Consider the following 144,179-nt stretch of genomic DNA (forward strand, 5'->3'; position numbering starts at 1 on the left):
GGATGGAGTGATATTGTCTGCCGTTTCTCCAGACCTGCGGCGGGCCTTGCAGGAGTTTCAGGCGGATAGACCTGATCGTTGCCCACCTGGTAGACTGTTTGTTCCTGATGATTGGACCAGTAAAGTCATTTCTGAGGTTCATTCTTCTGCGTTGACAGGTCATCCTGGAATCTTTGGTACCAGGGATTTGGTGGCAAGGTCCTTCTGGTGGCCTTCCCTGTCTCGAGATGTGCGAGGCTTTGTGCAGTCTTGTGACGTTTGTGCTCGGGCCAAGCCTTGTTGTTCTCGGGCTAGTGGATTGTTGTTGCCCTTGCCTATCCCGAAGAGGCCCTGGACGCACATCTCGATGGATTTTATTTCGGATCTTCCTGTTTCTCAGAAGATGTCTGTCATCTGGGTGGTGTGTGACCGTTTCTCTAAGATGGTCCATTTGGTTCCCCTGCCTAAGTTGCCTTCTTCTTCCGAGTTGGTTCCTCTGTTTTTTCAAAATGTGGTCCGTTTGCATGGTATTCCGGAGAATATCGTTTCTGACAGAGGAACCCAGTTCGTGTCTAGATTTTGGCGAGCATTCTGTGCTAGGATGGGCATAGATTTGTCTTTCTCGTCTGCTTTCCATCCTCAGACTAATGGCCAGACCGAGCGGACGAATCAGACCTTGGAGACATATTTGAGGTGTTTTGTGTCTGCAGATCAGGATGATTGGGTTGCTTTTTTGCCTTTAGCGGAGTTTGCCCTCAATAATCGGGCCAGCTCTGCCACCTTGGTGTCTCCTTTTTTCTGTAATTCGGGGTTTCATCCTCGATTTTCTTCTGGTCAGGTGGAATCTTCGGATTGTCCTGGAGTGGATGCTGTGGTGGAGAGGTTGCATCAGATTTGGGGGCAGGTAGTGGACAATTTGAAGTTGTCCCAGGAGAAGACTCAGCTTTTTGCCAACCGCCGGCGTCGGGTTGGTCCTCGGCTTTGTGTTGGGGACTTGGTGTGGTTGTCTTCTCGTTTTGTCCCTATGAGGGTTTCTTCTCCTAAGTTTAAGCCTCGGTTCATCGGCCCGTACAAGATATTGGAGATTCTTAACCCTGTGTCCTTCCGTTTGGACCTCCCTGCATCTTTTTCTATTCATAATGTTTTTCATCGGTCATTGTTGCGCAGGTATGAGGTACCGGTTGTGCCTTCCGTTGAGCCTCCTGCTCCGGTGTTGGTTGAGGGCGAGTTGGAGTACGTTGTGGAAAAAATCTTGGACTCCCGTGTTTCCAGACGGAAACTCCAGTATCTGGTCAAATGGAAGGGATACGGTCAGGAGGATAATTCTTGGGTGACTGCCTCTGATGTTCATGCCTCCGATCTGGTCCGTGCCTTTCATAGGGCTCATCCTGATCGCCCTGGTGGTTCTGTTGAGGGTTCGGTGCCCCCTCCTTGAGGGGGGGTACTGTTGTGAAATTGGATTTTGGGCTCCCCCGGTGGCCACTGGTGGAATTGAACTGGTGTGCATCATCCCCTCTGTTCACCTGTTTCCATCAGGATGTGGGAGTCGCTATTTAACCTTGCTCCTCTGTCACTTCCATGCCGGTCAACATTGTAATCAGAAGCCTTTCTGTGCATGTTCCTGCTTCTAGACAACTCCCAGCTAAGTTGGACTTTAGTCCTCGTTTGTTTTTGCATTTTGTTCCAGTTCACAGCTGTAGTTTCGTTTCTGTGTCTGGAAAGCTCTTGTGATCTGAAATTGCCACTCTGATGTTATGAGTTAATACTAGAGTCTTAAAGTAATTTCAGGATGGTATTTTGATAGGGTTTTCAGCTGACCATGAAAGTGCCCTTTCTGTCTTCCTGCTATCTAGTAAGCGTACCTCAATTTTGCTAAACCTATTTTCATACTACGTTTGTCATTTCATCTAAAATCACCGCCAATATATGTGGGGGCCTCTGTCTGCCTATCGGGGAAATTTCTCTAGAGGTGAGCCAGGACTATATTTTCCTCTGCCAGGATTAGTTAGTCCTCCGGCCGGCGCTGGGCGTCTAGGGATAAAAAACGTAGGCAACGCTACCCGGCTACTGTTAGTTGTGCGGCAGGTTTAGTTCATGGTCAGTTTAGTTTCCATCCTTCCAAGAGCTAGGACTTATGTTTGCTGGGCTATGTTCTCTTGCCATTGAGAACCATAACAGCCTCCCTGCTAACAATCTCACATCTCTCCAGTCCATCCTTAACTCTGCTGCCCGACTAATTTATCTTTCTCCTCGCTACTCCACCGCTTCCCCCCTTTGCAAATCTCTTCACTGGCTCCCATTCCCTCAGCGTATCCAGTTCAAATTACTAATATTGACCCACAATGCCATCCATAACCTGTTTCCTCCATATATCTCTGACCTAATCTCCCGATATCTTCCCTCACGTAATCTCCGGTCCTCCCAAGACCTCCTTCTCTCCTCCACACTTCGCTCCTCACCTAATCGCCTCCAAGACTTTTCCCGAATATCTCCCATCCTCTGGAACTCTGTGCCCCAACACGTCCGAATATCAACCACATTCGGATCCTTCAGACAGAACCTGAAAACCCAGCTCTTCAAGAGAGCCTACAGCCTGCAATGACCCCACTGCCTCCTCACCACCACCGGAGCTACCCCCTCCCCAACACCGGAGCTACCACAACCCCCAACCTATTGTCTCCTTCCCCACCATTCTGTAGAATGTAAGCCCGCAAGGACAGGGTCCTCGCCCCTCTGTATCAGTCTGTCATTGTTAGTTTGCTTCCTGTAAGTGATGTCTGTAATTTGTATGTAACCCCTCCTCATGTACAGCACCATGAAATAAATGGTGCTATATAAATAAATAATAATAATAATAACTGTATATATATATCCATTTTTCATATATGCATTTATACTGATGAAGGTCAAAGCAACAAATATTTATTTCTATGGACTTCATGCACTAAACAAAACTTTTTTTTCGCATACCATTTTGGAGTGCCACATTATCTAAATTCTATCTGGAAGATGATATGTGGATGGTAACCCTTGATGTAGAGGTGCCGTACACATCAATCATCAAACACAGTGATGGATTACAAACATCAAGGTATTTTCTGTCCATGAGCATGTTAGACTCCAACCTCATTATTTTCCTTATGAACGCCCTTGAGTTTGTCCTGACCCACATTTTTTTCTGTTAAAGAAGACGCTCTACCTGTAGCTCCAGGAAACCGCTATGGATGCAGCCTTTGTGCCCTCATATGCGACCCTTATCCTGAGGCTATGGAAGATGGAATTCTTCCTCACCAATCTCATAGGACAGATTGAAAAGGTTCTTATGTGGTTGAGTTTTATTGATGACATCTTCTTGATTTGGCAGGGTACCCAGGACAATCTCAAGGAACTCGCTCTGGAACTTAATAGAAATTTGATTAACTAACCAACATTTATAGCCAGGCAAATATGGACTTTTTGGACATCTCAATTTCTAAAGATAAGAAAAACCTTCTACAGAAAAGATCCTTTAGAAAGGAAACAGCGGTCAATTCCCTTCTGTTATGAACCGGGGGTGTTTGGTTGCCCCAGTTCCTTTAATTAGGGGATTTATTTATATCCCACTTCCCAGTTCCTGTTTGAAAATTGCAGCTTTCTGGCACCCCCCTTACCCTCAGGTCAGACAGGAAACTGCACCTAGGATAATTAGTCACCAGAAAGGCTGCCTTGCTATATACTGGCTATTGGGCACACTGCAGCGACGGCGATATGACTACGCCCACTCAGGCGGGAACAATAATTATCAATGCCGTCCGTCGTTGCCAGTTTTCTCAAAGGCTCAGGACACTTCCACTGCCACCAGCTCCTATTTCTTAATTAATAACGAGTGAGGAGCCAACCCAATTAGTAGCGTTATTTTACTTTAGAAGACGTGAAAGTACGTTATAGAGCAAGGAGAAACGAAGCTAGTAATTTTATATATTTTACTCCAAAAGTAGGTAGTGTTTACAAATGTATAAAAAAGATATTATAAAAGGAGTCAAGTATCGTATCTACAGACAACTAAAAAATAAAAGGGCTTAAAAGAAGAAAAACTTACAGTTCTCTCACATCATGGCTTGCCATGTGGTTGGGGGAGGGGTGACATCACAATGCATCACAGAGTGTCTCTCAGCTAGCTTCCTGGAAAAAGACTAGTGCACAATGAGGCCTCCCTGTCTTATACCTGTGCCCAAAACCAAGGAACTCCCCCTGTGGTGACCTCACAGGGTGTCTGAATACTCCCTTTTCTGGAAGATATGAAAAACCATTTCTAAACATTTCTCGGCATATGAACCTCGTAGAAGGATGACACAATTACCGTTTTTCTCAGCACAACATAGACGTTCATTTAAATCCAAACACGGCATGGCTATGAGCCTCGGTTAAGCAGTAATGCGTTTCTCAATTTCTGCTAAGCTCTGAGCTCACAAAACCCACCAGTTGGGAGCCCTGTCCCTGCGGTTTTCAGAAATATGAACTGCCTATTTCTGTGAATATCCTATGTTGATATATTTGGTCTTAAAGGACCACTGTAGCTAAACAAAGGGATTGCCATGTGTTGCTACTCTTACTTTCGGTTTCACAGCTGCAGGCAGGAGGGAGGGGGAATGGTTTAGAATTACACAGAGCTGGCAGGCAGAGGAGAAGTGTATTCACCCACAGGCAGCTGGGGGAAGAGAGGGGGGTCTTAAAGCCCACAGCGTGTGTGTGTAAAGCCATGGAACCTTCTAGAACAGTGTTTCCCAAACTCCAGTCCTGACGGACCCCCACAGGTCATGTTTTCAGGATTTCCTTAGTATTGCTCAAGTAGTGGAAGTATCATCAAGGCATCAGGAATTGTCTCACCTGTGCAACACTATGGAAATCCTGAAAACATGACCCGTGAGGTCCGTGAGGACTGGAGTTTGGGAAACACTGTTCTAGAAGAACATGGCATATTTAAATTATCGTGACACCTTCTCTTTGCGATATCATCACATCTTCGGCCTCTCATTGATAATATTCCCACTGACCAGTTCCTCAGGCTCTCAAGATCCAGTTTTCTATGATCAAGTGTGGAATTTTGTTGGGTTCTGGAGAGGTGGTATAGCAGAAGGGTTATTAGAAAGGTTTTCAGAACGGCATGTGAAACTCTCAGGAAGGATCTTTTCCAAGCTCGTCCAAAAATGTCCTCTGATCAAAAAGTAAGGTTTATATCCCAATACAAAGGTAATTGGGTCCCAATGAGGGAAATAGAGAAATATTGGCCGATTTTGATTATAGATCCGGCCCTGAAGGAATATGTACCCAATAGACCTACTGTCATGTATACGAAGAATATGAAGAACAACGTAGTGGGAAGCTACCATTGTAGTAAAACGATTCTGAATGCTTTTGGCACAAGGAGACAAAAATGGGACTTTATTTCCATGCAGGAATTGTTTAGCCTGCCCCAATATGCTAAGGACTTTGGCTTCTGATTCCAGTGAAGGGAAACACTGAAACTAAAGGGGTAATTTACTACACCACATGCCCATGCAAGTTTATTTATGTATGACTGACTACAAGGAAAATTAGTATCCGCAGACATGTCTTGGATATTACCAACGCATCCCAAAATGAGGACATTACACAATTGAAACCTATACCGCAACATTTTAAGATCACCCACAACTAAGAAGCTACACTTCTGAAGGTATCTGGATTTGATAAGATTCTAATAATTCAAAGAGGTTGAGACTTGCAGAAGAGTTCAGAATCATCTCAACTTGAAACTCAATAATTTTGACGATTGAATACAGTGCGTCCAAAGGGTCTAAATTAAGTTCTAAGTTTTGCCCCGTTCACCTGAGTAAGTTAAAGGTGGTTCCCTTATTGTCTTGACTTATTCTATTTTATCTTTGTTTTTAGTTTTTTAATTGCATTGAGACGGCATGGGAGTGACATGCAACATTTGCTCTCTAAGGCTACTTTCACACGTTTTTTTTAATTCGTCACAATCTGTCGTTTTTTGTGAATGCAGGATCCAACAAAAAATTAGCAGGATCCTGCATTTTCCCATAGACTTGTATTAGCGACGAATTGTGACAGATGGCCATCCGTTTAATCCGTCGTGCACTGGATCCGTCATAAAATAGCGGTCAGTTGTGCAGAGAAAACGTTCATAGGAACGTTTTTTGTGCATGTCGGAAAATCGGTCAGCGACGCATCCTGCGCTGTCCGTCGTCGGCTACAATGGAAGCCTATGGACGCAGGATCCGTCGCTGACCGTGACACACAGGAATCCAGTATATAGAGAATATAGTACACCGCACACTCTGTATGTATGTTTGCAAAATTAGTGAAAAGTTTATTTAACATGAAAAGCGACCAGAGGTAATTATTATGACGTTTCGGCCCTACCAGGGCCTTAATCATACAATCGCTATGGAAAAAATAAAGACAGAATATGTAAACATATAATATATACAATAACTCATATTCCAAAAACAAAAATAAATAAAGTTCCCAACCTGGATAAAAAAACAAAGGATAGGAAAAACAAAAGGGGTTAAAATATGACATCAGTGACATGGCATGATACGTATATCTGAAGCAACACTACGTAGATCTCCAAATGGAGATGTAATCAGAAGTAAGGTCACAGGGCCAGACTAAAGGCCCCGTCTCACTAAGCGATTTACCAACGATCACGACCAGCGATACGACCTGGCCGTGATCGTTGGTAAGTCGCTGTGTGGTCGCTGGGGAGCTGTCACACAGACCGCTCTCCCCAGCGACCAACGATCAGGGGAACGACTTCGGCATCGTTGAAACTGTCATCAACGATGACGAAGTCCCCCTGCAGCACCCGGTAACCAGGGTAAACATCGGGTTACTAAGCGCAGGGCCGCGCTTAGTAACCCGATGTTTACCCTGGTTACCAAAAAAAACAAACAGTACATACTCGCCTTTCGGTGTCCCTTGCCGTCTGCTTCCTGCTCTGACTGAGCCGCCGTACACTGAGAGCGCAGCGGTGACGTCACTGCTGTGCTCTCACTTCTCACTGTACGGCCGGCAGTCAGTGAGAGCAGGAAGCAGACGGCAAGGGACCTGACGGACATCAGAAGGCGAGTATGTAGTGTTTGTTTTTTTTTACATTTACGCTGGTAACCAGGGTAAACATCGGGTTACTAAGCGCGGCCCTGCGCTTAGTAACCCGATGTTTACCCTGGTTACCAGTGAAGACATCGCTGGATCGGTGTCACACACACCGATTCAGCAATGTCAGCGGGGCCTCAACGACCAAAAAAAGGTCCAGGCCATTCCGACACGACCAGCGATCTCGCAGCAGGGGCCTGATCGCTGGTACGTGTCACACATAGCGAGATCGCTATGGAGGTCGCTGTTGCGTCACAAAACTTGTGACTCAGCAGCGATCTCGCTAGCGATCTCGCTATGTGAGACGGGGCCTTAAGGCTCCTGAGGCCAGTCTATATGAAAATCAACATAAAAGATTCAGGAAGGAAAAGTATTACCTTTAATGTGCACATAGAAGAGGGAAGAGTCCTTGTAGTTAGAGGCATACACTGCAGAAAAGATGACATAGGTACGTGAGATAAAGGAGGTACATAGAGTATAAGAAGTGGTAAAGGTATAAGATGTACCTTATATGCCGAGTAGTGATGCGTGTATTTACGCAATAGTAGCCCTGAAGTGGGTTTTGTAAACCTGTGGGAGATGAGCATGACAGGGGCATATCATAACTAGAGTTGTCCGGATGTTGCGGTACAGGTGGCAAGGTAAGGGCCCAATAAGGGGGAGTAAGTTACCTGGTGCTTGTAGTTACTATGCGGCGCTCCCGCGCCCTGCTGCCGGTGTGTAGCGTGGCCGGCGCCGCAATGCTTTAAGAGCGCTAACCGGAAGTGGTGCCTCTGTCACAGGAAGTTGGGCCGGCGGTCAGGGACCGCTACTGCGCATGCGCGGCCGGCGATTCAGTGTGTGCCTGGTTGCTAGGTAACCCAGGCGCTGTGCATGTCAGCGGCTGATGTTGGACCATTCTGTATGTATGTGCAGTACAATTAGAAGCTAAGAATGCTCCGGTAACATTGGAGATGCTGTAAATAACCAGAGGGGGCCCATACCTGATGTGAAATGTATTTAATACATATATCTACTAAGGGGAGACCATGGGGCATGTAGAAAAATGGACAGGGCAATATAATTTAAAGGAATGTAGCGCTTGTGGCACATAATAGGATGGATTGTAATGGGCAGCTAGAAAAGGAGTACCACTACAGGTGATACATATGGTGTAGATGGCAGATATATGGATGGGTAATGTAATGTTTTTAAAGGGACTCACCGGGAGGCTCAACGGATCTGTAAGGGAAGAGGAAAACATTAGTGAGCTACAACAATTAGATCAGCCAATCTATTTCCCTATTTAAGCCCCTAGGTGCAAGGGTGTCTAGTGTGTATATCCAAAAAGTTTCCCTGGATCTCAGCCGTTTGATGTGATTACCACCCCGTCTAGGACGGGGTACATGTTCCAGGACCTGAAATTTAAGCTGAGCCACTGTGTGTCTTGCCTTCACAAAATGGTCAGGTAAAGGAAGCCAGATTTTGTTACACCTGATGGTAGACTTGTGGCTTGCGATTCTATCCCGTATGTGCTGCGTGGTTTCGCCCACGTAAAGTAGGCCGCAAGGGCACTTAATAACGTAAATTACGAAATTTGAGTTGCACGTAAAGAATCCGCGAATAGGATAAGACTTCCCAGTCCTCGGGTGTGTCACGTTGTCAGATTTTATCACATTGGAACAGGCAGCGCAGTTCAAGCACGGGAAGGTCCCATTGCGGCGTGAGCTTAAGAATTGCTGTCTTGGTATTCGGTGTGTGCTGCCCATGTCCGCCTTGACTATTTGGTCACGGATATTGGGAGGTCTCCTCGTGCTCATAAGTGCGGGAACTTTGAAGGACGGGATTTCGGGATGGGCTCTGGCCAGGAGGGGCCAGTGCTTTTTTATGACCGAGTACACCTTAGTCATAAAAGGATGGTGGGTGTGCACAAACGGTATCCTTTCCTGGGTTTGGCGTGGTTCGGGACTCATCGGTGGATTGGAGGACCTGTTGAGTTCTTGTGTCAGGAGGCTGGAAGGGTAGCTCCTGTCGCTAAACTTCTGTGCCATGGTTGTGAGTCTAACCTGTCGCATCTCAGGGTCCGTGACAATGCGGGAAACTCTTTTGAATTGAGACCTAGGCAAACTGTTTTTGGTGGTGGCTGGATGGCAACTAGAGTAAAGTAGCAAACTGTTGCAGTCTGTGGGTTTTGTGTAAAGATCTGTTTTTAGGTGTCCGTTAGCATCTTTCAATACTAGGGTATCTAGGAAGGCTATTTCTGCTTCGTGGGTATGAATGGTAAATTTCAGCTCTTGGAAGGTAGAGTTAAGGGTAGAGTAGAATGTATCAAGGGTATTGGATGACCCTGTCCAAATCAGGAAGATATCATCTATGTACCTACAGTAGTCAAGGACATATTGAGAGAAAAGCTCATTGGTGTAGACGTGGTGTGATTCAAAGTAGTCCATGTACGCATTGGCGTAGGCCGGGGCCACATTCGAGCCCATCGCAGTCCCGCATATTTGGGCATAATAGGTGTCCTCATATAGGAAATAATTTTCAAAAAGGACCATATGTAGAAGTTCAAGACAGAAAGATATAGCATTCGTGGACATATCTGTGTGTTCTAGAAGTTCTCTGGTGGCACGTATGCCCTTCTCGTGGGTTATGGAGGTGTAGACGGGGTGGTAATCACATCAAACGGCTGAGATCCAGGGAAACTTTTTGGATATACACACTAGACACCCTTGCACCTAGGGGCTTAAATAGGGAAATAGATTGGCTGATCTAATTGTTGTAGCTCACTAATGTTTTCCTCTTCCCTTACAGATCCGTTGAGCCTCCCGGTGAGTCCCTTTAAAAACATTACATTACCCATCCATATATCTGCCATCTACACCATATGTATCACCTGTAGTGGTACTCCTTTTCTAGCTGCCCATTACAATCCATCCTATTATGTGCCACAAGCGCTACATTCCTTTAAATTATATTGCCCTGTCCATTTTTCTACATGCCCCATGGTCTCCCCTTAGTAGATATATGTATTAAATACATTTCACATCAGGTATGGGCCCCCTCTGGTTATTTACAGCATCTCCAATGTTACCGGAGCATTCTTAGCTTCTAATTGTACTGCACATACATACAGAATGGTCCAACATCAGCCGCTGACATGCACAGCGCCTGGGTTACCTAGCAACCAGGCACACACTGAATCGCCGGCCGCGCATGCGCAGTAGCGGTCCCTGACCGCCGGCCCAACTTCCTGTGACAGAGGCACCACTTCCGGTTAGCGCTCTTAAAGCATTGCGGCGCCGGCCACGCTACACACCGGCAGCAGGGCGCGGGAGCGCCGCATAGTAACTACAAGCACCAGGTAACTTACTCCCCCTTATTGGGCCCTTACCTTGCCACCTGTACCGCAACATCCGGACAACTCTAGTTATGATATGCCCCTGTCATGCTCATCTCCCACAGGTTTACAAAACCCACTTCAGGGCTACTATTGCGTAAATACACGCATCACTACTCGGCATATAAGGTACATCTTATACCTTTACCACTTCTTATACTCTATGTACCTCCTTTATCTCACGTACCTATGTCATCTTTTCTGCAGTGTATGCCTCTAACTACAAGGACTCTTCCCTCTTCTATGTGCACATTAAAGGTAATACTTTTTCTTCCTGAATCTTTTATGTTGATTGTCATATAGACTGGCCTCAGGAGCCTTAGTCTGGCCCTGTGACCTTACTTCTGATTACATCTCCATTTGGAGATCTACGTAGTGTTGCTTCAGATATACGTATCATGCCATGTCACTGATGTCATATTTTAACCCCTTTTGTTTTTCCTATCCTTTGTTTTTTTATCCAGGTTGGGAACTTTATTTATTTTTGTTTTTGGAATATGAGTTATTGTATATATTATATGTTTACATATTCTGTCTTTATTTTTTCCATAGCGATTGTATGATTAAGGCCCTGGTAGGGCCGAAACGTCATAATAATTACCTCTGGTCGCTTTTCATGTTAAATAAACTTTTCACTAATTTTGCAAACATACATACAGAGTGTGCGGTGTACTATATTCTCTATGTACGTGGGGCTCATACAGCTCACTACACCTGCACCTCGCTCCCATATTACTCTGAGTGCGCGCCAATTTTCTTCACACAGGAATTCAGTGACAGATCACGTTTTTCCCCTCTGAGCATGCCCGGAAGGATTTTCAAGTCTGGTAAAAAGTCTCCCTCTCCCTCTCTCTCTCTTCCTCCACCCGGACATTTAATTCCCAGAAATTTGTACTGGATGCATCGCACACGTTTTCCACGATTTTTATGACGTCCGTCCATATGTCATTTTGCTGGACAACGACGGACAGCACAAAACGCAAGTGTGAAAGTAGCCTAAGCGGGAGAAAACGAACAATGAAAAATCCATTCCAGACAAAATCTTTCTTAATGGGATTAACTGTCTGGGGTCAAGGGACAAGGAAGGAATCAAAATTTATTTGAAATAAATCTACTCACTTATTGGTATATTACCAGTGTACAACATTGGATATACAAAAATCTTTCCTTCCCCTCCAGTATGGCATACATTATAATACTAGCTTGCATGAAAAAATATTATGCGACCTCCTGTTCAAATTTTTCTTCGTGCCTGTTGTTGTGTGTGTCTTATCTTTTATCCTCTCCTCATTGGCAGGTGACTCCACAATTCTGTTAACAAGGGTGTGATGAACCCGCACCTCGCCACACTACCTGACATCACTATTACGTTAGAGGGATCATGTGGCATGGTCTCCTCACTTGCACCAATGTGACGTTCAGCACCCCCTGGGTACACATAAGGTCAGCTTGGCACAGTTTTACACAGACAACCTCCTGTCCACACGGGCCCAGGGAGTAACGGGGAGTGAGAGGATGTGGCCCACACAGTTGCTGATGTGGCACCACACTCGTTCACAACCCTGACAGGCTGAGAGGCCCCCTTTACTAGCACCAGTGAAAGAGCACCTGGTCGCATGGAAAGTTAAAACCGAGAACATGGATGTGTGGATTCGTGGATCGAGATAAAAGGGCAACTCAAGGTTAAATTACTGTATATATTTATTTGCCTTAAGGGCACACCAGACAATACAGTATATATACAATGGTTATAACTATACAATGGTCAGATATGCAAACACGGGTGAAGTACCAAAGATATAAGCAGGAGAGTCATGTCAATTACAGGATTGATGTTCGACCATGCGTGCTAGGCCTCATGGAGGAATGGGCTGTCAGCCGACTACCCTTCCTCCCAGCACGTTACTCGATGTGGCCACCCACACCTTTTAGAAGCGAAGAGCAAACATGACAGAGAGAGATCACATGGCCTTACATAAGCTTTTATCCCCTTGGTCAGTCACTCCTTTCCGCCCCCGGGAGGGGCCTTATCCCCACCCCCTGGGTGTTTGAAGCTAAAACTCCCAAAACCCATGAAGGATCATAATTTCCCAATGGAAGATCATAGGGCTGCGGTTCTGGCACAATGGGATCCGGATGGGCCCTTATTATGCTTGGAGACCAAACACGCCTTCGCTACCTGGCTTCTACTAGCCATTCTGCATAACTCCCCACCCTGGGGTATTAGAATGGATCAAGACTGTGGAAGGCATTCGGTCCATTCCAGAGATCTGGAAAATGTAACCGATGTGTGGCTAGGAGGTATGATAACTCCATATTCATCTTAAATCTCCTTATGAATCCTACCTGACTGGAGGAAGTTTGAATGAAGCAGTCACACAGCGTGGGCTCCACAGGTGGTCTTCCTGTAAGAGCCCGGATACTAGCTGGTGGGGCTGCACCACCTGCTGAGCCAGGTGTCCTGCTACAGATACACATGCTGAAGGAGGGTTGTAAGATGCCATTAAATCCCTCCCATATTCTTCACAAAGGGTTAATGATCAGCAAAGGAAATTTATTATAGTAGATGGTTCAATCAAGTGGGCTAATGGAAAAAAATGTCTTTGAACTTTAAAGCGTTCTCTTTTTTTTTACACTCACTGCAGTGCTGAATTTGGGCACTGTTCATACCTACAGTGGGCTCCTAATCTTCTGGTCTCTTGTGTAATCACAAAAAAAATCTATTCATCTATTAATCTATTCAGCCTAGCAGCGCTGGAGTCCTGGGTTCAAACCCCACCAAGGACAACATCTGCAAAGAGTTTGTATGTTCTCTCCGTGTTTGCGTGGGTTTCCTCCCACATTCCAAAAGACATACTGATAGGGAATTTAGATTGTGAGCCCCATTGGGGACAGCGATGATAATGTGTGAAAACTGTAAAGCGCTGCGGAATATGTTAGCGCTATATAAAAATAAAGATTATTATTATTATTATTATTCATACTTTCTTTATTACTTTTTTTTTAACTTTTGTCTTCGAAACAGTGAGTGTTCACAGTCACAATAATTCCTTTTATATGTTTTTTTCCCTAAGGTTCAATACCTATTTCTCACACATTTTAAATGACATTTTGCTAACCGGATATCACAAAAGGGAGTCACATGTTTTACTATAACGTATTTAGTTTAAAATGTATGTGTGTATATGTATATATATATTTTTTTGAACAACTGGGGATTTTTTTTACTGCACCACCAGAGTGGTGATTCAAATGTAAGTCTCCTGTCCCTGCATCATACTCGCCTTCCGGTGTTTTAATCCATTTTCGCCGCCGCTCGCTTCTGTCTCTGGCAAAAAGTGACCTGCCCCACAGCTACAATGTTTCATGGAGCTCAGCTTATGACATGCCCCTTCGGAGGAAGCCACTGAGCAAAGCGCGCTTCAGGGGTTTTTCCAGTACTGATTAGTTTGCGATAATAACTTATTCTGTGATTTCTAGCAGTCTCCATTTGAAGTGATATCTTGGATCATAACATTTGCAACTTCTAACTCTAATATTGAATAACTTCATTTCTGTTCATTATCTCCTGGATCTATTGAGCAACTTACTTTCTTTGGAAATGGTTATACATGAATCTTTAACCATGATCAATGGGTAAATATGTAGTTACGGTAATTATCGGAAATTTGCACTATGTACTGAACCCCACTAGGGGGAGACACAGCCATATATTTCTGCTATTTATTCTCTAAACCATTAATTGACCCTATGTGTATATACAGTATTTTTTTATGCAAGCTAAAATACCAACTTACCTGTTTATTCAAATGTTCATTCAGGTTCTTACAAAAAAACTTTGGAGACTTCCTGTCCAAGTATGGATTCCCGAACTACCTCCGGGGAGTGCAATAATAATTTTCTATAATCTATGTCAATTATATATACACCAATTTGTTTTCTGTAGTACCTCTCTTTTTTAATTGTTTTTATTTTGGGCTTATATTTAATAAAGTTGATTTTCTTGATACTTATATATTTTGAGGAGTACGGTAATTTCCCTTTCTCATCTTTTTCTGTTTCTGGGGTCTTATACGAGTATGCTCAGGTGCTAACAGATCGACGGAGAAGGGAAGACAAAATCCTGCTCTACGTACTCCAGCCTGAAACGGACTAATTATGTCAAAATTTAATTCTTTAAAACTAATTTATTTTTTGAAATAAATGCCCTGCTTTTAGTGACTGAGGAGCTAAAGTTACTGAATAGTAGAACCCATGTTTCCTTATCACATGACTATGGCCGTTAAGACCTTTGGAAGATGGTCCAATGCCCAAAAAACATGTAATCTCAGTGTAACCTTCAGCGATAACCAGTAGATTTGTAATCTAGGATCTCAAACAAAAAGCCAGAAAATCAAACACAACGAGATATATAAATACAGACATAAAGACAATCAAACACAATGCTTGTTAAGCTGCGGGAATACAGCGTTCACTAAGCCACCAAAGAAAGAGACTTGGGTGCCAAACGAAAGCAACATACATTGACAGGAAAGATATAATGGAAGTAATAATCCAAACTCAACCCTGATGAAGGCCAGGAAAGATTAGATGAATTCAACTCTGTCTAAATGTCTAAATACATGATTGGGACAAGCTTCCCTTCTGACTGAGCACTCCGCCTTTTAGCCACAGGTGTTTTTAATCACAGCAGGACCACTACCCCTCCACAGAGATATAGATTTTAGTCTAACCGAGGATTCATGTTCCCATACAGATGAAGACTTTATTCTATGAGAGGAAAAGGCATTGTTAGGTCCTGGTAAACGAGAAATGCCTTATCGTGGCTACCAGGAACACATGAATTGGCCAATTTATGCACTAAACGTTCTACATTTTTCATATTTCTAGTGCAGTAAAGCAAATCAATTTTCATATTTCATGTTTGCAAGTTTTGGCGCTACAGAGTGCTGCCTTTTTTGTTTGACTGTATATGAGTTGGTGACTCTAGGTTCAGCACCTGTTCACACTTAGTCTATGTTTGGATGTGACGGTCAGTTTTTTTCATTTTTAATGCACCCACATAGTCATCCATAAAGTATAATGCACCCCCATAGTCAGCCATATAGTATAATGCACCCCCATAGTCATCCATAAAATATAATGCAGCCCATATGAGTCATCCATAAAGTATAATGCACCCCATGGTAATCCATGTACTAGTATGGTCACTAATTTAAAACAAAAAAAAAAAAAGAATACTCCCCTTCCCTTTGCTTCCCCGTTGCGCTGTGCTCTCTTGTGAAGCCATCAGCTGAGATCAGCGAGAGACGGGAGCGCACAACATCACTCCCATGCGCCCTGTCATGTGCACGTCGACATGCCTCTGGCCGGCAGCGTGTATTTTGGCATGAGGACGCACATCCAGTTGAAGTTTCTGCTGGCGTCGGTGTGCCCCGGGCCCAATTGCAACGGCAGCTGCTGTGACTGCAGTAGTTACACCCTTGTGCACATGTTCATCTCGTTCCACTCACTCTCTATGGAACTACTATGAAAGCCGCATACATCTAGCCACTATTTCCAGCAGTCCTATAAACAATGAATTGTAACGTGACAAACCAACAAGCCCTTATGGTAAAAGGAAGCCCTGCGAAAAGAAACATTCAGATTATTGAACAAAAAGAGCTGAGAAACTAAGTAAAGTACTCTTAAATAAAGGCGCAAATTAAATAATGCATAAGGCGCAAACAAACGAAGGAAGAAGTGCTTCTTTAAATATTTAATAATTATGTTTCCATCTTAAATGTGAAGAATACAAAGTAATAGATGCAAAAGTGAGAACAGATGCAAAAAAAAACACATCCGTCCTGAGTTATCATTTGCATTTTTTTTTTAGTCACTTTTCTTTTTTTTATCTTCTGGTAAAGCTTTTGATCCAATTTCTTCAATAAAGCACTTGTGCCTCATGTATTTTGGGCAAAATAAAAAAACGTCTCTTTGTGAAGACATCAAACCATAGATATCCATAAATTAAGTTATATATAATAATGAGAAATTACAGTGTCAAAAAGCACTGAACACATGAAGAAAGTGGTGCAAAATTTGATGTGGAAAAAAAGAGCAGTACAAAAAAGCACAGTGTGAACATACCTTAAGGCTCTAATGAAAAACAGGCAAAAAAAACCCAAAACACTAAACTAAAAAGGTCAAATGCAATAATAATGGATCGTGGCCAGTATTTTTACTTGCTTTATTCAGTATGGTCTGTAGGTGGCAGTATTAATATGTTACACAACACTCCTTACTGCGCAAATTCCCCATGGAAGATAACTCAGCATTAAGGCCCCGTCACACATAGCGATTTACCAACGATCACGACCAGCGATACGACCTGGCCGTGATCGTTGGTAAGTCGTTGTGTGGTCGCTGGGGAGCTGTCACACAGACAGCTCTCTCCAGCGACCAACGATCAGGGGAACGACTTCGGCATCGTTGAAACTGTCTTCAACGATGCCGAAGTCCCCCTGCAGCACCCGGGTAACCAGGGTAAACATCGGGTTACTAAGCGCAGGGCCGAGCTTAGTAACCCGATGTTTACCCTGGTTACAAAAAAAAACAAACAGTACATACTCACCATCTGATGTCCGTCAGGTCCCTTGCCGTCTGCTTCCTGCTCTGACAGTGCCGCCGTACAGTGAGAGCAGAGCGCAGCGGTGACGTCACCGCTGCGCTCTGCTCTCACTGTACGGCCGGATCTCAGTCAGAGCAGGAAGCAGACGGCAAGGGACCTGACGGACATCAGATGGTGAGCATGTACTGTTTGTTTTTTTTACATTTACGCTGGTAACCAGGGTAAACATCGGGTTACTAAGCGCGGCCCTGCGCTTAGTAACCCGATGTTTACCCTGGTTACCAGTGAAGACATCGCTGGATCGGTGTCACACACACCGATTCAGCGATGTCAGCGGGACCTCAGCGACCAAAAAAAGGTCCAGGCCATTCCGACACGACCAGCGATCTCGCAGCAGGGGCCTGATCGCTGGTACTTGTCACACATAGCGAGATTGCTACTGAGGTCGCTGTTGCGTCACAAAACTTGTGACTCAGCAGCGATCTCGCTAGCGATCTCGCTATGTGAGACGGGGCCTTTACACTATCAGGAAAAGACACAAAAGTATAAGAGTTCTATAAGTCCAGGGTTATTTACTGTACATATCTTTCAATGTGATGTGTAACGTGTCTCAGCCAGATTATGTTTTCCAACATTTCCTAATTATTTGGTCACTAGGTGGCAGAATTGTTTGAGAGATAATATACAAAACCAGGCAAGTATCTACTACTGAATATATGGGGAGAAATCTAGTCCCATGTTAAGTGTACCTGGCATTTAATCCTTTCAGGACTTGCTAATTTTTTCATTTTTGCTCTTTTGTCCTTAACCATCCTTCTTTTTTCAAAGGCGATACATTTTTGTTTTTCTATTGATGTAGCCGCGTGATTTTAATTTTTTTTTTATTTTCTGTGGTGCTGAGTTACATTTACCATTCTAGGGTTCCTTTGACATATTGATCAACTTTTATTTAATTTTTTTAGGGGAACTATAATGAGTAAAAGATTGCAAATTTGGAGCTTTGATATCTTTGGGCTTTCATCATGTTTTAAATAATTTTATTTTTTGATACACCAGACTTTGATACCAAATATAATGTTCATTATTATCATATTTTTAAACTGAAAAAAGAGTGATTTTAAACTTGTATTTTATAATATATATATATATATATATATATATATATATATATATATATATATATATATATATAGTAACACTTTTTACAACATTTTTACCTTTATTTTTACTCCCCCCCCCCCCTTCCAGGGGACTTTAAGCTGCAATGGTCCAATTGTTTAAACCATCTGCTGCAATATTATAGTGTTGCAGGATATAGCATAAATGGTGGTCTCCTCTGAAGCCTAGCCTATAGCATCAGAGGAGTACCAAGATGAGCATATGCACTGGTGATTGCTCTATTTAAATCTCGACAGCAGCACTTAAGTAGTTAAACAGCTGTGATGGCGACTAGGTCCGATCACTCCCATTATGAGTAGCTATGTACCACAGCCGACATGTCCTGTATGGAGCAGGCACAGCTCCTAGCCCGCTCCATAACGCACACCCCAGCCATGACTTACATGTATGATGGGGTGCATAAAAGGGTTAAAGGCATGCAGCACGGGCTAAAATAAAACGGAATGGCATTAATTATATCCAGTTCTGCAAACTTCCTGAAAAATTCTCAAAGCATTAATGATCAGAGAGGAAATTCTCTGGAGCGGCCTAGGTTCTCCAGAGCGGCCTAGATTCTCCAGAGCGGCCTAAGTTCTCCAGAGTGGCCTAGGTTCTGCAGAGCAGCCTACGTTCTCCGGAGTGGCCTAGGTTCTCTGGAGCGGCCTAAGTTCTCCGGAGCAGCCTAGGTTCTCCGGAGCAGCCTAGGTTCTCCGCAGCGGCCTAGGTTCTCCGGAGCGGCCTAAGTTCTCCGGAGCGGCCTAGGTTCTCCGCAGCGGCCTAAGTTCTCCGGAGCGGCCTAGGTTCTCCGCAGCAGCCTAAGTTCTCCGGAGCGGCCTAGGTTCTGCAGAGGAGCCTACGTTCTCCGGAGCAGCCTAGGTTCTCTGGAGCGGGCTTACCTCTCTGTTTTGTTTTTAGGAAACCGCTTTCCTCATTCCTCGTACAGAATGAAATGTGCTGAACCTTTTATTCTGGTGCTGAAGCCAAGTGAGAACTGAAAAGAAGATCAAGTATGGCGTCATCGATATTTCCAGCTTTAGTCAACACTTTCTGCCCTGACTGTTATCCTTAGTAAGCAGGGGTGCCCAAATTTTTACATGCCACTGTAGGCCAAAGGGACTTTTTGGGCGGCCTAGGTTCCAGGGCTTGGGTTTGATTGCAACCCCTGCACTTTTTGTAGTTTCTCCCCTGTCCCATACCTTATTTATTATAAAATCCATACAGGATATGTGATTTAAGGCTCTAGGATAGTCGGGTGGGAGGACGGGCCGTGTAACTGTGTAACAGGTGTCCGAATAAGCTTGAACAAACAAGTGCGGTGATCTTATGCAGCTTCTTTTTATGATATTTGTTCTGTATGGATAAGAAAGCAGCTGCACTTAATCTCTTCCAAGGGAGTTTCTTGGGGTGGGATGCACAATGAAGCTGCGAGCTTTTAACCCATCACATACAAAAGGATCCGTGTGTCTCCTTACATCGCTGAGTATCAGGAAACCGAAGCCCCGTATGCTATGCGCAGAATGTACTCAATGTACAGTGTATGTATACAGTCTGGCTGATGGGAGTTAAAGGGGATTCTCGGAAAGTCACCTTTAGTTCCTGGTAGCGATTAACGCTACGTCCTACATGAGCTGCCCTACACGGCCACATGGCCACTGCACTGTATACTCAGAAGGACAGTAATGAAACATTGCCCGGGCTGACATCAAAGCAAATACAGGATTCTAGATTCTATTTGAGAACAAATCTCTTCTTCAAACACAAATGTTGTAGTTCAGGTTGAAGAGTCGTTGGCGGCGCCCCACCATGTGCGCTTGTAGAACAGGGCAGGTTACTCCGCTCTCGATGAACTTTTACCTACATTCTCAGTCAACAGCAAAAATTTACCCTACATTGCGACTCACTGTTTTGTTTTTTTTTAGTCCTGGTTGCAGGAAACTTCAGCCCTCTGCAATCTGAGTGTTTGTCTATCTCTAATGGCTCGCAGGCAGAGAACTCAATGGCCCCCACATTGGGTCAGCGGGGTTATGCAAACCAGAGACGGCACAGCGAGTTTGTTTTTTTTCAAGTAAATCTACATTTTTCATGCAATACACAACATTTTTTTCACATTTGTTTTTTTCCTCCCCTTCCTCTAAGAGTCATACCTTTTTTAATTATTACATTGACCTGGCTGTAAGGCTATGTGCACACGTTGCGGATTTGGCTGCGGATCCACAGCGGATTTGACGCTCCGGATCCGCAGCAGTTTTCCATGCATTGTATAGTACCATGTAAACCTATGGAAAACCAAATCCGCAGTGCACATGCTGCGAAAAATTCAGTGCGGAAACGCAGCGGTTTATTTTCCACAGCATGTCAATTCTTTTTTTCCATCTACTCCATTATAGGAATCCGCAGGTGGAAAAACGCAGGCGAAATCAGCACAAAAACTGCACAAAATCCGCAGTAAATCTGCAGGGAATCTGCAGATAAAACACAGGGCATTTTACCTGCGAATTCTGCAGAATCTGCGTGGAAAAATCTGCAATTTTTTTTCACGTTTTTTCGCTGTGAAAACGCTTAAAAGGGCTTACTAAACGCATCCCATTATTTTTAATGGAATTCTGCATTGTTGTGCCCATGCTGCATTTTTTTCCTCAAAAAAAAAAAGCATCGTGGAAAAAAACGCAGCATGTTTATTAATTTTACGGAATTTCAGTGATTTTGCCGCTATATAAAATTGTATTGGGACGCTCCAGAAAAAACGAGAAAAAAACGCGAGCGTATTTCCTGCGAAAGGAGTTCGGTTTTGATCAGGAAAATTCTGTAAACATTCTGCAACGTGGTCACATAGCCTAAGGGGGATTCGTTTTTTTGCAGGACGAGTTGTAGTTTTAAATGACATCATTCATTGTAATTAGCCATGAGCGAGGATACTCGGATAAGGTGTTATATGAACATGCCCGGGTGCTAATGAGTCGCCCTCCAGGGCCTAGGGGTACTCGGTACCGGGTCCGGTCGTCGTTAAAGGGGAAGTCACGGTGGCGACGACCCAGTCCATGGCCCTGGGTGCCCAAGTAAAAGGGATAGTTTTTAAAGGGAGTTGTAAAGCAATAAAAGTTCGTGACGCCACCTGTGGTATTCGGTCAGTGGGGACCGACGCTGCTTAAAGGGGTCTTCTGGGGTGATGTTATGGCAGCTAAGATGGTATAACTTCCCACAGGTGAAGTTGGGTTCCCAGGGCTCCCGGTGTGTAGATGAAGATGGTGGGTGGTGCGGTAAGAATCAGAGGACACAGGTTTGCAGTCTCTTTACCTGGTTTACTGAAGACTTCAGGCACCAGATCACAGGTACAGGCAGGGTTCGGCCGGCTTGGAAGTGAGTTCAGAGACCCCTTTACCAGGTGGAGTTAAAAGCCTTCCTACCAGCGCTGTGGTGTAGTCCCTTGCTGCCTGTGGCTTTTGTCAAGGTCCTCACAGTTCTCTCTGTCCTCCATAAAGGTGGGACACTAACCCGTATGACAGGTGGCTCAAGCCTTTTTGTCAGGGTCTCTATCACGACGCGGGTTCTATGCACCACTGTGTCTCCTGGGTGTTAGGGCAGACAGGTTACATGTAGTCCAGCTGTCCGGTCGGTTTCTGTTGTGCCTCTTAGAGTCTGACACAACCTCAGTCTTCCGGCTACCGGAATCTGCGCTCTGTAGGGAGGTAGCCCAGGCGCAGCTATTCTCCCCAGTTGACACTCTCCTGTGCTTCGCTCTCCTGCACGCTCTCAACAATGTGTTCTTCTCTCTGTATTCTCTCTATCCAGGAGCTGCAGCACCCTCTTGGCTGCACGGCCCCTCACACTGGTCTCTCCCTCAGACTGCTCCAGTCTGCTGTCTGGCACTAACTGTCTAACTTTCCCTCCAGACCAGAATATATATATATATATATATATATATATATATATATATATATATATATACACTCACTGGCCACTTTATTAGGTACACCTGTCCAACTTCTTGTTAACACTTAATTTCTAATCAGCCAATCACATGGCGGCAACTCAGTGCATTTAGGCATGTAGACATGGTCAAGACAATCTCCTGCAGTTCAAACCGAGCATCAGTATGGGGAAGAAAGGTGATTTGAGTGCCTTTGAACGTGGCATGGTTGTTGGTGCCAGAAGGGCTGGTCTGAGTATTTCAGAAACTGCTGATCTACTGGGATTTTCACGCACAACCATCTCTAGGGTTTACAGAGAATGGTCCGAAAAAGAAAAAAAATCCAGTGAGCGGCAGTTCTGTGGGCGGAAATGCCTTGTTGATGCCAGAGGTCAGAGGAGAATGGGCAGACTGGTTCGAGCTGATAGAAAGGCAACAGTGACTCAAATCGCCACCCGTTACAACCAAGGTAGGCCTAAGAGCATCTCTGAAGGCACAGTGCGTCGAACTTTGAGGCAGATGGGCTACAGCAGCAGAAGACCACACCGGGTACCACTCCTTTCAGCTAAGAACAGGAAACTGAGGCTACAATTTGTACAAGCTCATCGAAATTGGACAGTAGAAGATTGGAAAAACGTTGCTTGGTCTGATGAGTCTCGATTTCTGCTGCGACATTCGGATGGTAGGGTCAGAATTTGGCGTAAACAACATGAAAGCATGGATCCATCCTGCCTTGTATGGAGCATCTTTGGGATGTGCAGCTGACAAATCTGCGGCAACTGTGTGATGCCATCATGTCAATATGGACCAAAATCTCTGAGGAATGCTTCCAGCCCCTTGTTGAATCTATGCCACGAAGAATTGAGGCAGTTCTGAAGGCAAAAGCGGTCCAACCCGTTACTAGCATGGTGTACCTAATAAAGTGGCCGGTGAGTGTATATATATATGAGCCACCCACAAGCTGGATCAGAGCTCCCCCTTCTGGCCTGGAGTGTGAACATGTTGTATGTTTGTGGTAACCTGATAAAGAAGATCATCCTTCGCTTTCAAGTGTGACATCACTCTCCTCGTGAGGAAAGCAATGCCACTGTAACAACCAGGACCCTGGGGTGTTACACTAACAGAGTGAAAAATATGTTCGATTCCCTGCGGCTGCATGTCTTGCGGCTGTTGAACAACCACAAAACATGCTGGGATTACGTGTTTGTTGAACATTGTTGAATATATATACTTTATTATTAAATGCCTAAAACATATAAAAAAAATCACAAAAGGTTCACCATATTCTGAGACCCTTATCATTTTTATTTTTCAGTCAATAGTTTTGTATGACGTCTTGTTTTTTTGGCCAGACAAGATGTAATATATAATAATACTGTTTTGGTGTCTATTTACTTTCTGATCTTTTCTTATTTAATTTATTTGACATGTGAAGTAACAGAAAAAAAGCAGCAAATTTGCCATTTTAATTTTTTTTGTGCCCCATTTTGGTATTATGCATATGGGATAAATATTTTATTAGTTTGGACAATTATACACACAACAATATTAAGTATGTTGTTTTTTTAAATTTAAATCTTGCTACTTATGTTTGGATAAGGGAGGGTGATTTAACCCCTTCAAGAAGCACTCCTATCAAGGTGTTTATCCTCTTAATACATTGCAGTCATCATATTATATAGCACTGTGTACTTACAATTGCTCACTTTGCCTTTCTACCCAGCTAATTCTCTATATAGAAACAGGAGGTCAATTTTACCTGTATGACTCATCAGTCACTGCAAAAGTCCCTGACAGGGGAGAGGAACAGAGCAGCTGGGTCAGGAATTGAAGAGGGGAATGATTTCTGCAGGGAGAAAACACTTCCTATTTCTATACAGAGCAGAGAAAAGAGGATAATTCGCTGGGTAGAAAGGCAGAATGAGCAATTGTAAGTGCACAGTGCTATATAATAGGAAAAAAATGTCCAACCGCACCGCTACAGTACATCAGTAGATGGAGAAGTTCTGTAACTGACCACTTCCAACACCTAGAACAGCTTATCAGCGGGGGGTGACTGGTGTCGCATCCCCACCAATAAGATAGGTCATCGGTGTTAAAGTAGTAGATAAAATCTTTAATAAGTTTCCACTGGAATACCTGAAAAAACTCAGTGAAGTGATTATGATCAGCAGAAGTACAACCTTTGGACCTCCAACAGTTCAGAGAATAAATGCTGATTCAGAGCTGTTTTGTTTCAATGTAAAAGTAGAGAATAACCTCTTTAAAGGTAAGGTACCGCGTTTGTAGATTATTAATAAATCACTGTAATGTAGCATAACATGCTGCTATAACCAAGTTTTAAATGCATGTGAAACAGATTTCGTGTGTTATATGTGTTTAAAGAAGGAACTGGGGGCTGACATCTTGGTTTTGCAGCAGTAGCAGGGCACTAACAGTGTCATTTTACAGCACCCCATGGACATAGGAGATAATAGACCGGCGAGGACCCTATCTATAACATTGGAGAGGCGTTAGCAGTGAGCTGGGCACGCCTCTGTGGGCTGCACAACTCACTGCTGTAGGTGTGACTAGCAGCCATTTTATTATAGCCCAGTGCTCTCTGCCCAGCTCCACTTAAGGCCCCGTCTCACATAGCGATTTACCAACGATCACGACCAGCGATACTACCTGGCCGTGATCGTTGGTAAGTCGCTGTGTGGTCGCTGGGGAGCTGTCACACAGACCGCTCTCCCCAGCGACCAACGATCAGGGGAACGACTTCGGCATCGTTGAAACTGTCATCAACGATGCCGAAGTCCCCCTGCAGCACCCGGTAACCAGGGTAAACATCGGGTTACTAAGCGCAGGGCCGCGCTTAGTAACCCGATGTTTACCCTGGTTACCAAAAAAAAACAAACACTACATACTCGCCTTTCGGTGTCCAGGTCCCTTGCCGTCTGCTTCCTGCTCTGACTGAGCCGCCGTACACTGAGAGCGCAGCGGTGACGTCACTGCTGTGCTCTCACTTCTCACTGTACGGCCGGCAGTCAGTGAGAGCAGGAAGCAGACGGCAAGGGACCTGACGGACATCAGAAGGCGAGTATGTAGTGTTTGTTTTTTTTTACATTTACGCTGGTAACCAGGGTAAACATCGGGTTACTAAGCGCGGCCCTGCGCTTAGTAACCCGATGTTTACCCTGGTTACCAGTGAAGACATCGCTGGATCGGTGTCACACACACCGATTCAGCAATGTCAGCGGGGCCTCAACGACCAAAAAAAGGTCCAGGCCATTCCGACACGACCAGCGATCTCGCAGCAGGGGCCTGATCGCTGGTACGTGTCACACATAGCGAGATCGCTATGGAGGTCGCTGTTGCGTCACAAAACTTGTGACTCAGCAGCGATCTCGCTAGCGATCTCGCTATGTGAGACGGGGCCTTTACTCTCTATCACAGGAGCTCCATTCACAGCCTGCAGAGAGGTGACACCTGACACCTCTCTCTGCCATACAATGTATCTCTCCCCTCCCTCCACAATGCCGGCCATTCACTGCAGACCTGGAGCTCCTTCTTATCTTACTGAGGGATGAGTCACAGACAGCTCTGCACAGACAATGCTGCTCCATACACACCACATAAACTAACTGTGCTTCTGATGCAGTAACTGCTGGTGATAGCAGATCACAGGTCAGTCACACACAAAATGGCGCTGCCCTGTGATGCTGCTCTTCATTCTGCCCCAGGGATATTAGACCACCCAAAAGGGGAGGGAAATGCTGATGTCAGCAGTTACTGCCCAGATTTTCCAGCTAACAGTAAAGCTGGTAAGTCTTACTATAGCTGCTTGGGGTCTAAAACGGAAAATGCTCCCCCTAGTGGTCAATATATATATTTGTAAGAAAATATATAATATTATTCATATAGAAATGTTTGCAAGCAGTGCAAACATTGCATTAATACATTTTATTTACTATTTTAAGCTTAATTTCACAAAAAAACAAACTACAAGAAAACTGGTGGCACCTTCCCTTTAAGGAAATGCTCATTTTTTGATGGGTTTTAGGAACAGTCTTTCTTTTCCAGGAGAGGTCTGGAGAGTTTTGCAAAATTCCAAAGGTTTCCAAATTCCAGATTCCATCAGGATTCACTTCAAAGAAATGTCAAGCACTTTTTTTTTACCACCAGGCATTTTTCAAAACTCTTGCAAAAAAATCATATGATCATTAAACTAAATTTTCCATAGACATGAATAAGAACGGTTTTTCAGAAAAAGGGTTTTGGAGTATATCCCTTCCAAAAAGCTAAAAACCCCTACACGTCTGTTTAACCCCGTCACGACCTATGACGTATATATATATATATATATATATCTAATATATAATTGCCTAGAATACTACTTCCTGCAATTTGTGCCAACTTCCGTGGCTTTGTCCGGAGCTAATGTCCGGAGATAAGTGACGTCACCAGCGTCCTACACCCAGGCAGAGCACAGGGGCCCCAGGCAGCATATGGGGCCCCAGGCAGAGCACAGTGGTCCCAGGTAGAGCACAGGGGCCCCAGGCAGCATATGGGGCCCCAGGCAGAGCACAGGGGCCCCAGGCAGCATATGGGGCCCCAGGCAGAGCACAGTGGCCCCAGGCAGAGCACAGGGGCCCCAGGCAGCATATGGGGCCCCAGGCAGAGCACAGTGGTCCCAGGCAGAGCACAGGGGCCCCAGGCAGCATATGGGGCCCCAGGCAGAGCACAGGGGCCCCAGGCAGCATATGGGGCCCCAGGCAGAGCACAGTGGCCCCAGGCAGAGCACAGGGGCCCCAGGCAGCATATGGGGCCCCAGGCAGAGCACAGTGGTCCCAGGCAGAGCACAGGGGCCCCAGGCAGCATATAGGGCCCCAGGCAGAGCACAGGGGCCCCAGGCAGCATATGGGGCCCCAGGCAGAGCACAGTGGCCCCAGGCAGAGCACAGGGGCCCCAGGCAGCATATGGGGCCCCAGGCAGAGCACAGTGGTCCCAGGTAGAGCACAGGGGCCCCAGGCAGCCTATGGGGCCCCAAGCAGAGCACAGGGGCCCCAGGCAGCATATGGGGCCCCAGGCAGAGCACAGTGGCCCCAGGCAGAGCACAGGGGCCCCAGGCAGCATATGGGGCCCCAGGCAGAGCACAGTGGTCCCAGGCAGAGCACAGGGGCCCCAGGCAGAACATGGGGCCCCAGGCAGAGCACAGGGGCCCCAGGCAGAGCACAGGGGCCCCAGGCAGCATATGGGGCCCCAGGCAGAGCACAGGGGCCCCAGGCAGCATATGGGGCCCCAGGCAGAGCACAGTGGCCCCAGGCAGAGCACAGGGGCCCCAGGCAGAACATGGGGCCCCAGGCAGAGCACAGGGGCCCCAGGCAGAGCACAGGGGCCCCAGGCAGCATATGGGGCCCCAGGCAGAGCACAGGGGCCCCAGGCAGCATATGGGGCCCCAGGCAGAGCACAGTGGCCCCAGGCAGAGCACAGGGGCCCCAGGCAGCATATGGGGCCCCAGGCAGAGCACAGTGGTCCCAGGCAGAGCACAGGGGCCCCAGGCAGCATATGGGGCCCCAGGCAGAGCACAGGGGCCCCAGGCAGCATATGGGGCCCCAGGCAGAGCACAGTGGCCCCAGGCAGAGCACAGGGGCCCCAGGCAGCCTATGGGGCCCCAGGCAGAGCACAGGGGCCCCAGGCAGCATATGGGGCCCCAGGCAGAGCACAGTGGCCCCAGGCAGAGCACAGGGGCCCCAGGCAGCATATGGGGCCCCAGGCAGAGCACAGTGGTCCCAGGCAGAGCACAGGGGCCCCAGGCAGCCTATGGGGCCCCAGGCAGAGCACAGTGGCCCCAGGCAGAACATGGGGCCCCAGGCAGAGCACAGGGGCCCCAGGCAGCATATGGGGCCCCAGGCAGAGCACAGGGGCCCCAGGCAGCATATGGGGCCCCAGGCAGAGCACAGTGGCCCCAGGCAGAGCACAGGGGCCCCAGGCAGAACATGGGGCCCCAGGCAGAGCACAGGGGCCCCAGGCAGAGCACAGGGGCCCCAGGCAGCATATGGGGCCCCAGGCAGAGCACAGGGGCCCCAGGCAGCATATGGGGCCCCAGGCAGAGCACAGTGGCCCCAGGCAGATCACAGGGGCCCCAGGCAGCATATGGGGCCCCAGGCAGAGCACAGTGGTCCCAGGCAGAGCACAGGGGCCCCAGGCAGCATATGGGGCCCCAGGCAGAGCACAGTGGCCCCAGGCAGAGCACAGGGGCCCCAGGCAGCATATGGGGCCCCAGGCAGAGCACAGTGGTCCCAGGCAGAGCACAGGGGCCCCAGGCAGCCTATGGGGCCCCAGGCAGAGCACAGTGGCCCCAGGCAGAACATGGGGCCCCAGGCAGAGCACAGGGGCCCCAGGCAGAACACAGGGGCCCCAGGCAGCATATGGGGCCCCAGGCAGAGCACAGGGGCCCCAGGCAGCATATGGGGCCCCAGGCAGAGCACAGTGGCCCCAGGCAGAGCACAGGGGCCCCAGGCAGAACATGGGGCCCCAGGCAGAACATGGGGCCCCAGGCAGAGCACAGGGGCCCCAAGCAGAGCACAGGGGCCCCAGGCAGCATATGGGGCCCCAGGCAGAGCACAGGGGCCCCAGGCAGCATATGGGGCCCCAGGCAGAGCACAGTGGCCCCAGGCAGAGCACAGGGGCCCCAGGCAGCATATGGGGCCCCAGGCAGAGCACAGTGGTCCCAGGTAGAGCACAGGGGCCCCAGGCAGCCTATGGGGCCCTAGGCAGAGCACAGGGGCCCCAGGCAGCATATGGGGCCCCAGGCAGAGCACAGGGGCCCCAGGCAGCATATGGGGCCCCAGGCAGAGCACAGTGGCCCCAGGCAGAGCACAGCGGCCCCAGGCAGAACATGGGGCCCCAGGCAGAGCACAGGGGCCCCAGGCAGAGCACAGGGGCCCCAGGCAGCATATGGGGCCCCAGGCAGAGCACAGGGGCCCCAGGCAGCATATGGGGCCCCAGGCAGAGCACAGCGATATTTTGGACCACTGTGCGGTGTTTCAGACCCCCTGTGTGATGTCTGGGGCCCTGTTCTTAAGTATATTAAAGATTAAAGTAACGTATATTAAAGTATATTATAGATCAAATTTGACACGTTTATGAGCACCATTGAGTGATATACTCAAGAATGACATAATTTTTCAACATTTTATGGTTTCAAACTGTAAACACTCAGAGTTTTTTTTACTTCAACCAGAAAACCTTAACGGTTCATAAAAAACTTGACTGTTCAGGATATGATAAAAGTCATAGTATTCTGAATCTTTAACTTATAAAGATACCTTTACATGGGGTGATTATTGGTTCCAGAGAGGCTTTCGGCCGATAATCGTACACATGGCTGGTGACAGGACAATACAATATAAACGTTCAAAGGTAAACACTGATAACATTAAAATCTAATATATAATTGCCTAGAATACTACTTCCGGCAATTTGTGCCAACTTCCGTGGCTTTGTCCGGAGATAATGTCCGGAGATAAGTGACGTCACCAGCGTCCTACACCTGCTCAGGGTGGACAAAGATATATGCCTTCGTGGTGCGCGGCACTTTTCTGATTGGTTGCCGCCTGCCGCGAGCGACCAATCAGAAATGTGCCGTACTGTGACACACTCCGCCCGCCATTTTGGTGTGATTTTTGAATTTTTACCTCACAGCAAGTTTCTACTGCGTGGAGGCGGTCCCAGTGACGTCGCTCTTCAAGCTCCTGCCGAATTTCGTCAAAAAAATGATAATACCATTTACCAAAACTATATATATTTAGTTGTGAAGTGGTTCAGTGACATTTTCACACCAATTTTGAACTTTTGTTTGGTGTTTTCTCCATATACTGCCTATTATTCACTGACTGTTATACTGAGAGACTGCCGTTTATTAACCTCTTCTTTGCCACACTGGGTATATTGCTCTATTATTTGCCACATAAGGACATTGTCCATTATTGCCCAGCAATTTCTCTGCAATATAAACTGCCTATTTATTAATATCTGTATTCCTGCAAAGAACTATTGCCTATCATTAACTGGCTATTTTCCTACTACCTGACACTGCCTCTTATTAACCTGTTGTTTGCCACCACCACGCTTAAAGCTGTTTAGCTTAGCCAACATGAGCTCTAATAGTAAGGATACTAATGACACAGAGCCCAAAGCTGCTGATGGCGCACGTAAGATTAGGTCTGATATAAAGTATACTAATAATGCAGAGCAAAAAGACGCCGATGCCGCACGTAAGCATAAACGGCGTGCTAACAAGAGTACAGAGGATAGATGCAAGTGCCTGGACACTGTTAAGTATAGTAATGACACAGAGTCCAAAGCTGCTGATGGCGCACGTAAGATCAGGTCTGATATAAAGTATGGTAATGATGCAGAGTGAAAAGCCGCCGATGCCGCACGTAAGCGTAAACAGCGTGTTAACAAGAGTACAGAGGATAGATGCAAGTGCCTGGATACTGTTAAGTATACTAATGACACAGAGTGTAAAGCTGCTGATGGCACATGTAAGATCAGGTCTGATATAAAGTATGGTAATGATGCAGAGCGAAAAGCCGCCGATGCCACACGTAAGCGCAAACAGCGTGTTAACAAGAGTACAGAGGATAGATGCAAGCGCCTGGATACTGTTAAGTATACTAATGACACAGAGTCCAAAGCTGCTGATGGTGCACGTAAGATCAGGTCTGATATAAAGTATGGTAATGATGCAGAGCGAAAAGCCGCCGATGCTGCACGTAAGCGCAAACAGCGTGCTAACAAGAGTACAGAGGAGAGATGCAAGCGCCTGGACACTGTTAAGTATACTAATGACACAGAGCCCAAAGCTGCTGATGGCGCACGTAACATCAGGTCTGATAATAAGTATACCAATGACGCAGAGCGAAAAGCCGCCGATGCCGCACGTAAGCGCAAACAGCGTGCTAACGAGACTACAGAGGACAGACAGAAGCGCTTGGACACTGTTAATGCTGCTTGCAATTAACGCATTACTAATGAGTCTTTTGAGGACAAAACTAATCGATTAAGTAATAAAGCTGCTGCTGCACGCTCTCAACGTTGCAAACATAATATTTCCACGTCCTCAGTCATAGATTCTGCCCACAATACAGCTTCTTTGTCTCCATTCATAGAATGTGTGCAGCCTGAAGCTCCTTTAACCGTTGGTAAATCTGCACGTAAGCGCAAACACTGTCCTACTTACACTCCAAATGATAAACGCCGTCGCCTGTACACCGTTAAGTCTGCTTATAAGACATGCTTCACACCTGACTCTTCTAAGGCAACAAACAAACTATTACCAAATGCAGCTGGTGCACGCCGTGAACGGCGCAAAAAAAACGCTTGCACCTCCATATTAATAAACCCTGACCACGATACACCTTCCAACTCCTCAGTGATTGAATCTGTGGACAGTGAAGATCCTCTACCAGGTCCACGCTTTATATATGTTGGCTTAAAGAAACATTCCAATGCTCCGTTACCACAACCTGTACCTCAACATCCTACAGGTTTTACTAATGATGACAGTACCATAGTAGAACACTCCTGTGGTCCTATGAACTATTTATGTGAACATTGTCAAGCATTACATTTTAATGCTGAGATACCAGCAGATAAAAATTTTACTCTGTGTTGTCACAAGAGTAAAGTGCATATACATATACCCCAATATCCCGAGGTCTTTAAACGATTGCTGACAGGGGAGAGTGAGTTCAGTAAGAATCTCATGGAAAATATTCGTAGTATTAACAGCTCATTTGCTTTCGCCTCCATGGGTGCCAATATATCCCCTCCACCTGGACATGGCCCTTACTGTTTCCGTATACATGGACAAATATATCATCGTACTGGAACCCTACATCCCAGTGATGATCAAGTTCCAGCTTATGCCCAACTGTATATTTTGGATACCGCTACCGCGAATGAACAACGTTTAAACTGTGAACAAAATCAAAAATGTCATCCCACTTTGATGAGTATAATTGCTCTTCAGTTAGACAATGTGAATCCCTTTGTTGCTGCCTACAAAATGTTACGAGATGTGGAACATGAAGAACATCTTAAACCTGAAGCTAATGGTACTCTCATGCCAAATATCATCATGGATCATGGCCCTTAAACAAGATCGGAATCAAGACCCTCGCCGATATAATAATCCAACTGTCAATGAAGTTGCTGTCGTATTTGAAAATGACAATGGAGAGCCACCATTTAATCGTGATATTTTAATACATTTACAACCGGACCCCAAAAATCCTTTGGCGCCAAGAACACAACAGGTCAGCATTCTACACAGTAATTTAGATGCTTTACTCTATCCTTTATTTTTCCCTTACGGAGACCAGGGCTGGCATGATGGCCTCAAGCAACAAGGGCAAAGTCCACGCAGAGTTACACAACTGCAATATTACTGCTATGTGCTGTCTGTCCGTAATCAGTTTAATCCACTCCTGAATGGTGGCAAACTCACTCAGCAGTACTTAGTGGATGCTTATGTGAAAATCGAGGCAAATCGCCTAAATTATATCCGTCAACACCAAAAGGATTTGAAAGTAGAGGATTATTGTGTACTCCAGGAACATCTCCAGAAAAAATCCATTGAGAAGTGCATCCCCATTGGAAAAACGGTCATTTTACCATCTTCGTTTGAAGGCAGTCCCAGGAATATGCAGCAGCGGTACCAGGATGCCATGGCTGTTGTGACTAAATATGGTCGTCCTGATCTATTCATCACCATGACCTGTAATCCGAAATGGAATGAGATTACTGAGAATTTGGAACCTTGGCAGCGTGTGGAACATAGACCTGATTTGGTGGCACGTGTTTTCAAAATAAAACTGGAAGCACTCTTAAAAGACATTAACAACGGATTATTTGGGAAAGTTTGCGCTATGGTTCATGTAATTGAATTTCAAAAACGTGGCCTTCCACACGCTCACATTTTGATTATTCTGGACAGCAACTCCAAATTAAGGACTGAGGAGGACATAGACAATACAGTGTGGGCTGAAATTCCCAATCCTACCCACTACCGTCAGCTCCATAAAATTGTTCTCCAACATATGATTCATGGTCCGTGTGGAGAACACAACCCAAATTCTCCCTGTATGGATCTGGGGAAGTGTACAAAAGGTTTCCCTAAAGATTTGCAACGAAGAACCATCATAGCTAAGGACGCCTATCCTACTTATCGCAGACACTTTGGCCAGGGCCGGCCTTTGCCCTGTGCGACCTGTGCGGCCGCACAGGGCGCCAAGGCTCGTTAGCATACAAGGGGCGCATTTATTGAGCTCAGCAGATTAATGTCACATTACATCAAAATCAGGGGTGGGATTCAGCCGGTACGACCCGGTACGGGGCAGCCGTTTTCTAAAATTTCCATCTGCCAGCGTTCCGGTTACCACGCCCCCGGTCATCGGGCCCCCCCTGGCAGTGGCGTAGGAAGGGGGCGGCACAATGCGGCGGGCGGCACAATGCGGGGGGGCGGGTCGCCGGCGGCGCAGAATTTACCTGGCTGTTCGCTTCTCGGCTTCAGAAAAATGGCCGCCGCGATCTCCATCTGCGCATGCGCGGCATCCCGCGGCCATTTTCCTGAAGCCCCGGGCAGCAGAGCACTCCACCTGCGCACGCGCGGCCTCAGGAAGATGGCCGCCCCCACCGATAAGCAGATAGAGCAGGATCGCGGTCAGGTAAGAAGAACTTGTTTTTTTTTTTTTATTATTATTGAGAGCGGCGATCGGGAGGGGGGGGCAGGGCAGAAAGCTGGACACAGGGAGGCAGAACGCTGGACACTGGGGCAGAAAGCTGGACACTGGGGCAGAAAGCTGGACACTGGGGCAGAAAGCTGGACACTGGGGCAGAAAGCTGGAGACGGGGCAGAAAGCTGGACACAGGGGGGGCAGAGCGCTGGACACTGGGGCAGAACGCTGGACACTGGGGCAGAACGCTGGACACTGGGGCAGAGCGCTGGACACTGGGGCAGAGCGCTGGACACTGGGGCAGAACGCTGGACACTGGGGCAGAACGCTGGACACTGGGGCAGAACGCTGGACACTGGGGCAGAACGCTGGACACTGGGGCAGAACGCTGGACACGGGGGCAGAAAGCTGGACACGGGGGCAGAACGCTGGACACTGGGGCAGAAAGCTGGACACTGGGGCAGAAAGCTGGACACTGGGGCAGAAAGCTGGACACTGGGGCAGAAAGCTGGACACTGGGGCAGAAAGCTGGACACTGGGGCAGAAAGCTGGACACGGGGGCAGAACGCTGGACATTGGGGCAGAACGCTGGACACTGATGCAGAACGCTGGATACTGGGGCAGAACGCTGGACACGGGGGCAGAACGCTGGACACTGGGGCAGAAAGCTGGACACTGGGGCAGAAAGCTGGACACTGGGGCAGAAAGCTGGACACTGGGGCAGAAAGCTGGACACTGGGGCAGAAAGCTGGACACGGGGGCAGAAAGCTGGACACTGGGGCAGAAAGCTGGAGACGGGGCAGAAAGCTGGACACAGGGGGGGCAGAGCGCTGGACACTGGGGCAGAACGCTGGACACTGGGGCAGAACGCTGGACACTGGGGCAGAGCGCTGGACACTGGGGCAGAGCGCTGGACACTGGGGCAGAACGCTGGACACTGGGGCAGAACGCTGGACACTGGGGCAGAACGCTGGACACTGGGGCAGAACGCTGGACACTGGGGCAGAACGCTGGACACTGGGGCAGAAAGCTGGACACTGGGGCAGAAAGCTGGACACTGGGGCAGAAAGCTGGACACGGGGGCAGAACGCTGGACATTGGGGCAGAACGCTGGACACTGATGCAGAACGCTGGATACTGGGGCAGAACGCTGGACACGGGGGCAGAACGCTGGACACTGGGGCAGAAAGCTGGACACTGGGGCAGAAAGCTGGACACTGGGGCAGAAAGCTGGACACTGGGGCAGAAAGCTGGACACTGGGGCAGAAAGCTGGACACGGGGGCAGAAAGCTGGACACTGGGGCAGAAAGCTGGAGACGGGGCAGAAAGCTGGACACAGGGGGGGCAGAGCGCTGGACACTGGGGCAGAACGCTGGACACTGGGGCAGAACGCTGGACACTGGGGCAGAGCGCTGGACACTGGGGCAGAGCGCTGGACACTGGGGCAGAACGCTGGACACTGGGGCAGAACGCTGGACACTGGGGCAGAACGCTGGACACTGGGGCAGAACGCTGGACACTGGGGCAGAACGCTGGACACTGGGGCAGAACGCTGGACACGGGGGCAGAAAGCTGGACACGGGGGCAGAACGCTGGACACTGGGGCAGAAAGCTGGACACTGGGGCAGAAAGCTGGACACTGGGGCAGAAAGCTGGACACTGGGGCAGAAAGCTGGACACTGGGGCAGAAAGCTGGACACGGGGGCAGAACGCTGGACACTGGGGCAGAACGCTGGACACTGATGCAGAACGCTGGATACTGGGGCAGAACGCTGGACACGGGGGCAGAACGCTGGACACTGGGGCAGAAAGCTGGACACTGGGGCAGAAAGCTGGACACTGGGGCAGAAAGCTGGACACTGGGGCAGAAAGCTGGACACTGGGGCAGAAAGCTGGACACGGGGGCAGAACGCTGGACATTGGGGCAGAACGCTGGACACTGATGCAGAACGCTGGACACTGGGGCAGAAAGCTGGACACGGGGGCAGAAAGCTGGACACGGGGGCAGAACGCTGGACACGGGGGCAGAAAGCTGGACACTGGGGCAGAAAGCTGGACACGGGGGCAGAAAGCTGGACACTGGGGCAGAAAGCTGGACACTGGGGCAGAAAGCTGGACACTGGGGCAGAAAGCTGGACACTGGGGCAGAAAGCTGGACACTGGGGCAGAAAGCTGGACACAGGGGCAGAACGCTGGACACAGGGGCAGAACGCTGGACATTGGGGCAGAACGCTGGACACTGATGCAGAACGCTGGACACTGGGGCAGAAAGCTGGACACTGGGGCAGAACGCTGGACACTGGGGCAGAAAGCTGGACACTGGGGCAGAAAGCTGGACACTGGGGCAGAAAGCTGGACACAGGGGGCAGAAAGCTGGACACAGGGGGCAGAAAGCTGGACACAGGGGCAGAAAGCTGGACACTGGTGCAGAATGCTGGACACTGGTGCAGAATGCTGGACACTGGTGCAGAATGCTTGACACGGGCAGAATGCTTGACACAGGGGCAGAATGGAGACACGGGGCAGGATGACAGACATGGCGTCATGACTGGAGACACTGGAGGCAGGATTGGAGACAGATGGGGCAGGATGGATACGATGGAGACAGATGGGGCAGGATGGGAAGATCATATGGGGCAGGATAGATACTCATTAGGGCAGGATGGGAGAATATATGGCTGACGCCAGGAATGAGACACACGGGGGCCAGGATGGCGAATATTATTACCATAGGGGCTAATTAAGGGATATTATTACTGCAGTGATGTATTTATTTTATTTTTTGAGTATACTGTTTTAAATGGAGGGGCGGTCCTATTACTGTGTAGAGTGACACTATGTCGCCTTCTTCATGTGGTGTAATGTAGAAGTTGGGAAAATTAAGTAATGTGTTCTGCAAGTGGAACTCGAGATAACTGTGTTATTTCCTGCAGAGACGAGTCCTGGCTGGATGAAGTGATGGCGGTCTGTGCGGGATGAAAGATGAAGGACTTCACCTAGAGATGTCACTGGTGAGTCAGTGTGTTACCTATACACTGACACTATACACTGTATACTATATACTGAGGTCCTGTGTATGTCACCGGTGATCGCTGTATTACCTATACACAGACGCTGCATACTAAGTACAGATCTCCTGTGTATAATGGCACTTATGGTGATAGTATTGTGTTTTTTTTTTATTATTGATCAGTATTGTAGTATTCAGTCACTATGTGGTGGTAATATGTGGTCTGGTCATGATGTTGTGGTATTCGTTCCTTGTATTTGATATTATTCGATCACTGTGGTGGTAATATGTCATCTGGTCATGGTGTGGCGGTGTTTGGCCTTGCAGGCCGCCGCTCTGCACTCTGATTGGCTGTCAGCCCATATGGCTTTGGACCAAGCGTCATTTTTTCCTTTTGGTCCGCTTTAAAGCACTTTATAATTCCCGTTATTGCAATATTAGTGTTTCTTCAAGTGTTTTGCAGGGAAACACAAGTTTTCTAAGTAAACGTGTTGTTGTGAATATTAAAGAGTTATTGTTTTCTTTCAAAGTTTGGAGGGGGGGGGGCGCCGTCCTGCAGTCTCGCACAGGGCGCCTTTTGGGCTAAGTCCGGCCCTGACTTTGGCCCATCTTTTCAACACCATTCTAACATGATTGACAATTCGTGGGTGGTTCCATATAATCCGTTCCTGCTATTAAAATACAAGTGCCATATAAATGTCGAAGTTTGTGGTTCCATTCAGGCTGTGAAATATTTATTTAAATACGTCTACAAAGGACATGATAAAGCCAATCTTGAAATCTGCCAGACTAACATCCAACATGATGAAACACACCAATTCATGGATTCAAGATATGTCAGTGCACCAGAGGCAGCTTGGCGAATATTCTCATATCCAATGCATAAACAATCTCATAGCATCATTCGCCTTGCTGTACATCTACCGCATTCTCAGCCACTCTATTTTCATGAGGATGACTCTATTGGAAACATCAAACAAAAGCTCCATCAAAATTCTACACTTATGGCCTACTTCAAGCTTAATCAGAACGACCATCATGCTCATATTTATTTATACCGTGAAATTCCCGAAAACTATGTTTGGAAAGAAGGTTCTTGGGAAGTTAGAAAGCGAGCAGGTGGTTCTGTGATTGGACGAATGTATACTGTCAGTGTGAAAGACCAAGAACGCTACTATTTAAGATTGTTATTGTTACATGTCAAAGGTGCAACCAGTTTTGACAGCATAAAAACTGTACACGGAGTCACACATGAAACCTTCAAAGATGCGGCATTAGCTCTTGGCTTACTATCTGATGATAGTCTGTGGAGAAATACATTACTTGATGCCAGTATTCTCAACATGCCAGCACAGCTACGTGACATGTTTGCCTACATTTGTATTTTTGGTCCTCCAGCTAAACCTCGGGACTTATGGGATGAATTTAAGGAACACTTTGTAGAAGACTACTGCTATGCATACCACTCCGACACTCTGGAGTGTGTCAATTGTGAAGGCTATGCTATGACAGATGTCCAACATGTTCTTGAAGCTCATGGCAAAACTTATACTGATTTTAATTTGCCACGTCCAGTCAAGAAACAACACCTCCTCCCACAGTATGATAAAGATTATGAGTAATCAGCAGCTGCTGAAATGAAAGCTACTCTAAATGAGGACCAACTTTTTGCTTTTGATGCTATCACTCAAGCTTTAGAAGACACTAATTCTACAGCAAAGTGTTTTTTCCTTGATGGTCCTGGTGGCAGCGGAAAAACGTACCTATATCATCTACTCCTACATCAGCTAAGAGGACAAGGAGACATTGTGTCACCTGCTGCCACTACTGGAATTGCTGCCAACTTGCTACAAGGTGGACGAACCATTCATTCTCTTTATGGGATTCCAATTCCTGTGAATGAAACATCTGTTTCCAGGATTAAGAATGATACCGATGCAGCAAAAGATTTGCACAGCACTAAACTTTTTATTATTGATGAGTGCACAATGCTATCCAAATATGCATTGCATGTCATTGATAGAGTTTTACGTGATGTCATGACAACAAATGTAGCTCACAAAGAAAAAACACCGTTTGGAGGTAAAGTGATTGTTTTTGGAGGCGACTTTAGACAATGTCTTCCTGTCATCCCTCATGGGACAAGAACTGATGTTGTAGAGAGCTGTATAAAATATTCACAACACTGGCAACATTTTACTCGCCTGCCACTTATTAACAACATGCGCTCCATTGATCCTCACTACAGCAGTTGGTTGCTTCAACTGGGAAATGGTGAACTATCTAATGAACATAACCTTGGAGATGATGTAATTGAAATTCCTCCAGACATGGTATGCACTGGCTCTTTAATAATTGAAATTTTTGGAGATAATCTTTGTATTGATGTGAATGACACCGAAAGCATAAATACAGCTGCATCTCATGCAATTTTATGTCCAAAAAATGAGGACGTTGAGAAAGTCAATTCCCAAGTCATGGATTTATTGATAGGTGACTATACTGAATATATCAGTGATGATTCCATCGATCCTGATGAAGCTGATGACCTCGATCAATACCCACTTGAGTTTTTGAATTCACTAACCAACTGGAATGCCTTCACATCGGCTGAAACTTAAAATTGGCACCATTGTCATGTTATTACGTAATCTGAACACGAACAAAGGTCTCTGCAATGGTACGCGGCTCATTGTCACTGCCTTACATGCCAATATCATACTGGCTAAAGTAATTAGTGGGTCAGCAGCAGGAAATGTGGTATTCATTCCACAAATTGATTTGTGTCCATCAGAGACTGGATTACCTTTTAAATTAAGACGGAGACAATTTCCCATCAAGCCCGCATTTGCAATGACCATAAATAAATCTCAAGGCCAGACCCTCCATCGAGTTGGCATTTATCTACCAGAACCTACTTTTGCCCATGGTCAATTGTATGTTGCTTTTTCCAGGGTGAAGCAATGTTGCAATGTGAGGGTTAAAGTGGTTAATACACCACTTCAAGGACAATTATTGGCTGATAGTACTAAAGTCTTCACATGTAATATTATCTACAAAAATATTTTAGTTTAAAGTTACTTTTCTTTTTTTTCATTATTCAGTTTTTCTAATAACATAGAGAGCAATAGGCAAATTCTATGTATAGAGATAAGGAAAAAGTTGGCGACACATGGGCGGCACGCGACCAATCACAAGCCGGGACTTCACGTAAGGAAGTAAACGCGCAAATTTTAAACAAAAAACGCTGCCGCTTCCCTCGGTAAGGTCCAGGCTGCGTCGGAGAGGTGAGTATAGCAATATTTTTTATTTTAATTCTCTCTTTTACACATTTTTACATTAATGTTGTTTCGATACCGATACCCGATACCACAAAAGTATCGGATCTCGGTATCGGAATTCCGATACCCGCAAGTATCGGCCGATACCCGATACTTGCGGTATCGGAATGCTCAACACTACTCTTCACAGATAAAAGCAGGTTCACACTGAGCACATGTGACAGACGTGACAGAGTCTGGAGATGCCGTGGAGAGCAATCTGCTGCCTGCAAAATCCTTCAGCATGACCGGTGTGGCAGTGGGTCAGTAATGATGTGGGGTGGCATTTCTTTGGAGGGCCACCCAGCCCTCCATGTGCTCACCAGAGGTAGCCTGCCTGCCATTAGGTACCGAGATAAGATCCTCAGACCCCTTGTGAGACCATATGCTGGTGCGGATGGCCCTGGGTTCCTCCAGGACAATGCCAGACCTCATGTGGCTGGAGTGTGTCAGAAGTTCCTGCAAGATGAAGGCATTGAAGCTATGGACTGGCCCACCCGTTCCTCAGACCTGAATCAGATTGAACACATCTGGGACATCATGTCTCACACCATCCACCAACGTCACGTTGCGCCACAGACTGTCCAGGAGTTGGCGGATGCTTTAGTCCAGGTCTGGGAGGAGATCCCTCAGACCATCCGCCGCCTCATCAGTAGCATACCCAGGCATTGAAGCGAGGTCATACAGGTATGTGGAGGCCACACACACTACTGAGCATCATTTCCTTGTCTTGAGGCATTTCCACTGACGTTGGATCAGCCTGCAATTTGATTTTCCACTTTGATTTTGAGCATCATTCCAAATTCAGACCTCCATGGGATATTCATTTTGATTTACGTTGATTATTTTTATGTTATATTCTTCTCAATGCATTCCACTATGTAATGAATAAAGATTTGCAACTGGAATATTCCATTCAGTGATATCTAGGATGTGGGATTTTAGTGTTCCCTTCATTTTTTTGAGCAGTATATAATTTTTTACTTTACCTAATACACAAATGAAATGTGTCATCCTTAACTTTAGGCCTTTTAGAGTTCACTTCATGTTCAACTTGCTTAACTGTTCACAAGAACAGTAATTTTGGCCAAGGTTGCCCAAACTTTTACATGCCACTGTAGTTAGCTGGCTGCAGGATATATATTTATATTTCAAGATGGGAGGGTCCCTGGTCCAAATCTTGCACCAGGGCCCATCGGACTCTAGTTAAGCCACTGGTAAACAGGGTTGCTCATTGCTCCCAGGGCCCAGTTTTGAATCAAGGACCCAGCAGGGGTTCACTTTTCCCTGGTCAGCCTACTTATCCATCTGAGGGGCCAAAATGTGTAAATATACTGTATATTTTTGAACAAGTGCCCCTGCTGCCCCCAGATAATGTGGTCCTAGCCTCATAGAAGAGGACCGTGTGGCATTGCTGGCTCCTGCACCTCACCGTGGTCAAACTGTGTCTTTGCCATCAGCAGAGGGAGGATCTGCTGTCTCATCTCTTCTTCGTGCAGACTGATGGTGGAGGAGCGCTCCGGTCCTGGCTGCAGGTGTCTGTTACTGTATGATCACAGTGCATCAAAACAAGTCTGACTCATGATCACGATCTGGGGACTGTCTGGCGGCCTTGTTGATATTGTGTAATTCTTGGCTACTCTACAAGCTGTCAAAGCTAATGCAATGAATTCAGACTCTACTTTTTGTGCTTTGCGGCTAATTTATTCCATCTGTTACCTAAAATCATCTTATTTGAAAAAAATGCATGTGATTACGGCCTCATTCAGATGTCAGTTTTTCTCACGTGCAAGAAAAACGGACCAATTATTTTGATAACTTTGATCGCAGTTTGTTCCGAGTGTCAGTTTGTTTGTTTTTTAGTTGAAAAAAAAAAAAAAAAGCTTCCTTACCTTCCTCTATGTCACAGTCCTTGAAAATCCGACCGCACTGAGACCCATAGACTTGCATTGCCGATTTTAATGAGACGCTCGGATCTAAATCGGACACATGTCCACCATTTTCCACTAACAGCTTTGTCCGTGAAAAGTCAGACTATCAGAGGTATGAAAACCACAGCTAGCACATTGCCTTAGGCCTCATTCAGACTTCTGATTTTCCACTTGCATGTTATGTATTTTACATAAATAGTCTAGAGACGTCCGTTTTTGATCCTTTGTCAGGGATCAAAATCACCCATGCAAGTCTAGGCATCCATGAAATGTTTTTTAAACATCATAATGGGTAGAGGAATCTAGGAAATGTTTTGGGTTTTTTTTTTTTGGTGCATGAGAAAATCACTGATGGTAAAAATGGACACACTGACAAACACTGATGAAAAACTGATCGAAAACACTGATGGAAATAACAGTATGAGGAAAAATACACATCTGAATAAGGTCTAAGGCCGGTTTCACACGTCAGTGGCTCCGGTACGTGAGGTGACAGTTTCCTCACGTACCGGAGACACTGACACACGTAGACCCATAAAAAATCAATGCATCTGTTCAGATGTCATTGATTTTTTGCAGACCGTGTCTCCGTGTGCCAAACACGGAGACATGTCAGTGTTCGTGGGAGCGCACGTATTACACGGACCCAATAGAGTCAATGGGTCCGTGTAAAACACGGACCTCACACGGACATTCTCCGTCTGGGGTCCGTGTGCGTGCAGGAGACAGCGCTACAGTAAGCGCTGTCCCCCCCACATGGTGCTGAAGCCGCGATTCATATGTTCCCTGCAGCAGCGTTTGCTGCAGAGAAAATATGAATAATAGTGTTTAAAATAAAGATCTATGTGTCCGCCGCCCTCCCACCCCCTGTGCGCCCCCCCGCTGGTCAGAAAATACTTACCCGGGTCCCCCGTCGTCTGTCGCTCCTTCCTGGTCTGGCCACGGCTTACTGTATGCGGTCACGTGGGGCCGATCATTTACAATCATGAATAGTCGGCTCCGCCCCTATGGGAGGTGGAGCCACATATTCATGACTGTAAATGATCGGCCCCACGTGACCGCATACACTAGAAGCCGCGGCCAGACCAGGAAGGAGCGACAGCCGACGGGGGACCCGGGTAAGTATTTTCTGACCAGCGGGGGGGCGCACAGGGGGTGGGAGGGCGGCGGACACATAGATCTTTATTTTAAACACTATTATTTATATTTTCTCTGCAGCAAACGCTGCTGCAGGGAATATATGAATCGCGGCTTCAGCATGATGCAGAGTGGGTACCACACGCTCCGTGTGGTACCCACTCGCCATACGGGCGGCACACGTGTGCCGCACGTATGGCCTCCGTGAGTTCCCAGGCACACGGACACGGATAACTTCGGTACCGATTTATTCCGGTACCGGAATTATCTGGACGTGTGGGACAGCCCTAAGGTTAAGACTCAAGTAAGGGGTTCAAATATAAAAAAGAGGGACAGCACCACAGCAGTTGTGAAGAAGAAAAATCACGTTTTATTCCACCTCCTGCAACGTTTCGGTCCGCAGACCTTTTTCAAGCATGACATAAAAACATTCCAACCACCATTATATATCAATAGTCCCGCCCCAGCAATTGACTCACAGCCAATAGGACGGTTCAATACAAACAGAAAAGATATAAATTACACCAAAACCATATCAATACAGTTAAAAATTGTAACCCATACATAGCCCACCACATATAATCACCCCCCGCAGAGTTAAACCCTCCCTGATCGCTCTTTTAATACAAACTATCCCCAAAAAAGCCAAATATAAATTCTCCACGTTCCATTTGTATATACCGGCGATCGCACCAATCCATGTAATGCATCCACCCCTGTCATGGTAACGGGGCATGTCCATAACAATGCTGGTCCAATCGCATCCATAGGATTCCTGCACAGCAGATAGACGTCATAACACCGGCATGCATCGCTCGTAAGTTCTCTCCAACAGCCGCTCTTTGATGCGCATGTCCGTGACGTCATCTTCCCTTCACTCCTCTGTGCGCAAGTCACATTCTAGGATTCTACACCCTTCCAGCATCGGAAAACATAGCGCAACAGCACATATTACATGGAGATCTCCTCCAATAACATCTCAAGATCCCGGGTGTATACAGAAATTGATCTAACTCATAATTCAGGAATTTCACAATATTTCACCATTTCAGGTCCATAGGCAGGGAACAAAACTCAGCCATATCTGATGGACCTGAAATGAGAAATCACATATACGGGGAGAAACCAGCATCCATAAATAGAAATCTATGCAATAAATAAAGATTTAACAAGGGATATATATTACCATAGAACTATAGTGCATAAATATATTCCAATAGAGATACATATACAGGTCCTTCTCAAAAAATTAGCATATAGTGTTAAATTTCATTATTTACCATAATGTAATGATTACAATTAAACTTTCATATATTATAGATTAATTATCCACCAACTGAAATTTGTCAGGTCTTTTATTGTTTTAATACTGATGATTTTGGCCTACAACTCCTGATAACCCAAAAAACCTGTCTCAATAAATTAGCATATCAAGAAAAGGTTCTCTAAACGACCTATTACCCTAATCTTCTGAATCAACTAATTAACTCTAAACACATGCAAAAGATACCTGAGGCTTTTAAAAACTCCCTGCCTGGTTCATTACTCAAAACCCCCAACATGGGTAAGACTAGCGACCTGACAGATGTCAAGAAGGACATCATTGACACCCTCAAGCAAGAGGGTAAGACCCAGAAAGAAATTTCTCAACAAATAGGCTGTTCCCAGAGTGCTGTATCAAGGCACCTCAATGGTAAGTCTGTTGGAAGGAAACAATGTGGCAGAAAACGCTGTACAACGAGAAGAGGTGACCGGACCCTGAGGAAGATTGTGGAGAAGGACCGATTCCAGACCTTGGGGAACCTGAGGAAGCAGTGGACTGAGTCTGGTGTGGAAACATCCAGAGCCACCGTGCACAGGCGTGTGCAGGAAATGGGCTACAGGTGCCGCATTCCCCAGGTAAAGCCACTTTTGAACCATAAACAGCGGCAGAAGCGCCTGACCTGGGCTACAGAGAAGCAGCACTGGACTGTTGCTAAGTGGTCCCAAGTACTTTTTTCTGATGAAAGCAAATTTTGCATGTCATTCGGAAATCAAGGTGCCAGAGTCTGGAGGAAGACTGGGGAGAAGGAAATGCCAAAATGCCTGAAGTCCAGTGTCAAGTACCCAGTCAGTGATGGTGTGGGGTGCCATGTCAGCTGCTGGTGTTGGTCCACTGTGTTTCATCAAGGGCAGGGTCAATGCAGCTAGCTATCAGGAGATTTTGGAGCACTTCATGCTTCCTGGCACGTGCTCACAGTGCCAAAACCACTGGTAAATGGTTTACTGACCATGGTATTACTGTGCTCAATTGGCCTGCCAACTCTCCTGACCTGAACCCCATAGAGAATCTGTGGGATATTGTGAAGAGAAAGTTGAGAGACGCAAGACCCAACACTCTGGATGAGCTTAAGGCCGCTATTGAAGCATCCTGGGCCTCCATAACATCAGCAGTGTCACAGGCTGATTGCCTCCATGCCACGCCGCATTGAAGCAGTCATTTCTGCCAAAGGATTCCCGACCAAGTATTGAGTGCATAAATGAACATTATTATTTGATGGTTTTTTTGTTTGTTATTAAAAAACACTTTTATTTGATTGGACGGTTGAAATATGCTAATTTATTGAGACAGGTTTTTTGGGTTATCAGGAGCTGTAGGCCAAAATCATCAGTATTAAAACAATAAAAGACCTGACAAATTTCAGTTGGTGGATAATGAATCTATAATATATGAAAGTTTAATTGTAATCATTACATTATGGTAAATAATGAAATTTAACACTATATGCTAATTTTTTGAGAAGGACCTGTACATATATTAAGTTAACCATAGGCCATCAATAATACCATTATCTCTATATACAGTTATCATGGAAAAATTAATTGCACAATGTCCCCAATGGAGGATAATTTCATAATCAGGGGGCTATTGCGATAAGTATCATAAAACACCATATAACAAAAGTTAAAAACTTATCTATGCAATAAATAAAGGTTTAACAAGGGATATATGTTACCATACAACTATAGTGCATAAATATATCCCAATGGAGATACATATACATATATTAAGTTAACCATAGGCCATCAATAATGCCATTACCTCTATATAAAGTTATCCATGGGAAAATTTAATTGCACAGTGTCCCCAATAGAGGGTGATTTCATAATAAGGGGGCTATTCCGATGAGTATCATAAAACACCATATAACAGAAGTTAAAAACAAAATCACACCGACGAGAAGCTACAATCGAACACCAGAGCGTTTACAGAAGACAACCCTGTGGATAATCGATATTTAAACCCCTAGGAGAGAGCGTATCCAATTCATATATCCACTTCAACTCTTTCCTTTTAAGCAAAGAAATCCAATCCCCCCCACGTCTGAGTATTGGTACATCGTCAATAACACGATACCTAAGTTGATTGATTGAGTGCCCCAAATCATGAAAATGTCGGGGTACTGGGAGGTCAATGAGTTTTTTTCTTATCGTGCTTTTGTGTTTAGAAATTCTCGCTCTGACCTCCATCGTGGTCTCCCCTACATAGTAGAGGCCACAGGGGCAGCTCAAGACATAGACCACAAAACTGCTTGTGCAAGTATATCGTTTACGTATAGCATATTTTTTTCCCGTATGGGGGTGATGAAAAAACGCCCCCTTCAGAAGATTGTTACAGCTTGCACAACCGAGACATGGGAAATTACCCATGCTCGGACGGCTCAAAGTGGTCTGTGGATCTCTCCTTGAACTGCCCACATCAGAGGCCACCAACTTATCCTTCAAACTCCTATTCCTCTTATACGAAAATAAAGGAGGAGATTGAAACTCACTGACATTACCATGTCCCCTACTCAGTACCGACCAGTGCCTCCGAATAATTTCTGAGATCCGTCCACTTTGATTATTAAAAGTTGTAACGAATGGAATCCTCCTAGCCAAAACTGGGGCCACCCTGGGGGTCAGGAGCTCATCCCTATTCTTACTCAATGTTTTCATTTTAAATTTGTCCAAATCTCTCCTTGGATATCCTCTTATTAGAAATTTTTGACACATTTCATTCAATCTAGTGTCTATTCTGGACTCATCAGAGACGATTCTCCTGACCCTCAGGAGCTGACTCCAGGGCCGGCTCCAGGTTTTTGAGGGCCCCGGGCGAAAGAGTCTCAGTGGGCCCCCCCCCCCTTTAAAATATACCACGATTCATGATGCCCAGATACAGCGGAGAAATATAGGTATAGTACAATGCCAGATTTCACTTCTTACATGAGTGATAGCTATTGTAAATTCTGCAGTGTATATATACAGGGGAGAGGTACTGTGCAGTGTATATATACAGGAGGAGTGGTACTGTGCAGTGTATATATACAGGAGGAGTGGTACTGTGCAGTGTATATATACAGGGGAGAGGTACTGTACAGTGTATATATACAGGAGGAGCGGTACTGTGCGGTGTATATATAGAGGGAAGTGGTACTGTGCAATGTATATATACAGGAGTGGTACTGTGCGGTATATATATACAGGGGAGAGGTACTGTGCAGTGTGTATATATACAGGGGAGATGTACTGTGCGGTGTATATATACAGGAGTGGTACTGTGCTGTGTATATATACAGGAGGAGTGGTACTGTGCAGTGTATATATACAGGAGGAGTGGTGCTATGCAGTGTATATATACAGGAGGAGTGGTACTGTGCGGTGTATATATACAGGACAGGAGTGGTACTGTGCAGTGTATATATACAGGAGGAGTGGTACTGTGCGGTGTATATATACAGGACAGGAGGAGTGGTACTGTGCCGTGTATATATACAGGACAGGAGGAGTGGTACTGTGCGGTGTATATATACAGGAGGAGCGGTACTGTGCGGTGTATATATACAGGAGGAGTGGTACTGTGCGGTGTATATATACAGGAGGAGTGGTACTGTGCAGTGTATATATACAGGACAGGAGGAGTGGTACTGTGCAGTGTATATATACAGGACAGGAGGAGTGGTACTGTGCGGTGTATATATAGAGGGAAGTGGTACTGTGCAGTGTATATATACAGGAGTGGTACTGTGCGATATATATATATACAGGGGAGAGGTACTGTGCAGTGTGTATATATACAGGGGAGATGTACTGTGCAGTGTATATATACAGGAGGAGTGGTACTGTGCTGTGTATATATACAGGAGGAGTGGTACTGTGCAGTGTATATATACAGGAGGAGTGGTACTGTGCAGTGTATATATACAGGAGGAGTGGTGCTATGCAGTGTATATATACAGGAGGAGTGGTACTGTGCGGTGTATATATACAGGACAGGAGTGGTACTGTGCAGTGTATATATACAGGAGGAGTGGTACTGTGCGGTGTATATATACAGGACAGGAGGAGTGGTACTGTGCGGTGTATATATACAGGAGGAGCGGTACTGTGCGGTGTATATATACAGGAGGAGTGGTACTGTGCGGTGTATATATACAGGAGGAGTGGTACTGTGCAGTGTATATATACAGGAGGAGTGGTACTGTGCGGTGTATATATACAGGACAGGAGTGGTACTGTGCAGTGTATATATACAGGGGAGTGGTACTGTGCAGTGTATATATACAGGAGGAGTGGTACTGTGCAGTGTATATATACAGGACAGGAGGAGTGGTACTGTGCGGTGTATATATACACAGGAGGAGTGGTGCTATGCAGTGTATATATACAGGAGGAGTGGTACTGTGCAGTGTATATATACAGGAGGAGTGGTACTGTGCAGTGTATATATACAGGACAGGAGGAGTGGTACTGTGCAGTGTATATATACAGGAGGAGTGGTACTGTGCGGTGTATATATACAGGACAGGAGTGGTACTGTGCAGTGTATATATACAGGAGGAGTGGTACTGTGCAGTGTATATACTTCAACAGCCGCCCAGCCCAGGCCCCCAGCACCTGTCCTGTATATATATTATATACACTGTATCTATACAGGCTGTGCTGGGGGCCTGGGCTGGGCGGCGGCTGTAGTATATATATATCAGCTGCAGCCGCCCAGCCCATGGCCGCCCCAGGTCACCCAGTCCCAGACTGTCAGAACATACAGCAATATAGCATTGCACTCACTCAGGTGCTGGTAGGAGCTTGGTCTCCTTGATAAGTTCAGCAGTGCACACAGTCAGGAGATTCAGAGCAGGAGAACTCTCCGCCCACAATGTCACCCTGGCTGTGTCCTTAATTAACCCCTATGTATGCCTGGCCCTGCACTGACAGTGAGAAGATGCTTGTGCCAGCGCAAATTGAAAGGGTAGAAAGGGTTAAAGCAGCCAGATGGCTCTATGACTGTGTGAGTGGGCCCCCCTGTCTGGTCAGGGCCCCGGCACTTGCCCGGCTAGGCCGGGTGTTGACGCCGGCCCTGGCTGACTCCATGGCAAAGACTCCACCATTCTGCGTGGATGTTCACTGGTAAAATATAACAAATTATTTCTGTCGGTCTGTTTGACAAACAGGTCAGTATGTAACAACCCCTCATGCTTGTAGACACTCGTATCGAGAAATTGTATACTTGTCTGAGAGCTCTCCATGGTGAAACCAAGGCCCGGATAGATGTTGTTCAAAAAGGAATGGAACAGCACAAGCTCATCATACCCTCCATCCCAAATTAGAAAAATGTCGTCGATGTAGCGCCGCCAGCCCCTAACATGACTCCAAAATTGTGACTTGTACACATGTTCGCCCTCCAGGACAGCCATATAGATATTAGCATATGTGGGGGCCACATTGGACCCCATGGCTGTCCCGCGGCGCTGAAGGAAAAATTCATCACCGAAGAGGAAAAAATTCCTCCCCAGGATGAACTCCAACAGCGTCAGGGCGAACCGTGCACAGTCAGGAGCCATGTCGGAGCCGGCCAGCGCCACACCGACGGCAGATAGTCCCCTCGTGTGTTCAATGGACGTGTACAACGATGTCACATCAAATGACACTAACCATGTGGTCTCACTGACCCGTACACCCTGTAAGGACCTAATAAAATCACTTGTGTCCTTAACATAGGATGGTGCTGCAATCGCAAATTTCCTCAACAAGTGATCCAAAAAGATTGCTACTTTATTGCAAAGAGACCCCCTACCCGATACAATCGGGCGACCAGGGGGTCTCTGTAGGTCCTTATGAATCTTAGGCAGGGTGTACAGGACAGTAAAGAGTGATCAGGGAGGGTTTAACTCTGCGGGGGGTGATTATATGTGGTGGGCTATGTATGGGTTACAATTTTTAACTGTATTGATATGGTTTTGGTGTAATTTATATCTTTTCTGTTTGTATTGAACCGTCCTATTGGCTGTGAGTCAATTGCTGGGGCGGGACTATTGATATATAATGGTGGTTGGAATGTTTTTATGTCATGCTTGAAAAAGGTCTGCGGACCGAAACGTTGCAGGAGGTGGAATAAAACGTGATTTTTCTTCTTCACAACTGCTGTGGTGCTGTCCCTCTTTTTTATATTTGACTTGGACTTGGATACCGGGATGGATCCCCTGGTAAGGACGTGCACCCTTATATCCACAGAGATATGTATTTTTTAATCTTATTCATACGGGTGCGGCTAGACCATTATTTTATTGGTTCAAGTAAGGGGTTGTCTCAAGTTCGTAAATGGGTAAAATTGCTAAGTGCTTGTAAAAACAAACAACTTCGCAATTTACTCCTTATTAAAAAAAACTTTTCCATTTTCAAAAACATAGGGTTTTCTAATTTTATAGTATACAGCTCGAACTGTGAATCTTCAGGAGCGTTCTTTTACCGGCAAAGAAGGAAGCCGGGGGTTCTGGGAGCGGTGTGCTCCTGAAGATGCAACTTGGGAAAACTGCTTTAAGTATTACTTAGTTGACGACAATTAGCTTACTTTTTATTTATCAAAGGTCAGCAGGCTCCACATCATGTTGGTTCAATAACCGCCAATTTCCTCAGACACATATATTGCATATCACTGTAAAAAAAACAACACAATCAAGCACACGTCACAGGTCAGGTGTAAGGTGGTCAGAGTTAAAAAAAACCTTGGTTGGCAGAACTTACGTGTTTTGGAAGTGCTTGACTTCCTTTGTCAGGACTTGCCTCCTAATGGCTTCCCTCTCACTTATCTACTGAACTCACCTGTCCTTGGCTCCAGTGCCGAGTTCTGTATCTTCCTTCCCTGGCAACCAGCTCCCTCTGCTCTCGTGCACTTCTGCTAACAATGGTAACCCAGCACGCACCTCTGATGTAACCCCTATTGGTCTTTTTATACTGGCTTTTGCACACCTCAAAGGATTCATGATTTTGGTCATTCACGCCTCTACTACATTGTTGACCTTCTGCACTCTGCCTTACTCTCCGAACACTTGTCTCTGTTTTGCCAAGGTGCCTGCCTGCATTCCCAGCTCAGTTGTTCCAAAATTGTGTCCACACACTCGGCTCTGCTATATCAAGGTGCCTGTTCGCACACTCGGCTCTGCTGTTCCAATATGCTTGATAGCATTCTTGGCTTGGACATTATGCAACCAAGTTACCAAATCCAGCTCCATTGTTTCACGCCATTCCAGGTGCCGACCTGCAAATCCAGCTTTGCTGTTCCACAGGGCATCTGACTTATTCAATTTTACAATAACTCTATAATGCAAGTGTTTAATGATCAACACTCATACTTAATAATGATTAATAAATTATACTAAATTGCATTTAAATTGAATATGCATTTGCATTCTGTTTTTTTTGTTTTAAAGAAAAAACCCTCTTCTCCACTCTTAGACGTTCAGTATTTGGTCAGTATTTTACATCAGTATTTGTAAGCCAAAACCAGGAGTGGGTGATAAATACAGAAGTGCTGACGTGTTTCTATTATACTTTTCCTCTGATTGTAAGCCAAAACCAGGAGTGGAACAAATACTGATGTAAAATACTGACCAAATACTGCTAGTGTGACCTTAGCCTTATGCCACAAGAACCTGTGGTTATATTCTGGACTTTCAGATACTACGGTAACATATCCTTTGTTGCTCCCTGTGAGTTACTTTTGAACTTCTGTGATGGAGATTCCACGTGGTAACCAAAGATATCTTATCACAATGCATGTCATGTCTTGTCTGTGCAAATGTTATGACATGCTATGTGCTGATTTATTGATGTGTTTTCCCTTCTGTGCTCCTCTCGTCAAGCACTATCACTAGATCACTGTATGGTTAGGTACGCACCGTACTGTGTATAGAATGAGATCTGTTACATCCCTATGTTGTGTGGTGCTGAGATGGTGATCAAAGTATACGTTATATTTGAAAAAACTGACCGTCACATCCATACATAGACTAAGTGTGAACAGGTGCTGAACCTAGAGTAACCAACTCATATACAGTCAAGTAAAAAAGCCAGCACACTGCAGCGCTAAGACATGCAAACATGAAACATGAAAACTGAACTGCAATACTGCACTAGAAATATGAAAAATGAGAGCGTTTAGCGCATAAAAATGGCCAATTTTATGTGTACCTGATAGCCCCTTTACGGCATCTCTCGTATATCAGGTCCTACGCTTGCCTACCTCGCTGAGAATAAACGTCTCCATGTGAATGGGTACCTGTGAAAACCTCTTCCTGGACTCATATTCTCTCTCTCTGTGGAGGGGTACTGGACCTACTGCGATTAAAACACCTGGGCTAGGAGGCGGAGTGCTCAGTCAGAAGGCTAAATAATATATTTGAAAAAACTGACCGTCACATCCATACATAGACTAAGTGTGAACAGGTGCTGAACCTAGAGTAACCAACTCATATACAGTCAAGTAAAAAAGCCAGCACACTGCAGCGCTAAGGTACACATAAAATTGGCCATTTTTATGCGCTAAACGCTCTCATTTTTCATATTTCTAGTGCAGTATTGCAGTTCAGTTTTCATGTTTCATGTTTGCATGTCTTAGCGCTGCAGTGTGCTGGCTTTTTTACTTGACTGTATATGAGTTGGTTACTCTAGGTTCAGCACCTGTTCACACTTAGTCTATGTATGGATGTGACGGTCAGTTTTTTCAAATATATTATTTAGCCTTCTGACTGAGCACTCCGCCTCCTAGCCCAGGTGTTTTAATCGCAGTAGGTCCAGTACCCCTCCACAGAGAGAGAGAGAATATGAGTCCAGGAAGAGGTTTTCACAGGTACCCATTCACATGGAGACGTTTATTCTCAGCGAGGTAGGCAAGCGTAGGACCTGATATACGAGAGATGCCGTAAAGGGGCTATCAGGTACACATAAAATTGGCCATTTTTATGCGCTAAACGCTCTCATTTTTCATATTTCTAGTGCAGTATTGCAGTTCAGTTTTCATGTTTCATGTTTGCATGTCTTAGCGCTGCAGTGTGCTGGCTTTTTTACTTCAAAGTATACGTTATGTCCTGAAAGAGTTAATGCATTTAGTTGCTAGTGACATGGCTTGGTCAGAAAGTGGCTTTGTTGACAATAGAATACGTTCCCATGCCCCTCGAAAAATGTCCGAGAGCATAAGGCCGGGGTCACAATTGCGAGTGTGATGCGAGAAACTCTCGCGAGTCTCCTGTATCAATACCCGGCACTGCCGCCGGCACTCAGGACCGGAGCGTTCAGCTGCATAGAAACACATGCAGCCGCACGCTCCGGTCCCGAGTGCCGGCGCTAGTACCGGGTATTGATGCGCGAGTTTTTCGCATCACACTTGCAAGTGTGACCCCTGCCTAAAAGGTTTTTGTTTCCATTCAGTAGAGCTCATACACTTTTGGATGGAGCAGGAGGAGGAGAGATGTGGAGCCCAGCAGAAAAGTGACTGTGTTATAGTTAGCTAGAAGTAGGGGTGAGTAGCACATGCATAACTCCCAACCTTACTGGATTCAGTAGGACAGTCCAGAACTGAGGGAAGTCAAGATATGTCCAGACTTTACCTCTGTGTCCTCAGGACTTGCAGTCTTGCAATGTCTTTCAAAGGGTAGCATGGCAATGTCCTCATGTCTCCTGGCTATGCAGGCTCACTATGTGTTACTGAGGATGCTGCTGTGATTGCACAGTTCAGGGCTGGCATCTGTCTGTGATCTGTACATTTATTTAATTAAATAATTTGCTATAAGGATTCCAACTCACAACCTGTAGCATGGCAGGCAGCAGCTTTTGCTAAGCCCCACAGGCTGGACTGTCAAGGAGAGGATACATTTCTCTACTTGAATATATAAATGGTATTTTGCTAAGTAATCTGGGAGCAAAATAATGTATGAGCCGAGACCCTGATTCCAGTGATAGGTCACTTACTAGGATGTGCATTGCTGTTTTACTAGCAGGAGATTATCATTACAGGACAAGGTGTCTTGTGCCTCCTGGTCAACTGCTCTGTATAATAACGCCCCCACCACTGACTTGCAGATTTCTGTTAAGAGTGTATATTGACAGAAATCTGCTAATCAGTGGTGTGGGTGGAGTTATGCAGGGCTCAGCATTCCAAGCACAGCTACGGTAAATCAGCAAAGAAAAGTGATTGTTACAAAATTACAGCATGCAGACCAGCAAGTGACACTTCACATGCATAATAAAAACCTGTTGACAGATTCCCTTTAAGACTTCTGACCGAGAGGCCAAGAGCAGCACTTAGGCCGGAGACACACTGGTGCGAGATACGGCCGAGTGTCGCTGGTTAAAAGCAAGCTGTGGCACCGGCACTCCGGAGCGGAGCGTGCAGCTGCATAGCAATACATGGAGCCGCACACTCCGCTCCGGAGTGCCGGTGCCACAGCTTGCTTTTAACCAGCGAGACTCGGCCGTATCTCGCACCAGTGTGTCTCCGGCCTTAGAGTGACAATTTAAAAGGAATATGTCACCAGGGTTTTGCTACCTCATCTGAATGCAGCATAGTGTAGGAAAAGAGTGCGTGATTTCAACGATGTATCACTTAGTTTACTGGATATAACAGTTGTGACACAATCAGATTTTTTAGATGTAGCAACCACAGCTTTCTGTCTACATTGTCTATTGACAGTGAGCTGCTTATCAGAGGAGGGGGCGTGGTCGGACCAGGGCTCAGGAGAGCTGTAGTCTAGGCAGTGATAATCTGCTAGTGATAAAACAGTCATTGTATTGAAACAACAGCATGCAGACTAATAAGTGACACATCGCTGGAATCAGATTCTCAGTCCCTACATCATGTTGTAAAAACCTGCTGACAGATTCCCTTTAAGATTAACATTGAGACTGTGCTGGAGTAGATTGCCAGAATTCAGTGTAAAGTGTGACATGTGTCAGCCCACTGTTGTGTAGGTCCCGTAGATTTGGAACTAATCACAACCACACTGCGTTTCACAATTTCACCACTTTATCACAGGAGGCTAAAATAATCTATACTTGTTTCCCTTATGCTGCAATATCAGTGGTGATTTCCTTTAATTGTTAGTCGGCAGCGTCTAGGCAAGCCGCAGAGATCCAGTATTATGATAGAAATATACACTATAGTAAGGGAACATGAGTTTTGCTTTCCTGTAAAATGGGTAAAGTCCTCATATCTGTAATTATACTTCTATCTACTAGACAAACACTGGCGAGCTGTAAAAACGAGTTTAGCAGTGGCTCAATATTAACTTTTCTACCCTCACAGAGAACATTTTATCTTCTAGATACCAGCAGTACTAGAAGAACTCAGTGACTTCTGTGGATTTATGGCTTCTCTAATGTCACTGACGGTGAAAAAGGTGCCATTATATGTAATCAATGACTGTCCTCAGCGCACAGAAGAAAAAAAAAATCAGATTTCTATATGGCCGAGACTGTGGAGACCTGGGTGTCGTAACCAGTGCCTTCCCCCCTCCCATCAATCCCGTAATGAAACACACACAGTCCTAGGTGGGTTGAACAGGTCAGTCACAGTTTATTAATTAAATAAGCAGAGAAAGGCAATTACATATCGTAACGAGAGGCTCGCGCCGAGCTCCTGTCCGTGATCGACAGGGGAATTGGCCCAACGAGCGGTTACGACCTTTGCCCTCCTCCGCTTCTTCCGCCACGGAGGATCCCGGGTATTACCTACGCGGGACTCCGACCCCACCCATCAATGTTAGGGCCTGTTCAACCCCATCCTGTAAACCCAACAAAAAAATATCAAGGCCAATGTCCGTTAGGTGAACTCCGTCCGGTCTTAACTGTGGCGTGCTATCCCCTTGTAACGGGTGGTGACGAATCACGAAACCGCCTCTTCCTCTCACATATTTTCCGATCCGAGCATTGAATTTACTCCTTGTCCGCTCTATGGCTTTTTTAACTCTTGCTCCTCGCCAGACGGCCCGTGGTGTTATATCCGACCACACCAGTATTATGTTCCTGAATAGACAGCTGAACCGATCCATATCAGTTGTCACCCATTTGTACAATTCGGCCACCTTTTGTTTGCCAAGGTCATTGCGATCCGCGTGTAACACCATTATCACCGGGTGTTCCGCCATCCTTGCTATGCCAACCATCTCCTTGAACACCTGTTTCCACTGGAGGCCTCTGATACCCCTCCAGTTAACTTTTATGCCCGGTAGGTAAAGATTTGTTCCTCCTGGCCGCAGTTTGGCCCTCTTTTCGGCCAAGTATACGTAGGAATCTCCTACAACCCAAACTTCGACCCCTGTAAGAGACAACACATGTTAATTAAGCAAGTCGGGTCTTATGTATCTGGCGAAGCATGCGGACTTCCAACGACCCATTCTCTGCACCTCGGCCTCTGACACTCCTGCCCTAGCTGCTTCTGTGGCCGCCCCTATCCGGAACGAATGTGTTCCGTACTCCTTTGGATTTGCGCCGGTTTTTTTCAAGCATAGCCTAAACATTGCCTGGAATTGGTACTTGGTCAGAGGGGACCCGTCTGGATGAGTGAAGAAAAATATACCAGCGTGTCTTATTACGGCGTATCTTTTAACAATTTTTAACGGGCAAACTGGGCCATCTGTAGAGTTAACCAGGACCAATGTACCCCTACCGGTGGGATCGCATTTGGATTTTCTAACCCTGATGCGCAGGGCATCGCTGCATATAACTATGTCCTCATTAATTAGTCCTCTTTCCGACGCGTTTTTTGACCACGGTAGCAGTTCACTAATGCGCAGTGCTCCAAAAAAGACAGTCGCAAAAGCTGCCAATATGAGGGCCGCCTCATATTGCGATGAGCAGACCGACGGGGATATCGCAATCAGGTCATGCAATAGTCTCAGAGAAATGGGGCGGCGACATTCTTGGCTTGGCTGAAGCCTTTTCCAACCTTTTATGACTTGTTTTATGCAGAAAGACTTAGTTACGTCTACCCATCCCAATAATTGAAAGAAAAATGCTAGCCCCGATAATTTCCGTTGTGCCGAGGTGCCCGACGCCCCGCCTTCCCTCATCCGTAATAGAAAATCAGTTGTCACTGCGCTTCGTGCTCGGTCGCATTTATCAACAGGCCTACCCTGAATTAGTGAGCACCACTCCTCCCAAGCCTTACCATACACCTGCCAGGTAGCTGGCGAAACGGAGACCCGGATTAAGGGCATCAATGATTGGCCACTGTGTCCCACAGGGTCAGTGGACACAGAATATCCCGGGGTTACGCGCTGGGCTGCTGGATTCTGAAAGCCTGCCAATTGGAAAATAACAGTGGGTTAATGATGTTATCATCTACTTCCGCCACCACGGTGGCTCTACACCAAATATTGTTTTCAAGGCATATCAGTGCTAGCCGGCGCAAGAGAGCGAGTATGGGCAAGGATGAAGAAGACATGTGATTTAGACTCCTCGCTGTTTTCACATTTTTTGTTCGGAAACGAATGTTCATGTTTCTCAACTGATCGGCCCATATCTCCAGCGCTGCTACAACCGCAAACAGTTCCCATAGGGTTGGGTCTTGCCCCCACTTTGTTGTCGTCCATTGCTCTGGCCAATCAGATTTGCACCATTGGTTTTTATAAATTGCTGCAAAACCCTCTTTTTTGGTCCATCCTATTGTCAGCCCTAAATCCTCGCTTGCGATCTCTCTAGCCATGACGCACGTGTGACCGTTGTACGATTGTAGGAACGTCTGCCATACTAGCAGATCCGCTTTTATCGACCGAGTGAGCCTAATTCTATGGCCGGGCTGCGAAGCGCCTTTTGTTGCCAAAGAAAGTCTGTGCGAGAATGCTCTGCCAACTGGCATGACACGGCAGGCGAACGTCAGTATGCCCAATAATGCCTGCATTTGCTGTAGGGTTACCTTGTTAACTTCGTGGAAGCCTTTCAACATTTGCTGGGTTTTTAGTATTTATCCTCTGGTAAGCGGAAAACCATTGACTTGGTATCTATTTCGATGCCCAAGAAAGTCAATACATTACATGGTCCCTCCGTTTTCTCCGGTGACAATGGCACGCCGAATTTGTGTGAGATAGATTTGAATTTTTCAAGAAGATCGGAGCAGAGTTTAGAATTTCTGGGGCCGACGAACAGGAAATCGTCGAGGTAATGAATTAGGGATTTGCTGCCCGTCTCGTACCGAACTACCCAATCTAGGAAGGTGCTGAATAGCTCGAAATAGTGACATGATATGGAACATCCCATCGGAAGGCACATATCGAAGTAATAGAGTTGGTCCACTTTGCAGCCCAGAAGGTGGAAACATTCGGGGTGCATGGGTAGTAAACGGAATGCCGATTCTATGTTGGATTTGGCTAGAAGGGCGCCGGGTCCGGCTGCCCGGACTAATTCTACCGCCTTATCGAAAGACGCGTATGAGACGGAAACTTCTTCTGGGGAAATTGCGTCGTTAACTGAATCGCCCTTTGGGTGTGATAAATGATGTATTAGACGGTATTTACCGGGTTCCTCTTTTGGTATAATGCCTAGCGGTGATATTTTAATGTTTTTGAGGGGGAGCGACTGAAAGGGGCCTGCTATTCTACCCAATTCTACCTCCTTTCCAATTTTTTGTCTAAGAATTTGGGGGAACTCGCGAGCCGATTTTAGGTTATCGGATAAGGTTGGCGTTCTTGTTAGCCTAAAGGGAATAAAGAACCCTTCGGAGAATCCCGCCTGCAGCTGCTGAGCCGCTTTCTTATTGGGGTAGAGCTTTAGCCTGGGGGCCATCGCGGTTACGCTCACTGGGGTTCTGCCTTGTAGGTGCTTTGTATGGCTGACGAGTGCACCTTGACGCTGGGTGTCCCCCCCCCGCAAGCGGAGCAATCATGTCTGAATTTGCATAGCGCGTGGAATCGGCAGTTTCCCTCATTGAATAGCCAGCAGGCCCCGGGTTTTCGCACGACCACTGAGTTCTGACCTGCGGCTGCGGAGTAATTAGTGGTCGTCGCTGAAAAGGGGGGCTGCTTCTGGGACAGCATCATTCGCAACCATACGTCTGTTACTTTAACTCCCCAGCCTAGATCGGGCTGTAGGGCCAGACGCCTGCAGAACTCCTCGTCATACCGCCGCCAGGCTGAACCGCCATGCGACTTGTACGAACTATATATCATGCCTTGATATATAAACAATTCGGAGCAGCATTCTGGATGTTTCTGGCCCATAATACAGCCCAATACTGCGAAGGCCTGGAGCCAATTATTCATGGTTAATCCGATTTTCGATCTCCCCCTATCGAAAGCCCTATCGTTAGCTTTATCCACCGTTTGTTGGTCCGCTGATAACAGCGACCATATATCAATATAATCGTTGCTCCAGATTTTTTGTCTAGTTTCCTGATCTATATGGGCGCCTAGCGGGCTGATCCCGCAGAAAAAGGCGTCTTTGTGTAGATTAGCGGACTGTGGTGTTGTATTGTTCACCACTTTTCCGCTCGAATGTGATAGTTGTAGGATTAACTCCTTTAACGCTGAGGTTAGCTCCATTTCTTTTAAATTAACCCCGTAGCGTAACATTTCCTCACTACCCTTGGAACACTCACCGCTGTGTGACTCTGGACGAGTGTACTCCGATCCTGGAGGAACCCCCGCAGATGTTGACGGGGTGATGTCGCAGGACGGGGAAACTCTGGCTCCCGCTACAGCGAGGGACTGGCCGATGCACTGAGTATCGTGCGTTGGAGCCTGATAACAACCATGTAGTGGCGGATTAATGGGTCTGTCTTCAGTGACTGCGTGGTGGTTGTTGTGGCTGGAAGCCGTGGGGGATTGTTCTCCCCGGCTGAAAGCCCTAGAGGGTGCCCGTGATTTAGAGGATCTGTCCCGTGCACGATAACTCCTATCCGGGCTGAGCGATACTTCGGACCCCTCGGATGTTGCTGATGACAGCCATCCTGAGGCCCGGGATCTGCGGTGGCTCCTATGAGAGCTGTGTCTGCGACGGTGATGGGAGGGGCGTTTAGAGGGGTAGTGCGCATGGTGATGGGAGTTATCCGAGGAGGATTGGGAGGACGTTTGGCGTCTACGCCTTCGTCCGCCGTTACTTAGCGGTGTAATGGGGGGGATTCTATCATTATTACGAGGGGGATTAATGGCAGTATTCGGTCCCGTAGTGCTACTTAGAAGGGGGGGGGGGGGTTAGGAGGTAACTGTATTCAATCCCATTGCTGGGATTTGAAGAGGCAGCGGTTAACGGATAGTTTTTATTAGGAATTTGGGCTGTGAGGGGAGGTGTAAATGTGTCGGTGTTTGGTGCGTTTACTGATATTTTGCAGTGATTCCTGCTGTGCAGCTGTTGAGCGCCTTGCTCGGTCCAATGGGACCGAACAATGCGCTATTCAGGAGCACTGTAACCTCTACGGCCTGACCCCTGATACCCCCGTGCAGGCATCAGTGCTGCGTCTGCCGGGGGTAGGCTGGAGGTCAGGCCAGGTGAGAAAGCAGCGCGCTGATCGGTCTGGTTCGACCGATCAGCGCACTCTGGGGACCGTGTGACGTTAATGCCAGCCTCCCGGTTATCCCCTGCGGGCGGCATATATGTGCCCGCGAGGAAGGTAATGGAGGACTGGCCAGCGCTGTTTACAGCGCTGTTATGAGGAGACCGGAAATGGGTGGGTGGGGACTGGAAGTGGGAGGGCGGAGCTTTCTCCGAGCGACGGACCGAGCCCAAGGAGGGAGCCGGAAGTCGCTGGCAGCTGCGAGGCGGCGAGGCCGTCCCCTCCCCGACCTGGAGCCGCTCCGGGGCGCGGGGTAAGCGGGCGGACCGCCTTTCCCCCTGTACCGACCGCAGCGTCACTGGAGCGGCCGGGGAATGGGTGGATGCCTCTAGCCGCCCGGCGCTGCCCGCCGACTCACCGCCTGCAGCCGGAGCTGCAGGAGGGGAAAGTGGCGGCGCCGTGCGCGTACTGGCGTGACCTGCTGCCCCCTCCAAAGGGGGACCGCAAACATTTTTACGGCGGGTGCGTCGCCCAGCCCTACCCCGCCGCCTTCGGGAAGTCGCCTGCACGCCCGCAGCTGGGAGGGCGTCGGACAGCTGTGATGCAGAGAGGGGCTCCGGCGTGGGAATCCGGCCCGCTCCACCCTCCGGACCCCCGGTATGCAGCGCAGAGCGACCCGCAGCTGGCGTGCCGGTCAGCGGCGGAGGAGAGCCGGACACACGGGGACCTGGGGGCGCAGGGGAGACGGACCTAGCCGGACCAGGTGAGAAGATTGTGAGCAGGGGGGCAGGAGAGGGGACAGGAAGTTGAGCCCTGACGCCGGTAAAAATGGCCTGAAGCCAGTGCTCACCTTCCTGTGCCGCTCTCTTGAGCAGGGCCTCAACAAGGGGATCTGACATTACTGCAGGGATACAGACAAAAGCTTCCAGGTGTCCGCCGGGAGGAAAAGAGGAAGTTCCCGGCCGGACACCTAGATTTAACCCCTGTAGAAGTGGCCGTAGGAACCCTCCCCTCTAGTGACCACTGGCCGGCCGGGGGTCTCCTAATTAGTGCATCACTAAGGGGAGTGATGCTAGGGGGGAACTGGCACTGACATCGTTTTACTGATGCTTTCTCTGTGTGCTCCCCAGTCAGAGGCGCGCACCTTATTCAGTACTGCGCCTGCCAATCGATGGACAAATGAACATCGTACTTATGTGATCATGATGGACCAACCTACAGGAGTTAGGCTACTTTCACACTAGCGTTAACTGCATTACGTCGCAAATCGTCTTTTTTTCTGAAAAAACGCATCCTGCAAAAGTGTTTGCAGGATGCGTTTTTCCCCATAGACTTGTATTGGCGACGTATTGCGACGGATTGGCATACGTCGTGTCCGTCGTACGACGTATGCGTCGAAATTTGGCGACACGTCGTCGGCAACAAACGTTGATTGTAAAGTTTTTTGTCTCCGCCTAAAAAACGTGTCGCGACGCATCCTGCGGCATGCGTCGTTGGCTACAATGGAAGCCTATGAGCGACGGATGCGTCGGGACACGTCGTACGACGCAATGCAGTGCTGCAATACGTTTTTTTACACTGAGCATGCTCAGAAGCTGGATTTTGTTGCCAATTGGCCAGACACCCCCAAATCTATATAAACCTGGCCTGGGCCTTCAACCCCACATATGCCAGCAAGACCCAGAGAGGAGAAGACTGCCAGCAAGACCCCAGCCAGCCACAAGACCCCAGCCAGCCACAAGACCCCAGCCTGCCACAGGAGCCTGCCACAGGAGCCTGCCACAAGACTCCAGTCACCATAGAGCCAGTGTGAGTATTGAATTTTTTGTGTGCATCTGTGTGCCTGTGCATTTGTGTGTGTATGAGGTACTGACTACAGCAAGAGCTTAAAACCTGAAGAGAACCAGAGGCCTGCCATCGTCCTGCACCAGCCAGTGCCATGCTAGAGTCCAGATCCACCCTGATGCCAGCCACTGTGAAGACATGCAGCTCCAGCCACAGGATTGTCAGCCTTTAACGTGTGTGTGTGTGTGTATGTGTGTGTGTATGTGTGTGTGTATGCGTTTTCTGATTGGGTCCACCTTTCTGCCTTTGTTGTACATATGTGTATTTGCATAAAGCTTATGTGCGTGTGTGTGTGTGTGTGTGTGTGTGTGTGTGTGTGTGTATGTGTGTGTGTGTGTGTATTTTTGTACGGCTGTGTGCTTGTAAGTATGTCTTCATGTGCCTGTACCTTATTATGCCTTTGCCAATCTTATGCCTGTTCATGTGGGAGGGTATGTGTCCACGTTCAGGATTTCATCAGGATTTGGTCAGGATTTTTCATCAGTATTTGTGTGGGTGATAAATGCAGAAGTGGTGCATATGTTTCTATTATACTTTTCCTCTAATTGTTACACTCCTGGTTTTGGATTACAAATACTGATGGAAAATCCTGACCAAATCCTGATGCAATCCTGAACGTGGACACATACCAGGCATGTTTGTGCTCATCTTGTTGATTGCATGTGCATTTGTCCATGCCTAATTGGTTAATTGCCTTTTTCTGATGTATTTACTAAGTATAGTGGTCTGTGCAGCATGTGGTTTAAATGTATTTTTTTTTTTTATCTTATTTTATTTATTATTATTTTTTTTTTAAATCGGATGTATTTTTGCAAAGTCTAGTCTGCAGCTTGTGGTTTGAATGTGAGTGTGTTTTTTTTTCTATTTAAAAGTGTTGATTTTCTGTTGAAACCATTCGCAGTTGATGTACCGTACTTGTATTTAAAATAAAGAGCATTTCAGCTCCCAATTGTGATGTGAAGAAAAAAAAAAAAAAAGAATAATAAAATGTTTGTTAAAAAAAATGTCCGTAGTATCATTTCAGAAAGGTAAATTTAAAACTGGTGTATGTGCAGCGCCCCAGAGTCCTGGTCGTTGCAGTACTGGTGCTCCGCTGCTAAGGGGGCCAGGGTACGTCTGATGGCACTGAAGGAGTTCTTCTGACCAGGTATCACAGTCACCAATACACTTCACAGTCTGGCCTCCACTCCTCACAATCTGGTAAAACTGGGGGTTAGGCAGGAAGTTAGTTCAGAAAGCTGACTGGGTTGGAACCAGGCAACACTTTGTGGCAGAGGGTGTTGTAGGGGAAGATTCAGAGGGGTCCCTGTCAGGGGTGGGATCCTGACAGAAGGCCTAGCGAACAGAGAGAACGTTACGGGACCGCGCCTGCACGATATAGCGGCGGTACCCCAAGAAAGGACAAGAAGCGAGGTTTATTGTGCTGAGTGAGAAACGAGATCAACGCAACAAGGAGAATACCAGTAGGAGTTGTGCTGTAAGATGAGGCAACATCCTACTGAGGCGCATAACCGGTGGCCGGAACGCAGAGGAAGTATAGAGCTCCAAGCCAAACTTCAAACCTACGGCAGGACAGTCAGTTATAGGCGGGCTGTCTCACCCAATTGACCTAGGAAGACACAGGGGGGTAACAACAGGAGTGGGGCGACGCTAGAGTCCCGGAAGAGCTCCGAGCCTCCCCGTCATACGGGTGCATCCTAACCATAAGATCTGGGGGACGTGGAAGAACATCAGAATCGAGTTGTGAGGGAACACGAGAAACAGACACAACAGTTGTGAGGACTATCCCGTGGTGCTCAGCAGGGAAGTACTACAACACACAAGCGCTAGAAGGTAGGCACAGATTTCCACCTGCAAAGGGAACTCTGGAGGTGCCATCGGACCGGCCGGACTTGCGCAGCCTGGTTAACCGTATTCTGGACTGAGGACCCTGAAGCCTTCAGTAAAGAGGTAAGGAGACTGCAACCTGGTGTCCTCGTTATTTACTGCGACCGGCACTGCACCGCACTACCACCACCATCCACACCTATTATTTGGGCGCCCCTCAGCAGGGCCACGGACCGGGTCTAGCCACCGTGACAACCCCAAAGCAGAGACTCAGAGGCCCGGTACCGGGTACCCCTCGGCCCTGCGGCAGTGGGGGCGCTGCAAACTTGGCGTCATGAACAGGATCTACTTAAGCCTGAGGAATCGGGTCATGTGTGCCTTGGAACTGTGATTTATTGTGCTTGGACTGTGACTTATTGCAAAGACTGTGCATTGCCATTTACCGCCAAAAACCGCCGCCATTACAGCACTGAGGAGAGCGCAGGAGAAGAAGAGGGGCGTGGAGTGGGCGTGGAGTGGGCGTGGACCGGCTGAAGAGCGCGAAAGACAATGGCCACCCAGTCTAAATATTTCTGCACCGTGAGGACGTGTCCGTCAGCAGCCGTGATCCGCCTCCTGATTCTCAATGGTGGGCAGAGACAGAGAAAACGAAACCGCCCACGAAGGAGAGAGCGGGAAAAGGACGAGGAAGAAGAAGCGAACCACGTGGAGGGCGCCATGGCGAGCTGCCCGGAACCGGAGTGTGGGGTCGGAGCAGAGGACTCCCCCAGCTACCCGGAGGGACACCGTGACCAGGCCTCCACCGCTGATACTGACTTCCTGCCGGCCGGAGTGGATGAGCTCAGCAACCAACTCCTGCGGACGCAGCTGGGCACTGAGGCCGGGTGGAAGAAGACCTTCATCGGGAGCCTCATCAGATGTCTGTTCGCAGCCTCGTCTGGTCCGGAGCAGGAAAGAAGTTCCAGCACTCCGAAGCCAGAAAGTAAGGCCCTGCCGGAAAGCAAGGTGCTGCAAACGGAGATGACAACGCCGCAGCGTAAGGCCCTGCAACTAGCGTTCCAGACCCCAGCGGAGACGGAGCAGATCGGCACCGGAGGGACCGCATCTGAAGCAGGTATGAAGAACGACCCTGCCTCGCCAGCAGAGGACTTGCTGATAGGCCCCGTCGCGGTACCCCCTCTCCCTGGGACCTATAGACTCCGGCGCCTTACACCCTGGGATCGGGCCACGGGTATGGAGCACTTCTTAAAGGCCCCGATCTCGCCGATCACCTTGCCGAGCGAGGCCTATGCGGAGCTACGGCCGCCAGAACGAGAGTAAACCTCAATGCCATGGATATGTAAATAGTTAACTGCTTGTTTCCCTGCTTTTTGCTGCTTTAAACCCGATCAGGGTTAACTCTTAAAGGGATCCCTTTGTTTACCCGGGGTCCCTATTGCTTTTTACTTTTTGTTTTCTACCTTTTTCCACAAGTTATCAAGAACTGCTGGATCATGAACACTGCATGATTACAAACTCCTTGTACATAGTTTGCACCTTCTTAAAGGTGCCCTCTACTGGTTTTATAAAAGAAAGGACTCTTTGCGAAGAAACTGTTCCTGGAAGCAGTACCGGAGTCCTTGCTGCATACGGACTTGCAGCTTGAGAAGTTGCACTACCTCATAGAGACTTGGTCCCCTCTTAAAGGGGATGTTCATCAATAGCACTTAAAAGAATGATGATGTTTTGAAAGAAAGTTCTAATAATGCTGATATGTAAAAGTCATATGTAGAAAGCTAGTTGATTGTAGGAAATGTTTAATGATGTTGATAGAAGAATGAGGACAGAAAGTGAACCCGTACGGGGTTAGTTAGTGAGTCCTCCTAGGAGCCATGCAGAGATGGCTCCGCGGTCCTAAAATAAAAGATGCATGATATGTTCTATACCGTGTATAGTAGTAGAAAGGCAGTAGGCCCGGGCAGAAAGGGGTGGTCCTGTAACAGAAAGGAGAGGCAGTAGGCCTGGAGCAGATAGGACAGGCGGTCCTGCAGATGTAAAGAAGGAGAATGCAGAAAAGTTGATTAGCCTTATAATGTTTTATAAGAAGGTCTTTAGCGGATTCAGCGAGTACGTCCTTAAAGGCAATGTTAAATTATTGTTCAAAAATTTTGCACTTAGTAGAATACCCGGTTGGGCAAGAAAAGTTATTTATAGTATGTTATCGAAAGTATCTAACCATGTTTGTAACGTTTAAGTGTCCTCACCTCCCATAAAGGGAAGCTCTGTTAAAAAGTTTACTTGTACTTGCATTTTAAAAATTGTGTGTCTTTTTGCTGACATGTATTGTTGTTTTCTTCCCAGTCCAGGAGTACTGGATTTAACCGGGGGGGAGTGCAGCGCCCCAGAGTCCTGGTCGTTGCAGTACTGGTGCTCTGCCGCTAAGGGGGGCCAGGGTACGTCTGATGGCACTGAAGGAGTTCTTCTGACCAGGTATCACAGTCACCAATACACTTCACAGTCTGGCCTCCAGGGGGAGCTAAGGGTGCTATGTATTAGGCCACTCCTCACAATCTGGTAAAACTGGGGGTTAGGCAGGAAGTTAGTTCAGAAAGCTGACTGGGTTGGAACCAGGCAACACCTTGTGGCAGAGGGTGTTGTAGGGGAAGATTCAGAGGGGTCCCTGTCAGGGGTGGGATCCTGACAGAAGGCCTAGCGAACAGAGAGAACGTTACGGGACCGCGCCTGCACGATATAGCGGCGGTACCCCAAGAAAGGACAAGAAGCGAGGTTTATTGTGCTGAGTGAGAAACGAGATCAACGCAACAAGGAGAATACCAGTAGGAGTCGTGCTGTAAGACGAGGCAACATCCTACTGAGGCGCATAACCGGTGGCCGGAACGCCGAGGAAGTATAGAGCTCCAAGCCAAACTTCAAACCTACGGCAGGACAGTCAGTTATAGGCGGGCTGTCTCACCCAATTGACTTAGGAAGACACAGGGGGGTAACAACAGGAGTGGGGCGACGCTAGAGTCCCGGAAGAGCTCCGAGCCTCCCCGTCATACGGGTGCGTCCTAACCATAAGATCTGGGGGACGTGGAAGAACATCAGAATCAAGTTGTGAGGGAACACGAGAAACAGACACAACAGTTGTGAGGACTATCCCGTGGTGCTCAGCAGGGAAGTACTACAACACACAAGCGCTAGAAGGTAGGCACAGATTTCCACCTGCAAAGGGAACTCTGGAGGTGCCATCGGACCGGCCGGACTTGCGCAGCCTGGTTAACCGTATTCTGGACTGAGGACCCTGAAGCCTTCAGTAAAGAGGTAAGGAGACTGCAACCTGGTGTCCTCATTATTTACTGCGACCGGCACTGCACCGCACTACCACCACCATCCACACCTATTATTTGGGCGCCCCTCAGCAGGGCCACGGACCGGGTCTAGCCACCGTGACAACCCCAAAGCAGAGACTCAGAGGCCCGGTACCGGGTACCCCTCGGCCCTGCGGCAGTGGGGGCGCTGCATATGTACCAATGGTTACACATGCAATAAAGAGTTGGTTGACATCTCATTTTTTAATAAAGGTTATACTTTAAAGGTTTTTTGGGGGAGGTGATTTTTTAAAATAAAATGTGGTAAATATATTTTTACATGGTGGGTTCACATTTAAAAATTTTTTTTGGGGACATGGAAATGAATGGTATAACGTGCACCTGTTTTTGAGTTTTGGTGTTCACCTTTAATGAACATTTCTCACATCAATTCAGCAGGGTGTTTATCTTAAACATTACCTAGTTCAGGGGGTGGTCTAACTATAAATCCATTATACTTATTACAGATACACCAGGGACCAGGACCACATCCGCCGCCGTCTGTCTTGCACACCTGGAACAGCCCACCAGGACCTGCCCACCAGGACCACAGCCACCAATCTTTTAAAGTAAGTTTTGAAGACCCCAAATCTGCTACTTCAATGTGTAGAGCAGATTGCAAGTGTCTTTTAACTTACAGATACACCAGGACCACAGCTGCCTGTTTGCTACAGCAACAATGTCCTCTTCTGACAGCCCTCCTCCAGAGCAACAGCGTGTATTGGTAAGTTAACACAAAAATGTTTTTTTTTTAGTTTTTTTAAATTTACATTTTTGAGGATCACAACATGCATAAATTATGTTTCAACAGGAAGCTGAATCAGATGAGGAGCTGTCAGAAGGGGGCGAGACGGGTGGAGAGATGCAAGTGGAGGAGGAACCAAGTGTAAGTAGTGGTGAAACAGTTGCTTCACACATCACACTGCACCATACACAAAACAGATTTTCATACATAACTAAACACCGAAAACATGCCTACATTACAGAGAATTTGTTTCCTTTATTTCAGTCTCCTGCTGCTGCTGCTGACCAGTCAGCAAATCGTGAAGGTTCTCCCAGCCGCTCCCAGAGTCGGCGGAATCGTCGCCGCGGTCGGCCATCAGTGAGTTTTTTTTTTTGGAGGGGGATTCTATTGGTACTTTAGTGTTTCAGTGTACTAATTTGTTTGTTTTTCTTCTTATTTTTTTTGCACAGGCTTCACAGCGTGCTCCCGCAGAAGAGTTTGATGATGACATAGACATCGAGAGTCTCATCGAGGAGGTTCGCGAGCGGGAGCCGCTGTGGAACATGGCTGACCGCAGCCATCCCGATACCGGTGTCACCCGTCGGATCTGGGACGAAGTGTGTCATAACATCTTTCCAAGGTGGGAGGACCTTCATCCACAGCAGCAGAGCAAACTATGTAAGTATTCACTTTCCAGTGATGTTTTGAGCTGACTGTAATGTATTGCATTTACCAATTTTTTTTTTTTTTCTTTTTATTCTTGTCTTCACAGGTGGAAAGGTTAGGAAGCGGTGGCGGTCACTGAGGGATCGCTTTAAGAGGGAATTCAACGCGGAGATGCAGGCCCCGAGTGGCTCAGCAGGAAGGAAGAGGAGCAGATATAAATATGGCACGGCCATCTCCTTCCTGAGGCGAACCATGCTGAGCAGAGTGTAAGTATTCTACAGCCCACTACTAACCATGTTAACCTGTCTACTTAGTTTGGTTTCAGTCAGGGCTTTTTCATATCAATATATTAATTTCTTTTGTTTTTTCTTTCACAGCACCTTCTCCAGCCACCGGGCACCTGCATCTTCCTCTGCGCCCTCTGGAGCGATCCCTCCTGAGTCCGCCACTGAGGGCCACGTCGGTAGGCCCCACACCACTGACCCCTCCTCTGACCCCTCTGTCCCCTCCACTTCATCCGCCCCAAGCAGTGGAGCATTATTGCAGTCTTCATTGCTCGCATCTGATGCTGAACAGTTAGCGTTCCCTTTACCCCACCCCTCTGATCCTGCCACCTCGAGACCACCATTAGGTTCATGGCGGCAGCGACAGAGGGGTCAGGAAAGGAGCTATGCTCCTGAGTTCTTACATCTGAATGCATCCTTCAAAAGCTCTTTCAAAATTTTGGGAGAGCAAGTGACTGCTGGTTTCAACATGGTGCAACCACGCATCAGTGAAACAAGCCATGAAACCAGCAGTCGCTTGGATAGGCTGCATTCAGCTGTAAGTCAATCTCCGGCCAATCTTTTTTTCCAATCCATGCTCAGGAGCATGGAGAAGCTTTCTTTTGAGCAACAGATGCGGGTAATGAATACCTGCCATAATGCCAAACCCAGCCCCAATCCCCACACAGCCCCATTACCAAACCCAGCCCCAATACCCACGCCAGCCCCAATACCAAACCCAGTCCCAATACCCAACCCAGTCCCAATACCCAACCCAGTCCCAACACCAAACCCAGTCCCCATACCCATCCTGGCCCCCAAACCAAATTTCTTCCCCAATGTTTTCTTCCTTGCCCAGCTTCTCTTCCCCAGTAAGTATTCCCCCTACCCCAACACCACCCCCCTCTGGTCAGCCTCCTGGTTTTACCCCCCCTTCCACTACACCCCAAACAAGTAGGGTTTCCCCACCTATCGACGTGGTCCAACCTTCCAGCCCCTCCTCCCCTCGTATCTCCACCCCACACTTTGAAGATTTGTAATGTTATGTACAAATGTTAGTTTGTAAATGTTATTAAAAAAAAATTGAAAAGTTTTAGAAAAAAAAATTTGAAAATAAAAAATCTCTACTTTTTTTGCAAAGAAATTTAAAAAAAAAAAAAAAAAAAAGAGTTAAAATAAAATTCTGTCTGATTTAAATTCTACTCTTTGTGTGTGTGTGGAATTATTAAGGTAATGGTAACTAATAAAAAAAGGTAAAATAAAAACACCAGACGTGTGAAAGGTACATATTGATTTTAGTAGCAAGATAACCACGCTTTTGGGCTTTTTTTTTGGGGGGGGGAGAAACACATTTTTTACATAAACAAAACACATGGAAAACAGGTCACACAATCATGTCTTGCCATGGGATCCGCCCGACAGGTGACACAAAATAATCCGCAAACTGGTCCCTCATCCTTGTAACAGAACCTGTAGAGCGAACCGAGCTGCTGCGGTAGTCCCACAAGGTGGTCTCCAACTCTTCGTCATCCAAGGAAACGGGCTCCTTTGAAAGGACAAAGTTGTGGAGCACCACACAGGCTTTAACAACCTCATCTATAGTTGTTGTTTTCAGTTTGATTGTCGTCAGCACAACTCGCCACTTCGCCGTCAATATACCGAAAGAACACTCTACTACTCTTCGTGCTCTAGTAAGCCGGTAATTAAATACCCGCTTGGTACGGGTTAAGTTCCGGCTACTATACGGTTTCAGTAGGTGCGGCGACAGTTGAAAGGCTTCATCACCTACACAAAAATATTCCATGGCTGGTTCACTTGTTCCTGGCAGTGGTCTGGCTGGCGGGAAATCGTAGCTCTCTCCATAAAGGCAACGACCCATTGGAGAGTTTTTAAAAACTTGGGAATCGTTGGACCGTCCATACGCTCCTATGTCCACGGCAAGGAACCTGCAGTTGGCATCTGCAATAGCCATAAGGACGATGGAGAAGTACTTCTTGTAATTGTAGTACTCCGATCCTGTTCCTGCCGGTTTCGCAATCCTTATGTGTTTCCCGTCAACTGCAACCACACAATTTGGGAAATGGCAAATTTGCTGAAACTGTTCGGCACTTCTCAACCAGATGTCCATGGATGGTTGGGGGATATACTCTGGTTGTAAAGTGGTCCAAATAGCCCGACATGTGTCCTTCACTATTCCTGAAATAGTGGAAATGCCCAGCCGGAATTGGTAATGGAGCGAAGTCATCGATTCACCAGTAGCTAGGAAACTTAAAAAAAAAAAAAAAAAAAAATGTTAGAAAAAATTGCACAGACCAACAAGTTTCAATAAATGGCACTGTGAAATTTTTTTTTAGGACGGGACACACAATAAAACCTGCATGAAACCGGTGTAAAAAAGCAGTGGAATGGCCGCAAACAAAACAAACATTACATGCTACAGAAAATAGGGAGTAATATGTCAGCGCAGTATTGTCTGCAGCATGTAATATAACATTAAAAATGACCAATGACAAAAAAAAAAAAGCAGTTGCATGTCAACAAACCCCCCCCAAAAAAAAATCTGCAGAAAATGCAACGCAATATTTCAGCGCAGTATTTTCTGCAGTCTGTTATAGGACATTCAATATGAGCAATGACATTAAAAAAAAAAACAGTGGAATGGCCGCAAACAAAACAGAAATTACATGCTGCAGAAAATAGTGCGCAATATGTCAGTGCAGTATTGTCTGTAGCATGTAATGTAACATTAAATATGAGCAATGACATAAAAAAAAGAGGCTTACCGCAGGGTCACCATCAGCCGCTCCGCCGGTGTGATGGCAAGCCTCATCCTTGTGTCCTGCCTTCGGATGACATCCTCCAGTTTTTGAAGCAAAAAGTCGAAATGTTCCATCCTCATCCGCACGTAGTTGTAGAATTTGTGTGGATTGTGCCGCAACTCCAGGTACAGAGTGGACTGGACACCCCGAGTCATCCGTAGTTTATTAATCGGATGTATCCAGAGTCGTCTCCGTCTCCGTTCCTGCAGAAGCATCCTACGTTTTTCCGCTGCCGCCTCCTTCTCCCGCACTATGATATCCAGGCGATTCATCTCAAAGATAACGTCGGTAACCAAACTAGCAATCCTCACAAGAACACCTTCCATCGCTGCCACAAAACTAAAACCCTCAAAGATGGGCTGTAAAAACAGTAACTATATAGTTTTCCATATTTTCCAGTAGCCAATCAAATTTGGGAGCCTCCCATTTTAAAAACGGATCCGTCGTAAAAACGGATGCAACGGATGGTAAAACGGATGCAACGTATGCAACGCATCCAGTATTTCGACGGAAACGTTTAGTGGATTTGCGACGGATCTGTCGAAATGCTGTATGCGTTGCATCCGGTTTTTTTTGCAAAAAAGACGATTTGAGACGTAATGCAGTTAACGCTAGTGTGAAAGTAGCCTTAATGTGGAGTTACACCCCATTTAATAGCCTCGACTCTTCTTGGAAGACTTACCTCCAGATTTTGGCATATGAAAAGAGATTTTTCATGATTATACCAAACTGGCGTTACTAGGACTGGAAGTAATGGCACTGTGACCGATGCACTCAGTCCAGGGCCGGACTGGGACTAAAATTCAGCCCTGGCATTTGAAGTTACACAGGCCCACTTGTCACATGGTGACTGTATAATATCTTTGTACACTTGTAGGCAGGGCCGGTTTTAGGCAAAGTGGGGCCCTACACCTAGGCAAAGTTTAAAATGGGGCCCAAAATGCTAACATATTGCACATCACACAAAAGCATTTCGGTTGTATTTACAAGCGCTGATCTCAGGCCGCTACATGAGTTTGATCGACAATACTGAAGTTGTTCAACACTTGTTTCCTGGCCTCTTTCCACCGTCTGAGAAAGAATGATGGGACAGAACGATCACTAACAGATCACTAACCGATCCCCATACAGTATCATGTTATCAGCAGCACATCTACAGTTTACGCTGGCGATGTGCTGCTGAGAACAATGATTTTTGTTCCGGCAAAAACAATCTGAATATGCAGCATTTTACTTGTTTAGTAAAATACACCCCATTGTCCTCCATATATTATAATGTGCACCACAGTCCTCCATATAGTATAATACACTCCTCATAGTCCTCCATATAGCATAATACACTCCTCATAGTCCTCCATATAGCATAATACACTCCTCATAGTGCTCCATATAGTATAATGCACCGCCATAGTCATCCCTGTAGTACAATTCACTTCCCATAGTATAATGCACCCCATAGTTCTTCATATAGTATAACGTATTCCCCATAGTCCTCGATACAGTATAATGCAGCCCACATATAGTATAATGTAGCCACCACCCTACAGAATATAATGCGGCAACCACAGAGTATAATGCAGCCACCCCACAGTATGATGCAGCCACCCCAGAGTATAATGCAGCCACCCCACAGAGTATAATGTAACCCCATAGAATATAATACAGCCCACCTCCCCATAATATATAATGTAGCCCCCCATAGTATATAACCCAACCTCCCCCATAGAATATAATATACCCCCACAATAGTATATACCACAGCCACATAGTACATAACATGGCCTCCCCATAGAAGATAATATACTCCCCATAGTATATAGCAAAGCCCGCATAGTATACAGCACAGCCCGCATAGTAGATAACACAGCCCACACAGCAGTATATACAGCACAGCCCAAACAGTAGTATATACAACACAGCCCACACAGTAGTATATCCAGCACAGCCCACACAGTAGTATATCCAGCACAGCCCGCACAGTGGTATATCCAGCACAGCCCGCAGTGGTATATCCAGCGCAGCCCGCACAGTGGTATATCCAGCACAGCCCGCACAGTGGTGTATCCAGCACAGCCCGCACAGTGGTATATCCAGCACAGCCCGCAGTGGTATATCCAGCACAGCCCGCACAGTGGTATATCCAGCACAGCCCGCACAGTGGTATATCCAGCACAGCCCGCACAGTGGTATATCCAGCACAGCCCGCACAGTGGTATATCCAGCACAGCCCGCACAGTGGTATATACAGCACAGCCCGCACAGTGGTATATACAGCACAGCCCGCACAGTGGTATATACAGCACAGCCCGCACAGTCGTATATACAGCACAGCCCGCAGTGGTATATACAGCACAGCCCACATCTCTCCTCCTCCCCCCCCCCCCCCCGAGAATGTCCCCACAGTCCAGTAAAAAAAAAAAAAAAACACTCTCCTCACCTTTCCTCTTGCCCGCGTTGCTTCCTGCTCCTGTCTCAGTGGCTGCAGCCTGCCCGGGACACAGCAGGTGTGTGATGATATGACATCATCGCGCACCCACAGTGTCAGAGGCAGAGCGGGGAATGATGGGAGTGGGAGCGTCTGTAGACGCTCTCTCCTTCATCATTGCATTCAACTGTACTGGTGTCATAGACGCCGGTATAGTTGAATGCGGTGGCAGGGGGGTGAGTCAGCGGGGGCGGCGGATCGAGCGGCCCACCACTGGCACCGGCCCTTCTGGCATTTGCCAGAGGTGCCCGATGGCCAGTCCGGCCCTGACTCAGTCACTGGCTTCAGTAGTGATGTTTGCATTTAAAGCATATTACTATAGTGACAGCAGCGGTCAAGTCACTTATATTTTTGAAGTGACAAAAGCAGCGTCATTGGAGAACCAGAGGATTCAATGTTTTTATGCCTATGCACCCTTTAAAGGAGATGTCTTAAAATCTCAAGTTATAACATGCTAATAGCTGGTAGTGACTAGCACAGCGCTTACAAGCTCTTTGCAATAGAGCTTGTAAGCACAGCTGTGAAGCTGACTGGATCACTCCTCTGATGCTGCAAAGACAAAACTGCCTCTGTTCTGATAGAACTCGAGACAAACCCATTCATTTTACTGCAGCAGCATTGCTCTGACATGGGAATAACCATGATAATGACCCGTCCTGGCTCCAGTGCTTTGTCCTTCCCCCATGGCCATTTATCTCTCTGTGCAAGTCTGCGCTGGGTAATTATGATAATTCGGCATGCATCTCTGATGTCACCATAAAAGGACTTTTAAGGACAACTCAGGCCGCTGCACACCACCTGCGTTTCCAGGTAGCAGTGTATGCTGCTACCATGTGCTTTCCATGAGTCTAGCCGCACTTCCCACTTGGTTCTGCTACAGCAAGGTGCCTATTAATTTACTCAGCTGCTACTGAGTGTTATCTAGCATTAACTTCTACTCTCAGCTCAGCTCTTCCTGGTACTGTCTGCACTCTCATCTCTGCTACATTAAGGTCCATGCTAGCCTACTCATCTCTGCTGTATCAAAGTGCCCATCTGCATACTTCTCTCTGCTGATTCAAAGTGCTGTCCATGCACTCCACTCTGCTAGGTCAAGATACCTTTCTGCATATTTATCTCTCCTGATTCTGCACACTCAGCTCTGCTAATCACCGTGCTGTTCTGCATCCCCAGCTCTATTGCTCTTTGCTGTACTATGTGCTCTCTGGCTAGTCCAGCTCTGCTATATCAACGCCTCCTGTCTGTGCTGCTCACCTTGACCTATGGCTTAGCAAATCCACCCCACCAGGTGAACCCATAACTACAGCTCGTAAAATGAGTAAGGCTATGTGCACAGGTTGCGGATTAGCCTCAGGAATTTTTTGTGCGGATTCTGCATCTCTTGGCAGAAAACCCACGTGCGGATTTGACGTGTTTTTTTTGTGTGGATTTGCTGCTTTTTTTTACCCCTGCGGATTTCTATAATTGAATGGGTACAAAAATGCTGCAGATCCACACAAAAGAAGTGACATGCTACTTCTTTTAATCCGCAGCGTTTCCGCACGGAATTTTCCGCACCATTAGCACAGTTTTTTTCTATTGATTTACATTGTACTGTAAATGACTTGCGGATCTGCAGCATTAATGCAAGGCAAAAACCGCTGTGGATCCGCAGGAAATCCGCAACGTGTGCACATACCCTAAATGCCAAAAATAGTGATAAATTGAGAAATTGCTGAGTGTGATTCCATAACATACTATTTTAAGCATTACAATGAAGTGAGGATGTTTGGGCAGGTTACAGCTTTTTTTCTCCTGAAAAGTTTATTGCAGCACAGTATAATAATAAAAGCCATATTTACTAAGCTGCCAAACTACTAAGTACATTGATAATAAATACTGAGGTTGTGACATGATAACCTCAATAATAAAGTCTACCACAAAGATAAGTTTTCAAGGTGATTTTGACCTGGGATCTCAATGGGATTGTGACCTGTCATCAATGACTTCACCTCTAATACACAACGCTCAGTCCCTCCTTTCCAGAAATATTCTCCTGTGGGACAATCAAAGCAGATTGGCAAAGGATTATGCACACAACAAATTGCAAAATAGATGCATAGTATGCAAGTTTGTGCAGTTTTGCAAACCCCCCATACAACTGTAGAATTCAGTGTGTGCTTCAGATTCACAAGTTATTGAGTGCAATACACAGTGCAGATGCCAGCTAGATTACATAGCCGATATCTTCCTCTAACAGCAGCGATCAGTGCTACCGCCAGTCGCTGCTGTCAGCCTACTAAATGCCGCTGTCAATCACTGAAGGGCTGCAATCTGATGTAGGCATCCACTCGGTCGCCCTTTGGCCCTGCTGCAACACCATCGCAGGGAGCTGATTGCTATGACAGCCAGGGACTTTCCAAAGGTACCCATTTCTGTCGTGATTTCTCCTGTGACGTCCAGCTTGTGGCTGAGTGTCACAGAAGGCTGTCTGTCTGATATATATATATATATATATATATATATATATATATATATATAACACAGCAGCACATGTACATGAGTCTAGGCCATGTGAAAACAGACAAATATTCAATATGAATTATTCTTCTCAAAAATATTTTTCACAAATTTTTTTTAAAAAATGTTTTTTCATAAAACCTACAGTAATAGATGAAATGAAGATTCTTAGTGCATAAATTGGCCAATTCATGTGTGCCCATCAACCACGGCAAGGTGACCTCCCTCTGATGGGTCCTACTCTACCATAAATTCCACTTTTGGGCCACCAGCCTACAACTATGGACAAAACATGTCACTCTGGGCTAAGCCTACAATTTATGGGCAGGTAGAGTTGATTACCGCCACCTGCAAGGTCAATGGGAGGAGTGCAAGATCAGTCTGGAAGCAGTCAACATCAAACAACCTTCTTTCGAGGTTCACTCTGTCCGTATCTACGCTCCCTCCAATCTCCAAATGGCTGTCATATACCGACCACCGGGCTCAGCCACTGCCTTCATCGACCAATTCTCCACCTGGCTCCTTCACTTTCTCTCTGCCGACATCCCCACCATCATCATGGGCGACTTTAATATCCCTACTGACACCCACCAGCCAGCAGCCTCCAAACTACTGGCCCTTACTTCATCCTTTGGACTCACCCAGTGGTCCTCCACAGCCACCCACACAGACGGACATACACTAGACCTCATCTTCACCCGCCTCTGTTCCTTATCTAACCTCACATCCTCTCCCTTCCCCCATCTGACCACCATCTACTCACCTTCTCATCCTTGTCCTCCTCACCTGCCCCCCATGTCCAGCCATTACCACATCCTCGCAGAAACCTCGCACATATAGACACTCACAGACTCTCAGACTCTCTCCTACCCCTGTCCTCCATATCTTCACTGCACGACACGGACAGCGTCACCGCTTTCTATAACTCGACCCTCACATCAGCCATAGACTCAGTCGCCCCTCTCACGCATGGCACAGTGCGACAAACCAATAGGCAACCTTGGCATAACAATGTCACAAAAAAAACTTCGACAAGCATCCAGGGTTGCGGAGCGGCGTTGGAAGAAAACACGCCTGCCAGACGACTTCACTGCCTTCAAACAAGCTACATTTGACTTAAAATCAGCCCTCACCTCTGCTAAACAGACCTATTTCACTAACCTTGTATCTTCACTATCCTACAACCCAAAACAACTGTTCAGCACATTTAACTCTCTCCTCCGCCCACCACTGCCACCTCCAACTCCCTTCATCTCTTCCGAGGACTTTGCCACCTACTTCAAAAACAAGATCGACCAAACAAGGCAAACCTTTACTTGTCCACCATCCCAACCACTCCATACACCAGACCTCTGCCCTTCCCTAATAACCTCCCTCTCCAACATCACTGAAGGAGAGCTTACTCGCCTCTTTTCCAAATCACACCTCACCACCTGTGCACTTGACCCCATGCCTTCCCACCTGCTCCCCAACCTCACTAACACGCTTATTCCAGCCCTAACCCATCTCTTCAACCTATCGCTCTCTTCTGGTACCTTCCCCTCTGCCTTCAAACATGCCACCATCACACCTATCCTCAAAAAAACTAACCTTGACCCAACTGCTATGCCCAGCTATCGCCCCATATCGCTGCTCCCGTTTGCTTCAAAACTCCTTGAGCAGCATGTCCATGGTCAACTTTCCTCCCACCTCTCATCTAACTCTCTCCTTGACAACCTCCAATCTGGCTTCCGCCCCCACCACTCCACCGAAACTGCCCTGACAAAAATTACTAATGACCTAGTCACAGCCAAAGCTAACAGACAGTTCTCCATCCTCCTCCTTCTTGACCTGTCCTCTGCTTTCGACACAGTCGATCACTGCCTACTGCTACAGATTCTTTCTTCCCTTGGCATCAAAGACCTCGCCCTGTCCTGGATTGCCTCATACCTATCCAACCGCACATTTAGCGTTTCCCACTCCCACACTACCTCCTCATCCCGCCCTCTCTCTGTTGGAGTCCCTCAAGGCTCTGTCCTAGGACCCCTACTTTTTTCCATCTATACCCTTGGCCTAGGACAACTCATAAAGTCCCATGGCTTCCAGTACCACCTGTATGCGGACGACACTCAGATCTATCTTTCTGGCCCAGATGTCACCTCCCTGCTGTCCAGAATCCCGAAGTGTCTGTCAGCCATATCCTCCTTCTTCACCTCTCGCTTCCTAAAACTCAATGTAGACAAAACCGAACTCATCATCTTTCCCCCACCTCACGTATCCCACCTACCCAATCTATCTATTATGGTAAACGGCATCACGCTCTCTCCCGCTCCTGAAATCCGCTGCCTCGGGGTAACTCTTGACTCTGCCCTGTCCTTCAAACCTCAAGTTCAAGCTCTTGCCACCTCCTGTTGCCTCCAACTCAAAAATATTGCCAGAATCCGTCCCTTCCTCAGCCCACAATCTACCAAAACTCTTGTACATGCTTTCATCATCTCCCGCCTCGATTACTGCAACACCCTCCTCTGTGGCCTCCCCGCTAACTCTCTTGCACCACTCCAGTCTGTCCTCAACTCTGCTGCCCGCCTAATCCACCTCTCTCCTCGCTACTCCCCTGCTTCTCCCCTCTGCAAATCCCTCCACTGGCTCCCAATCCCCCAACAAATCCAGTTCAAACTACTAACACTGATCTACAAAGCCATCCACAACCTATCCCCTCCCTATATCTCTGAACTAATCTCCCAATATCTTCCTCCACGTAATCTTCGTTCATCTCAAGACCTCCTACTCTCCTCCGCACTTAGGCTAGGTTCACATTGCGTTAGGGCAATCCGTTTAGCGCTAGCGCTAGCGGATTGCGCTAACGCAATGTTTTTGTAGGGGTCGCGTTCAGGGGTCGCGTTAACGTCCCTGCTCTCGCAGATCCCCGATCTGCGAGAGCGGGAAACGGACCTCGGGCGCGCCGCGGACGCTGCAAGCAGCGTCCGAGGCGCGTCACAGAAGAACGGCACATCACTAGCGCGAGCCGAAAAAGGCACGCGCTAGTGATGCGCTGCAGGCGAAATTTACATTGCTGTCAATGGGTGCGCTAACGGACCCGTTGCACGGCGTTAATTGCGACATTTTCGCCGTGCAACGCTGTCCGTTAGCGATCACCCACTAACGCAATGTGAACCTAGCCTTATTCGTTCCTCACACAATCGCCTCCAAGATTTCTCCCGAATATCCCCCATCCTCTGGAATTCCATGCCTCAACACGTCCGATTATCCACCACCCTCGGATCCTTCAGACGGAACCTGAAAACCCATCTCTTCAGGAAAGCCTACAGCCTACAATAACCGAGCCGCCGCCTCACCACCGCCAGAGCCACCGCCGCCCACCCCTACCTTCTGTATCTTCCCCACTATCCCATAGAATGTAAGTCCGCAAGGACAGGGTTCTCTCCCCTCTGTACCAGTCTGTCACTGTAAACCTGTTTACTGTAAATGATAGCTATAACCCTGTATGTAACCCCTTTCTCATGTACAGCACCATGGAATTAATGGTGCTATATAAATAAATAAAAATAATAATAATAACTAAATGGAGAAAAAAAAAAACAACCAGCACTCCTAATGTGAACATGTGCAAGCTGCAAACTGCATCATAAAGATAAAAAAGAACACAGCAGCACATGTACATGAATCTAGGCCATGTGAAAACACAGACAAATATTCAATATGAATTATACTTCTCAAAAATATTTTTTTTACAAATTTTTTCAAATAAATTATTTATTTCATAAAACTTACAGTAATAGATGAAATGAAGATCTTAGCGCATAAATTGGCCAATTCAGTATAATTCATATTGAATATTTGTCTGTGTTTTCACATGGCCTAGATTCATGTACATGTGCTACTGTTCTTTTTTATCTATATAATGCAGTTTGCAGCTTGCACGTGTTCACATTAGGAGGGCTGGTTGTTTTTTTTTCACTCTCTCTCTATATATATATATTAGTCCACTTCTGTCTGCCTGTCTGTCACGGAAATCCCGCGTCGCTGATTGGTCGCGGTCGGCTGGGCGCGACCAATCAGCGACAGGCACAGTCCGGCCGCGAATTGGCCCCTCCCTACTCCCCTCCAGTCAGTGCCCCCTCCATACTCCCCTCCAGTCAGCGTCCACGTAGTGTTTTAGCAGTCCGGCTACATCATCACGGGTTATTGCCGCAAGGCATTACTGGGAACGGAGCGTCGCGAGGAGCATCGCTAAAGGCCTGGGCTGGATCCGGGGGCCGCCAGAAGGTGAGTATATAACTATTTTTTATTGTATTTCTTTTTTTTTTAACAGGGATATGGTGCCCACATTGCTATATACTACGTGGACTGTGTTATATACTACGTGGGCTGTGTTATATACTGCGTGGGCTGTGTTATGTACTGCGCAGGCTGTTATATACGTCGCTGTGCTATATACTACGTGGCTGTGCTATATACTACGTGGGTTGTGCTATATACTACGTGGGATGTGTTATATGCTATGTGGGCTGTGCTATATACTACATGGGCTGTGCTATATACTACATGGGCTGTTATATACTACGTGCGCTGTGTTATATACTACGTGGCTGTGCTATATACTACGTGAGCTGTGTTATATACTACGTGGGCTGTGTTATATACTACGTGAGCTGTGTTATATACTATGTGGGCTGTGTTATATACTGTGTGGGCTGTGCTATATACTACGTGGCTGTGCAATATACTACATGGCTGTGCAATATACTACGTGGCTGTGCTATATACTACATGGGCTGTGTTATATGCTATGTGGGCTGTGAGACTCTTTCGCCTGGGGCCCTCAAAAACATGGAGCTGGCCCTGGCTTCACTAATTGGTCGCGCCCGGCCGGCCGAATCCTGTGTATTCATTGCATTATTCTGAAATCTTCATAAATAAACTACATACAGATTCTAGAATACGCAATGCGTTAGAATCGGGCCACCATCTAATAAATATATATATATATATATATATATATATACATGTACACACACACACACACACCTTTTGCATTTTCAAGTTTACAAAAAAAATTAGGCCCATACAAAAGTTTGGGCACCCTGCATGGTTAGCACTTACTAGCCCCACCTTTTGCAAATATCACAGCTTCTAAATGCTTTTTGTAGCCGGACAAGAGAGTTTTTCAATTTGTGTTTGAGTGATTTTCATTCATTCTTCCTTAGAACATTCTTCCAGTTCTGTGAGATTCCTGGGTCGTTTTGCATGCACTGCTGTTTTGAGATCTAGCCACAAATTTTCAATGATGTTCAGATGAGGGGGACTGTGAGGGCCATTGTAAAACCTTCAGCTTGTCTATTGTGGATTGTGACGTGTGTTTCGGATCATTATCCATATGTAGAAGCCATAACCTTTCCAACTTCAGCTTCTTTACAGATGGTTTTATGTTTGGACAAATGTCCATTCATCCTTCATTTATATGTAGTGTTCCAGTGCCATATGCTTGAAAAAAAGCCCCATACAATGATGTTCCCACCTCCAAACTTCACTGTTGGTATGGCGTTTTTGGATTGATATGCAGTGCATTTTGGCCTCCAAACACAGTGTGTATTATGGCTTCCAAAGAGTTCAAATTTGGTGTCATCTGACCAGACTATATTCTCCCCGTATTTCACAGGCTTGTCTAAATGTTGTTGATCAAACTTTAAAAAGTGCATGAACATGCTTTTAGTTCAGCAATGAAGTCTTGCGTAGTAAGCGTGCATACAGGTCATGGATTTTGAGTGCATTACTTATATATATATTTTTTTTAAACAATTGTCTCTGCTGATTCCATGTCGAATTATCTGTGGCTGGCTAGGGCATACATATAAAGTGGCAGGCAGGCTGTGGCACACATATACAGTGGATGGCTGGCTGGGGCACACACATACAGTGGCAGTGTTGCCAGTGCACACACAGAGCAGTGGTATTGGCCAGGGCTCACACATACAGCGGAGGGTCGGTGTCTGACTACATTTACAGTAGCAGGCTGGCCGTGACGCACATACACAGCGGCAGGGGCACACATACAGCGGCTGGACAGTTGTGGCGCAAATATACATCAGTGGGTCGGCGTCTGCGTATTTATATAGTGACAGGCTGCCTGAGGTGCTTATACACAGCGGCAGGCTGGCTAGGGTGCACATGTACAGCGGCAAGGACACATATACAGTGGCAGGCCGGCCAAGGCGTACATATACAGTGGCAGGCTGGCTGGGGCGCACATACACAGCGGAAGACTGGACGGGTCGCACATTTACTGAGGCGGGGGCACATATACAGTGGAGGGCCGGCCGGGGCGCAAATATACAGTGGCGGGTTAGCCGGAGCATGCATACACAAGCGGAGGGTCGGCATCTGCCTACATATGCAGCAGCCGTCTGGCCGGGGCACACATATACAGGGGCGGTCTAGCCTGGGCACACATATATAGGGGCGGTCTGGCCGAGGCACACATATACAAGGGGAGTCTGGCCAGGACACACATACACTGTGTTCCAAATTATTATGCAAATTGGATTTAAGTGTCTTATAGATTTAATTGTTTTGTTTTTCAAATAAACTTGTGGATGGTATTGTGTCTCAGGGCTCAATGAATCACTGAAATCAATCTTAAACACATGTGATAATTAGTTTTCCAGGTGATTCTAATTAAAGGAAAACTACTCAAAAATGATGTTCCACATTATTATGCAGGTCACAGATTTCAAGCAATATGGGAAATAAAAAGGATCTCTCTGCTGCTGAAAAGCGTTAAATAGTGCAATGCCTTGGACAAGGTATGAAAAAATTAGATATTTCACGAAAACTTAAGAGTGATCATCATACTCTGATGAGATTTGTGACTGAAACAGAGCAGAGACAGAGTTCATGCAGATAAAGGCATAATGAGGAAGTTTTCTGGCAGACAAATTCATTGGATTAAGAGAGCAGCTGCCAAAATACTATTACAAAGCAGCAAACAGTTATTTGAAGCTGCTGGTGTGTCTGGAGTCCCTCGAACCTCAAGGTGTAGGCTCCTTCAAAGGCTTGCTGTGGTGCATAAACCTACTATTCGGCCACTCCTAAACAGTGTTCACAAGCAGAAACGGTTGCAGTGGGCCCAGACATACATGAAGACTAATTTTCAAACAGTCTTGTTTACTGATGAGTGTCGAGCAACTCTGGACGGTCCAGATGGATGGAGTAGCGAATGGTTGGTGTATGGCCACCATGTCCCAACAAGGCTGCGACGTCAGCAAGGAGGTGGAGGAGTCATGTTTTGGGCCGGAATCATGGGGAACCAGCTGGTAGCCCTTAAGGTTCCTGAAGGTGTGAAAATGACCTCAGCAAAGTAAATAGAGTTTCTGACTGACAACTTTCTTCCATGGTCTAAAAAGCAGAAACGTGCCTTCAGGAACAAAATCATCTTCATGCATGACAATGAATACCTCTGAGTAATTGGCTGCTATGGGCATAAAAGGAGATAAACTCATGGTGTGGCCACCATCTTCCCCTGACCTCAACCCTATAGAGAACCTTTGGAGTATCATCAAACAAAAGATCTATGAGGGTGGGAGGCAGTTCACATCAAAACAGCAGCTCTGGGAGGCTATTCTGACTTCATGCAAAGAAATACAAGCAGAAACTCAATGGATGCAAGAATTGTGAAGGTGATATCAATGAAGGGTTCCTATGTTAACATGTAACTTGGCCTGTTAGGATGTTTTGGAGTTAAATAGCTTTTTTGTTCAGTGAATGTGACCTCCTAATGCTGCAAATTCCACAAATGAGCATTTTCAGTTCTTTAAAACATGTCAAATGTTTATAAATACTACTGTGCGTAATAATTTGGAACAGTGCATTTTGAGTTTTATTCATTTTGGAGATTATACTGTTATCATTGGGAGGTTTCTTCAATAACATTCGATGTATACTCTAACGGGTGATGACTTTTATTAGACTGACTGTCATTTGCACTGACCATTTAGGAAAATCCAAGAAACACGTAATTTGCATAATAATTTTGAACATAGTGTTTACAGCGGAGGGCTGGCTGTGGCACACATGTGGAAGTTCGGCGTCTGCGTATATATACAGTGGCAGGCTGACTGGGGCGCTCATACACGGTGGCAGGCTGGTCTGGGGTGCACATGTACAGCGGCGGGCGGGGGCACATATACAGTGGCAGGCTGGTCGGGGCGCAAATATACAGTGGCGGTCTGGCTGGGGCACACATACAGTGGCGGAGGAGTGCACAAACACAGTGGCGGAGGGGCGCACATATACAGTGGTGGAGGGGCACACATACAGTGGCGGTCTGGCTGAGGCACGTCAGGAAATAGGACGTATTTGATTGTATATTATCACGCACACTGAGCTCTGCTACATCCATTAGGTCTGTGTAAGGTACACATGTTGCAGCTGTGGTCCCCCTCACAGCCCCTACTTCTCCCTGCACTAAATCACTTTTCCCCCTCAATCTGCTGACTTGCGTAATTCTAAAGCACTCATTCCCCCCTCCCTCAGGAATGTGTGAGCAGAAACCCAGATCTTTGTCTGCAGCCATATGCTCCATGTGTGTACGAGAAAGTTATTCATGATGAAATAACTCGACCCCAAGTAGCGATATAGATGTGAAAATTGCATGTTTGGGATGCGTGACGATAGCGCTACACACCAGTGCTTTTTCTAAGCTTAGCGCGAAGCAGAATTTGAGAAACTCATTACTGCTTAACCAAGGCACATAGCCAAGTCATGTTTGGACTTAAATGAACGCCAACGTCATGCTGAGAAAAATCATAATTTTGTCGTTTGTCTACGAGCCTCACAGACCGAGTTAGGATAGCTATGAGAGATTAGAAGGCTTTCCATACCTTTCCAAGGGGGGCATATTCAGCCCCTCAGTGATGTCACGACCAGAGGGTATATCTTGAACCTGCTGAGTTATGAGTGGATCTTTTGCTGGAGGATTCAGTTACTTCAGGCTGTGCAATCTGACCTGATAATTTGGGACGGTCCCCTCCCCCCGCATGGCGTACCATTGAACGAGATACCTGTAAGTACTTTTCATCTTTAATCCCTTTTATTTTGTAATTGCTTTGTACATATTATAATTGTCTCATCGTGTAATATAATTTTTATCCTTTTGTAAACACTGCCTGATCTTTTTGGAGTAAAAGCTATAATATTTGCTAGTGTTGTTCTCCTTGCTCTAAAATGTACCCTAAGTCCTACGACCTAAGCCATTGCTACTGATTGGGTTGGCTCCTGACCTGCTAGTAATCATAAGAAATAGGAGCTGGTGGCAGCGCAGCGTGCTGAGCTTGTGGGGCAAAGATGGCAGTGACGGAAAGGGGTTTATAAGTGTATTGCCTGGCTGCGGCTGGAAATAGTATATAGCCCTCACTGCAGCGTTACCGATAGCCAGTACACGAGCAGGCAGCCTTTCTGGCAACTAATTATCCTAGGTGCAGTTCCCTGACTGACCTGAGAGTAAGGGGGATCGCCAGAGAGCTGCAAGTTCCAAGCCGGAACTGGGAAGTGCAATATAAATAAACCCCTGAAAAAAAGAACTGGGGCAACCAAACACCCCTGGTTCATGACATATTGGTGGCAGCGGTGGGATAATCAAAACTATCCCCCCGTGATTCATGACGGCGCACATATACAGTGGCGGGGGGCGCACAGCTACAGTAGCGGGGGGGGCGCACAGATACAGTAGCGGAGGGGCGCACATATACAGCGGAGGGGGGGCGCACACATACAGCGGAGGGGGGGCGCACACATACAGCGGAGGGGGGGCGCACACATACAGCGGAGGGGGGGCGCACACATACAGCGGAGGGGGGGCGCACACATACAGCGGAGGGGGGGCGCACACATACAGCGGAGGGGGGGCGCACACATACAGCGGAGGGGGGGCGCACACATACAGCGGAGGGGGGGCGCACACATACAGCGGAGGGGGGGCGCACACATACAGCGGAGGGGGGGCGCACATATACAGCGGAGGGGGGGGCGCACATATACAGCGGAGGGGGGGGCACACATACAGTGGAGGGGGGACGCACATATACAGTGGTGAGGGGGCGCACACATACTGTGGAGGGGGGCACATATACAGTGGTGAGGGGGCGCACATATACAGTGGTGAGGGGGCGCACATATACAGTGGTGAGGGGCGCACAGCTACAGTAGCGGGGGGGGCGCACAGATACAGTAGCGGAGGGGCGCACATATACAGCGGAGGGGGGGCGCACACATACAGCGGAGGGGGGGGCGCACACATACAGCGGAGGGGGGCGCACACATACAGCGGAGGGGGCGCACACATACAGCGGAGGGGGGCGCACACATACAGCGGAGGGGGCGCACACATACAGCGGAGGGGGCGCACACATACAGCGGAGGGGGCGCACATATACAGTGGTGAGGGGCGCACATATACAGTGGTGAGGGGCGCACATATACAGTGGAGGGGGCGCACATATACAGTGGAGGGGGGGCGCACATATACAGTGGAGGGGGCGCACATATACAGTGGAGGGGGCGCACATATACAGTGGAGGGGGGCACATATACAGTGGTGAGGGGGCGCACATATACAGTGGTGAGGGGGCGCACATATACAGTGGTGAGGGGGCGCACATATACAGTGGAGGGGGCACACATATACAGTGGAGGGGGGCGCACACATACAGTGGAGGGGGCGCACATATACAGTGGAGGGGGCGCACATATACAGTGGTGAGGGGGCGCACATATACAGTGGTGAGGGGGCGCACATATACAGTGGTGAGGGGGCGCACATATACAGTGGTGAGGGGGGGCGCACACATACAGTGGAGGGGGGGCGCACACATACAGTGGAGGGGGGGCGCACACATACAGTGGAGGGGGGGCGCACACATACAGTGGAGGGGCGCACACATACAGTGGTGAGGGGGCGCACATATACAGTGGAGGGGGCGCACATATACAGTGGAGGGGGCGCACATATACAGTGGAGGGGGGGCGCACATATACAGTGGAGGGGGCGCACATATACAGTGGAGGGGGGGCGCACATATACAGTGGAGGGGCGCACATATACAGTGGAGGGGGCGCACATATACAGTGGAGGGGCGCACACATACAGTGGTGAGGGGGCGCACATATACAGTGGAGGGGGCGCACATATACAGTGGAGGGGGGGCGCACATATACAGTGGAGGGGGCGCACATATACAGTGGAGGGGGGGCGCACATATACAGTGGAGGGGCGCACATATACAGTGGAGGGGGCGCACATATACAGTGGAGGGGCGCACTGTCTCACATATAGACTGCAGGCGCTAGTATTTATCACTGCCGCACACACGTTACAACTCTATGTGGGCGGGATCTGGGCGTGTACGTGAGTGACAGCCGCACTCTCCCTCTGGCTCCGCCCCTTCAGTCGCACGACCTTTCCCCTACTTTCCAGTTCTCTCACCCGGCACACTCAGCACGCTCTCTACACGAGCTGATCACGCTCCCCGGCAGCTCTGCCATTGGTTGTTGAGCTATGGGAGCCGCGCTTCTGATTGGCCGGTGGCTCTCGCTGCCGTGAGAGCGTTGTCCTCATCTTGCCTTCCCCGCCCCCTGGTGGTTGTGTGCGTGCTCTGCACGCCGGCCCTCCCATGCAACATGACATCCCCAATGCAAAGAAGGCGAGCTTGTTATTGCTGATGAGCAGCCCAGGCTCAGGCAGGCGGCACCAGGACCTGCTGCTGCTCCTCCATCCTTTGTTACCGTGTACCGGCCATTCATCATGCTGAACGTCAGCCCAGCAGACAAGCAGCAGCCATCGCCAGCTGTAAGTACCTCAGGATTGTGTGTAGCTCCAATACTTGTAGATCTGCCGGTGCCCCTCAGTATTGGCAGCTGTGTGATGGATGCACAGTGCCCATGCAGGAGGAGGGGATCAGCTGTGTCCAGACATGTCTGTAATGGGCTGGGATTGGGGGGTCACCCATCGCACAATAGTCTGCCAGTGCTGGCATCGATGTCTGCAGTGTATGTGGCGAGCAGAGGGTTAATCTTCGGGTGCTGGTCCAGGAGCTGGGGTACAGTGGTGGGTGCTGGGGTGCACGGGTTGGGGGTACAGTGGTAGGAGCTGGGGTGCAGGAGCTGGGCGTGCAGTAGTAGGAGCTGGGATGCAAGGGTTGGGGGTACAGTAGTAGGGTACAGGGGTTGGGGGTACAGTAGTAGGGTACAGGGGTTGGGGGTACAGTAGTAGGGTACAGGGGTTGGGGGTACAGTAGTAGGAGCTGGGGTACAGGGGCTGCAGTAGTAGGAGCTGGGTGCAGGGGCTGGGGATGCAGGGGTAGGAGTAGGGTACAGGGGTTGGGGGTACAGTAGTAGGAGCTGGGGTTCTTCTGTGCCGGTTGCCATTATTTGCGGGGTTGTCTTGTGTGTACACCCCTATGGTCTGTGTTGCTGCCCCATAGTAATGCTCCGATCACACCCGATTCTTACAGTGACACAATAGATGCATTTTCCTTCGGAGACTTTGGCATTAACCCCTTGCATCCTGTCGCCGCCCCTGTGTTTTTCTGGCTGGATTTTGAACCCACACGCCGCCCCTTGTTGCCGCCCCGTTTCCTGATCCTGCCCCCCTCACATGGCTAGTTTAATGGGTGACGTATTGGAAAGCTATATTTGGATCCCCCCCTAGCCGCCGCCCCCATGGGAGGGTTTGGGCGGAGAGGGGCAGAGTTTGGGATCCGTTGCCCTCTTGTCTCGGGTGGGGTCACCGCTTATTGTCTCCGATAAGCCCCCCCCCCCCTCTTCCTCACCTCTGCAGAAAGTGGAAAATAACTCGACCCCCACAGTGAGGAGCTGGTGACACAACTCCCATCGTCCGCCCGATTGTGTGGGGCATCGCCATGTGCACTCACTGGGATCGGCGCTGCTCTGCAACCTGTGGTGACACTACAACCCCCAGCATGACTTCATGCAGATATAAGACAGTTCTCTGTGTGTGTTGTGATTAACCCTTTGTTGTGCACAGTGCTTAAACGCCTGAAAGACCACAGGGAATGATGCCTAAGCTCTCCTGTGGTTGGGGCATGTTCCTTTAAGGTTAACCCTTTGTGACCTGTTGGCCTGCGGATAACTGATCACTGGGCCGGAAATGACCCTGGCAGTTGAGTCTGGCTGCTCTGATGGCTGCTTCCTCTCCCTCCATCCTCTCCTTCCTCTCCCTCCATCCTCTCCTTCCTCTCCCTCCATCCTCTCCTTCCTCTCCCTCCATCCTCTCCCTCCATCTTCTCCTTCCTCTCCCTCCATCTTCTCCTTCCTCTCCCTCCATCCTCTCCTTCCTCCCTCTCCTTCCTCTCCTTCCTCCCTCTCCTTCCTCTCCCTCCACCCTCTCCTTCCTCTCCCTCCACCCTCTCCTTCCTCTCCCTCCACCCTCTCCTTCCTCTCCCTCCACCCTCTCCTTCCTCTCCCTCCATCCTCTCCTTCCTCTCCCTCCATCCTCTCCTTCCTCTCCCTCCATCCTCTCCTTCCTCTCCCTCCATCCTCTCCTTCCTCTCCCTCCATCCTCTCCTTCCTCTCCCTCCATCCTCTCCTTCCTCTCCCTCCATCCTCTCCTTCCTCTCCCTCCATCCTCTCCTTCCTCTCCATCCTCTCCCTCCATCCTCTCCTTCCTCTCCCTCCATCCTCTCCTTCCTCTCCCTCCATCCTCTCCTTCCTCTCCCTCCATCCTCTCCTTCCTCTCCCTCCATCCTCTCCTTCCTCTCCCTCCATCCTCTCCTTCCTCTCCCTCCTTCCTCTCCCTCCATCCTCTCCTTCCTCTCCCTCCATCCTCTCCTTCCTCTCCCTCCATCCTCTCCTTCCTCTCCCTCCATCCTCTCCTTCCTCTCCCTCCATCCTCTCCTTCCTCTCCCTCCATCCTCTCCTTCCTCTCCCTCCATCCTCTCCTTCCTCTGTGCTATCAGCTCTGATCATCTGTAGGTGCTGATGCAGCAGAGTGGAGTTTGTTATCTGGGATTCCATAGGGCTGTGGGTGAACACTGTGATGGGGTGTGCAGATGTAACCCGGCTCTGCTGCATCTGGGAGCTGGAGATCACTATTCCTATAGTATCATGGATCTGTCATCACTCCTTTATCACTATAGACTGCGAGCTCCTCAGCCAATGCTTTTATTTCCCACAATCCCGTGCTTGCTGGGGGTACCACTGTCTGTGCAGCCGTCTGCGGCCGGGGACCACGGTCTCCATGTTGCTGCAGGTTATCTGAGGACGCGCACCACTCGCATACAGAAGAGGCCGCGCTGAGCTCCATCCTCTTCCCACCATTGATTTCTGGAATAAACCATTGTATGTGACGTCTTAGGGTCTCCACATTTGTTTTCTTTGCTTTTGTCCTGTGAATGATACAATATGGGCGGCAGGGTGGCTCAGTGGTTAGCACTGTCACTTTGCAGCCCTGAGTACAAATCCCCCCCCCATCTGCAAGGAGTTTGTATGTTCTCCCGTGTTTGCATGGGTTCTCCGGTTTCCTCCCACACTCCAAAGACCACACTGATAGGGAATGTAGATTGTGAGCCCCGATGGGGACAGAGATGATATCTATAAAGTGCTGCAGAATATGATGGCGCTATATCAGCAAAACGTAACCAAAATAATACAGATATGGCGGAATTATACATAGCGAGTAGGTAGATGCTTTAAATGTTAAATATGTAATTACAATAGAAGGACTGAAGACACCTACAAGTGACTGTATTGGGGTCTCATGAGGAGGGGGGCATCACTGCCTTCTAAGTTTTGCTTTTCTGTTCCTCTAAGGAAATACAAAGATGGACATAATAGATGTGAACAAAGCTCTAAATATATAGCAATGGGAAGATAGATTATTATTTATTGTGCTTTTATAGCGCCTTCATGTTCCTGCACTTTATAGATGATATCACTGTCCCTGATGGGGCTCACAGTCTACATTCCCTATCAGGATGTCTTTGGAATGTGGGAGGAAACTGGAGAACCCGGTGGAAACCCACACAAACACGGGGAGAACATACGAACTCCTTACAGATGTTGTCCTTGGTGGGATTTGAACCCATAACCCCAGAGCTGTAAGGCTGCAGTGTAACCACTGAGCCACAATGCTGCCCAAATGGGTAATATATGGGGAGACATACAGATAATTAAAGAGTAATTATGTTTATTTCATAAATCCATAGTACACATGAAAATAAGCAACTTTGTAGTTTCTTATCAGGGAAATCTGCTTTCTCTTCTGTCAAGGCTGTGTTCAGTTTCCCATTGCTGAGATAGGAGATGATGGTGCTTTTAAATTACTATGAAGGGGAGGAGCTATCGGAACCCAGACATTCTGCTGCAAGTTCTCCTGAAAGGACGGTTACAGTTCTGCATAGAACTCTATGAGCACCAACCGTCACCTCTATCTCACCGGAAACTCTGTACTCCCTGAAGACAGCTTCTACCTGTGATTTAGAGATGGATAGAAATGAGAGAGGTGAATATAAGAGGGCTGGATCCAGTGTGTGGGAGCTAAAGATTTGTCTGCACATAGATAGGAGACCGGGAGAGAGAGAAGATATTTTACATACCATTAATAAAGACAAGTAGAAGTGTCATTCTGAGAACAGTCACATTCTCTGTCCTGCAGGCTTAGTTCGTAGCTGCATGCGCTGCCGGTACAGAACATGAGTGGGTGTTGTCCTCCTCCGTGTGGGTGTGGAGTGACCCGTGACCTGGGTGATGTCATGTTATAAATATATCATAAGTGATTTATAGCTCTATGAAAGTGCTCATTTACAGAAATGACCTAATTATACTGCACATTTACCTTGATGATGATTATTAGTAACAGCAGCTGCAGTGATATATTATAACCTGTCATCCGGAGCAGTGCTGAGCGCATGGGATTATTATTATTTATTGTTATAGCGCCATTTATTCCATGGCGCTTTACAAGTGAGATCTCATTTAACCCCAGTCCTGACCAGGCACATTTTCAGGTTTTGTTTTTTTTCTTTATATCATACATGCAGTGTAAAGACCTGCACCTTTTCTTATTCAGACATTCAAATAAGCTTTGTGTCTTTTTATTTTTTTATTTTAGATATGGGGCCGAATTTTTGTTTTTCCGATGTTGGTGGGTTTGGAAAATAAAGAAACATGCGTATAAATTTTTTTATAATCTTTCTTTAATTTTTATATATTGGACACTTTTTTTTTTTTTCTTTTTTTAAATGGGGGGGTATGGCTTGCAACAGTGACTTGGATTAGTAGCAACTTTCCCCCCCCCCCCTTCCTTCTTTTAGCTGTTAATTTATATTGTGCCCACCATGAAGTCATAAAAGACCTTTGGGGACAATTCAATATATATGTAGCCTCTTGACTGCATAGCGGAGCTGACTGGGTCTCTTAGGCTATGTTCACACGTTGCAGATTCCGCTGCGGAATTTTCCGCAGCGGATTTGATAAATCCGCAGTGCCAAAAGTACTGCGGATTTTATCATGGTTTTTTGTGCGGTTTCCACTGTGGTTTTAGACACATGCGGGTTTCTATAATGGGGCAGGTGTAAAACCGCTGCTGATTCCGTACAAAGAATTGACATGCTGCGGAAAATAAACCGCTGCGTTTCCGTGCAGTTTTTTCCGCAGCATGTGCACTGCGGTTTTTGTTTTCCATAGGTTAACATTGTACTATACACCACATGGAAAACTGCTGCGGATCCGCAGCAAAAACCGCAACGTGTGAACATAGCCTAAGGGCCCAGCAATTCCTGCTCCCTCCCCACACTCAGAGATCACTTCCTCAGCGCTTTCTATACAGCGATTGGGAGGGCAGACCTTGTCATTTTCCATCTCAGCCTTCTGTGGGGAGTCTGGCCGTGTCTGACAGCCAGCTCCCCACTCCTGCAGCTGTAGGAGCTTGTGCATCTTCTATACTATGCAGTGTGTAATGCGAACCACCCGGATCTATTGGTAGTCCATAAGTGATTATCTGAAATTTTTTTTATTTTTTTTTCTCCGTTTGTGTAAATTTTGCTTGGGTGTAGCAATGGTTTATAAAACCACCAAGGTGTCATCTTGATTGTAAGATGTTGTCAGTCATCTATCCCGGTAATGCGTGCTATAATAATGGTTCTGTGGTTTTTTTTTTTTGGTTTTTTTGTACCGTAGGTTGACTTCATGGACATCTGTGAGTCCATACTGGAAAGGAAGAGACATGACAGTGAAAGATCGTCCTGCAGCACGCTGGAGCAGAATGACTTTGAAGCTGTGGAGGCTTTGGTCTGTATGAGTTCCTGGGGTCAACGAAGCCAGAAAGGCGACATGCTGAAGATGCGACCGCTGACTCCCGCCTCCGATTCTTCCGACTTCATCTTGCATTGTGAATCGCCTCTATCCATGACCAGAGAGTTCCACTCTTTAGCCACATTGGTAAGAATTTGACACCCAGTGTGGTTCTCCCATGTTTGCGTTGATTTCATCTGAGTACGTCCCACACGCAAAGGCCTACTGATAGGGAATTTCGATTGTGAGCCCTGATGAGGCCAGTAGTGGTAATGTCTGTACAGCGCTGTGGAATATGATGGCGCCATATAACCAAAGCATAACAAATTGGTTGCTGTGGGCAATAAAGCCAGGTTTTATTTTCTTGCCCATAGCAACCAATCAGAGCTCAGCTCTCATTTCTTAATCTACTCTGGAAAAATGAAAGCATAGTTCTGATTGGTTGCTATGGACAACGGTGACCATTTAACTGGTAGGCCTCTAATGGAAATCTATTAAGTTATTTGGGCCAGTTTTACAATGTGGGCAAGACCCCCCCAGTGGGTGCTACAGGGCCTGACAGGTTTGTGTCCGACATTGACCTAAATTTGGGTGGAAATGCATATATCTTGGTTTGTGATGTACGGTCATCCCAAGTTTTTTGCTTAATGAGATGCTACAAGGCCCCTCAGGTGGACCTGGATCCTCACGTTTGCCATCATTAAAGTTGGAAGGAGCTATTGTTTATGGAGGCTCTTCACCATAGTAACCTCCCTGAGGAGATAAACCCCTGGAGCATCATAGAACTGAGCTGTCTGAGGCCTGCGCACCCATTTTTTTTCCCACTGGTAGGGCCTGCAGTTATTTTGACCATGGTTGACAACATTTAATATAATCTGGGCTCCTTAGCCTTCTAATTAAAACACCAAGAAAAAGGCAGAGATGCTTCAAAACATATGCACTATCAGGGTGCGGTGGACCCAATTAAATATGGCGGCTACACAGGTGCAGTAATACCGATGAGGCAGCCAGGCTGCAATCAGGGAGTGGCCGTTTGGTACACCAGGGCAAAAAAAAAAAATATATATATATATATATAATTAGTTTTTTTTCTCTGCCTTTTTCTTGGTGTTTTTATTATAGATTTATGGAGGATTTTCAAGTCCTCTTTTTGTGGTTTTGATCTCCTTAGGGTATGTGCACACGCTGTGGATTTTGCTGCGGACCCGCAGCGGATCGGCCACTGCAGATTCGCAGCAGTTTTCCATGCGTTTACAGTACTATGTAAACCTATGGAAAACAAAATCCGCAGTGCACATGCTGCGGAAAAAACCGCGCGGAAACACTGCGTTGTTTATTCCGCAGCATGTCAATTCTTTGTGCGGATTCCGCAGCGGTTTACACCTGCTCCATAATAGGAATCCACAGGCGTAAAACCGCAGGTGGAATCCGCAAAAAAAACCTCGGTAAATCCGCAGTGCGGATTTCCTGCGGATTTACGAAAATCAGTCCGGAAAAATCCGCAAGACTTTCCGCAACGTGTGCACGTAGCCTCAGCCTTCTGTATGACACTAATGCAATAATTTTAGGCCTGGAAAAATGCTACAAGCCAAGTAGTCAATGCGTCTAGGAAATCGATATTTATATTTAATATCTATGAAAGTTCATGCTGATGGCCACTAAAAGGTTCAAATGTGCTCCTCGGGGGGTATGACTGGCTCAAAGTTTAGAACAAAAAAGTTTAGCTTCAAAAGTTTAGCGGAATACCCATGAAAACTGACAGGTCCTTAAATCCTGAAATGCAAAGACACCTAGTATGTTTAAGGAGGTTCTCCAGGTTTACTATGTCCTCAGTTTAGGTCATCAATGTCAGATTGGGAGTCTAACACCCGGCACCGTCAACGATCAACTGTTTTTGGCTTCACCAGCGGTTGTATGTGAATGGAGCCAGAACAGCCTAGCTCTGCACATTGTGTAGTGGTCACTACTGAGGTGCTACAGATGGGCAGCACGGTGGCTCAGTGGTTAGCAGTGTTGCTTTGCTGCGCTGGGGTCCTGAGTTCAAATCCCACCAAGGACAACACCTGCAAGGAGTTTGTATGTTCTCCCCATGTTTGTGTGGGTTTCTTCCGGGTTCTCCGGTTCCCTCCCACATTCCACAGCCATACTGATAGGGAATGTAGATTGTGAGCCCATCGGGGACAGAGATGATAATGTGTGCAACCTGTAAAGCGCTGCGGAATATGTTAGCGCTATATAAAGAGACTAATAATAAATTCAGCCCCTGTGCACTTCAATATGAGATGATCTGCAGTATCTGAGAACAGCACTGCACAGTGTACAGAGCGGTGCTGTTCTGGCTCCATTCACCATTTACATCCAGCCGCTGGTGGAGCTGAGAACAGATCAGTTTATGTGCCGAACAGGGTCGGCACCAGGTTTATGTCGTTTTTTTTGGTGACAATGGCGTTCTTCTTCGCTTTAGATTTTCTCTTCGCCTTCTTTTTTTTTTTTTTTTCAAATGATAGAGAATAGTGATGAGCGACCGTGCTCGGATAACGTTTTATCCGAGCATGCTCGGGTGCTAACGGAGTGTCTTCGGTGTGCTCGAAAAATGGGTTTGAGTCCCCGCGGCTGCATATCTTGCAGCCTGTTCGACAGCTGCAACACATCCAAGGATTGCATGTCTAACAGCCGCGAGACATGCAGCTGCAGGGACTCGAGCATATTATTCGAACACGCCGATGACACTCGGGAACCCAAGCATGCGCCGATAACACCTTATCCGGGCACATTCACTCATCACGAGCTGTATCGTGGCGGTCTTGCCACATAACCTGTAATTTATATCATTAGTATTTTGGGGTCCGTATACAACATTCTCATCTCTTATTATTCAATTTTTATTTTTTTTTCATTTTATTTACATTCCAAGATATAGTGTGGTATAGTTTTTGGATTTTTCCTCTTTACGTTTCTTTAAATTATCCCCTATGGGATTTGAAGCTGCGATGACCCTCTTGTATGTTACACCTCAATCCTATAATCCTATGAAGATCAGCCACAATCTGGGATACCTAGATTTACAAACACCCTGCAATCATGTTATCGGAAACAACACTTGACCCCAATTCCTACTTCTTAGATTCTGCAGTCTTGATCTATAGCGACATCTAACAGGTTAATATAGCCTGGATGACCCCTTTTTAAGCCTTTTAATATTACATTGAGTCGTAGAGCTAAAGTCGCTTTGCCGATGCTTTTTGGGTACGCGGTCTGCTAGAACTATGGCTACAGCTAACTCTCCTCCTATATTAGTAATGGAAATATCTTTGTAATTTTAGTTGTAGTTCAAGAGTTTCCAAAAATGTGCCTAAATGCTGATATCGCACTTTACCTGACCTCACTCATGTTTTTTTTTTCCCAGTGCATGACCCCTCCACACAGTCCAGAATTTGCTGAACCATGCACCACACTCCCTCCTGCCTCCCAAGTGACCTATTCCAAACCAGTGACCGTGATGGCTAGCGATTCCCATTGTTTGATGTCCTCCTCATCTGTGTCCAAGTTATTCCCGCAAGGGATCCACAGCCTGGAGTCTTCTCAAGAGTTGGCCGTTTCTCCAAAGTCTCAGCCTTGCAGGGCAATGGTGACCAGTGTCATACGCCACACGGCCGACACTTCCGCCTTTCATCACGTTCCCCAACTACTCTCCAGGGGAAGCGTACCGGCTGGGGAAAACTTATCCCATAAGACATGTGAAGTCAAACATTCCAAGCTCACCAAAGAGACAAATGCCCATGAGGATGGCTCACAAAGTTCCTCACCTCTGCACCTTCTGCCACAGACTGATATGCCCTGTCCACACGCAGAAATGGGCTGCCGGAAAGTAGCCGATGCTTCGACAGCCACGCTGACGAAATGTGAAAATGAACACTTAGCTGAGACCAACCCCATGGCTCCTGTCCCGGTTTCGAGCCCCCCTGTCCTTTGCCAGATGATTCCAGTTGCTGCACAAGCTGGTGTTCTTTCCGCTTTCATAAAGCCTGCTCGGCAACCGATGTGCAATACCGTCAAGCCAATCCTACCCCAAACCACACCGCTTGCACAGCCAGTCCTTATGGGCACGCCTATATCTCAGGGGGCCGTAATGTTCGTCCTTCCCCAAGCACCTGTTGCACAGCCACCTCCACAATGTTCACAGACTCTAATGACAGTCGGGAGCACAAAGTTACTTCCCCTCGCCCCAGCCCCCGTGTTCATAACCTCCGGCCAATGCGGCCCCCCACAATTGGACTTCTCCCGGAGACGTAACTATGTGTGCAGTTTCACTGGCTGTAAAAAGACTTATTTTAAAAGTTCACATCTTAAAGCACACCTTCGAACCCACACAGGTGAGCCGCGCATTTGCTTCATGACTATGCCAGGCCTCATAGGCCCCGATTTATTAAGTCTGTCGTTTCGCATGCCTGTCCTAATGAAGGTTATGCAGAAATAAGATGCTCTAAATCCATTAAGAGGAGCATCTTATCAGTGACACTTTCGATGGGTGGGCATGTCCACACCCCTTCCTGCTATGACTTCTCCCCAGTTCCTGTATTTTGGTAGAGCTGCAGAAACTGCCAAAAATCACAATTTTTGTGCAGATTTTGCGTTGCTCAAAAATTGTGCAACTTTTCAATGTCTTAATGGCGCAACCATTTTGATGAATCGGGGCCATGATATATCCTCTGGTCAGCAAGTTTCATCACCCATTACATGCCGGGAAATTAGCCTGGTCGAACTAAGGTCAGGGGAACCCCATTGTTTTATAGGGCAGAGGATCCAGAGAAGGAACGGCACCTTTCGGACAATTATGCAGTCACTTCTGGATTTTTACCAATTCTCAGTGGGACATATTAGGGTTTGGTTCAGACGTCCATATTTCACAGTCTGTACATACATTGACCGCTGGTATCCTGATATGAACGTACAGCATCATACACACCTATAAAGCTGTAAGTTCAGGTCAGGAGATCCGCGATCAGCCAGGGCACTGCCATCTACATCCAGACTGGGAATTATGGCCCACATTACTACGCTAAAAGCACTGGAGGTCTGGCTCAATTTCTTCCTTAAAACCAGCATACATTCCTTGTTCCAGATTTATGTGTTTTAGACATTTTAGCTTATCACTGCACAGTAGCAAAAAAGGGGTTTGACTTAAATAAAAGGGCATGGCTTATTTGTGGGAAAATGACTCCAAAATTTTGATGGAAAATCTTGGCATGAGATAGATTAAATAAACTTGTGTCATCATGATAGATGTGGCGTATTTTCTGCATACCAGATCTAGTTTACATCCAGTATTAACCAGCCTCCAAAAGTCCACATATGATAATTGGGGGTATACGGGGTACATGGGTGCCTCATAGACACCTGTGGGTACATTAGTATGACTCCATACAACTCTGAACTTGTGTGAAACCTTTAAGTGGTTGTGGTACAAGTCTGCAGTCACTCTGTGAATCTTGTGATTCTGTGATCTGGTGATCGTGGGACTGCAAGTATGCAGTTTGCGTACTTCTGGGCACATTCCAACTAGACGTGTGTGGTCTCCATTGAGGGAGGCTGTGTATGTCTAGTCGGCATGTGACCGATGCTTAGAATCCTGACGGCACGCTCTGTGAGGATTCACAAGTCTGCAGAGTGACCGTAGACTTGTACCCTAAGGACTGACATCCCCTAAAGGTACTGAGTTATGTTTGGCCAAGTTACCAATGAAACTAAGGACTTGGTGATAGAGGAGGGAATGTAGGTGTGCCAGTTGGATCCCCTCCAGCCTGACTTTTTATAGCTTTTTCTAAATTGTCATGTTGTAAACGTGTTTTCTGGAACCACCGAATCTTTTATTGTTTACTAATTGATCTCTCTTAACTTGCAGGCGAAAAACCTTTCAGCTGTAACTGGGAAGGATGTGATAAAAAATTTGCCAGATCAGATGAACTTTCCCGACACCGTCGAACACACACAGGGGAAAAGAAGTTTGCCTGCCCCGTGTGTGATCGGCGGTTCATGCGCAGCGACCACCTGACCAAGCACGCCCGGCGGCACATGACAGCAAAGAAGGTGCCCACGTGGCAGACAGAGGTCGGAAAGCTAAACAGAATAATGACGTCAGATCAATCAAGATGCGCTGCGCCGCCGCTAGGCATGCTGGTCTCCATGTCTGCGCCAGTGTGAAAGGGACGGATCGAGCTGGCAAATTCCAACTCTTTACCTAGTAAGCACCAGAGACTGGACGCACACACAAAAAAATCCTCACTTCTCGGTTGACTTTACCTTGTCAGATCCCTGTTGCAGTTTTGCTTTCGCTTTCCACGTGATGCGACTTCTTATCAACCTTCGTTCCCAGCCTTTTACATAGGAAAATAAATCCTGATATTGTGGCAATAAGCATGTTATGCATTTGTGTATGATTCCGAGCAGACCGCAATTTTGCAAAAAAAATTTATACTTTTTTTTTTTTTTTAAGTTTTTGATTTGCCATATAGGATGTACAGACTTTTGTTGTCGATTCTTATTAGTATAAGACCCGTTTGATACAACCGATCCCCGCGTGGCTTCCACCGCTTGGTATATCATAGCGTTTGTTATATATGTATATATTTTTTTTCAATGTCTGGACAATCTAAAAATTGCTTTTTTTATCAGTCTGTTGTTTACAGTTGCCCTGTAGTTGGGATTCGGCATCGCCCCTTCCGTTTTTAGAGGTGTGATTTATGCCTACTAGGGTTCTCCGGTGTCACTCGCTTCCCCTATTGGGGGCAGCAGGACGGCGGTGCATCGGAACATGTCTACCAGGACCAGGATGCGTGCTTGATATCTGTCAATTGTTCCAGTGTCCTGGCAGACGCACCGTCATCAGGGACGACGATCACCTCCAATGCGGAAGTGACTGGCACTTGGAGACCCCCTTTAAGAGGGAATTGGCCATTTTTTTTTTAATTTTTTTTTTTTTAAACATTAAAAAAAAAAATAAAAATAAATCAAAAATTCCAGTATCTCCTGGTAGCCCATAGATCGGCGCTTGGTGGCCGCAGCCATGTGTCTGCCTCCTCCACACGGGAGGTTCTGCCGCTTGTGCAAAAAAGGAAAGCGCAGAGAAGCGGCCGCCCGGTCTTCCATATGGCCACCACCTACTTCAGTGTTTTGTACACCGTACCGGCCACCTCTAATGCATGGGCAATGGATAATCCTGAAACGCAGCGTCAGGGGGAAGTGACGGGGTCTTTGCTTGCGTCTCTATACAACAGTTTACAGTTTTGTTTTTTGGGGTTTTTTTTTTTTTTTTTTTAAATTTGATGAGAAAGTGGCCGAATGCATCTCTTGGAGTGGAGTTCACCATTGTGAAGGCTCAACCAGTCAAATTGTCCTGTCTTGGGGAAGTTGGGCTATATGGACAGGAAGTGTTGTCATAGCGACAGGAAGATGAACTATATAACTATATAATGACACCTCTGAAAGCTTGTAATAGGGGCGATCATCAAGAATAGTAGATTAGATGTTGCCTGTGGACAGTCTGGAAGAGCAATTCCAAAATGGACAATCCCTTTAAGAATGCTTCTTATTAATTTGGTGAAGGAATCTTCTGGTTTTAATAAACTTAATGGATGTCATTCATTTTCACTTGATGAGTTTAGCAGCGAGTATCGTCCCTTCTGTACAAATTGATTGCACTCCGTATGGGGTATCTGGGAACGGGCTCGAGACGTCGCCATTGTCTATAGACCCCCACCTGCATGCTTATCAAAGGGAATCTGATACTTTATGTCTATTATATCTATTGCACTATACATTGTATGTTATTACATTATTTTATTTTAGCTGCATTTTAATGTTTGATCTCAAGGCTGGAGAGAGGGGTGACTGTCGCATATAGGGAGATGTAATGGATAGGGTTAACTAGTTAAGGCATGGTGCGGCATCTCTCCCGGTATCTGCTCCGACATAGAGAAAAGTTATCCACTTGTATATAGGCACCGCGCTGGAAAACGACTGAATTCCTATTGTGACTGCTTGTCCACTGTGGCCCCCTGGTGGTCCACGTGTGAAGTGACACATCCATCTTTCCACATTGTGACTGCTTGTCCACTGTGGCCCCCTGGTGGTCCATGTGTGAAGTGACACATCCGTCTTTCCACATTGTGACTGCTTGTCCACTGTGGCCCCCTGGTGGTCCATGTGTGAAGTGACACATCCGTCTTTCCACATTGTGACTGCTTGTCCACTGTGGCCCCCTGGTGGTCCATGTGTGAAGTGACACATCCGTCTTTCCAGTGTTGCCCTTCTGGGTTCACTCAGTATTATTACCTCATACACTGATTATTATTATTATTATTTTTTTTTTTTTCTCGTAATCTATTCTTACTTTGTGTTTCTTATACCTCATTCAGCCACATAGTTAACTTTACTTCCCTTTTGATTTTAGTTGGATAAGTGCAAATCTAGTGAATATTTTGCTTCAGTCCCCTACTATAATGGCGATATTACACCTCCACATTAAGAATACCTTCTTGAGCTTTTCTATCCCCCAAAAAATAGATCCATGTTGTTTTTTTTATTGGTAATAATAAAAAAAAAAAAAGCTTCGCCCATATTCGGAAAAGTGAGGGGTGAGGCCCAGAGCGTCTCATACCTTACTTATAATGGCTGCAGTCTCAGGAAGCCACACACCTTCTCCTCACTCACCTCTTCTTCCCTCCCCTGTTCACACAGAGTTTTGGTGATGTACATGTAAAATTTAGTACAGAAATGTCAGCGTCCATGAGAGCGGACTGTGTGCAGCATGCTCAGAAATGCAATGTTTGCAGACTATTCTAATTTTTTTTTTTTTGTACTTTGAGCCTATGAGTATTTTCTTATTTGTTAACTATTTCATTACTTTGTTTTTAACCTATTAAATCTGTTTGTTTCATAGAAATGTAACATTGTCACTTTTTTTGAGACTCATAAAAGTTTTGTTTGTTTGCATAGTGATTGGTGTTGATTTAATTATTCATAACGCATCAACATGTTCCACAGAACCGCACACAAACCATAACTACGCTTCATATCTGGGTATTAACACTCATAAAATCACAGGAAAATTGGTAAACTTTCCAATGAATGTTATGTAGCACGATGAGATCTCTTGTTTATACATTGAACAGACCTGACTGGGTGTTGCCCAAGTGTCATTCTGTTCATCATGTGTCACTTTATGGTAGACATTTACAGCACAGGAACCATAAAGTGCTATACACCCTGTTCTGACCACTAGGGAGTGTGCTGTTTCCATTGCCTCCTCTGCTGTTTCCTTGTCTCCTCCCTCTGCTCTGACCAGTAGGGAGTGTGCTTTTCCATGTTTTTTAGTTACTTACCGTGGTTACTGCTCTGCCAACTCCCAGCAATGTGTGAGTCCCAGCAGGTCAGGAGACTTGGCACAGCCTCTGCACCTCAGTCCGGGTAAGTAACAGTCACCGGCCGGGCACGCCGCACGTTAGGTTGTTGTGACACTGCACTGTCAGCAAGTGTTAGAGCAGGGATTACAGGGAGAGTCGGCACCACGTGTTCTGACTGCCGCCCCGTCTTTAAGGATGCTCCGCCGCCTGAGGCAAAGTATTCAACTTGCCTCATGATAGCAGCGCCCCTGCGTGCACGTCTAGTTGGAATGTGGCTGGAATTTTGCAAATCACGTACTTGCGGTCATGTGACCAGCCTCTCGACATCATTGGTGAACTGTGACGGCGTGAGATTCTCCATACTAAACTTGGACAACCCCTTTAAAGACTTTTACCATTTTATGTGAGTTACTCTTATGCAGACGCATGTGACTTCATGCTGAAAAAGCCTATAAACCAGGGGTCTCAAACTTGGCAGGGTAAATGGGCCGCAAATACAAAAAAATGTGAAATTGATGAGCTGCATACCTTGCAGGATGAGATGGTGTGATCAGTGATACCAGTTTTTTAGACAACTGTATAATGGAAAAGCTACATTTTTGGCACTTTTTATTTATTCATTTTATAGTGTTCACTATATGGGATGATCGAAGAGCTTGACAGCGTGAAACGGCTGCCGTTCTTTTTTCCGTCTGTATCCTCCACCCTGTATGTGATAAAAGAATAACTTTTTAGCCACAGGGTAAGTGCCACTGTTTTTTCTCGGTTCTAGTTTTGTAAACTGGGTATTTCCGAATGCAGCAATACATCACGTGCACTATTTTTGGTTTAACCCCTTAACGACCGCCGATACGCCTTTTAACGGCGGCCGCTAAGGGTACTTAAACCACAGCGCCGTTAATTAACGGCGCTGTGGAAAAAGTGAATAGCGCCCCCCAGAGTCGGATTTCCTCTGGGGTCTCGGTTGCCGAGGGTAGCCGAGACCCCAGAGAACATGATTCGGGGGGGTTTTACCGACCCCCGAGTTGCGATCGCCGGTAATTAACCGTTTACCGGCGGTCGCAACAAAAAAAAAAAAAAACGCGATTTGCCTTTTAATTTCTCTGTCCTCCGATGTGATCGCACATCGGAGGACAGAGAAATAGGGTCCCCGATGGCCCCCAATAGCCCCCCAATACTCGCCTACCTCCCCCGGTGCTCCTCATGGCGCCCGATGGGTGCCGCCATCTTTTTTCCGGGAAAAAATGGCGGGCGCACGCGCAGTGCGCCCGCCGCCCGGCACCCGGAAGATCTTTGGGGTCTCGGCTGCCGGGGGTAGCCGAGACCCCAAAGAACATGATCGGGGTCGGTTTGCACCGACCCCTGTTTTGCAATCGCCGGTAATTAACAGTTTACCGGCGACCGCAAAAAAAAAAAAAAAAGCGATCTGTAATTCTCTGTCCTCTGATGTGATCGCACATCAGAGGACAGAGAAATAGGGGGATTCGGGGACCCTAACATACTCACCCGGTGTCCCTGGGTCCTCTTCTGTCTTCTCCTGCAGGCCGGCTTTTTCCTCATGGCGGGCGCATGCCCAGTGCGCCCGCCATCTGCTGCCATCTGCCGGCCGGCAGGAGAGACTAGTTGGGGCTAAAATTAGGGTTAGGGCTACGGCTAAATTTAGGGTTAGGGTTGGGGTTAAATTTACGGTTAGGGTTGGAGCTAAATTTAGGGCTAGGGTTAGGGATAGGCTACTTTCACACTAGCGTTTTTTGGCTTCCGTCGCAATGCGTCGTTGGAGAAAAAACGCATCCTGCAAAAGTGCTTGCAGGATGCGTTTTTTCTCCATTGGCTTGCATTAGCGATGCATTGCCACACGTCGCATCCGTCGTGCGACGGATGCGTCGTGCTTTGGCGGACCGTCGGCACAAAAAAAGCTACATGTAACTTTTTTGTGTGACGTGTCCGCCATTTCCGACCGCATGCGCGGCCGGAACTCCGCCCCCGCCTCCCCGCACCTCACAATGGGGCAGCGGATGCGTTGAAAAAACAGCATCCGCTGCACCCGTTGTGCGGCGCTTACAACGCTAGCGTCGGTACGTCGGCCCGACACACTGCGATGGGCCGAGTACGACGCTAGTGTGAAAGTAGCCTTAGGCTTCTTTCACACTTGCGTCGGTACGGGGCGGTCGCAATGCGTCGGCCCGACGTACCGACGCACGTTGTGAAAATTGTGCACAACATGGGCAGCGGATGCAGTTTTTCAACGCATCCGCTGCCCAGTCTATGTCCTGGGGAGGAGGGGGCAGAGTTACGGCCACGCATGCGCGGAAATGGCGGACGCGACGTACAAAAAAAAGGTTACATTGAACTTTTTTTGTGACGACGGGGGCTAAAGTTAGGGTTAGGGTCGGGGCTAAAGTTAGGGTTAGAGTTGGGATTAGGGTTAGGGTTTGGATTAGGGTTGGGATTAGGGTTACGTTTGGGATTAGGGTTTGGATTAGGGTTAAGGTTGGGATTAGGGTTAGGGGTGTGTTGGATTTAGGGTTTTGATTAGGGTTATGGTTAGGGTTGAGATTAGGGCTGTTTTGGGGTTAGGGTTGTGATTATCGTTAGGGTTGTGATTAGGATTATGGATCGGGTTGAGATTAGGGTTAGGGGTGTGTTGGAGTTAGGGTTGGAGTTATAATCTGGGGGTTTCCACTGTTTAGGTACATCAGGGGGTCTCCAAACACGACAGCCAATTTTGCGCTAAAAAAGTCAAATGGTGCTCCCTCCCTTCTGAGCTCTGCCGTGCGCCCAAACAGTGGTTTACCCCCACATATGAGGCATCAGCGTACTCGGGATAAATTGGACAACAACTTTTGGGGTCCAATTTCTCTTGTTACCCGTGTGAAAATAAAAATTTGGGGGCTAAAAAAATATTTTTTGTGGGGAAAAAAAATATTTTTTATTTTCACTACTCTGCATTATAAACTTCTGTGAAGCACTTGGGCATTCAAAGTTCTCACCACATATCTAGAGAAGTTCCTTGGGGGGTCTATTTTCTAAAATGGGGTCACTTGTTGGGGGTTTCTACTGTTTAGGTACATTAGGGGTCTGCAAACGCAACATAACGCCCGCAGACAATTCTATCAAAGTCTGCATTCCAAAATGGCGCTTCTTCCCTTCCGAGCTCTGCCGTGCACCCAAACAGTGGTTTACCCCCACATATGGGGTACCAGCATACTCAGGACAAATTGGACAACAACTTTTGGGGTCCAATTTCTCTTGTTACCCTTGTGAAAATAAAAACTTGGGGGCTAAAAAATCTTTATTGTTAAATATATATTTTTTATTTTCACGACTCTGCATTATAAACTTCTGTGATGCACTTGGGCATTCAAAGTTCTCACTACACATCTAGATAAGTTCCATGGGGGGTCTAGTTTCCAAAATGGGGTCACTTTTGGGGGGTTTCTACTGTTTAGGCACATCAGGGGCTCTCCAAACGCGACATGGCGTCCGATCTCAATTCCAGTCAATTTTGCATTGAAAAGTCAAACGGTGCTCCTTCACTTCCAAGCTCTGCGGTGCGCCCAAAAAGTGGTTTACCTCCACATATGGGGTATCGACGTACTCAGGAGAAATTGCACAACAACTTTTGTGGTCTAATTTCTCCTGTTACCCTTGTGAAAATAAGAATTTGTGGGCGAAAAAATCATTTTTGTGAAAACAAATGCGATTTTTTATTTTCACGGCTCTACGTTATAAACTTCTGTGAAGCACTTGGGGCTTCAAAGTGCTCACCACACATCTAGATAAGTTCATTAAGGGGTCTAGTTTCCAAAATGGTGTCACTTGTGGGGGGTTTCCACTGTTTAGGCACATTAGGGGCTCTCCAAACGCGACATGGCGTCCGATCTCAATTCCAGCCAATTCTGCATTGAAACAGTCAAACGGCGCTCCTTCACTTCCAAGCTCTGCGGTGCGCCCAAACAGTGGTTTACCTCCAAATATGGGGTATCGGCGTACTCAGGAAAAATTGCACAACAAAATTTGTGGTTAAATTTCTGTTTTTACACTTGTGAAAATTAAAAAAAGGTTCTGAAGTAAAATGTTTGCAAAAAAAAGTTAAATGTTCATTTTTTTTTCTTCCACATTGTTTTAGTTCCTGTGAAGTACGTAAAGGGTTAATAAACTTCTTGAATGTGGTTTTGAGCAGCTTGAGGGGTGCAGTTTTTAGAATGGTGTCACACTTGGTTATTTTCTATCATATAGACCCCTCAAAATGACTTCAAAGGTGATGTGGTCCTTAAAAAAAAAAACCATGGTGTTGTAAAAATGAGAAATTGCTGGTCAACTTTTAACCCTTATAACTCCCTAACAAAAAAAAAATTGTTTCCAAAATTGTGCTGATGTAAAGTAGACATGTGGGAAATGTTATTTATTAACTATTTTTTGTGACATATCTCTCTGATTTAAGGGCATAAAAATACAAAGTTTGAAAATTGCAAAATTTTAAAAATTTTCGCCATATTTCCATTTTTTTTCATAAATAATCGCAAGTAATATCGAAGAAATGTTACCACTAACTTGAAGTACAACATGTCACGAAAAAACAATCTCAGAATCAGCGGGATCCGATAAAGCGTTCCAGAGTTATAACCTCTTAAAGTGACACTGGTCAGAATTGTAAAAATTGGCTCTGTCACTAAGGGGTTAATTTAGTTTTTACATAAAACACATTTTTAGAGTAAATATTTTTCCGCTATTTTTTCATACTTTTTTTATTTTTGAAATTTCTTTTCCTTTTTCTTTTTACTTCATCCTATTTACGGGACATTAACTTTTACTTGCCTGATCACTTATCTGCACTGTAGGATATTAGATCTGTCAGTTTTATACTAACACTGCCTTTTAGACTCAGTTTATTGCAGAGCCTTACAGGCTACCGTAGATGAATGACCCAAAAGCCAATATATGGCCTTGGGTTGTCAAGTCAACTACTGGCACCTCATGACTGAGAGCAGTATATAAAGGGTTAAACAGGTGTGATCGTTGCTAATACCTGTCATGGCTGATACATGCTGTTGACATTGCTGGCTCTGCTTGTGAGCAGGCACCATTGTTGAGCAGTATATGTAAGATAGTATTCGGCTCCCTGGAACTTTTCAACCTTTTCCCACATATCATGCTTCTTCCTTGGAAGACCTACTCAGGGAGCAGCAGCCAGACTTCATAGGTAAATTCCCTCCACCTGCATCTAGGTCATCTACATTCCCTCCCTTGTCTATATGCCCTCAGGTAGACATATTTTGTAGACTGGTGACTGAGGATTTGATGAGGGTGCCCCGTGGGGTATATAATGACAACTTAACGACCAACCAAAGGAGAGCATTGAGAGAATTGCAAGCTCTCGATGCTGTTGTCATCAAACCAGCAGACAAGGGGGGGAATGTAGTGATCTGGCCAATTGATAAATATGAGAGAGAAGTCTTGCGACAGTTAAGAAATAGGGATACCTACCGTATACTGTCCCAGGATCCCACTCAGATTTTCACTGATAAATTGGCACGCATTTTGGGTCTGGTTGGCGAGTCGGGTATTGTCCCTAAAAAAGTACTTGACGGACTTATGCCTAAGTTCCCTAGAGTTGCTACCTTCTATGCCCTGCCTAAGATACACAAGGATGCTGCGAATCCACCGGGGCGCCCTATTGTCTCTGGCACAGGGGGGTTGTGTGAGAACATCTGTAAATTTGTAGATTTCTATTTGAAACCTCTAGTAGAGACACTTCCTTCCTATGTCAGGGACACTACTGATGTGTTAAGAAGGGTTGACGGATTGTCTCTCGAGGCGGGTATGATTCTTGTCACTATTGACATTGAGTCTTTATATACATCTATTAGACACGATGATGGTCTGAGAGCTGCCCGCTTCTTCCTCGAATCTGCCAACTGGGATGGACATTTTTCTGAATTCATTTTGGAGTTACTCGAATTCATTTTGTATCATAATTACTTTGTCTTTAAAGATAGATTCTACTTGCAATTACAGGGTACTGCGATGGGTGCAGCGTGTGCTCCGTCATACGCAAATTTATTTTTGGGGTACTGGGAGAGACATATCTTCCAGGGGGACGGAGCACACGCTGCAGACCCAGTGGTGGGCTGGTTTCGCTACATTGATGACGTTCTGATGGTTTGGAGCGGTGGCGAAGCCAGCCTATCCAAATGCATGCAGGAACTGAATATTAACAATTTCAATCTGAAATTTACTTATACCTGGCATGCGAGTAGGATCAATTTTTTGGACATTACTCTATATGTTGCTGAGGATGGTCGTGTTGAGACTGACCTTTACCGTAAGGAATCATCTGTCAACTCATTGCTGCACGCCTCCTCGGCACATAATTATTTTATTATCAAAGCCATCCCAGTTGGGCAGTTTTTGAGGAACAGGCGGGTATGTTCTACGGAAACCCGCTTCGAGAGACAGTCCGCTATCCTCACGGAGCGCTTCCAAGCGCGAGGATATAGTCGCAGGTGTATCAGGGCAGGGTATGGAAGGGCTAAGTCCACACGAAGGGAGGAATTGCTCCTACAGCCAAAAAGGTCCAGGTCGGACAATGAGTCTGGGGTAAGATTTATCTCAACCTCTAATTGCCAGTGGAGTCGCATCCGGGAAATACTCAGTAGACATTGGTCTGTTTTACAGACTGATGGCATTCTGGCATCACACTTAACTAAGTCTCCCCTAATGACACAGCGTAGGGGAAGAAATTTGAAGGATACTCTGGTGAGAAGTCACTATGTGGCGAGAATCAATAACAGAAATTTCCTCGGTGCGACCAGTCCTAGACAGGGATGCTTTCCTTGCGGTTCGTGTGTCGCGTGTCCGAACATCCTTAGATGTGGGACCTTCAAGACCTCAGATGGGAGCAGGGAATTTAAGATACGAGAATTTATCTCGTGTAGTACATCATTTGTGATCTACTACGCTACATGTCCCTGCTCTCTGATATACGTCGGTCTCACATCTAGGGAATTAAAAGTTCGGACGCGCGAACACGTACGGGACATCTTGGCCGCTAAGGAAGTAAAAGATGTGTCAAGTCTCAAGACTCTACCGAGACATTTCCGAACCTTTCACGGATCTGACCCTCGAGGCCTTAGGGTGATGGGTATCGATAGGATACATGGAGGTGTCAGGGGTGGTAATATGGTTAAAATACTGGCACAACGTGAGTGCAAATGGATCTTCACCCTTGACACCTTGACTCCGAAGGGTCTAAACGAAAAGTTGAGTTTTGCCCCATTTCTTTGACCGACCTGGCCCTAGAGATTTAATTTACTCTATTCTTGCTATGTTCCTCCAATTATATATATCTCGTCACGCCTGTGCACTATAGGTATTATTGGGTACCTTGTACCATATTCTCTCTCTAAATTGAGTTTATCCATCATTCTTTTTATTACATGTTATTAACTGTCTTGTGTGTGTTTTTACTTTTTCTTATTTTTAGTTTCATGTATATGACCACAGTTTTGGATGTCATATAAGCTACATTGGATCCCCCTTTCAACACGGACACATGTGAAACTTCAAGCCATCATTTTTGTGTACTTATGTATTGTTCGTTTATGTATTTTTGGCTACACATATTTATGTATACACATTGCACTGGTCACTTTAACTTTATGAGATACTTCTGGTGAAACCAGTTTTCTCACCTCAGTATAGGTGGGCTTTTAATAATTCCCTTTTGTTTGTTATATCTTGTTAATATGTATAATTAGATTCAAGTTTTGCATTATTTATGTGGGTGCACTTAGTACACGGTGGGGATATGTAGCATTTCTTTGATCCTCTTAAAGATGGCCGCTACCGTGGTCTTCTTAAATATGGCCGCCGGTAGTGCGCATGCCCGCTGTGACCCGGATCGCCCGTTCTAGCTGTTGCCGTCCTTACTGGCTGGGTGTGTGTTACCTGACGTCATACGGTGGAGTTCCACCCATACACACGCCCAGCAGTGACGGCCCCGGCGATGACGCGCACCGGGTACCACCGCGCATGCGCCGTTTTTCCGGTGGTACTTCCGGTTTTGATCATATTTAAACACCATGGGATAGGTGATAGATGAACCCTGTTGAGAAAGCCATCTGGTGAAACGTACGTTCGGGGGTATTGGGAAGGAGGGGGCACCTGCCCTGACACCTGATATGGGTAAGCTTGTGATATCTACTATGTAACCGGTATAGGTTTTACTTATGGGATACCTATGGGACCCTTTATGGACTAACATCTTTTTGGCTTATTATAATTTAACAAAAAAGGTTTTTATTACATGTGCCCCTTCCAACTCAATTTTTCCGTTATGTCTCCTCCTTATTGTCCCTCCCTAGTTTGCAGAGCGCATACAGCGCACCTCTGCAACGTTTGATTTGTTTAATTTTGTTGTTGTATTGTGTTAATTGACCTGTAATAAAACACCATTTTATATTTTTGGTAAACAACTATGTATTTGTGGACTTTTTTACTCTATTTCTCTGTATCTATGCTGTTGACATTGCTGGCTCTGCTTGTGAGCAGGCACCATTGTTGAGCAGTATATGTAAGATAGTATTCGGCTCCCTGGAACTTTTCAACCTTTTCCCACATATCATGCTTCAAACAAAGATACCAAATGTAAATTTTTGGTGAAGAATCAACAACAAGTGGAACACAATTGTGAAGTTGAACGAAATTTATTGAAAAGTGGGGCGTGCAATATTAATCGGTCCCTTTACTTTCAGTGCAGCAAACTCACTCTGGAAGTTCATTGTGGATCTCTGAATGATCCAATGTTTTCCTAAATGCCTAATGATGATAAATATAATCCACCTGTGTGTAATCAAGTCTCCGTATAAATGTGCCTGCTCTGTGATAGTCTCAGGGTTCTGTTTGAAGCACAGAGAGCATCATGAAGACCAAGGAACACAACAGGCAGGTCCGTGATACTGTTGTGGAGAAGTTTAAAGCCGGATTTGGATACAAAATGATTTCCAAAACTTGAAACATCCCAAGGAGCACTGTGTAAGTGATCATATTGAAATGGAAGGAGTATCATACCACTGCAAATCTGCCAAGACCCGGCCGTCCCTCTAAACTTTCATCTCAAACAAGGAGAAGACTGATCAGAGATGCAGCCAAGAGGCCCATGATCACTCTGGATGAACTGCAGAGATCTACAGCTGAGGTGGGACAGTCTGCCCATAGGACAACAATCAGTCAGACACTGCATAAATCTGGCCTTTATGGAAGAGTGGCAAGAAGAAAGCCATTTGTCAGAGATATCCATAAAAAGTGTTGTTTAAAGTTTGCAACAAGCCACCTGGGAGACACACCAAACATGTGGAAGAAGGTGCTCTGGTCAGATGAAACCAAAATCAAACTTTTTGGCAACAATGCCAAACGATATGTTTGACATAAAGGCAACACAGCTCATCACCCTGAACACACCATCCCCACTGTCAAACATGGTGGTGGCAGCATCATGGTTTGGGCCTGCTTTTCTTCAGCAGGGACAGGGAAGATGGTTAAAATTGATGGGAAGATGGATGGAGCCAAATACAGGACCATTCTTGAAGAAAACCTGTTGGAGTCTGCAAAAGACCTGAGACTGGGACAGAGATTTGTCTTCCAACAAGACAATGATCCCAAACATAAAGCAAAATCTACGATGGAATGGTTCACAAATAAACGTATCCAGGTGTTAGAATGGCCAAGTCAAAGTCCAGACCTCAATCCAATCGAGAATCTGTGGAAAGAGCTGAAAACTGCTGTTCACAAACGATCTCCATCAAACCTCACTGAGCTCAAGATGTTAAGGAAGAATGGGCAAGAATTTCAGTCTCTCGATGTACAAAACTGATAGAGACATACCCCAAGCGACTTGCAGCTGTAATCGAAGCAAAAGGTGGCACAACAAAGTATTAAGTTAAAGGGGCCGAATAATATTGCACGCCCCAATTTTCAGTTTTTGATTTTCCACAAAAATTTAAAATAAACAATACATTTCGTTCAACTTCACAATTGTGGTCCACTTGTTGTTGATTCTTCACCAAAAATTAACATTTGGTATCTTTATGTTTGAAGCATGATATGTGTGAAAAGGTTCAAAAGTTCCAGGGAGCTGAATACTTTCGCAAGACACTGTATATGGCAGATGTGAAGGTTAAAAAAAAATAACGTCTCTATAGTTACCTAGCACCAGCGTAGGAAGCAGACATCTCCGTCCTGACATATGGCGCTTTGACATACTGTTCTCCGGTATTATGTGATTAAGGGACGCCAGCACGCCTTTTATTTTTCCTGCTCTCTGTTGTGTCGAGGAGGTCTCATGAGGTCTGAAGCCCTGCATTAAGCCCATGGGTCTCGTTTCTGAAATCCCTGCTATAAGTAAACCCTATGTGTAGTCTGATCATGCATCTATTATGACAAATGGCCCCCCTTGCTTTTTGCCAGCCTTTAGGGAGAAGAGGAAGCAAATGGCAGGACAAAGCACATTACTACAGGCATTAAAGGGGTTGTCCAGGATAGAGGCCTACAGTCTGTGACGCTGAGTCACTTCTCATGGACAAGCTGTGAAGTGGGAAGGCCGAGGTCAAAAGCCAGGAGGGTACGTCAAAGACAAAGGGATAAGACAAATGAATAGAGGCAAAATCCGGGGTCAAGTAACCAAGGTAGGTCAGAGTGCATCAAAGGCAAAAGGGGTAATACAAATGAGTACTCAAAAGGCAAATCCAAGGTCCGGCAACAAAGATCAGAAAATCAGAACACAGAGCAAGCACACCACAGAGCAAGGCTACAGCTGCCAATGTTCTGAGCATTGCCAGCCAGCTATATATCCAGGTAATCACCCTGATTGGGTGACATCTGGAGGAAACTACAGGCCTGGCCAGATTGGACAGCTGTGCTTTCAATCACAATACTGACAGCCCAGCACAACCCCACCTCAGATTGGATGACTGGGCTGTCACTCAAAATACTGACAGTTCAGCACGTCCATAATCCTATAGGGCGGCAGAGCTGTCACTCAGTGTCCTTAGGACACCGTAAGTGGAGAAATTGTGGTACAGTCACTCTAAACCTTCGAATCTTCACAGCCGATGCCGGATCAGGGCCGGCGTCAACACCCGGCCTAGCCGGGCAAGTGCCGGGGCCCTGACGAGACAGGGGGGCCCACTCACACAGTCATAGAGCCATCTGGCTGCTTTAACCCTTTCTACCCTTTCAATTTGCGCTGGCACAAGCATCTTCTCACTGTCAGTGCAGGGCCAGGCACACATAGGGGTTAATTAAGGACACAGCCAGCGTGACATTGTGGGCGGAGAGTTCTCCTGCTCTGAATCTCCTGACTGTGTGCACTGCTGAACTTATCAAGGAGAGGGAGCTCCTACCAGCACCTGAGTGAGTGCAATGCTATATCGCTGTATGTTCTGACAGTCTGGGACTGGGTGACCTGGGGCGGCCATGGGCTGGGCGGCTGCAGCTGATATATATATACTACAGCAGCCGCCCAGCCCAGGCTGTATAGATACAGTGTATATAATATATATACAGGACAGGTGCTGGGGGCCTGGGCTGGGCGGCTGTTGAAGTATATACACTGCACAGTACCACTCCCCTGTATATATACACTGCACAGTACCACTCCTCCTGTATATATACACTGCACAGTACCTCTCCTCCTGTATATATACACCGCACAGTACCTCTCCTCCTGTATATATACACTGCACAGCACCTCTCCCCTGTATATATACACTGCACAGTACCACTCCTCCTGTATATATACACTGCACAGTACCACTCCTCCTGTATATATACACTGCACAGTACCTCTCCTCCTGTATATATACACTGCACAGTACCACTCCTCCTGTATATATACACCGCACAGTACCGCTCCTCCTGTATATATACACCGCACAGTACCACTCCTCCTGTCCTGTATATATACACTGCACAGTACCACTCCTCCTGTCCTGTATATATACACTGCACAGTACCTCTCCTCCTGTATATATACACTGCACAGTACCACTCCTCCTGTATATATACACTGCACAGTACCACCCCTCCTGTATATATACACTGCACAGTACCTCTCCTCCTGTATATATACACTGCACAGTACCACTCCTCCTGTATATATACACCGCACAGTACCGCTCCTCCTGTATATATACACTGCACAGTACCACTCCTCCTGTATATATACACTGCACAGTACCTCTCCTCCTGTATATATACACTGCACAGTACCACTCCTCCTGTATATATACACTGCACAGTACCACTCCTCCTGTCCTGTATATATACACCGCACAGTACCACTCCTCCTGTATATATACACTGCACAGTACCACTCCTCCTGTATATATACACTGCACAGTACCACTCCTCCTGTATATATACACAGCACAGTACCACTCCTGTATATATACACAGCACAGTACCACTCCTGTATATATACACCGCACAGTACATCTCCCCTGTATATATACACACTGCACAGTACCACTCCTCCTGTATATATACACTGCACAGTACCACTCCTCCTGTATATATACACCGCACAGTACCACTCCTCCTGTATATATACACCGCACAGTACCACTCCTCCTGTATATATACACTGCACAGTACCGTTCCTCCTGTCCTGTATATATACACTGCACAGTACCACTCCTCCTGTCCTGTATATATACACTGCACAGTACCACTCCTCCTGTCCTGTATATATACACCGCACAGTACCACTCCTCCTGTATATATACACTGCACAGTACCACTCATCCTGTATATATACACAGCACAGTACCACTCCTGTATATATACACTGCACAGTACATCTCCCCTGTATATATACACACTGCACAGTACCACTCCTCCTGTATATATACACTGCACAGTACCACTCCTCCTGTATATATACACCGCACAGTACCGCTCCTCCTGTATATATACACTGCACAGTACCGCTCCTCCTGCCCTGTATATATACACTGCAGAATTTACAATAGCTATCACTCATGTAAGAAGTGAAATCTGGCATTGTACTATACCTATATTTCTCCGCTGTATCTGGGCATCATGAATCGTGGTATATGTTACAGGGGGGGGGCCCACTGAGACTCTTTCGCCCGGGGCCCTCAAAAACCTGGAGCCGGCCCTGTGCCGGATGGTCCCATGACCGCAAGTATGCAATTTGCATACATGTGGTCACATGCCAACTAGACGTGCGCAGCCTAGCTCAATATAAGTGAATGTGGCCGGTCGGAAGCGTGCAAATTGCATACTTGCAATCACATGACTGCCCGCTACTGTCGCCGGCCCCAGAGAATCCTCACCGTGCACACCGCACATAGTGACTGAATATTTCAACCTCAAGACTGGACAATCCATTTAAGTCTGCAGAAGAGTTGTAAACAAATGGTAAGATTGTCTACAAGGTTTGTTAGTTTTTTTTATTTTAGATGCACTTCAGCAGTAAAAAATAGCACAGGAATACATAACCATTGATTTCATGTAAATCGTGATATGTTACTTGGTATGGAAACAGGCACTGGTGATAGGACCGGTTATAGGGTAACGGGGTGTCAGAGGTTAACAGATGACCCACGGCATAACCCCTTCTCTGCTAATTATTATTCTGTTTTATATTTCTAAGGAAAAATACAGTACATGACCTCTCCATTGTTTTATTAAAGATAAAATAAACTTCCAAAAGGACAACTCCGCGCTCGGTGTCATACAGTGTTATTCCATTCATGTGCGGCACACATATACGGTATAATAAGCGCTGCAGAATATGTTGGCGCTATATAAATAAAAATTATTATTATTATTATTATTATATTATTATCTATATAGGCTGCAGACACCAGGCAACGCCAAGTGCATCTTTGTCAATGTGGTAATATTTTTCTTGACAATTTTATAAAATCACAATGACCGGATAAATTAAGAGGCATAGAGAGATAGAGAGGAGAGAGAGAGAGTGCCTCCTGCGGCTCAAATGGAGGACATTTATTAAAATTAGTGTATAGGAAAAGTGGAAAAGTTGCTCATAGCAGGGAAACGGATTCCACTTTTTATTTTTCAGAGGCGTTTTACTAAAAGGATGGACTAATTCAATCAATTAGAGCTTCATTTTTTCACTGCAGCGATCTCGATAAGTCTAAACCAAATGTTAGGAAAATAAAATTAAATTATACATTTAAACTTATAGCATTTACAAAAGATTGGGTACAACGGAGAAAATAAGTATTTGATACGCTACCGATTTTGCAAGTTTTCCCACCGACAAAGGATGGAGAGGTCTGTAATTTTTATCGCAGGTACACTTCAACTGTGAGAGACAGGATCTTTAGAGAAAATCCAGAAAATCACATTGTATGATTTTTACATAATTAATTTGTCTTTTATTGCATGAAATAAGTATTTGATACAATAGAAAAACAGAACTTAATATTTGGTACAGAAACCTTTGTTTGCAATTACAGAGGTCAGACATTTGCTGTAGTTCTTGACCTAGTTTGCACACACTGCAGCAGGGATTTTGGCCTCCTCCTCCATACAGATCTTCTCCAGATCTTCCAGGTTTCGGGGCTGTCATTAGGTGACATTGAGTTTCAGCTCCCTCCAAAGATTTTCTATTGGGTACAGGTCTGGAGACTGGTTAGGCCACAACAGGACCTTGAAATTCTTCTGACGGAGCCACTCCTTAGATGTCCTGTGTGTGTGTTTCGGGTCATTGTCATGCTTGAAGACCGAGCCATGACCCATCTTCAGTGCTCTTACTGAGGGAGGAAGGTTGTTGGCCAAAATCTTGCAATACATGACCCTGTCCATCCTTCCTTCAATATAGTGCAGACATCCTGTCCCCTTTGCAGAGAAGCACCCCCAAAGTATGATGTTTCCCCACCATGCTTCATGGTTAGGATGGTGTTTTTTGGGTTGTACTCATTCTTTTTCTTCCTCCAAACACGGCGAGTGGAGTTGATACCAAAAAGTTCTATTTTGGCTCATCTGACCACATAACCTTCTCCTATGCCTCCTCTGGATCACCCATATGGTAATTGGCGAGCTTCAAACGGGCCTTGACATGTGTTGGTGTGAGCAGGGGAACCTTGCGTGCTCTGCAAGATTTTAATCCATGATGGCATAGTGTGTTACTGATGGTAGTATTTGAGACTATGGTCCCAGCTCTCTTCAGGACATTGACCAGATCCTCCTGTGTATTTCTGGGATCATTCCTGATGTTTCTCAGAATCATCCTTACCCCATGAGACAAGATCTTGCATAGAGCACCAGACTGAGGAAGATTGACAGTCATCTTGTGTTTCTTCCATTTTCTAATAATTGTGCCAACAGTTGTTGCCTTCTCACCACGCTGCTTGCCTATTGTCCTGTAACCCATCCCAGCCTTGTGCAGGTCTACAATTTTGTCCCTGGTGTCCGTAGACAGCTCTTAGGCTACGTTCACATTTGCGTTGTGCGCCGCAGCGTCGGTGACGCAACGCACAACGCAAACAAAAACGCTACAAAACGCACGCTAAAACGCTGCGTTTTGCGACGTATGCGTCCTTTTTTGCCGAAAGTTGGACGCAAAAAAAATGCAACTTGTTGCGTTCTCTGCACCCAACGCTTGCGGCCAAAAAAACGCATGCGTTGCAAAACGCAGCACAACGCATGTCCATGCGCCCCCATGTTAAATATAGGGGCGCATGACGCATGCGGCGACACTGCGGCGCCCGACGCTGCGGCGCCGAACGCTAATGTGAACGTAGACTTAGGTCTTGGCTATGGTGGTGAGGTTGGAGTGTGATTGATTGTGTGTGTGTGGACAGGTGTCCTTTATACAGATATCGAGCTCAAAAAGATGCAATTAATACAGGTAATGAGTGCAGAGTAGGAGGACTTCTTAAAGAAAAACTAACAGGTCTATGAGCCAGAATTTTTGCTGGTTGGTTGACGATCAAATACTTAGTTCATGCAATAAAGGCAATTTAATTATGTAAAAATCATACAAAGTGATTTTCTGGTTTTTATTTTTAGATTTTGTCACTCACAGGTGAAGTGTACCTACGATAAAAATTACAGACCTCTCCATTCTTTGTAGGTGGAAAACTTGCAATATCGGCAGTGTATCAAATACTTATTTTCCCCACTGTATGTGGAAAATCCACCCTGCCTGATCCTTCTTTCTCTTGACATTTAACAACAGACTTTCATTCACATTAGATTGTTAATATTTGCGGATTTCTACGACTTTTATCCAATGTTTATAGACAGATGAACATCTGATTTTTTTTTAATACATCCACATTTATGTTTTTGGTGGAAAATCGTTTATGAGAACCAGTTGTTCAAGGTCTCCTTCATTTATCTATTCATTTCCTGGTCTACATTGATGAATCTTGACAAAAAAACCACAACAGTCCTGAAAGTGAATGTGTCGTACAATAATCTGAATAGCAAATTACATAAATGATTGTCAAGAGTGTGACATGTTCAACAAGTTTAATACATATGGAAGGCGCTCGCACAATGAGGTCATTTGTTGTCACCACCCGTCCTATGGAGAAGGGCTTCTCGAGCTTGAAAAAAAATTAAAGAAAACATTGACCCATTAATAATAAAAACAATAAAAAATTACAGATATCGCCACAATCATAAAAGTACAATCTATTAAAATATATACTAAATTAATCTGGTCGGTAAACGGCGTAAGGAGACAAAAAAAATCAAGGCGCCAGAATTTAGTTCTTTGACAGCTGCAACGTTGCAATAAAATGCAAAAGAGGCGATCAAAATTCATCGTGTTTACCCCAAAATAGCATCAATAAAAAACGTCAGCTCGGGACGCAAAATATAAGCCCTCATCTTGCCCTAGATCCTGTAAACTGAAAATCTTGCAGGTCTTGGAAAATGGCGACACAAGGAAAACATTTTTAGAAAAATTTCAGATTTTTTTCAGCAATTTAATCCTAATATATATATATATATATATATATATATATATATATATATATATATATATATATATATATATATATATATATATATATATACACATACATATATATATATATATATACACATACATATATATATATATATATATATATATATATACACATACATATACATATATACACACATATATATATATACATATATACATACAGTATATACATATATATATATACACACACACACACACACACACACACACACACACACATTTTATTTCCATAAAGTGAACATGGCAAATACAAAATCCTCAAAAAAATCGTGAAGTTGCATTCTTTTTTTTTTTCCAATTTCAACGCACTTGGAATTGTTTTTCCAGTCTTCAGTGGATCAAATGATAAAATGAACGATGTAATTCAACAGTACAACTTGTCACGCCAGAAAAAATCCCTTGTACGGCTATGGCAGAAGAAACATAGTTATGGCTCTTGGAAGAAGGGGAGTAAAAACCAAAAACGAAAAAATGGAAAATTGCCCGGAGTGAAGGGATTAAAAAATAAATGACCGTGTAGTTACTTTTTAACTCCTCCGCAAACACACGTTTGGCTGCATTTCTTCAATTTTTCCTTATATTTTTCATTCCACATTTACATTAGATTATCAGCTTGTTTCACTGAAATTGTCATACTTGATCAACAGTATATGGACAACTAAAAGGGGTTGTCCACCTTTGTGGACATTTTTTTTTTTATTTAAGTGCATGTAAAATCATATTTTAATAGGGTTTCATTGAATATTTTGCACCATTTGCTTTCTATAGCCTTCGTGTTGCACTGTTTATTGCTGGCTGCAGAATGAGTTAGTTAAGAATCCATCAGTGAGCTCATTCTGACTAGAGAGATCGTCATTTTTTGTGTTTTTCCAAGCTCCTCTCAGCTGAATTACCTTCAGCTTTCCTTTAATGTGGTTTATGATCATATTTCAGCTTTCCCACAAAGTCCTTGTTAACACATTTTACTGCCAACAATAGACAATGCAACACAGAGGCTAGAAGAAGCAATCGGTGCAAATTTTTTAGGAAACACAATTGCAAAAATTATATTTAGTCCAAAATATAGGCACTTAAGTAACAAACTAAGAAAAAAAATTGCCCCCGAACGTGACAGACCTTTGTATGGTAAAACTCTCCAAAAGACCACTTGTTTATTAGGCCAGATTTCCTTTAAGAGGCTTTTCAGTTGTATCATATGCTATACTGGCCACTTCCTTGAGAGGATCACACCTCAAAAACACCATCTTTCATTTCTATTTGGGCGGCTGTTTCTAACACAATTAACCTTCCCCCAATAAAAATTAATAATTTTACTTCAAGCATTAGTATTTTCAGTCTATTGCACTACTTCCTCCTGTCCTGCGGGGGCAGCATGTAAATATCATGGTATTGGTCTTTTGCTATTTCCACTCTCACACTTTTCCACAGCCCAGAGGTGGGCTGGGATGGAGTTGTGTGTATTCTTGTTCAATGCTGACCATCAGGGCTTCTTCTGTGTCATCATATGCTATAGGGGATGGTGCTTCCGTATGAGCCAGACACGTGCGTGACTGCCTGAGAATAAACAGGAAAATGCAGAATTTAATCAGAGTTAAAAAGCACATGGACAGGCAACTTTCCACATTCTCATTGTAAAAGTCCTTCACAAAAAGCTTTTTTTTCTCAAGTATTTATTGTAACTTTTTTGGTGGTGTTTTTCCTGAGCATAACAAAAGCTGGTGGGAAAACAGCCAGAAAAAATGCTATACCCAGAATAGTCTGTGTTAAAAAAAAATTAAAAAATAATGCCACTGACCTGAAAAACCAAACACATTATGTGTAGTACATTTTCTATTATAAAGAACCATACTAGATCTATTTGTAATTTTTCCATCTGTTAGCCATTATTAATGTGTGTACAGTGTGTGCACTAAAATACTTACCCATCATTGACGTCTCCCGTTTACAGCGCTGCGCCAGTGCTCTGCTGCATTAGGTCACTGCAGTTGTGACCACCTGGCTCACACAGGGTCTCATGTGTGGAGCCGAAGGAAGCTCTCATAGACTTACATTACGAAAGCTCCATCATCTGACCGGCAAGTCAGAGCTGTCATCAAATTATGTAGGAGAGGACCAGAGCAGCGCTGGAAACGGCAAAAACAACAATGGCTAAGTATGTAAATGCACACTCATTACTGGTGACAAATAGAGGGGACAATAAATAAAACATGGAGTGGTCCTTTTATATAGAATTTAAAGAGAAAGGTCCTTATCAGTGATTGACAACCTTTGCTGTATGCATACAGAGATGTCAGTCCTGATTAGGACCACCCACTGGACTCCTGAGCCCAGAATTAGCAGGAATATTAGTGAATAAAATATAAATGTACTAAGTCTTTTTTTCACGTATCCTCCATATTAATCCGCTCAGCTCTGCAGCATGCTGCTGACAGATTGAACAGCATTTTAAAGCTGGCAGGTTCCCTTTAAATATAGTTTTGAATAATAAAAATGGTCTTGAGATACCAAATGAATTGCTCTATGGCACAGTCCACGGATCTCTTGAACTTCGCATTCTACAGCTTTAACCCCTTAACCGCCAAGGGTGGTTTGCACGTTAATGACCGGGCCAATTTTTAGAATTCTGACCACTGTCCCTTTATGAGGTTATAACTCTGGAACGCTTCAACGGATCCTGATGATTCTGACACTGTTTTCTCGTGAAAATTTCTTTGATATTACCTGCGTTTATTTGTGAAAAAAATGGAAATTTGGCGAAAGTTTTGAAATTTCGCAATTTTCCAACTTTGAATATTAATGCCCTTAAATCACAGAAATATGTCACACAAAATACTTAATAAGTAACATTTCCCACATGTCTACTTTACATCAGCACAATTTTGGAAGCAAAATTTTTTTTTGTTAGGGTTAAAAGTTGACCAGCAATTTCTCATTTTTACAACACCACTTTTTTTAGGGACCACATCACATTTGAAGTCACTTTGAGGGGTCTATATGATAGAAAATAACCAAGTGTGACACCATTCTAAAAACTGCACCCCTCAAGGTGCTCAAAACCACATTCAGGAAGTTTATTAACCCTTCAGGTGTTTTACAGGAATTTTTGGAATGTTAAAAAAAAAAATGAACATTTAACTTTTTTCACAAAAAAATTACTTCAGCTCCAATTTGTTTTATTTTACCAAAGGTAACAGGAGAAATTGGACCCCAAAAGTTGTTGTACAATTTGTCCTGAGTATGCTGATACCCCATATGTGGGGGTAAACCACTGTTTGGGCGCATGGCAGAGCTCGGAAGGGAAGGAGCGTCGTTTGACTTTTCAATGCAAAATTGACTGGAATTGAGATAGGTCACCATGTCGGGTTTGGAGAGCCCCTGATATGCCTAAACATTGAAATTCCCCACAAGTGACACCATTTTTGAAAGTAGACCCCCTAAGGAACTTATCTAGATGTGTGGTGAGAACTTTGAACCCCCGTGAGTGCGGCCGATAGCCTATGACGTACTATCTCTTACTGTCGCTCTTATTCATTCCCGTCTGGACTACTGCAACTCTCTTCTGATCGGTCTCCCTCTTACCAAACGTTCTCCTCTCCAATCCATCTTGAATGCTGCAGCCAGAGTCATATTTCTGTCCAGCCGCTTCACTGATGCCTCCATATTGTGCCAGTCATTACACTGGCTACCCATTCGCTACAGGGTCCAGTACAAACTCATCTCTCTCACCCACAAAGCTCTCCATAGTTCTGCACCGCCTTATATCTCCTCTCTCATCTCTGTCTATCGCCCTACGCGAGCCCTCCGTTCTACAAACGACCTAAAGGTACCGTCACACTCAGCAACTTTGCAAAAAGAAACGACAACAATCCGTGACGTTGCAGCGTCCTGGATAGCGATCTCGTTGTGTTTGACACGCAGCAGCGATCTGGATCCCGCTGTGCCATCGCTGGTCGGAGCTAGAAGTCCAGAACTTTATTTCGTCACCAGGTCGGCGTGTATCGTCATGTTTGACATCAAAAGCAACGACGCCAGCAATGAGCATAGGGGGCGTCGCAGCGTCTCCTTCTAGCCAGTCGGTACACTCCGGCTGTTTGACATGAAGCTAACAACCAGCGAGAACGAGAAGTGAGTCGCCATTACGTCACTGGATCGCTCCTGCATCGTTCTGGAGTTGCTGTGTTTGACGTCTCTACAGCGACCTAAACAGCGACGCTGCAGCGATCTAGTTTAGGTCGGCTTGTTGTCTATATCGCCGCAGCGTCGCTGAGTGTGACGGTACCTTTATACTAACATCTCCTGTAATCCGAACCTCACACCTCCGTCTACAAGACTCCTCTCGTGCTGCGCCAGCTTTCTGGAATGCACTTCCCCAGACGATCAGGCTGATACCTAGCCCCGACCTATTCAAGCGCGCTTTGAAAACCCATCTCTTCAAACAAGCCTACCACATCAACTACTCAGTAAAGTAACTTTGCCCAGTTCCCTCCTTCCAAATATTACTCTGAATCTGCCCCCTACTATTCATCTGTCTCCACACCCTCCATGCACACGATTAACTGCACTTGATACTTGACTATTGCACTTAAACACACGGGCTGATGACCGGATCATGCAGCTTTATATGAAAATCCCTATGTATTATAATTGCCAGACCTGAAATAACAATCACTTTTCACCTATTGTGTCCCCCCATTTCCTTGTAGATTGTAAGCTTGCGAGCAGGGACCTCACTCCTAATGTCACTGTTTAAATAGTCTTAACTCGTACCAAATTTATTGTTGGTACATGTCCCCGCTCAATTGTAAAGCGCTGCGGAATATGTTGTCGCTATATAAATAAAAATTATTATTATTATCCCGTCCCTGGGAATTAAGTCCCAGGTCACCTCGACAGGATAGTACGTCATATGGGATTAAGGGGTTAAATAATATTGTATACGTTTTATTAGGAAAAGTTGCACCATTCTTTTGTCTACCTTTCCTGCAGTTCTGCCACTTTCAGCGGCTTGCGAAAGTATTCACCCCCTTGGCTTTTTACCTATTTTATTACATTGCAATCTGCGTTTAAGTATTTTTGTAATGTGATTTGTGTGTGATGCATCAGAACTAAAATAGTCAAAGTTGGTGAAGTGAGAAAAATATAGGTATAGATTAAATTTATGGGAGTAAATAACTAAAAATTGGCATGTGCATATCTTTTAATCCCTTTTGCGATTGAGCCCTTAAAAATGTCTGGTGCAAGCAATTCCATTCATAACTCCCATGCTTAGTGACAGGAAGTTCCCTGTGTGCAATCTAAGCGTCACGTCTGTCAGTATATACACTTTACCTTTCCTGAAAGGCTACAGAGGCTGAAACACCATTAACAAGAGGCACCACTAACCAAACACCATGAAGACCAAGGAGATCTGCAAATAAACTATACGAACACAAAATAAGCCATACACTCCATAGAGGTGGCCTTTATGGAAGAGTGGGCAGAAAAAGACTTTACTTACACACAAACTTTTTAAGACTCATTTTGAGTTTGGGAGACTCACCAAATGTATGGAGGAAGGTGCTGTGGTCAAATGAGGCCAAAATTGAACTTTGTGGCCATCAAGGTAAAAGCTGTCTGGCACCAAACCAACGCAGCTCATCACCCCAAGAACACCATCCCCACAGTGAAACATGGTGGTGGCAGCATCATGCAGTGGGGATTTTCTTTTTGTCAGCAGGAACAGGGAAAATGGTCCGAGTTGAGGGGAAGATGGATGGTGCAAAATACAGGGATATTTTTGAGCAAATCCTGTTTCATTCTGTCAATGAATTGAGACTGGGAACGAAGTACTGACTTTAGAGGGGTGAATAGTTATGCACACTTAAGTTTTCAGTTATTTTGTCCTATTTGTTGTTTACTTCACAGTAAAAAGAAAACCAAATGTTCACAGTTGTAGGCATGTTCTTTACATGAGCTGATACAAACCCTCAAAAAAAAGTTGTGAAGTAGCAAAACACCAAAAAATGCTAAGGGGGGAATACTTTCACAAGACACTGTACATAGAAATAAGACCTTACAGGAAGAATCACTGAGATTTTTTTTCATACGTACATGGGTAAGTTGTTGTTTTCCAGTTCAAAGGCCATTCTGGTTCCTGGGGCCTAAAATGGAGAAAGCATTGTTAATATGTTGAATCATGTTGACTTTGGTAACCATTTGTGGTTGACATATCAACCAGAAAACACAATACAATGGGCACTGATATGATCCAGTCTGCCCTGACAAACATGCAGCTCTTCTTCAACTTCCATTTTATATTTAAAGGGGTTCTCTGGTGAAAACAAGCTATCACCTATCCAAAACAGCATAACATATTCATCGATTGGTGTCCGACTGCTGGAACCCACACTGATTAGCAGGACAAATAATGTTTTATCTCCTGGGGCACTTTTATCCCCATTAGAATGGAGCGGAAGATCACATGCCCAACCAATGCACCATTTATTCTTCATGGGGCTGCAAAAAAAAAAAAAAAAGCCAAGCATATGGCAGTCCCTTGAGGAATGAATGCACTGATTGTCAAACATGCGCATCATCACAACAATCAAATGGAGATAAGAGTGCACCATCAGGGATAAATATTTCCCGACATTAGGAAGTAGAATGCTTTTTTCACAATGAAATCTTGTAGATGAGTTATGTGCTGAGCGTTAAAATGCTTGAAAATAAAGTAACAACATATGCAGAAAAGGAAGCAAAATTGTTTTAGACTGTCAATCATATGATAGCAACCGTCTGTAGGAGCTGTGATGATATTTCTCAATTTCATGATGATACATTTTGATGATAGATTTTGTTGTTAACTGGAAGCACTTACATGTGGATCATTCATTGCATCTCACTCATTTGGTGCTTAAAGAAGCCCTCCTCCTCCTCCTCTTACCATCAACGGTTTTATCTTCTTAATATATTGCAGTCATCATATTATATAGCACTGTATACTTACAATTGCTCATTTTGCCTTTCTACCCAGCTAATTCTCTATGTAGAAACAGGAGGTTTCTTGTCCCTGCAGAATCATTCCCTTCTTCAGCTCCTGACCCGGCTGCTTCACTGCTCCCTCCTGCCATTGACTTTTGCAGTGACTGATGAGTCATACAGGTAAAATTAACCTCCAGTTTCTACATATTGCTTAGAAGGTTTCAGTTAGTCTGTTAGTAATCACGTGATGTCATAGACCTAATGGAAAAGAGAGGAATTATCTGGGTAGAAAGGCAAAATTAGCAATTGTAAGTACACGGTGCTATATAGTATGATTATTGTAATATACAGTGTGGGAAATAATTATTTGATCCCTTTGCTGATTTTGTAAGTTTGCCCACTGACAAAGACAGGAACAGTCTATAATTTTAAGGTTAGGTTAATTTTAACATTGAGAGATAGAATGTCAAAACTAAAATCCAGAAAATCAAATTGTATAAATTATATAAATTTATTTGCATTTTGTAGTGAGAAATAAGTATTTGATCCCCTACCAACCATTAAGAGTTCTGGCTCCTACAGACCAGTTAGACTACCTGGATTAAAGACAGCTGTCTTACAGAGTCAAGTTTATAAAAGACTCCTGTCCACAGACTCAATTAATTTTTTGATATGACTATGTAAGACAGCTGTCTTTAATGCAGGTAACGAGTTGATTAGGAGCATCTAACTGTTTTTTTTAGAAGAAAGAGTTTATCATTCCGATACACGAATGGCTGACGAAAGGATTCCAAGGTTGGCTTCCAATAAGGATTCAAACAGCTAGGGATAAGTGCCAAGTTGGTACTGGGTGCCTGACAGTAGGGCATACATTTCTAAAGCTTTTAAAATCTTCTTATCAAAGGTTGGTTGGAAAAAATACGAGGAGTGCATTTATTGATGAAAAATTAACCTTAACAAGCCTTGTCACATGACATAGGATTTGACTGTCACATGACAGACGCCTCTCACTCAGCCAAACCAGATCCCCGCTTTGCACTGACTAGGGGGAGTACCCCCGAAACACAGTGTCTGCAAATGGAGATTCCGGTTTGGCTTTTATCCTATGTCATGTGACAAGGCTCGTTAAAGGGTTGACATTGACTGTTAGGATTGCTACTTCCAATAGGTGGCACTAGAGTTCTAGTCCTCTTCCTCTCTGAAGAGACAATTTGTATATTTCCCAGAGGAGCATTGCGGCTTTAAGTCTCATCTCGACATGCTTACCATGTCACTCTCCGCAAGGAGAAATGATACTTCCTGGATCTCCTTTGAAAACGAAAGACCTGACACTTCTGATTCAATGAAGACTAAAAAAAAGACATTCCTCTGCCATTTGATAAAGATTCAAGTATGGACTTCAACTTGGGACCATAAACACTTGAAGGCTGGAAATGTTGCATAGTTTTCAGTAGTCGCAGAAGAAACTTGTGAGAGTACATTATATGGGGTAATTCAACTTTTATCTACACAGAACATGAGGTGCATGCATCAGCTTCTTAATACAGCATAACAGGAAATCTAAAAGACCTTTTACCAGAGAGAAAGTGAAACCAAAGTACAAGTATATGCATTACATTCAACTAAGCATATAACAGTAACAACATCGCCATCTACTGTCAGAAAAGTGTAAATTCCTCCTACACACAAGTCTAAATCTGTTGGGTATCTAACAGGAAAGGCACAGAGCAGAAATGATGTTTAGATGGAATGTCTCCTGACCAGTGTTTTATGTTATGACCCCAATGGCGAGGGTCTCAGAGATATCAGCAAGTCTGCGAAGTACAAAAATCCAGCTCATAGGGCAGTGGTAACTGGGTTGACCATATATCTACTCCTAACGCCAACACTAGAAGTAGCCGGGGAACATGCCTACGTTGGTCGCTAGATGTCTCGCGCCAGCCGGAGAGCTAACTACCCCTAGAAGAGGAAAACAAAGACCTCTCTTGCCTCCAGAGAAAGGACCCCAAAAGTAGGATACGAGCCCCCCACAAATAATAACGGTGAGGTAAGAGGAAATGACAAACACAGAGATGAACTAGGTTTAGCACAGAGAGGCCCACTTACTAATAGCAGAATGTAGTAAGATAACTTATATGGTCAACAAAAACCCTATCAAAAAATCCACGCTGGAGATTCAAGAACCCCCGAACCGTCTAACGGCCCGGGGGGAGAACACCAGCCGCCCTAGAGCTTCCAGCAAGGTCAGGATACAGATTATATACAAGCTGGACAAAAATAGCAAACAAAAACAAATTGCAAAAAGCAAAAAAAACAGACTTAGCTTAATGAAGCAGGAACCAGGATCAGTGGACAAGAGCACTACAGATTAGCTCTGATATCAACGTTGCCAGGCATTGAACTGAAGGTCCAGGGAGCTTATATAGCAACACCCCTGACCTAACGACCCAGGTGAGCATAAAAGGAATGACAGACATACCCAGAGTCAAATCCCTAGTAGCCACTAGAGGGAGCCAAAAAGTAAATTCACAACAGTTTTAGCCATAAGACTCTACTGGCTGAGTTGGTGAGAGCAAGATTTCTAGAGAGTTTATTGGTATCCAAGGCAAAATCACAAAGAAAATCTGAGGCGGAGTTCATCCTATGCAAAAGTTTGTTCCTGGCAATATCTCTCGAAAGCTGAATTAGCCAATATCTTAGTGCACAAGCTAGAGGAACTGTCGCTATCTTCCTTTCCATTTAATCTTTAAGAAGAACATCTCATGAACATACCCTTAAGACCATGTTCACATGATCAGTATTTGGTCAGTATTTTACCTCAGTATTTGTAAGCCAAAATCAGGAGTGGAACAATCTGAGGAAAAGTAGACTAGAAACATGAAACCACTGTATTTATCACCCACTCCCGGTTTTGGCTTACAAATAGAGATGAGCAAATTTGATCGGGTCCCTGCTTATTCGGCAAGCTATAGCGCTCACCGAATAAGCTGCAGAGGGAACCCGGATACATGGAGCGCGCCGGCTGATCACCTGTTCGGCTCCACAGCTGCATGTGTCGCGGCTGTGTGACAGTCACAACACATGCATGGAGAGACTGTGTTGGGCTATTCTAAAATACTGACCAAATACTGAAAGTGTGAATGTGGCTTAAGGCGGTCTCTCTGGTGAGACGTCCCCTAGCTATTGGCGAGGCTCAGCTGGGAGAGGGCAGTTGGGTTAAAAGTGAGTCTGTGCTGCACAGCCCTTTCTCTGGCTGCACTATTTTTTGGTTTAGTTCACTTTTGTTCTCCCTATGTTCTGTAGATGTAATATTATGACAACATTTTGGATGGTGAGGCCATAGTAGAAAAAGATTGTGAAGCCCCGGCCTATGCAATAGAAATATGACGTCTACACAACTGATTTTGGCAGGAGTCCCTTATACACATTAATCCCTAATAAATATAAGGGTCTCGTGTACCCCAGAGGTTCCGGAATCCGGTAATGATGTAGTTTCCCACAGCAAAACTTCTAGGAATGATTACTCCTGTAATATGGGATTGGATTGAGCAGGCGCTTTGTATGGAGGCCTCCAAATTGAAATCTGAGGTATATTTGATCCCCATAGATGAATAATATGGACATGTATTACGTCTTTGTGCACTAAGCCTCCCTCGGATTCACCACAGGGTGGCGCTAGAAGCGTTTATTCCCGTTCAGTCCCGGACCGTCTGTCCATACAGATTTAATAGATTTCCTCTACATTGCAGCCAATCCTGCATATTTGTGTTCCCAGAGAAGGCCTCAGTTTCCAGTCACCTGTGACATCTCTACACACTGGACGTTATTTGATCGCAATGACGATTAACAAAAATATCTCAAGTTGCACATTAGGTTTATTTGCTGTTCCAGATTTTGGTAGAAAAACAATGATAGCTATCATATTATTAATTAGCATCATTTTTTTTTCTGTCAAAGGAGTTTTTTATTTTTGTGTGTTAAGTGGTTTTTATTACTACCATTTTGGGGTGCATATGATGTTTTGATCACTGTTAATTCCATTTTTGCAGGGGATGCAGCATCCAATAAACGGAAGTTCTGGCATTTTTATAGTTTTTTACTTTTTGGCATTTACCGTATGGGTTAAATCATTTTATATTTTGAAATAATTTACTTATATGGATATGGTGATACTAAATTTGCATAGTTTTTAGATTATTTTTAATGGGAGGAAAAAGGGTTTGATTAAAATTTTTAGTATTTGGTTGATTTTTTGTTTTTTACCCTTTACCTCTCTTTTTTTAGACCCATTATTGGCCTGGATTCTGTGATTGATTCCTTGGGCTATACACCACAATACAACTGTATTCCATAACTTAGCTAAAACCAAGGTCTCCTATGAAGGGCTTCATAGCAGTTCAACATGACAGCCATGGGGGCTTTCAGCAGACCCCTGGCTGCCATTCCAACTTAGCAGCACACAGCAATCCCAGGTACATTTGCCATAAATGCTGCTGTGAGAAAGTAACTGCAGCACTAATGATGACCTCTGACCAAATTTTTGCTGTTCAACTATACACATGTTGTAAAAATGGCTGCAGGGAAGAATATATATATATATATATATTTTTTATTTTGCAGGTTAGCAATCAAACTATTAGAACCTAATGAGTTAACTTTGTTAAGCCCAAATGGGTGTTATCAAATAGCAACTCATACAGGGAGAAGTGCCCGCCCCCAGTGAAAACTATCTGATAACACCCACTTCAGCTTAAAGTGAACCTGACAGATGATACATGCTGCCCAATCCACGGGCAGCAAGTAGAATAATACAGTGGCTGTATAGTCTCAGCCAAGTATGTTTGACGATGCAGCATTTCAGAGAAAAGCATATTTTAAAAGCTGCCAAGGATCCCTGGCCAGATTATTGTTGGCTTTCCCTTCAGCAGCGTCCAATGATGTGCTGCTAGATTTTGGTACAAAACATGGAGCAGGGAAATCAGAACTCGCTCCCAACCCGTAACAGCTGATTTACATGGGGTTTAGCAGGAAACTTCCATGTTTAATTTGCTTCCTGACATAGATTGTCCTATGTCAGGAGCGGGGTCAGAAGTTGAGTGGAGTCCACACATGGCAGGTGCTGGCTGCGTTATACAGCTGGCTCTGCTGCTAACCAATGCTTGCAATATCGCTTGATATAGAATAAGCCATCATACGATTGCAGATTCAATAACAATAAAGTAATTAAAAAACAATAAAAAAAAAAAAGTTTTGGGAATATTCACCAGTTAAAGCAAAAATGTGCATCATCCTGTTTTCATTAATAATAAAGAAATATAAAAAAATTATGCATGCAGTATTGTGGTATCACTGTGTCCACAGAAGTCCTATTTATTAAAATATAAACATTTTTGATCCTGTGTGTTATATGCTGTAAAACAAAACAAAAAAAAAAAAGATTGAAATGCTATAAATAACTGTTTTTCGGTTGCCAGATCATTGGATTGGATTATATGTATCCCGAAAAGTCACAAAAAATAAGCCCTTCAACAGCTCCATCAATGGGAAAAAATGTTAAGGAACTCAAAAAATGGTCAAACAAACAAAGCAATTTTTTTTTACTTGTTACAAGTTTCTGAATTGTTTTTGACCACTTATAAAAACTATACAAGTTTAGTATATTGTACTGACCAGGAGAATTTTTCCGGACAACAAACTGAAAATGACACCCCAAAAACATTGCCAGAATTTAGTTTTTTCCCTATTACGCCGAACTTGGAATTTTTTTTAACCATTTCTTAGTACATTATATGATAAAATTAAGGGGGTCATTGAAAACTACAACTTGTCCCTCAATAAAAAACAAAAGCCCTCACCTGGTTATATCGATGGAAAAAAAAGTATTGACTCATGTAAGAAAGGGAAGAAGGAAAGTGCAAATAATAAAATTGGCAGTATTGGTAAGGGTTTACGGAAGATGCAGAATTTGAAATGGGTTGTCGAAAAAATATGACCATTTTATGGCACATAGTTACATAGTTATTAAGGTTGAAGGAAGACTTTAAGTCCATCTAGTTCAACCCATAGCCTAACCTAACATGCCCTAACATGTTGATCCAGGGGAAGGCAAAAAAACCCCATGTGGTAAGAGTAAGCTCCACCATGGGGAAAAAAATTCCTTCCCGACCCCACATACGGCAATCAGACTAGTTCCCTGGATCAACGCCTTATCAAGGAATCTAATATATATACCCTGTAACATTATACTTTTCCAGAAAGGTATCCAGTCCCCTCTTAAATTTAAGCAATGAATCACTCATTACAACATCATACGGCAGAGAGTTCCATAGTCTCACTGCTCTTACAGTAAAGAATCTGCGTCTGTTATTATGCTTAAACCTTTTTTCCTCCAGACGTAGAGGATGCCCCCTTGTCCCTGTCTCAGGTCTATGATTAAAAAGATCATCAGAAAGGTCTTTGTACTGTCCCCTCATATATTTATACATTAACATAAGATCACCCCTTAGTCTTCGTTTTTCCAAACTAAATAGCCCCAAGTGTAATAACCTATCTTGGTATGGCAGACCCCCCAGTCCTCTAATAACCTTGGTCGCTCTTCTCTGCACCCGCTCTAGTTCAGCTATGTCTTTCTTATACACCGGAGACCAGAACTGTGCACAGTATTCTAAGTGTGGTCGCACTAGTGACTTGTATAGAGGTAGAATTATGTTCTCCTCATGAGCATCTATGCCTCTTTTAATACATCCCATTATTTTATTTGCCTTTGTAGCAGCTGCCTGACACTGGCCACTGAATATGAGTTTGTCATCCACCCATATACCCAGGTCCTTTTCATTGACAGTTTTACCCTGAGTTTTAGAATTAAGCACATAGTTATACACCTTATTACTTCTACCCAAGTGCATGACCTTACATTTATCCCCATTAAAGCTCATTTGCCATTTATCAGCCCAAGCTTCTAGTTTACATAAATCATCCTGCAATATAAAATTGTCCTCCTCTGTATTGATTACCCTGCAGAGTTTAGTGTCATCTGCAAATATTGAAATTCTACTCTGAATGCCCCCTACAAGGTCATTAATAAATATGTTAAAAAGAAGAGGGCCCAATACTGACCCCTGTGGTACCCCACTACTAACCGCGACCCAGTCCGAGTGTGCTCCATTAATAACCACCCTTTATTTCCTATCCCTGAGCCAGCTCTCAACCCACTTGCACATATTTTCCCCTATCCCCATTATTCTCATTTTATGTATCAACCTTTTGTGTGGCACCGTATCAAAAGCTTTTGAAAAGTCCATATACACTACATCCACTGGGCTCCCTTGGTCCAGTCCGGAACTTACCTCTTCATAGAAGCTGATCAAATTAGTCTGACAGGAACGGTCCCTAGTAAACCCGTGCTGATACTGGGTCATGAGGTTATTCCTCTTCAGATACTCCAGTATAGCATCCCTTAGAATGCCCTCCAGGATTTTACCCACAGTAGAGGTTAAGCTTACTGGCCTATAATTTCCGAGTTCAGTTTTTGTCCCCTTTTTAAATATTGGCACCACATTTGCTATACGCCAGTCCTGTGGTACAGACCCTGTTATTATGGACTCTTTAAAGATTAAAAATAACAGTCTATCAATGACTGTACTTAGTTCCTGCAGTACTCGGGGGTGTATCCCATCTGGGCCCGGAGATTTATCAATTTTTGTGATTTTTAGACGCCGCCGTACTTCCTGCTGGGTTAAGCAGGTGACATTTAATTGGGAATTTTTATCACTAGTCATATTGGCTGCCATGGGATTTTCTTTTGTAAATACTGATGAAAAAAAGTCATTTAGCATATTGGCTTTTTCCTCATCCACCATTTCACCCAGACTATTTTTAAGGGGGGCCAACACTATCATTTTTTAGTTTCTTACTATTTATGTAGTTAAAGAATATTTTGGGGTTATTTTTGCTCTCTCTAGCAATGAGTCTCTCTGTCTCAATCTTTGCTGCCTTGATTTGCTTTTTACAGAATTTATTTAATTTTCTATATTTATTTAATGCCTCCTCACTACCTACTTCCTTTAATTCTCTAAATGCTTTCTTTTTGTCCCTTATTGCGCCCCTAACAGCTCTATTTAGCCATATTGGTTTCCTCCTATTTCTAGTATGTTTATTCCCATATGGTATATACTGTGCACAGGTCCTATCCAGGATGCTAATAAACGTCTCCCATTTTCTTTGTGTATTTTTATGTCTCAGGATATAGTCCCAGTTAATTGCACCAAGATCCTCTCTCATCCGTTGGAAATTTGCCCTCCTGAAGTTTAGTGTCCTTGTCACCCCTCTACTACACATCTTATTAAAGGAGACCTGAAAACTTATTATTTTGTGATCACTATTCCCCAAGTGACCCCCAACCCTTATATTTGATATTCGGTCTGGCCTGTTGGTTAATATTAGATCTAGCAGTGCCCCCCTCCTTGTTGGGTCCTGAACCAGTTGTGAAAGGTAATTGTCTCTCATAGTTGTCAAAAACCGATTACCTTTACTGGAACTGCAGGTTTCTGTTCCCCAATCTATTTCAGGGTAGTTGAAGTCCCCCATAATAATGACTTCTCCTTGAGTCGAAGCTTCATCTATTTGCTTTACGAGGATATTCTCCATTGCTTCCATTATTTTTGGAGATTTATAACAAACCCCTATCAGTAATTCATTATTTTTCCGCCTCCCCTTATCTCCACCCACAGGGACTCTACATTTTCATTAGATTCACCTATATTATCACGCAGGATGGGTTTTAAGGTGGATTTTACATACAGACACACCCCTCCCCCTCGCTTATCTGTACGGTCATTTCTGAACAGACTATAGCCCTGCAAGTTAACAGCCCAGTCATGGCTCTCATCCAGCCACGTCTCAGATATCCCCACCATGTCATAATTATGCTCCAACAACATTAGTTCTAATTCATCCATTTTGTTGGCGAGGCTTCTGGCATTAGTATACATGCACTTGATGTTCCTCTCTGTACCTCTATTCTTTCTTAAATTATTAACTGTTCTAACCCCACCCCCCATGCCTCCGCCACCCCCAACTTCCTTATTTGTGCCCAGGTCCCTATCTGCACTATCTTCACCTCCTTCAAAATGAATACCCTCCCCCCCAATCCCTAGTTTAAACACTCCTCCAACCTTCTAACCATTTTCTCCCCCAGCACAGCTGCCCCTTCCCCATTGAGGTGCAGCCCGCCCCTAGCGTAGAGCCTGTAGCCAGCTGAGAAGTCGGCCCAGTTCTGCAGGAACCCAAACCCTCCTTCCTACACCAATTCTTGAGCCACTTATTAACCTCCCTAATCTCCCGTTGCCTCTCTGGCGTGGCACGTGGTACAGGCAGTATTTCGGAAAATACCACGTTGGAGGTCCTTGCTTTCAGCTTGCAGCCTAATTCCCTGAAATCATCTTTAAGGACCTTCCACCTACCTCTAACTTTGTCATTTGTGCCAATGTGCACCATGACCGCTGGGTCCTCACCAGCCCCTCCCAGTAATCTGTCCACCCGATCAGCGATGTGTCGGACTCGAGCGCCAGGTAGGCAGCACACCGTTCGACGATCCCTGTCTTTGTGACAGATTGCCCTATCTGTTCCCCTAATAATTGAGTCCCCCACTACCAGCACCTGTCTGGCCTGCCCTGCTCTCCTATTTCCCTCCTTACTGGAGCAGTCACTCCTCCGGCTTTCAGAGGACATGCCTGGCTGCAGCAGTGCTACCCCTGTACTGGTACCCCCCTCATCTGCCAACTTAGCAAACTTATTGGGGTGAGCCAGATCAGGACTAGCCTCCCTGGCACTCTTCCCTCTACCCCGCCTTCTATCTGTCACCCAGCTAACTGCCACACTGTCCTGCAGCTCCATCCTACCATCCCCCTCCTCATCTATCCCATTGAGCGTCTGCTCTGTGAGCAGAAGACTCCTCTCCATATTGTCTATGGATCTCAGTGTTGCCAGCTGCACATTTAGATCCAGAATCTGGGCTTCCAAATGCACAACGTGCTCACATCTCGCACAGCAGTATGCACCCTCGACCGGCTGATCAAGGACTGCATACATGAGGCAAGATGTGCACTGGATGGCATTAACAATAGTGGAGCACATTTCCTAATGGGGATTGCACCACAGAAACGTTATATAAAAAATAAATACAAAGTATTAATTAAAAACAGACAGCAATTCCTCCCTTGGAAACTCCCTGTTTCCAAAGTCACTGAATCACAAGTCACACTTACCGCCGTCCACACTTACGCTCAGGTCACACTCAGCTCGCTCACACTCGCTATGCTGAAGATTTATAGTTTGTTTTTTTTCTCTCTCTATTTCCCTTCAACAACAAGCCACCTTGCTGTTCAAATGCACTTTCAAAAAGGACTTGAGCCCCAAACAGCTGCCCCTTATAAACCCTTGATTATGACCGCCCACCCTAAGTTAACCCCTTGTGAATATAGCTACTCCCAATTCAGCAACTCACACAAATTCACACAGGTATTTGTTAAAGGCCTTCCAAATACCTCCTCACTGAATCACAAGTCACACTTACCGCCGTCCACACTTACGCTCAGGTCACACTCAGCTCGCTCACACTCGCTATGCTAAAGATTTATAGTTTTTTTTTTTTTCTCTCTCTATTTCCCTTCAATAACAAGCCACCTTGCTGTTCAAATGCACTTTCAAAAAATGACAGATTAGATGCAGGAGCTCAGCAGGAAGTATTCCCAGCAGTTATAGGAATTAGTGGTAACTAGAGCCCTCAGCTTTTAGCATTGTAAAGCCGTCCCCCTCTTTCAGGTGGTAGGTCTGCTTTCTACTCACTGTTTTGCTGTCTTCTATATGTTGCGGTCTGTGTTGGGTTTCTCTACTCTCAGAAGGTTCAGGTTGTAGCTCTGATGTGGTTTGTAGCATCCTTGGAACTTTTTTACCCAGTTTTTTATTTTCTTGGCATTGTGACAGCAAGTCAGGATGACAGTCAGTATGGAGTGAGGTTGTCATCTTCTGTCCTTTAGATATGGGCTCCTGCCAAGACAAGGAATCCTCAGACTCAGTCAGTATGTCATCTAGTAGCTGAAGATCTGGGTCATCTGTAGGGGACCTGCTGTCTTTCATCTCCCGACCAGGCTGGGTGGCCTTTGCCATCTTCCCACCATCTTCTTCATTTTGCTTACTAGCAACTCTTCCTTGTACAGAACTTTCGTCTTTGAGAATCTCTGTAGGATGTAGGGGCTGTTGGCTGCAGAAGTTGATGACTCTTCTTTTGCTCTTACTGCTGCCACTGCCCATAGCAGCACAACACACAACTGTGGAGTCCTACATGAAGCACTTCTAGTCAAATACCCTTAATTTTTAGTATTCGTTTTAGGATGTGTGAAGAACCATAAAATTAATGAAAATATCTTCGGCGGATCCAACCATCCATGTTCAGGTCTTGAGAATCTCTTACAAGAGATCACTGCTCCTTCTGCACAGGCAAATTCTCACTTTTAAAATATGCATTTCTTGGTTTGACTTGTGTTAACACCTCTCTTCCTTTCTCACTCTCTCTCCTCCACAACATCCAGGATCTCTCTGTCAGGCACCAGACTCACACAGTTAAATATTAAAGTCAGCCTGGAAGGAAAGCACTTTGCTCTGAAGCCAGAAGCTGCAGTAAAAAGTTAACTCAGACAGAGGAGTGTCTGGGCCAACAACAGGCGGAGCAGGAACAAGAGCCTAAAATAATACAGCATGGAAAATTCGAAACCTTGGAATTTAGGCTTTAAATAGGAACGGAAATTGGGTGGAACTGGTGGATTTTCACCAAAAATAAAAATGTGTAAAACATATTGCTGACATTTCCCAGTGTATGTGAAATAATCTGTATGTGTATTCTGGGACGACTAAATCTAAGGTATGGAGCACAAAGGATTATGTGAGGTAAACATGAAATGGCCCAACCTATGGCCAAAAAGTGCATCTACTGTATAATAACCTTGGGCCTGAAAAAATGGACTTTGCAACCAGCTCACACGATAATACCAGATCTAAAAAATATAAAGAAATGAAGTTCAAGCAAACATAAAATGAAAAGTGCACAATCAAGCTGGGGCTCCATAATGACACCCAATAACTGCAATGTGGCCTCAACGATACCCAATAGTCTTAAGCAAAAAGATTCATAGGACCCTGGTGCAGCAACCGTAGTCCGCGGCATGAACCCTGCAAAGCTTCTACTATCTGCGGCATCCCTGACGCCTCTTTTGATGAGTAGGTTCCACAACATCAATTACGCCATAGCACAATGCACATGTGGGGTCAGACTAATCTGTTAGGTGGAGGTGCTTCAGAAGGCTCTAGTCTGGCGATCATGGAGTTTTTGTTCAACTCTAATACCCAATAGAAAAATAGGTTTATTTCAACACTGTAAAAAAAAAATTATTTTTTTTTAACAAGGCAGAGTTTTTTGCAATAGTCACAAACTTTTCCCTATAGGGGAGATCATTGAAATGTTTTTCATATTTTGCAACTAATGCTGACAATTTAATATTACTAATGTTTTCTGTTGCGATGTACAGATATTATCACCATTCACAGATATGGTCACCATTCACCATCAGTCCCTGTCCCCAGTGGAGAGGACAATACAAAAAATTTCTTGGGTCAGGAATGCATTAGAGAAATATACAGTGGGGAAAATAAGTATTTGATACACTGACAATCTTGCAAGTTTTCCCACCTACAAAGAATGGAGAGGTGTGTAAGGCTGGAGTCACACATAACGTATAAAAAAAAAAAAATTGGTCCATTTTTCACAGCCGAGAATAGCACAAATGTTCCCGAACAGTGATCCGTATGCAATGTGAGGATGCGATTTTCTTGCATCAAAGTATCCGTGTGACATCCGTATGGCATCCGTATAGCGAGATTTTCTCGCAACCTTGCAAAATGGACATATAATGGTTTCTAAACCTGAAAATAATTAAAATCCTAATCCACAACCCTATTTATTGCCTCTACAACAGGTGGCAGCCTCCAATCTTGGCATTAGAGTCCCTGCTTGTGTTGGTGTATTTCTGCTTTGTGACAAACATGTCAGACAGACTTACAATTAACACTACTGAGCGTGTGCTTTACAACTGGGCATTGTCACGTTTTGGGGAGCCATACCCAGTGACTGTGGATACGAGGAGTCGGAGACGAATGTGGGTCCAACTACTTTTGAGGCAACGGCTCCATACAGGCCATTTCCACCGTCTCTATGCATCTTTGCGTGCCCTTCCTGACAAGTTCTTCCAATATTGCTGGATGAGCCTTGTGACGTTTGACATTCTGCTGGAGATATTGCGCCCTGGGATCACCTTTATGGACACCAGGATGCGCAAGTGTATTTCTGCAGAGGAGCGCATTATACTTACGTTACAGTATGTCTTCATCCTCTACGTTGATGATGTTATCAAACACCCTTGTTTATTTAATGCACTCACACCTTACTTTTTTGCTTCTTTTATATTTTGAAAATACACCATTTGGACATTCTCAATATATTCTTGTATTATGAAGAGCAAAGCCATTGCATGTTTTTTTAAATGCCCATGCCTTTAAACAAAAACATGCAATGGCTTTGCTTTTCATAATACAAGAACATAAACTGTGTGCAGAATTATTAGGCAAGTTGTATTTTAGAGGATTATTTTTATTATTGATCAACAATTATGTTCTCAATCAACCCAAAATACTCATAAATATCTATATACAAAAATAGCTTTTTTTTTATCAAAGTGTGCAAAAAGCCATCCAGCCACGCCAAGGTGTAACTTTTAATATGGATTGTCCCTAACCACTAAATGTCCTATCTATGTGCCAGACCAGGCCTCAAGTGAATGTGGAGTGAAGAGGAAACCAGACATAGCTTGCAACTAAAACCTTGCATGGGAAAGATGTGTAGACAAGGGTGCTGAGCTCTGGAAAAGGTGGGGGTGGGGGGGGGGGGTACTGCAAAAAATAAAAAATAGGGCCTGGACACCTTTAGTATTAAATTAAAGCAAGTGAAAAGTAAAATAAAAATGTTTTTAAAAATATATATATAAAAAAGTTAATATAAAAGTTCAAATCACCCCCCTTTTGCCCCATTCAAAATAAAACAAAAAAAGAAAAAAACACAAATTTGATATCGCTGTGTTCAGAAGCGCCCGATCTACCAAAATATAAAAATATTTAATCCAATTGGTAAATGGCGTAACGAAAAAAAAAAAATCAAAACTAGCTAGAATAACGTTTTTTTGGTTGCCCCAATATTACAACAAAATGCAGCAACAGGCGATCAAAACAGGCCCTCACCCAGCCCCAAATCCCCAAAATAGGGATGCTAGGGTTCTCGGGAAAATGGCACCATTTTATTTCAACAAAGTTTTAATTTTTTTTCATCACTTAAATAAAAAGAACTTAAGACATGTTTGGTGTATGCAAATTCATAATGACCGTGTGATCAGCAGGAGCTTTACCGTGCAGGAGCCTGTACCGTCTGATCAGCAGGAGCTTTACCGTGCAGGAGCCTGTACTGTGCGATTAGCAGAAGCTGTACCGTGCAGGTGCCTGTACCGTGCAATCAGCAAGAGCTGTACCGTGCAAACAGGAGCTGTACCATGCAAGAGTCTGTACCGTGTGATCAGCAGGAGCTGTACCGTGCAGGTGCCTGTACCGTGCAATCAGCAAGAGCTGTACCGTGCAAACAGGAGCTGTACCATGCAAGAGTCTGTACCGTGTGATCAGCAGGAGCTGTACCGTGCAGGTGCCTGTACCGTGCAATCAGCAAGAGCTGTACCGTGCAAACAGGAGCTGTACCATGCAAGAGTCTGTACCGTGTGATCAGCAGGAGCTGTACCGTGCAGGTGCCTGTACCGTGCAATCAGCAAGAGCTGTACCGTGCAAACAGGAGCTGTACCATGCAAGAGTCTGTACCGTGCAGGAGCTGTACCATGCGAACAGCATGATGTGTATATCCGTCTTGGAGCACTAGCTGACCTGTGCTCATGATGGATATATATATATATATATATATATACACACATCATGTAACATTAAGGGGTTAAACAAATATATACTGTATAAGAAATGTTTAAACACTAGAAACAGGAAAAAATTGAAGTGCTGCTTTTTGGTCCCTCCCAAAATGCAATAAAAAAGCAAAATCAAAACATTGTATGTACTCTAAAATATTATCAATATAATCATCTCCTCGCCATGTAGAAAAACAAGCCCTCATACAAGTCCATTGAGGGAAAAATAAAAAAGTTATGGATCTCAGACAATGCTGACAGAAGCGAAAACATTTATTTATTTATTTTTTTACAAACGTTTGACCTTTTTTTAGTTACTAAAATATGAAAAAGAAATTACAAGTTTGGGGTTCACTGTAATCATTCTGATCGGAGAATCATCTTGCCAGGTCATTTTTACTATACAATGAAAGCTGTTAAAACAAAACGTAAAAAAAGAGACAGAATTATGTTTTGTGTTTTTTTTTACCATTTCACCACATTTGGAATTTTTTTTCTCCCACTTTTCAGTACATTATATGGTAAAATGAATGATGTAATTCAAAAATACTACTTTTACTGCAAAAAGTAGCTCTCATACAGATATGTTGGTGAAAAAATAAAGTTGTTATGGCTCTTAGACAAAGGAGAGAAAAAATAAAAAAGTGAAACAACAAAAAGAGCAAACACCAAACATCATCTGTATAAAGTATTTTTTGTTTTTCCATTTTATTTTGACTCTTGTTTCGTGTTTCCATCAAACTGATGAAAATATCATCTGTGCTAACACGGGGTCCCTTCATATGCACATGTTGCTCAGTGTCCCAGTGGTAGTTGATTGAAATTCCCATTGTATAGAGTTAAATTGGTGCATTCCATCCCGG

At 45.6% G+C, this 144,179-nt stretch overlaps 3 protein-coding genes across 5 annotated transcripts; 2 read left to right on the forward strand and 1 right to left on the reverse strand.

Moving 5' to 3' along the window:
• The first annotated feature begins 15,854 nt into the window (after positions 1 to 15,854).
• LOC143804038 (uncharacterized) lies at positions 15,855 to 73,309 on the forward strand. Its single transcript, XM_077281781.1, has 6 exons — positions 15,855 to 15,923; positions 69,105 to 69,197; positions 69,290 to 69,497; positions 69,592 to 69,751; positions 69,863 to 70,060; positions 73,225 to 73,309. The coding sequence occupies exons 1-6, from the start codon at positions 15,855 to 15,857 to the stop codon at positions 73,307 to 73,309; spliced, it is 813 nt and encodes a 270-aa protein (XP_077137896.1).
• A 15,730-nt stretch (positions 73,310 to 89,039) lies between these two features.
• On the forward strand, positions 89,040 to 103,857 carry KLF11 (KLF transcription factor 11). Of its 3 annotated transcripts, XR_013221981.1 has the most exons (5): positions 89,040 to 89,393; positions 94,742 to 95,002; positions 98,262 to 99,228; positions 100,758 to 102,928; positions 103,134 to 103,857. XR_013221981.1 is itself a non-coding variant. In XM_077291422.1 (4 exons), exons 1-4 carry the CDS (start codon positions 89,349 to 89,351, stop codon positions 101,054 to 101,056), a joined length of 1,572 nt encoding a protein of 523 aa, XP_077147537.1. In that variant the 5' UTR covers positions 89,040 to 89,348; the 3' UTR covers positions 101,057 to 103,049. The 3 variants fall into 3 exon arrangements, 2 of the variants coding, with proteins under 2 accessions (XP_077147537.1, XP_077147538.1); XM_077291422.1 differs by lacking the exon at positions 103,134 to 103,857 and having other exon boundaries at positions 100,758 to 103,049; XM_077291423.1 differs by lacking the exons at positions 89,040 to 89,393; positions 103,134 to 103,857 and adding an exon at positions 92,936 to 93,065 and having other exon boundaries at positions 100,758 to 103,050.
• Positions 103,858 to 121,494: 17,637 nt separating this feature from the next.
• LOC143808590 (uncharacterized) lies at positions 121,495 to 139,914 on the reverse strand. Its single transcript, XM_077291426.1, has 3 exons — positions 139,100 to 139,914; positions 127,385 to 127,434; positions 121,495 to 122,848 (listed from the first exon to the last, which is right to left on the reverse strand). Exons 1-3 carry the CDS (start codon positions 139,562 to 139,564, stop codon positions 122,707 to 122,709), a joined length of 657 nt encoding a protein of 218 aa, XP_077147541.1. The 5' UTR covers positions 139,565 to 139,914; the 3' UTR covers positions 121,495 to 122,706.
• Positions 139,915 to 144,179: the final 4,265 nt, after the last annotated feature.

Source organism: Ranitomeya variabilis, chromosome 2 (assembly GCF_051348905.1).
Source record: "Ranitomeya variabilis isolate aRanVar5 chromosome 2, aRanVar5.hap1, whole genome shotgun sequence".
Lineage (NCBI taxonomy): Eukaryota > Metazoa > Chordata > Amphibia > Anura > Dendrobatidae > Ranitomeya > Ranitomeya variabilis.

Excerpts from the sequence above, each read along its gene's own strand:
- LOC143804038 (XM_077281781.1), top strand. The coding sequence starts at position 15,855 with ATGCCTCTGGCCGGCAGCGTGTATTTTGGCATGAGGACGCACATCCAG. Across the intron at positions 69,498-69,591 it reads ACAGCAGCAGAGCAAACTAT|GTGGAAAGGTTAGGAAGCGG; the intron begins GTAAGTATTCAC and ends TTGTCTTCACAG. Across the intron at positions 69,752-69,862 it reads CGAACCATGCTGAGCAGAGT|CACCTTCTCCAGCCACCGGG; the intron begins GTAAGTATTCTA and ends TTTCTTTCACAG.
- KLF11 (XM_077291422.1), top strand. The coding sequence starts at position 89,349 with ATGCTGAACGTCAGCCCAGCAGACAAGCAGCAGCCATCGCCAGCT. Across the intron at positions 89,394-94,741 it reads AGCAGCAGCCATCGCCAGCT|GTTGACTTCATGGACATCTG; the intron begins GTAAGTACCTCA and ends TTTGTACCGTAG. Across the intron at positions 95,003-98,261 it reads TCCACTCTTTAGCCACATTG|TGCATGACCCCTCCACACAG; the intron begins GTAAGAATTTGA and ends TTTTTTTCCCAG.
- LOC143808590 (XM_077291426.1), bottom strand. The coding sequence starts at position 139,564 with ATGGGCAGTGGCAGCAGTAAGAGCAAAAGAAGAGTCATCAACTTCTGC. Across the intron at positions 127,435-139,099 it reads ATATAGAAGACAGCAAAACA|GCCCCAGGAACCAGAATGGC; the intron begins GTGAGTAGAAAG and ends TCTCCATTTTAG. Across the intron at positions 122,849-127,384 it reads GAAAACAACAACTTACCCAT|GCAGTCACGCACGTGTCTGG; the intron begins GTACGTATGAAA and ends GTTTATTCTCAG.